This window comes from Petromyzon marinus, chromosome 54, assembly GCF_048934315.1.
Source record: "Petromyzon marinus isolate PM22_M1 ecotype Great Lakes invasive population chromosome 54, UKy_Petmar_22M1.pri1.0, whole genome shotgun sequence".
Classification (NCBI taxonomy): Eukaryota; Metazoa; Chordata; class Hyperoartia; order Petromyzontiformes; family Petromyzontidae; genus Petromyzon; species Petromyzon marinus.
This window is the reverse complement of record NC_133720.1, coordinates 10126425-10270603: the sequence shown is the minus strand read 5'-3', so window position 1 is coordinate 10270603 and position 144179 is coordinate 10126425. Positions and strand designations below refer to the sequence as shown.

Sequence of the window (144179 nt, the reverse complement as noted above, 5' to 3'; positions counted from 1 at the left end):
GCACTTCGTCTTCTTGGCTTCGGAGGCGCGCCCTGGCCAACGCGACGAGCGGAACTCCGCTGTGTAGCCGCGCAAGCCTCGCGCAGAGACTCGGGGCTCAAGGCTCCTCTATCAGGAGGACGCTGATCGCAATGGGAAGGGCTACCCGTAACCACATCCTCCGGTGTGCTTCAGGAAGAAGTGGAGTTGTAAGTTCGCGTGCCAGTTCAGAATCAGACTTGAAGAATCCGATGAGCTATGAAGCTCTTTTTTCACCACATGTCCAGCTGCGTGTCCCCACGGCTCATTATCCCTTGCGGAGTCGACAAATTAGGGATTGCTTTGCGGCAGTGGCGTCGATGGTCGGCACACCGGAGTTGCAATCCAGAGGTGACTGGCTTCGATCCGATCTCGCCGACGCGGCAGTTGCAACAACGGGGTGCAGGTTTCTCCAATCCCACCAACCTCTGTCCACCCTGGGGAGGAGTAGGCCAAGGACTTGTAGAGCTGCACCATCATCGTGTTGGGGATGTCGGAAAAAAAGTTCGGAGGGCAGATGCAAAAAAAAAAATCAGCCACGCGTGCGCCACGATAACGTTCGAGAAATCGTATTTCGGAAGTAGTTCTGCATTGTCTGCTTCCGCGAATCCTTCTCGACCACGGAGTTGCACTGCTCTGCGAGAGTTGCGAATGGATCCCTCGAATATCGTGACCGTGTGACGCCAGGAGGGCAATGCCCCCTAAGCGGCTCTGCCGTGTGGCTTCGGGTTTCACCGTCGGCTTGTTCGGCACGGAGTCCGACGTTCTGCTCCGCGCCCTGGGAGCCGAACACCGCCAACATCCACCACACCGGGGAAAGGGGCCGTCCATAAATGACGTCACGCACTAGGGGGGGGGAGGGGGTCAGACATTTTTGACGATGTGTGACGAGGGGGGGGGGAGTTTGAGAAATGTGATGTCACGTCGAAATGCGCAACTTTAAATAAATATAGACAACACGTTCTGCTGAATTAAATAGACGTTTTATATATATAAATGGTTTCTCCTACAACATCAGAGTGCAGCGCCACATTAAATACGCGCTACAATGACAATAGTTTAAAGCGATTTGAAGCATGTTTTATATTTATTTTGGGGGGGGGGGCAGAGCTTTGTGACGTCATATTTGAGTATTTGAGGGGGGGTCTGACTTTTTGTGACGCCGTGTGACGAGGAGGGGGGGGGGGGGGTTCAAAAATCGTCCAAAATCGCGTGACGTCATTTATGGACGCCCCCAAAGCCGCACGGTACAACCGCGCAAATCTACGCCGTGATCCGGATAACGTTGGGGGAGACTCATTTAGTTTAGAACTGCTTGTTGTGGTTAGTTTGATGCACTTCCCCGGCACCTAAGATTAGCACGGTTGACTGCGGGTACGGTGCGAAAGAAGTTCAACATACATACATACACACGAAAGAGACGGAAAAAAACCATCGGGCAAATGTTCCATTGCAATGAACTCTTCAAAGCAAATATTGCGATTCGGGCTGTTTTTTTTTTCCAGATAGATGATAATAAAAAAAACACATCATTGTATACTCTTTGGTTCTATTCGGTAAAGTCACGTAGGTAAAAAAATAAAACAACAAAAATCACGACGTTTCGGCCACAACACAAGCGGCCTTCATCAGGTGAAGGGATCAGGCTGTCTCGAGGACAGCGCTGTCAAGGCACCTTGTTTCCTCGCACACAGCTTAAAGGTGGCTGTGTTTCACTCCAGCGCTGTCCTCCAGACAGCCTGGTCCCTTCACCTGATGAAGGCCGCTTGTGGTGTGGCCGAAACGTCGTGATTTTTGTTGTTTTATTTTTTCACCTACGTGACTTCACCCAATAGAACCAAAGAGTATGGATCCTTGCAGTCACGAAAGCTTCAAATCTAGAACATCATTGTATGTGTAAGTGCATTCGCTTAACTGCCTCGGCATCTGAAAACTGCTTCAGTCACCTCTCATCTCGACCATGTGAAGGGGACCCCCCCCCCTCCACCGTGGCAGCTGTCCCTGTGTGGCACGAGGTGTCTTCAGCAAGATGCCTGCAAAGTGAGCAACGGGCTGCCGAATGAGGCGCGATGATCGATAAGCGCAATCTCAATCGAGTCACGGCGGTGTTATTATTATTAATAGTAAATTATTATTTACTTTATACAATGATTATGTACTATTTAATAATGTAGCACGTTATTACTAATTATATAAAAAAAAACATCTGTAGCAACTCGCTGCCACACAATGGCCTAACATTTTATTGGATCGACGTCACGGTAATTATTTTGTTTACGTCCAGTGTCAAGTGCACTGCGAGCATATTTTAGATTTTTTATTGTGAATTACACCCGCACGGTGTTAACCAGGGCGGCCTGCCGCATTGGAACCGCGAACCTGTGCAACGACCGACGGATGCGCTGCAGTGGAGCCACTGCTGCTCCTGCTGGGCCATGGAACGATGGACCGAAGCTTTGATGACATCACAAGCCACGGATATGCCATCGCAGCGAGTGTGCTTTAAACAGGGGGCAACTTTAATATCACCGTACATCTTATCATACATTTATACTGTGCAGCGCCTTAACCAAAGCCTTAACCAAGGCGCTGTACGGGGAACTAACTGTGGTACAAGATGTTTGGCGAGATCAAACGAGATGAGTGGATTGATGGCGGGTGACCGCGGGGAGTTGGCTGGGGACAGGGAAGGCGGCGTTCGTGCGAGTGGGGAGGACAACGAGGGGACGAGGAAGGTTGTGCGGGCAAGATAGAACAATCCGTGAGGTGTAAGAGGAGAGCGGAAAGTAGCGAGAGAGGAGGATTGTTTGACGTGCAAGCAGTGCCGGGTTATCCTCGGAGCAAAAGTAGCTACTACGCGTGTAGTAGCTACACGCGTAGTAGCTACACATGTAGTAGCTACATAATTAGTTGCTACACAAGTAGTAGCTACACAAGTAGTAGCTACATGTGCAGTAGCTACATGTGTAGTAGCTACATGTGTAGTAGCTACTACATGTGTAGTAGCTACTACATGTGTAGTAGCTACTACACATGTAGTACACATGTAGTAGCTACTACACGTGTTGTAGTAGCTACGGGCCGCGCACATTCAAGGGCCCCGCGCGAAATGCTTTCAAGCTATCAATTCCGGTTCAGTGATTCTGCACTTGCTCTATCACTATAGTACTATACCGCCTTCAACTATTATGAACGACTGGGTGTTTAAGGTTAGCGATCTGTCGTATTATCTGGCTGTATAGCAAATGAAAAAAATAAAATTACTTTACTATGCAAGCAAAAAATGCGTCTTTTAATATTTATATATATATTTTAAATGTCGGGCCCCTTAATAACATCACGTGCTACAGGCCCTGCACGAGCTTCATCCGGCACTGCGTGCAACGACAGTGATCCCGCGTGGTGCATCATCGCAGTCGGCCACAAGTGTGGGCCCGAATTCAACAAGATAATCAAGTACCAAAAATACACATGTATGTACGTAAGCATGTTCACCACAAGCGCTGCTATAGTGGTGAAGGCAGACTCTATTCCTTGCAAAAGGTATAATCTATTTAGTGCTTTGACATCTTAACACCTACTGTTTTATTGCCAGCAAGGGTAGAAACCTATTATTACCATTTTTGTTAACAAAAAAAATATAGAACAGAAATATTCCAACAATTAAAAAAAACATTGTTACAGATAAAAAAAAATTAGAATTACGAAATAATACACACAGCGTGCAATATAGTGGAGCGTTTGAATCCCCCTGGAACTGCATTGGTCACCGGTGGCTACGCAACGCCCGGTAACCACAGTGCTGGACAGCGAGGGTCGGTGGGTCCAGGGGCGCAACTATGGGGGGTGAGGGTGGGTAGGTGGCAGCGTCGTGCGACGCATAGGGGGGCCCAGTCGTGTAAAAAAAAAACGTTTTAAAAATATTTCAACAATTAAGCATGAATGCCCAAAAAAATAATAGATGGAAAAATAACGTTACCAAAAAATACACGCAGCGTAAAATGTGGTCATGCTGCTGTTGGTGTTTGTTACTGAACACTGCCAGGCTTGTTTGCGAACTGACATGCGCGTGAAAGCAAGACGCACGATAACTTAATTGTGAGCATTGTAACCATTAAATAGTTTTTTTTTTATTAACACTGTCACTGGTGAAGACTTTCTTCCTCTAAACTCAATACACGGTGTAACTGTGAAAATAAATACGGTCTAGTTATAGCCTAACTTATTGTATACGGGGCTCAAAGCGACCCGTAGCTATTTCAGTAAAAGTGAGTCGGGGGAAAGGAGGTGGGGCCCACAGCAGCAACTTGCCCCCCGCCTGTTGAAGTCTGTTTCTGCGACCCTGATTTGGCCTCCTCTTCCACGCCGACCAGACGACTTGGAAGAGGTGGAAGTACCCACACCTTGCCCCACCGCATGTGACCTGCCGATCAACTCACATCGCCGCGTGAACACATCGCCCAGTGAACACATCGCCCAGTGAACACATCACCCGGTGAACACATCGCCGCGTGAACACATCGCCCAGTGAACACATCGCCCAGTGAACACATCGCCCAGTGAACACATCACCAGGTGAACACATCGCCGCGTGAACACATCGCCCGGTGAACACATCACCCAGTGAACACATCGCCCGGTGAACACATCGCCCAGTGAACACATCGCCGGGTGAACACATCACCCAGTGAACACATCACCAGGTGAACACATCGCCCAGTGAACACATCACCAGGTGAACACATCGCCCAGTGAACACATCACCAGGTGAACACATCGCCCAGTGAACACATCGCCAGGTGAACACATCGCCCAGTGAACACATCGCCCAGTGAACACATCACCAGGTGAACACATCGCAAGGTGAACACATCGCCGGGTGAACACATCGCCCAGTGAACACATCACCAGGTGAACACATCGCCCAGTGAACACATCACCAGGTGAACACATCGCCCAGTGAACACATCACCAGGTGAACACATCGCCCAGTGAACACATCGCCCAGTGAACACATCGCCCAGTGAACGCATCTCCGAGTGAACACATCGCCCAGTGAACACATCACCAGGTGAACACATCGCCCAGTGAACACATCGCCCAGTGAACACATCACCCAGTGAACACATCACCAGGTGAACACATCGCCCAGTGAACACATCACCGGGTGAACACATCTCCGGGTGAACACATCACCGGGTGAACACATCTCCGAGTGAACACATCGCCCAGTGAACACATCGCCCAGTGAACACATCGCCCGGTGAACACATCGCCCGGTGAACACATCGCCTAGTGAACACATCGCCCGGTGAACACATCGCCCGGTGAACACATCGCCCGGTGAACACATCTCCGGGTGAACACATCGCCCGGTGAACACATCACCGGGTGAACACATCTCCGGGTGAACACATCTCCGGGTGAACACATCGCCGGGTGAACACATCACCCAGTGAACACATCTCCGGGTGAACACATCACCGGGTGAACACATCGCCGGGTGAACACATCACCGGGTGAACACATCGCCGGGTGAACACATCGCAAGGTGAATGGCTGCCGATGCGGTGCTCGGTTAAAAACCGGAACGTGCCGTGTCCATTGCCGCGGGCGTTTCTCTGCGTGCGGCAAAACCGGTAACCGCCGTTTTTGCTGTCATCGATCCATTCGGTTACCGGCGATGCACGCAACGCGATGTTCATAACCCGGGTCGAGGTGTTATTTGTTTGCGCACTCCGGATGCACAGAACGTGGACACCTCGGCGCACAGAAGCTGACACCTCGCTCTCGGCTGGGTTCATTCCCCCCACCCTGAACACCCCACAAATCCCCAAACTAAGCTACTTTTTTTTTGTTACCAGGTAAGAAGGCGTCGCTGAGCTTGCTATATCGCTGTTTTTCAGAAGCCACCGGGCTGCCACAAATTGATAGCTCAACGAAGTGGAATGTCATCGTCTACGTGGAAATGTACAGCAGCCAAATACGGCGCTCGAAACGCGCGACGTTGATTCTGAACGTGAAGAGGAGGAAAAAAAATCGGAGGACCTGGGGAAAAATCTACACGCGACCACGGGGAGTGAGCGAGAGAGACTACGCAGACTCTAAATATACAGCAGCAGCAGGCGTCAGGGCTTGGGTCCGAACCCACGATCCTCCTGCATACCAGGCGAGGTAGTCAACATCTCGCCATACAGCTCTTGATGACGAATGCGAGAAATGATCATGTATTTTGATTATAGTGTGCTGCTGCTACTACTATTGTAACGCCTGCTATTATGGATTGACTCATGCAGCTAGCGCTAGGATGCGAGGTTTAGTGATAATAATATATGTTATGTTTGTCGCTATTGTAAACTTTCAATCACATTTCTTGCGATCACTGTTACATTGTTTCTATAGCATTATTTTAGTGATTTCTAGAAAGGTTTAGTTGAGCCCGATCTTTTTTTTTTGATGTAGCATAGAGTTATACTTAAAATTGTAATCTAAATTGCATTATGATTGTTATTGTGATCAAACATCAAAATGGGATTTTCTTTGCACATTTTTTTGCGCAGCATAAGCACATGGTGCTTTTTCTGGAAGATTTTATTGTTTTTGTAGGGGATGTTTCAATTTTGCGTACGGTAAATTTTTTTTATCTATCTCGTGATTGTATTGTTTGTTGCGGTTGCACCGGAATCAAGAGCCGAACGACTCGCAGGGTTATTCCAAATAAATGAAACTGAAAACAACCCAGAGCCTGAGCCTCCCATCTCCCGGTGGCTAACGGGCCCCGACGCAGTTTCACCGCCTGCCTCCCCCGGCCCCAACCCAGCTACGACAATCCCTACCCAAACCCCTCCTGAACATCTCCCGGCTTCTCTCTTAACGCTTCACCACTGACACACATTTAAAAAAAGAAAAGCGTGTTTTTCTTTAAATCGAACAAGAGCCCGTTACAAAGCACGAGCGATCGGAGAACAGCGCGCAGATACAGCAGCCGCCACGCCTCGTCACGGCGGTGAATGTGCTTCCACGAAACCGGACGTCCGGTGATTTTGTCGCTAAGCGAGTCTAGGAAATGCACGTTAAAGGATTAATTCGTTCCGAGAGCATGGAACGTTTCCCTTCGTCGGCCAGAAAGCGTACTTTATAATATTTAAGCAATGGACATTAACACGTGAAGATACTCAGAACATTATGAACAGGTTAAAATGAACATGGTTAATAAATGCATTAATTCATATTAACTGTACCTACAACAGCCCGTCGTTATAAGGGGAACGGTCGGTAAGCGAACACATTGGGTTCGACGCAAGTGCTACACTACACTACTATACACTACACTACTATACACTACACTACTATACACTACACCATACACTACACTAATATACATTACACTACTATACACTACACTACTATACACTACACTACTATACACTACACCATACACTACACTAATATACATTACACTACTATACACTACACTACTATACACTACACTACTATACACTACACCATACACTACACTAATATACTTTACACTACTATACACTACACTACTATACACTACACTACTATACACTACACCATACACTACACTAATATACATTACACTACTATACACTACACTACTATACACTACACTACTATACACTACACCATACACTACACTAATATACATTACACTACTATACACTACACTACTATACACTACACTACTATACACTACACTAAACAGTACACTACTATAGACTACACTATACACTACACTACTATACACTACACTAGTATACACTACACTACATTATACACTACACTACTATACACTACTATACACTACTATACACTACACTTCTATGCATTACATTATACAATATACTGCTATACACTACACTTCTACACTACTATACACTACACTACTATACACTACAATATACACTGCACTACTATACACTGCATTATACAGTACACTACTATAGACTACACTATTATACACTACATTATACACTACTATACACTACATTATACACTACACTACTATACACTACACTATACACTACACTACTATACACTACACTGCTATACACTACACTACTATACACTACATTATACACTACACTACTATACACTACATTATACACTACACTACTATACACTACACTATATACTACATTTCTATACACTACTATACACTACACTACTATACACTACTATACACTACACTATACACTACACTACTATACACTACTATACACTACACTACATTATACACTACACTACTATACACTACACTGCTATACATTACATTATACACTACACAACTATACACTACACTGTACACTACACTTCTATACACTACTATACACTACACTACTATACACTACACTACTATAAACTACACTATACACTACACTACTATACACTACTATACACTACACTAGTATACACTACTTTACACTACATTATACACTACACTACTATACACTACACTATACACTACTATACACTACACTATACACTACACTACACACTACACTATACACTACTATACACTACATTATACACTACACTTCTATACACTACTATACACTACACTTCTATACACTACACTTCTATACACTACTATACACAACTATACACTACACTTCTATACACTACACTTCTATACACGACTATACACTACACTACTATACACTACACTACTATACACTACACTATACATTACACTACTATACACTACACTACTATAAACTACACTACGATACATGACATGACTATACACTACTATACACTACATTATACACTATACACTACACTATACATTACACTATACACTACACTATACACTACTATAAACTACAGTATACATTACACTATACACTGCACTACTATACGCTGCATTATACACTACACTACTATACACTACACTACTATATACTACATTATACACTACACTACTATACACTACACTATACACTACACTACTATACACTACACTACTATACACTACATTATATACTACACTACTATACACTACATTATACACTACACTACTATACACTACACTATACACTACACTTCTATACACTACTATACACTACACTACTATACACTACACCATACACTACACTACTATACACTACTATACACTACACTACTTTACACTACATTATACACTACACTACTATACACTACACTACTATACACTACATTATACACTACACAACTATACACTATACTATACACTACACTTCTATACACTACACTATACACTACACTACTATACACTACTTTACACTACATTATACACTACACTACTATACACTACACTATACACTACACTATACACTACACTAATATACACTACACTACTATACACTACATTATACACTACACTTCTATACACTACTATACACTACACTTCTATACACTACACTTCTATACACTACTATACACTACTATACACTACACTTCTATACACTACTATACACTACACTTCTATACACTACTATACACTACACTACTATACACTACACTACTATACACTACACTATACATTACACTACTATACACTACACTACTATACACTACACTACGATACATGACACGACTATACACTACTATACACTACATTATACACTATACACTACACTATACATTACACTATACACTACATTATACACTACACTATTATAAACTACACTATACACTACACTATGCATTACACTATACAGTACACTACACTACTATACACTACACTATACACTACACTACTATACACTACACTACTATACACTACACTACGATACATGACACGACTATACACTACTATACACTACATTATACACTATACACTACACTATACATTATACTATACACTACACTATACACTACACTATTATAAACTACACTATACACTATACACTACACTATACGTTACACTATACACTACACTATACAGTACACTACACTACACTACTATACACTACACTATACACTACACTACGATACATGACACGATTATACACTACTATACACTACATTATACACTACAATACTATACACTACACTACTATACACTACTATATATACACTACTATATATTACACCACTATACACTACACTATTATAGACTATACTATACACTACACTACTATACCCTAGACTACTATAAACTACACTATACACTACACTACTATATACTACACTACTATACACTACACTATACACTACTATACACTACACTACTATACACTACTATAGACTACACTTCTATACACTACTATACACTACACTTCTATACACTACTATACACTACACTACTATACACTACACTACTATACACTACACTACCATACACTACACTACATTATACACTACACTACTATACACTACACTACTATACACTGTACACTACTATACACTAATATACACTACACTACTATACACTACATTATACACTACACTACTATACACTACACTACTATACACTACACTACTATACACTACTCCACTATACACTACACTAATATACACTACACTACTATACACTACAACTACTATACACTACTATACACTACACTACTATACACCACACTACTATACATTACTCCACTATACACTACACTAATATACACTACACTACTATACACAACAGCTACTATACACTACACTACTATACACTACACTACTATACACCACACTACTATACACTACTCCACTATACACTACACTAATATACACTACACTACTATACACTACAACTACTATACACTACACTAATATACACTACACTCCTATACACAACTACTATACACTACACTACTATACACTACACTACTATACACCACACTACTATACACTACTCCACTATACACTACACTACTATACACTACACTACTATACACTACACTAATATACACTACACTACTATACACTACAACTACTATACACTACACTACTATACACTACACTACTATACACTACACTATACATTACACACTACTATACACTACACTACTATACACTACACAATACACTACACTACTATACACTACTATACACTACACTATACACTACACTATACACTACTATACACTACACTACTATACACAACAACTACTATACACTACACTACTATACACTACACTACTATACACAACAACTACTATACACTACACTACTATACACTACACTACTATACACAATAACTACTATACACTACACTACTATACACTACACTACTATACACTACACTACTATACACTACACTACTATACACAACAACTACTATACACTACACTACTATACACTACACTACTATACACTACACTACTATACACTATACACTACACTACTATACACTACACTACTATACGCTACACTACTATACGCTACTCCACTATACACTACACTACTATACACTACACTACTATACACTATACACTACACTACTATACACTACACTACCATACACTACACTACTATACACTACTCCACTATACACTGCTATACACTATACACTACAACGACTATACACTACACTACTATACGCTACACATTGAGCTCTATGGAGGTGATTAGTCGTTAACAGGGTGGCCGTTGCGAGGCGTTCTGCTCTTATTGCTATTTCGTGCTTTAGCGCATTGTGTCATCCTCCATGCACCTCCGACTAAGCAACGGTTGGCTACGTACGGTGGTGCGAAAGAAGTCAAACGTATATACATCCCGCGGACGACAGGCCCGAGACTCGGTGCCCAGGGGGTAAGGGGAAAGAAGAGCGATCGGGCTCACCGCCCCCCACTACTCACGTCGGAGTATCGATCGGGAACGCGGTCATTTTAGGGGAGGGGAAGGAGAGAGGGAGGAGGGGGGGGATACACCACAGCCACTTTTAACAACCACACCACCACCACCACCCACTCTTTATACTAACCACTCTCATCGTACGCACCGTTTTTTTAATCTCACGTAATTGCTGTGGAGCGCCTTGGATGAAAGAGGCACTTTATACATGGTCGAAGAAGATTTTCGCGAAATAATCGCAAACGGATGCAGCGGCGCGCTTATGGCTGTTTTCAAGAATTATTTTAACAAAAAATCTACGTCATTGCACCACATTCGTGGGTCGGTGGGATAATTTTCGCAATGGCTTGGGGGGTATTGCTGATTGTTGTTATTTTTATTATAATAATAGGACCACGACAATTGCTCTGAATTTTATTTCGCTCCATTGAATCTACAATTTATCCATTCGGCTGCATTCCATTTTTGCAATTATCTTTGACCTTTTGCAAGAGAGCTGGGGGTCAGGGCTGCACACATTTTAATTGCCTGCCTTCAATTGAATTGACAAATGCCGTATGTAGCAATGTCCATGCGTGTGCGCGTGTTGCGTGTGGGGGAGCGGTGGTGAAGCGGTTAGCGCTACGCTGCGCTATGAACCTGGCCACCCAGGTTCGATTCCCGCTCATGGGCAAGCACCGGTGACGATTATCTGAACCGGTCCTGGGCCTCCTCTAGATCGACTCAGCCGCAACTGAGTACCCGGTGCGGTGTGTAAACATCGTCATTAGGGAGTGGCCACCCACCCCATCGTGTGCCGTGCCGGCCTTTATAGGTGCTCGCTAACAGCACTTGCCCCAACAGTTAAGGCTATACGGGGGATCTTTGTCTGTGTGCGGATAGCGCACTGCGATAGGAAGCTGGCGACTCGAGTCCAGTTCTGGTTCGCGGCCAACTTCGATGACGAATATCTGAACTCCTGGGGCTCTCCTAGGTGAACTCAGCCTTAAATGGGCCCTTGTACCCCTTGTAAGATGAGAGAAGGCGCAGCCCTGCAATGCCCTTACTCGCGTCACTGTTGGCGGAAGAGCCTCCTCCACTCGACTGGAGCGATAGAGGGTTTTTGGTTTACTCTTCCACCACGCTGGCCGGACAGGTCAGGTACCACCGCACCTCCGATGATCACAGTTGGCTACGTACGGTGCGAAAGACGTTCAAGATTCATACGTACGGTGCGAAAGAAGTTCAACATATACGTACGGTGCAAAAGACGTTCAACGTACATACGTACGGTGCGAAATAAGTTCAAAATACATACACACGTGCGGTGCGAAAGAAGTTTAACATACACACACACGTGACCTGTCTGTATGCGACTGACTGTGGTGAAGCTGACGTCACTGCTGCGTGGACAGTGGAGGGGTAATTTAAGAACATCGCCTCCATTGCATCATCTGGATCGTTTTTTTTTTAAATCACGTTTTGCAATCGAATGTTTAGTTCCGCAAGTATTTATTGTTGTTGTTGTTGTTAAACCGCCCGAACTATTGGCGGTGTTGACGCCGTTTCGACGTTCAACTGAATGAGCCGATAGAAACAACGTCGACACGGATGTCAAATGTGGTCATGTATCTGACCCGAGCCAGTACGGTACAGGTAGCTTTCCATTGGAATATCTGACCAGAGCCAGCACGATATGGGGGGTTTTACACTGGCTATTTGCTCAGCCAAGCCAGAATCAAACAAACCGTGACACTCCAAAGACCTGAACACAGCCCCATCTGGCTACCATGAGAGATTCGTTCATGAGGCTATCCACATATACAAGCACAGAGATAATTTCAACCGAGAAGATGGATTCTGGCTTAGCAATCATTGGAAAGATTTGATAAACCATTTCAGGTCTTAATTGATTGTTCACGCTTACATACATTTTTCGTCTCTCTCCTCCTCTTTTCAGAACATAGATGGACTAGTCCTTCTAAATAAACTGCCAAATCGCTGCGCGTGGCGCTGACGTTTTTATAAATAAATAAATACAACGTTTAGAAATAAATAAATTTATGCAAACCGACACACCTGATGACGACCGTTTGTGTCATGGTCGAAACGTCGTGAGAATTTTTATTGTTTTATATATTTTATTATTTTATTGTTTCCCTTCAACGTGACTTTACCGAAAGAGCTAAGAATATGAACACAGCCCCATCAGCGAGCTATCTCATGCGGGCGAGGTTGCATCGGCTGGGTGAAGTGGCCCGGTCTGCAAACGGCTTCGTTACTTATAACCGACGTGATTGTGGTCACGTGGGTACTGAATCAGTCACTCGACCCTCGACGAGTGAGGGAGCAGCTCACAAAAACAAACGCACGCGCAAAGGAGATTCGTTACAATTTTTTTTTATCGCTTAAAGCACTGTCGATCCGCGACTGGGATGATCCGCCCGTACATGATCGAGTTAACAACACTCGTGTCTCCTGCACCACCACCCCCGCTCCCATTCCTTCCCAGCGCGCATTGCAACCGGGTGACGCCGTTGTACATCGTTACACGGGGCAGCTAAAGAAACCATGTTAAATATTTATTATGTTGGTGTCGTTGTTGTTGTTGTGTGAACACGCATTAGCTAACCAACTGAACACCCCCCCCAACCACAATGTCATTATAGAGCATGGAGCATTGTAAGCTCATTTTCCCGGCGATATTAATGCGGAAATCGATCGTTGACAGCTGACCACTATTTGGCAAATACATATTGTAGCGGTCTCACGAAATCGACGAGAATCACGCCGAGAACGGGTCACGTGCTGCCCCGATATCCAGGGCTTCCTGAACTCCAGTCCATGCGGGCCACCACCACCACCACGTTACAATGACCACTACGTAAGTCTGCATTCAAACCTCATCTTTTTAAAGTGGCCTTCTTCCATCTTTAGTTTGGTCGCTTGCCTCCTGGTTCCGTTTTTGTTTCCTGCTTTTCGTGCATTGTGCATTGGGGTCCTTGGATCGAATGCACATTATACATTTGAATTATGATTATGAACCAATTTACTTCCACCCCCCCCCCCCCCCACCAATTGAAATTAACTCATTGCACGCGCCCGATGATTGTTACACACGTCCTGCGTGACGCGCGGAACCATAGGTAGGCAACCAAGTTAACATGAAGAACTATTGTTTGTCGAAAATTCGTGACCAAAAAAACAAACTCCTCACTATGTCAAGAGCCGCGATGCGTGAGAATATGAGGCAGTCCATAATACAAAACATCATGAAGTTCTCTTTAATACATAACATCATGAAGCTCTCTTTAATACATAACATTACGAAGCGCTCTTTAATACATAACATCATGAAGCTATCTTTAATACATAACATAACGAATCACTCTTCAATACATAACATCAAAAAGCGCTCTTTAATACGTAACGTCACAAAGCGCTCTTTAATACATAACGTTACAAAACACTCTTTAATACATAACGTCACAAAGCGCTCTTTAATACATAACGTCACAAAGAGCGCTTTAATACATAATGTTACAAAGCGCTCTTTAATACATAACGTCACAAAGCGCTCTTTAATACATAACGTCACAAAGTGCTCTTTTATACATAATGTCACAAAGTGCTTTTAATACATAACGTCACAAAGTGCTCTTTAATACATAACGTCACGAAGCGCTCTTTAATACATAACGTCACAAAGTGCTCTTTTATACATAATGTCACAAAGTGCTTTTAATACATAACGTCACAAAGTGCACTTTAATACATAACGTCACGAAGCGCTCTTTAATACATAACGTCACAACTCGCTCTTTAATGCATAACGTCACAAAGCGCTCTTTAATACATAACGTCACAAAGTGCTCTTTAATACATAATGTCACAAAGCGCTCTTTAATACATAACGTCACGAAGTGCTCTTTAAGACATAACGTCACAAAGTGCTCTTTAATACATAATGTCACAAAGCACTATTTAATACATAACGTCACAAAGTGCTCTTTAATACATAACGTCACAACGCGCTCTTTAATGCATAACGCCACAAAGCGCTCTTTAATACATAACGTCACAAAGCGCTCTTTAATACATAATGTCACAAAGCGCTCTTTAATACATAACGTCACAAGGTGCTCTTTAACAATAACGTCACAAAGTGCTCTTTAATACATAACGTCACAAAGTGCTCTTTATTACATTATGTCACAAAGCGCTCTTCAATACATAATGTCACAAAGTGCTCTTTAATACTTAACGTCATAAAACGCTCTTTAATACATAATGTCACAAAGCGCTCTTCAATACATAACGTCATAAAACGCTCTTTAATACATAATGTCACAAAGCGCTCTTTAATACATAATGTCACAAAGCGCTCTTTAATACATAATGTCACAAAGCGCTATTTAATACATAACGTCACAAAGCGCTATTTAATACATAATGTCATAACGTGCTCTTTAATACATAACGTCACAAAGCGCTCTTTAATACATAATGTCACAAAGTGCTATTTAATGCATAACGTCACAAAGCGCTCTTTAATGCATAACGTCACAAAGCGCTCTTTAATGCATAACGTCACAAAGCGCTCTTTAATGCATAACGTCACAAAGCGCTCTTTAATGCATAACGTCACGAAGCGCTCTTTAATACATAACGTCACAAAGCGCTCTTTAATACATAACTTCACAAAGCGCTCTTTAATACATAACGTCACAAAGTGCCTTTTAATACATAATGTCACAAAGCGCTCTTTAATACATAACGTCACGAAGTGCTCTTTAATACATAACGTCACAAAGTGCTCTTTAATACATAATGTCACAAAGCACTATTTAATACATAACGTCACAAATCGCTTTTAATACATAACGTCACAACGCGCTCTTTAATACATAACGTCACAAAGCGCTCTTTAACAATAACGTCACAAAGTGCTCTTTAATACATAACGTCACAAAGCGCTCTTTAACAATAACGTCACAAAGCGCTCTTTAATACATAACGTCACAAAGTGCTCTTTAATACATAACGTCACAAAGCGCTATTTAATACATTATGTCACAAAGCGCTCTTTAATACATGATGTCACAAAGTGCTCTTTAATACATAACGTCACAAAGCGCTCTTTAATACATAACGTCACAGAGCGCTCTTTAATACATAACGTCACAAAGTGCTCTTTAATACATAATGTCACAACGCGCTCTTTAATACATAACGTCACGAAGTGCTCTTTAAGACATAACGTCACAAAGTGCTCTTTAATACATAATGTCACAAAGCACTATTTAATACATAACGTCACAAAGTGCTCTTTAATACATAACGTCACAACGCGCTCTTTAATGCATAACGCCACAAAGCGCTCTTTAATACATAACGTCACAAAGCGCTCTTTAATACATAATGTCACAAAGCGCTCTTTAATACATAACGTCACAAGGTGCTCTTTAACAATAACGTCACAAAGTGCTCTTTAATACATAACGTCACAAAGTGCTCTTTATTACATTATGTCACAAAGCGCTCTTCAATACATAATGTCACAAAGTGCTCTTTAATACTTAACGTCATAAAACGCTCTTTAATACATAATGTCACAAAGCGCTCTTCAATAGATAACGTCATAAAACGCTCTTTAATACATAATGTCACAAAGCGCTCTTTAATACATAATGTCACAAAGCGCTCTTTAATACATAATGTCACAAAGCGCTCTTTAATACATAACGTCACAAAGCGCTATTTAATACATAATGTCATAACGTGCTCTTTAATACATAACGTCACAAAGTGCCTTTTAATACATAATGTCACAAAGCGCTCTTTAATACATAACGTCACGAAGTGCTCTTTAATACATAACGTGACGAAGTGCTCTTTAATACATAATGTCACAAAGCACTATTTAATACATAACGTCACAAATCGCTTTTAATACATAACGTCACAACGCGCTCTTTAATACATAACGTCACAAAGCGCTCTTTAACAATAACGTCACAAAGTGCTCTTTAATACATAACGTCACAAAGCGCTCTTTAACAATAACGTCACAAAGCGCTCTTTAATACATAACGTCACAAAGTGCTCTTTAATACATAACGTCACAAAGCGCTCTTTAATACATTATGTCACAAAGCGCTCTTTAATACATGATGTCACAAAGTGCTCTTTAATACATAACGTCACAAAGCGCTCTTTAATACATAACGTCACAAAGCGCTCTTTAATACATAACGTCACAAAGTGCTCTTTAATATATAGTGTCACAAAGTGCTCTTTAATATATAACGTCACAAAGCTCTCTTTAATGCATAACGTCACAAAGTGCTATTTAATGCATAACGTCACGAAGCGCTCTTTAATGCATAACGTCACAAAGCGCTCTTTAATGCATAACGTCACAAAGTGCTCTTTAATACATAACGTCACAAAGTGCTCTTTAATACATAATGTCACAAAGCGCTCTTTAATACATAATGTCACAAAGCGCTCTTTAATACATAACGTCACGAAGCTCTCTTTAATACATGTCACAAAGCGTTCTTTAATACATAATGTCACAAAGCGCTCTTTAATACATAACGTCACGAATCACTCTTTAATACATAATGTCACAAAGCGCTCTTTAATACATAATGTCACAAAGTGCTTTTTAATACATAACGTCACAAAGTGCTCTTTATTACATAACGTCACGAAGCGCTCTTTAATACATAACGTCACAAAGCTCTATTTAATACATAACGTCACAAAGGGCTCTTTAATACATAACGTCACAAAGTGCTCTTTAATACATAACGTCACAAAGTGCTCTTTAATACATAACGTCACAATGCGCTCTTTAATACATAACGTCACAAAGAGCTCTTTAATACATAACGTCACAAAGCGTTATTTTAATACATAATGTCACAAAGCGTTCTTTAATACATAACGTCACGAATCACTCTTTAATACATAATGTCACAAAGCGCTCTATAATACATAACGTCACAAAGCGCTTTTAATACATAACGTCATAAAGTGCTCTTTATTACATAACGTCACGAATCGCTCTTTAATACATAACATAACGAATCACTCTTTAATACATAACGTCACGAATCGCTCTTTAATACATAACGTCACAAAGCGCTCTTTAATACATAACGTCACAAAGTGTTCTTTAATACATAACGTCACAAAGCGCTCTTTAATGCATAACGTCACAAAGCGCTCTTTAATACATAACGTCACAAAGTGCTCTTTAATACATAACGTCACAACGTGCTCTTTAATACATAACGTCACAAAGTGCTCTTTAATACATAATGTCACAAAGTGCTCTTTAATACATAATGTCACAAAGTGCTCTTTAATACATGATGTCACAAAGTGCTCTTTACATAATGTCACAAAGCGCTCTTTAATACATAATGTCACAAAGCTCTATTTAATAGATAATGTCACAAAGCGCTCTTTAATACATAACGTCACGAATCACTCTTTAATACATGTCACAAAGCGCTCTTTAATACATAACGTCACAAAGCGCTCTTTAATGCATAACGTCACAAAGTGCTCTTTAATATATAACGTCACGAATCGCTCTTTAATACATAACGTCACAAAGCGCTCTTTAATACATAATGTCACAAAGTGCTCTTTAATAGATAACGTCACAAAGCGCTCTTTAATACATAATGTCACAAAGTGCTCTTTAATACATAACGTCACAAAGCGCTCTTTAATACATAACGTCACAAAGTGCTCTTTACCTAATGTCACAAAGTGCTCTTTAATACATAACGTCACAAAGCGCTCTTTAATACATAACGTCACAAAGTGCTCTTTAATATATAACGTCACGAAGCGCTCTTTAATGCATAACGTCACAAAGCGCTCTTTAATGCATAATGTCACAAAGCGCTCTTTAATACATAACGTCACAAAGTGCTCTTTAATACATAATGTCACAACGTGCTCTTTAATACATAGTGTCACAAAGCGCTCTTTAACACATAACGTCACAAAGCTCTCTTTAATACATGTCACAAAGCGTTCTTTAATACATAATGTCACAAAGCGCTCTTTAATACATAACGTCACAAAGCGCTCTTTAATACATAACGTCACAACGTGCTCTTTAATACATAACGTCACAAAGTGCTCTTTAATACATAATGTCACAAAGTGCTCTTTAATACATAATGTCACAAGGTGCTCTTTAATACATGATGTCACAAAGTGCTCTTTACATAATGTCACAAAGCGCTCTTTAATACATAATGTCACAAAGCGCTATTTAATAGATAATGTCACAAAGCGCTCTTTAATACATAACGTCACGAATCACTCTTTAATACATGTCACAAAGCGCTCTTTAATACATAACGTCACAAAGCGCTCTTTAATGCATAACGTCACAAAGTGCTCTTTAATATATAACGTCACGAAGCGCTCTTTAATACATGACGTCACAAAGCGCTCTTTAATGCATAACGTCACAAAGTGCTCTTTAATATATAACGTCACGAAGCGCTCTTTAATACATAACGTCACGAATCACTCTTTAATACATGTCACAAAGCGCTCTTTAATACATAACGTCACAAAGCGCTCTTTAATACATAATGTCACAAAGTGCTCTTTAATACATAACGTCATAAAGTGCTCTTTAATACATAACGTCACAAAGTGCTCTTTAATACATAACGTCACAAAGTGCTCTTTAATACATAATGTCACAAAGCGCTTTTTTAATACATAGTGTCACAAAGTGCTCTTTAATACATAATGTCACAAAGTGCTTTTTACATAATGTCACAAAGCGCTCTTTAATACATAACGTCACAACGTGCTCTTTATTACATAACGTCACGAAGCGCTCTTTAATACATAAGGTCACAAAGCGCTTTTAATACATAACGTCATAAAGTGCTCTTTATTACATAACGTCACGAATCGCTCTTTAATACATAACATAACGAATCACTCTTTAATACATAACGTCACGAATCGCTCTTTAATACATAACGTCACAAAGCGCTCTTTAATACATAACGTCACAAAGTGTTCTTTAATACATAACGTCACAAAGCGCTCTTTAATGCATAACGTCACAAAGCGCTCTTTAATACATAACGTCACAAAGTGCTCTTTAATACATAACGTCACAACGTGCTCTTTAATACATAACGTCACAAAGTGCTCTTTAATACATAATGTCACAAAGTGCTCTTTAATACATAATGTCACAAAGTGCTCTTTAATACATGATGTCACAAAGTGCTCTTTACATAATGTCACAAAGCGCTCTTTAATACATAACGTCACGAAGCGCTATTTAATGCATAACGTCACGAAGCGCTCTTTAATACATAACATCACAAAGCGCTCTTTAATGCATAACGTCACGAATCGCTCTTTAATACATAACGTCACAAAGCGCTCTTTAATACATAATGTCACAAAGTGCTCTTTAATAGATAACGTCACAAAGCGCTCTTTAATACATAATGTCACAAAGTGCTCTTTAATACATAACGTCACAAAGCGCTCTTTAATACATAACGTCACAAAGTGCTCTTTACCTAATGTCACAAAGTGCTCTTTAATACATAACGTCACAAAGTGCTCTTTAATATATAACGTCACGAAGTGCTCTTTAATGCATAACGTCACAAAGCGCTCTTTAATGCATAACGTCACAAAGCGCTCTTTAATACATAACGTCACAAAGTGCTCTTTAATACATAATGTCACAACGTGCTCTTTAATACATAGTGTCACAAAGCTCTCTTTAACACATAATGCCACAAAGCTCTCTTTAATACATGTCACAAAGCGTTCTTTAATACATAATGTCACAAAGCGCTCTTTAATACATAACGTCACAAAGTGCTCTTTAATACACAACGTCACAACGTGCTCTTTAATACATAACGTCACAAAGTGCTCTTTAATACATAATGTCACAAAGTGCTCTTTAATACATAATGTCACAAAGTGCTCTTTAATACATGATGTCACAAAGTGCTCTTTACATAATGTCACAAAGCGCTCTTTAATACATAACGTCACGAATCACTCTTTAACACATGTCACAAAGCGCTCTTTAATACATAACGTCACAAAGCGCTCTTTAATGCATAACGTCACAAAGTGCTCTTTAATATATAACGTCACGAAGCGCTCTTTAATACATAACGTCACAAAGCGCTCTTTAATGCATAACGTCACAAAGTGCTCTTTAATATATAATGTCACGAAGCGCTCTTTAATACATAACGTCACGAATCACTCTTTAATACATGTCACAAAGCGCTCTTTAATACATAACGTCACAAAGCGCTCTTTAATACATAACGTCACAAAGCGCTCTTTAATACATAACGTCACAACGTGCTCTTTAATACATAACGTCACAGAGTGCTCTTTAATACATAATGTCACAAAGTGCTCTTTACATAATGTCACAAAGCGCTCTTTAATACATAATGTCACAAAGCGCTATTTAATAGATAATGTCACAAAGCGCTCTTTAATGCATAACGTCACAAAGCTCTCTTTAATGCATAACGTCACAAAGTGCTCTTTAATATATAACGTCACGAAGCGCTCTTTAATACATAACGTCACGAATCACTCTTTAATACATGTCACAAAGCGCTCTTTAATACATAACGTCACAAAGCGCTCTTTAATACATAATGTCACAAAGTGCTCTTTAATACATAACGTCATAAAGTGCTCTTTAATACATAACGTCACAAAGTGCGCTTTAATACATAACGTCACAAAGTGCTCTTTAATACATAATGTCACAAAGCGCTTTTTTAATACATAGTGTCACAAAGTGCTCTTTAATACATAAAGTCACAAAGCGCCCTTTAATACATAATGTCACAAAGTGCTTTTAATACATAACGTCACAAAGTGCTCTTTATTACATAACGTCACGAAGCGCTCTTTAATACATAACGTCACAAAGCGCTTTTAATACATAACGTCATAAAGTGCTCTTTATTACATAACGTCACGAATCGCTCTTTAATACATAACATAACGAATCACTCTTTAATACATAACGTCACGAATCGCTCTTTAATACATAACGTCACAAAGCGCTCTTTAATACATAACGTCACAAAGTGTTCTTTAATACATAACGTCACAAAGCGCTCTTTAATGCATAATGTCACAAAGCGCTCTTTAATACATAACGTCACAAAGTGCTCTTTAATACATAACGTCACAACGTGCTCTTTAATACATAACGTCACAAAGTGCTCTTTAATAAATAATGTCACAAAATGCTCTTTAATACATAATGTCACAAAGCGCTCTTTAATACATAACATCACGAATCACTCTTTAATACATGTCACAAAGTGCTCTTTAATACATAACGTCACAAAGCGCTCTTTAATGCATAACGTCACAAAGTGCTCTTTAATATATAACGTCACGAAGCGCTCTTTAATACATAACGTCACAAAGCGCTCTTTAATGCATAACGTCACAAAGTGCTCTTTAATATATAACGTCACGAAGCGCTCTTTAATACATAACGTCACAAAGCGCTCTTTAATGCATAACGTCACAAAGTGCTCTTTAATACATAACGTCACGAATCACTCTTTAATATATGTCACAAAGCGCTCTTTAATACATAACGTCACAAAGCGCTCTTTAATACATAATGTCACAAAGTGCTCTTTAATACATAACGTCATAAAGTGCTCTTTAATACATAACGTCACAAAGTGCTCTTTAATACATAACGTCACAAAGTGCTCTTTAATACATAATGTCACAAAGCGATTTTTTAATACATAGTGTCACAAAGTGCTCTTTAATACATAAAGTCACAAAGCGCCCTTTAATACATAATGTCACAAAGTGCTTTTAATACATAACGTCACAAAGTGATCTTTATTACATAACGTCACGAAGCGCTCTTTATTACATAACGTCACGAAGCGCTCTTTAATACATAAGGTCACAAAGCGCTTTTAATACATAACGTCATAAAGTGCTCTTTATTACATAACGTCACGAATCGCTCTTTAATACATAACATAACGAATCACTCTTTAATACATAACGTCACGAATCGCTCTTTAATACATAACGTCACAAAGCGCTCTTTAATACATAACGTCACAAAGTGTTCTTTAATACATAACGTCACAAAGCGCTCTTTAATGCATAACGTCACAAAGCGCTCTTTAATACATAACGTCACAAAGTGCTCTTTAATACATAACGTCACAACGTGCTCTTTAATACATAACGTCACAAAGTGCTCTTTAATACATAATGTCACAAAGTGCTCTTTAATACATAATGTCACAAAGTGCTCTTTAATACATGATGTCACAAAGTGCTCTTTACATAATGTCACAAAGCGCTCTTTAATACATAACGTCACGAAGCGCTATTTAATGCATAACGTCACGAAGCGCTCTTTAATACATAACATCACAAAGCGCTCTTTAATGCATAACGTCACGAATCGCTCTTTAATACATAACGTCACAAAGCGCTCTTTAATACATAATGTCACAAAGTGCTCTTTAATAGATAACGTCACAAAGCGCTCTTTAATACATAATGTCACAAAGTGCTCTTTAATACATAACGTCACAAAGCGCTCTTTAATACATAACGTCACAAAGTGCTCTTTACCTAATGTCACAAAGTGCTCTTTAATACATAACGTCACAAAGTGCTCTTTAATATATAACGTCACGAAGTGCTCTTTAATGCATAACGTCACAAAGCGCTCTTTAATGCATAACGTCACAAAGCGCTCTTTAATACATAACGTCACAAAGTGCTCTTTAATACATAATGTCACAACGTGCTCTTTAATACATAGTGTCACAAAGCTCTCTTTAACACATAATGCCACAAAGCTCTCTTTAATACATGTCACAAAGCGTTCTTTAATACATAATGTCACAAAGCGCTCTTTAATACATAACGTCACAAAGTGCTCTTTAATACACAACGTCACAACGTGCTCTTTAATACATAACGTCACAAAGTGCTCTTTAATACATAATGTCACAAAGTGCTCTTTAATACATAATGTCACAAAGTGCTCTTTAATACATGATGTCACAAAGTGCTCTTTACATAATGTCACAAAGCGCTCTTTAATACATAACGTCACGAATCACTCTTTAACACATGTCACAAAGCGCTCTTTAATACATAACGTCACAAAGCGCTCTTTAATGCATAACGTCACAAAGTGCTCTTTAATATATAACGTCACGAAGCGCTCTTTAATACATAACGTCACAAAGCGCTCTTTAATGCATAACGTCACAAAGTGCTCTTTAATATATAATGTCACGAAGCGCTCTTTAATACATAACGTCACGAATCACTCTTTAATACATGTCACAAAGCGCTCTTTAATACATAACGTCACAAAGCGCTCTTTAATACATAACGTCACAAAGCGCTCTTTAATACATAACGTCACAACGTGCTCTTTAATACATAACGTCACAGAGTGCTCTTTAATACATAATGTCACAAAGTGCTCTTTACATAATGTCACAAAGCGCTCTTTAATACATAATGTCACAAAGCGCTATTTAATAGATAATGTCACAAAGCGCTCTTTAATACATAACGTCACGAATCACTCTTTAATACATGTCACAAAGCGCTCTTTAATACATAACGTCACAAAGCGCTCTTTAATGCATAACGTCACAAAGTGCTCTTTAATATATAACGTCACGAAGCGCTCTTTAATACATAACGTCACAAAGCTCTCTTTAATGCATAACGTCACAAAGTGCTCTTTAATATATAACGTCACGAAGCGCTCTTTAATACATAACGTCACGAATCACTCTTTAATACATGTCACAAAGCGCTCTTTAATACATAACGTCACAAAGCGCTCTTTAATACATAATGTCACAAAGTGCTCTTTAATACATAACGTCATAAAGTGCTCTTTAATACATAACGTCACAAAGTGCGCTTTAATACATAACGTCACAAAGTGCTCTTTAATACATAATGTCACAAAGCGCTTTTTTAATACATAGTGTCACAAAGTGCTCTTTAATACATAAAGTCACAAAGCGCCCTTTAATACATAATGTCACAAAGTGCTTTTAATACATAACGTCACAAAGTGCTCTTTATTACATAACGTCACGAAGCGCTCTTTAATACATAACGTCACAAAGCGCTTTTAATACATAACGTCATAAAGTGCTCTTTATTACATAACGTCACGAATCGCTCTTTAATACATAACATAACGAATCACTCTTTAATACATAACGTCACGAATCGCTCTTTAATACATAACGTCACAAAGCGCTCTTTAATACATAACGTCACAAAGTGTTCTTTAATACATAACGTCACAAAGCGCTCTTTAATGCATAATGTCACAAAGCGCTCTTTAATACATAACGTCACAAAGTGCTCTTTAATACATAACGTCACAACGTGCTCTTTAATACATAACGTCACAAAGTGCTCTTTAATAAATAATGTCACAAAATGCTCTTTAATACATAACGTCACAAAGCGCTCTTTAATACATAACGTCACGAATCACTCTTTAATACATGTCACAAAGTGCTCTTTAATACATAACGTCACAAAGCGCTCTTTAATGCATAACGTCACAAAGTGCTCTTTAATATATAACGTCACGAAGCGCTCTTTAATACATAACGTCACAAAGCGCTCTTTAATGCATAACGTCACAAAGTGCTCTTTAATATATAACGTCACGAAGCGCTCTTTAATACATAACGTCACAAAGCGCTCTTTAATGCATAACGTCACAAAGTGCTCTTTAATACATAACGTCACGAATCACTCTTTAATATATGTCACAAAGCGCTCTTTAATACATAACGTCACAAAGCGCTCTTTAATACATAATGTCACAAAGTGCTCTTTAATACATAACGTCATAAAGTGCTCTTTAATACATAACGTCACAAAGTGCTCTTTAATACATAACGTCACAAAGTGCTCTTTAATACATAATGTCACAAAGCGCTTTTTTAATACATAGTGTCACAAAGTGCTCTTTAATACATAAAGTCACAAAGCGCCCTTTAATACATACTGTCACAAAGTGCTTTTAATACATAACGTCACAAAGTGATCTTTATTACATAACGTCACGAAGCGCTCTTTAATACATAACGTCACAAAGCGCTTTTAATACATAACGTCATAAAGTGCTCTTTATTACATAACGTCACGAATCGCTCTTTAATACATAACATAACGAATCACTCTTTAATACATAACGTCACGAATCGCTCTTTAATACATAACGTCACAAAGCGCTCTTTAATACATAACGTCACAAAGTGTTCTTTAATACATAACGTCACAAAGCGCTCTTTAATGCATAACGTCACAAAGCGCTCTTTAATACATAACGTCACAAAGTGCTCTTTAATACATAACGTCACAACGTGCTCTTTAATACATAACGTCACAAAGTGCTCTTTAATACATAATGTCACAAAGTGCTCTTTAATACATAATGTCACAAAGTGCTCTTTAATACATGATGTCACAAAGTGCTCTTTACATAATGTCACAAAGCGCTCTTTAATACATAATGTCACAAAGCTCTATTTAATAGATAATGTCACAAAGCGCTCTTTAATACATAACGTCACGAATCACTCTTTAATACATGTCACAAAGCGCTCTTTAATACATAACGTCACAAAGCGCTCTTTAATGCATAACGTCACAAAGTGCTCTTTAATATATAACGTCACGAAGCGCTCTTTAATACATAACGTCACAAAGCGCTCTTTAATGCATAACGTCACGAATCGCTCTTTAATAGATAACGTCACAAAGCGCTCTTTAATACATAATGTCACAAAGTGCTCTTTAATAGATAACGTCACAAAGCGCTCTTTAATACATAATGTCACAAAGTGCTCTTTAATACATAACGTCACAAAGCGCTCTTTAATACATAACGTCACAAAGTGCTCTTTACCTAATGTCACAAAGTGCTCTTTAATACATAACGTCACAAAGTGCTCTTTAATATATAACGTCACGAAGCGCTCTTTAATGCATAACGTCACAAAGCGCTCTTTAATGCATAACGTCACAAAGCGCTCTTTAATACATAACTTCACAAAGTGCTCTTTAATACATAATGTCACAACGTGCTCTTTAATACATAGTGTCACAAAGCGCTCTTTAACACATAATGTCACAAAGCTCTCTTTAATACATAACGTCACAAAGCGCTCTTTAATGCATAACGTCACAAAGCGCTCTTTAATACATAACGTCACAAAGTGCTCTTTAATACATAACGTCACAACGTGCTCTTTAATACATAACGTCACAAAGTGCTCTTTAATACATAATGTCACAAAGTGCTCTTTAATACATAATGTCACAAAGTGCTCTTTAATACATGATGTCACAAAGTGCTCTTTACATAATGTCACAAAGCGCTCTTTAATACATAATGTCACACAGCTCTATTTAATAGATAATGTCACAAAGCGCTCTTTAATACATAACGTCACGAATCACTCTTTAATACATGTCACAAAGCGCTCTTTAATACATAACGTCACAAAGCGCTCTTTAATGCATAACGTCACAAAGTGCTCTTTAATATATAACGTCACCAAGCGCTCTTTAATACATAACGTCACAAAGCGCTCTTTAATGCATAACGTCACGAATCGCTCTTTAATACATAACGTCACAAAGCGCTCTTTAATACATAATGTCACAAAGTGCTCTTTAATAGATAACGTCACAAAGCGCTCTTTAATACATAATGTCACAAAGTGCTCTTTAATACATAACGTCACAAAGCGCTCTTTAATACATAACATCACAAAGTGCTCTTTACCTAATGTCACAAAGCGCTCTTTAATACATAACGTCACAAAGCGCTCTTTAATACATAATGTCACAAAGTGCTCTTTAATACATAACGTCATAAAGTGCTCTTTAATACATAACGTCACAAAGTGCTCTTTAATACATAACGTCACAAAGTGCTCTTTAATACATAATGTCACAAAGTGCTCTTTAATACATAACGTCATAAAGTGCTCTTTAATACATAACGTCACAAAGTGCTCTTTAACACATAACGTCACAAAGTGCTCTTTAATACATAATGTCACAAAGCGCTTTTTTAATACATAGTGTCACAAAGTGCTCTTTAATACATAAAGTCACAAAGCGCCCTTTAATACATAATGTCACAAAGTGCTTTTAATACATAACGTCACAAAGTGCTCTTTATTACATAACGTCACGAAGCGCTCTTTAATACATAACGTCACAAAGTGCTCTTTAATACATAACGTCACAAAGTGCTCTTTAATACATAACGTCACAACGCGCTCTTTAATACATAACGTCACAAAGAGCTCTTTAATACATAACGTCACAAAGCGTTCTTTTAATACATAAAGTCAAAAAGCGTTATTTAATACATAACGTCACGAATCACTCTTTAATACATAATGTCACAAAGCGCTCTATAATACATGACGTCACAAAGCGCTTTTAATACATAACGTCATAAAGTGCTCTTTATTACATAACGTCACGAATCGCTCTTTAATACATAACATAACGAATCACTCTTTAATACATAACGTCACGAATCGCTCTTTAATACATAACGTCACAAAGCGCTCTTTAATAGATAACGTCACAAAGCGCTCTTTAATACATAATGTCACAAAGTGCTCTTTAATACATAACGTCACAAAGCGCTCTTTAATACATAACGTCACAAAGTGCTCTTTACCTAATGTCACAAAGCGCTCTTTAATACATAACGTCACAAAGCGCTCTTTAATACATAATGTCACAAAGTGCTCTTTAATACATAACGTCATAAAGTGCTCTTTAATACATAACGTCACAAAGTGCTCTTTAATACATAACGTCACAAAGTGCTCTTTAATACATAATGCCACAAAGTGCTCTTTAATACATAACGTCATAAAGTGCTCTTTAATACATAACGTCACAAAGTGCTCTTTAACACATAACGTCACAAAGTGCTCTTTAATACATAATGTCACAAAGCGCTTTTTTAATACATAGTGTCACAAAGTGCTCTTTAATACATAAAGTCACAAAGCGCCCTTTAATACATAATGTCACAAAGTGCTTTTAATACATAACGTCACAAAGTGCTCTTTATTACATAACGTCACGAAGCGCTCTTTAATACATAACGTCACAAAGTGCTCTTTAATACATAACGTCACAAAGTGCTCTTTAATACATAACGTCACAACGCGCTCTTTAATACATAACGTCACAAAGAGCTCTTTAATACATAACGTCACAAAGCGTTCTTTTAATACATAAAGTCAAAAAGCGTTATTTAATACATAACGTCACGAATCACTCTTTAATACATAATGTCACAAAGCGCTCTATAATACATAACGTCACAAAGCGCTTTTAATACATAACGTCATAAAGTGCTCTTTATTACATAACGTCACGAATCGCTCTTTAATACATAACATAACGAATCACTCTTCAATACATAACGTCACAAAGTGCTCTTTAATACATAACGTCACAAAGTGCTCTTTAATACATAACGTCACAACGCGCTCTTTAATACATAACGTCACAAAGAGCTCTTTAATACATAACGTCACAAAGCGTTATTTTAATACATAATGTCACAAAGCGTTATTTAATACATAACGTCACGAATCACTCTTTAATACATAATGTCACAAAGCGCTCTATAATACATAACGTCACAAAGCGCTTTTAATACATAACGTCATAAAGTGCTCTTTATTACATAACGTCACGAATCGCTCTTTAATACATAACATAACGAATCACTCTTCAATACATAACGTCACAAAGCGCTCTTTAATACATAACGTCACGAATCGCTCTTTAATACATAACGTCACAAAGCGCTCTTTAATACATAATGTCACAAAGTGCTCTTTAATAGATAACGTCACAAAGCGCTCTTTAATACATAACGTTACAAAGTGCTCTTTACCTAATGTCACAAAGCGCTCTTTAATACATTATGTCACAAAGCGCTCTTCAATACATAATGTCACAAAGTGCTCTTTAATACATAACGTCACAAAGCGCTCTTTAATACATGTCACAAAGCGCTCTTTAATACATAACGTCACAAAGCGCTCTTTAATACATAACGTCACAAAGTGCTCTTTAATACATAACGTCACAAAGTGCTCTTTAATACATAACGTCACAAAGTGCGCTTTAATACATAATGTCACAGAGCGCTCTTTAATACATAACGTCACAAAGCTCTCTTTAATACATGTCACAAAGCGTTCTTTAATACATAATGTCACAAAGCGCTCTTTAAAACATAACGTCACGAATCACTCTTTAATACATAACGTCACAAAGTGCTCTTTAATACATAATGTCACAAAGTGCTCTTTAATACATAACGTCATAAAGTGCTCTTTAATACATAACGTCACAAAGTGCTCTTTAATACATAACGTCACAAAGTGCTCTTTAATACATAATGTCACAAAGTGCTCTTTAATACATAACGTCATAAAGTGCTCTTTAATACATAACGTCACAAAGTGCTCTTTAACACATAACGTCACAAAGTGCTCTTTAATACATAATGTCACAAAGCGCTTTTTTAATACATAGTGTCACAAAGTGCTCTTTAATACATAAAGTCACAAAGCGCCCTTTAATACATAATGTCACAAAGTGCTTTTAATACATAACGTCACAAAGTGCTCTTTATTACATAACGTCACGAAGCGCTCTTTAATACATAACGTCACAAAGTGCTCTTTAATACATAACGTCACAAAGTGCTCTTTAATACATAACGTCACAACGCGCTCTTTAATACATAACGTCACAAAGAGCTCTTTAATACATAACGTCACAAAGCGTTCTTTTAATACATAAAGTCAAAAAGCGTTATTTAATACATAACGTCACGAATCACTCTTTAATACATAATGTCACAAAGCGCTCTATAATACATAACGTCACAAAGCGCTTTTAATACATAACGTCATAAAGTGCTCTTTATTACATAACGTCACGAATCGCTCTTTAATACATAACATAACGAATCACTCTTCAATACATAACGTCACAAAGTGCTCTTTAATACATAACGTCACAAAGTGCTCTTTAATACATAACGTCACAACGCGCTCTTTAATACATAACGTCACAAAGAGCTCTTTAATACATAACGTCACAAAGCGTTATTTTAATACATAATGTCACAAAGCGTTATTTAATACATAACGTCACGAATCACTCTTTAATACATAATGTCACAAAGCGCTCTATAATACATAACGTCACAAAGCGCTTTTAATACATAACGTCATAAAGTGCTCTTTATTACATAACGTCACGAATCGCTCTTTAATACATAACATAACGAATCACTCTTCAATACATAACGTCACAAAGCGCTCTTTAATACATAACGTCACGAATCGCTCTTTAATACATAACGTCACAAAGCGCTCTTTAATACATAATGTCACAAAGTGCTCTTTAATAGATAACGTCACAAAGCGCTCTTTAATACATAACGTTACAAAGTGCTCTTTACCTAATGTCACAAAGCGCTCTTTAATACATTATGTCACAAAGCGCTCTTCAATACATAATGTCACAAAGTGCTCTTTAATACATAACGTCACAAAGCGCTCTTTAATACATGTCACAAAGCGCTCTTTAATACATAACGTCACAAAGCGCTCTTTAATACATAACGTCACAAAGTGCTCTTTAATACATAACGTCACAAAGTGCTCTTTAATACATAACGTCACAAAGTGCGCTTTAATACATAATGTCACAGAGCGCTCTTTAATACATAACGTCACAAAGCTCTCTTTAATACATGTCACAAAGCGTTCTTTAATACATAATGTCACAAAGCGCTCTTTAAAACATAACGTCACGAATCACTCTTTAATACATAACGTCACAAAGTGCTCTTTATTACATAACGTCACAAAGCGCTCTTTAATACATAACGTCACAAAGTGCTCTTTAATAGATAACGTCACAAAGTGCTCTTTACATAATGTCACAAAGCGCTCTTTAATACATAACGTCACAAAGCTCTCATTAATACATAACGTCACAAAGCGCTCTTTAATACATAACGTCACAAAGTGCTCTTTAATACATAACGTCACAAAGTGCTCTTTAATACATAACGTCACAAAGTGCTCTTTAATACATAATGTCACAAAGCGCTCTTTAATACATGTCACAAAGCGTTCTTTTAATACATAATGTCACAAAGCGTTCTTTAATACATAACGTCACGAATCACTCTTTAATACATAATGACACAAAGCGCTCTTTAATACATAACGTCACAAAGCGCTTTTAATACATAACGTCACAAAGTGCTCTTTATTACATAACGTCACGAAGCGCTCTTTAATACATAACGTCACAAAGCGCTCTTTAATACATAATGTCACAAAGTGCTCTTTAATACATAACGTCACGAAGTGCTCTTTAATACATAATGTCACAAAGCGCTCTTTAATACATAATGCCACAAAGTGCTCTTTAATACATAATGCCACAAAGCGCTCTTTAATACATAATGTCACAAAGTGCTCTTTAATACATAATGTCACAAAGTGCTTTTTACATAATGTCACAAAGCGCTCTTTAATACATAACGTCACAAAGTGCTCTTTAATACATTATGTCACAAAGCGCTCTTTAATACATAACGCCACAACTCGCTCTTTAATACATAATGTCACAAAGCGCTCTTTAATACATAACGTCACGAATCACTATTTAATACATAATGTCACAAAGCGCTCTTTAATACATAACGTCACAAAGCGCTCTTTAATACATTATGTCACAAAGCGCTCTTTAATACATAATGTGACAAAGTGCTCTTTAATACATAACGTCACAAAGCGCTCTTTAATACATAACGTCACAAAGCGGTTTTTAGAACTGCTGGTTGCCGCTAAGCAATTTGCGTTAATCGAGCTGATTAAAAATTAGATTGAGATATCGGCGTGCTCGCGTGTGTACACGTGTTCCGAGTGTGTACACGTGTTCTGTGTGTACACGTGTTCTTTGTGTGTACACGTGTTCTGTGTGTGCGTACGTGTTCTGTGTGTACACGTGTTCTGTGTGTGTACACGTGTTCTGTGTGTGTACACGTGTTCTGTGTGTACACGTGTTCTGTGTGTGTACACGTGTTCTGTGTGTGTACACGTGTTCTGTGTGTGCGTACGTGTTCTGTGTGTGTACACGTGTTCTCTGTGTGCGTACGTGTTCTGTGTGTGTACACGTGTTCTGTGTGTGTACACGTGTTCTGTGTGTGTACACGTGTTCTGTGTGTGCGTACGTGTTCCGTGTGTGTACACGTGTTCCGTGTGTGTACACGTGTTCTGTGTGCGTACGTGTTCTGTGTGTGTACGTGTTCTGTGGGTGTACACGTGTTCTTTGTGTGTACACGTGTTCTGTGTGTGTACACGTGTTCTGTGTGTACACGTGTTCTGTGTGTGTACACGTGTTCTGTGTGTGTACACGTGTTATGTGTGTGTACACGTGTTTTCTGTGTGTACACGTGTTCTGTGTGTGTACGTGTTCCGTGTGTACACGTGTTCCGTGTGTGTACACGTGTTCGGTGTGTGTACACGTGTTCTGTGTGTACACGTGTTCTGTGTGTACACGTGTTCTGTGTGTGTACACGTGTTCTGTGTGTATGTGTTCCGTGTGTGTACACGTGTTCTGTGTGTGTATACGTGTTCTTTGTGTGTACACGTGTTCTGTGTGTACACGTGTTCTGTGTGTGTACACGTGTTCTGTGTGTGTACACGTGTTCTGTGTGTGTACACGTGTTCTGTGTGTGTACACGTGTTCTGTGTGTGCGTACGTGTTCTGTGTGTGTACACGTGTTCTGTGTGTGCGTACGTGTTCTGTGTGTGTACACGTGTTCTGTGTGTGTACACGTGTTCTGTGTGTGTACACGTGTTCTGTGTGTGCGTACGTGTTCCGTGTGTGTACACGTGTTCCGTGTGTGTACACGTGTTCTGTGTGCGTACGTGTTCTGTGTGTGTACGTGTTCTGTGGGTGTACACGTGTTCTTTGTGTGTACACATGTTCTGTGTGTGTACACGTGTTCTGTGTGTACACGTGTTCTGTGTGTGTACACGTGTTATGTGTGTGTACACGTGTTCTGTGTGTATGTGTTCCGTGTGTGTACACGTGTTCTGTGTGTGTATACGTGTTCTGTGTGTGTACACGTGTTTTGTGTGTACACGTGTTCTGTGTGTGTACACGTGTTCTGTGTGTGTACACGTGTTATGTGTGTGTACACGTGTTCTGTGTGTGTACACGTGTTCTGTGTGAGTACACGTGTTCTGTGTGTATGTGTTCCGTGTGTGTACACGTGTTCTGTGTGTGTATACGTGTTCTGTGTGTGTACACGTGTTTTGTGTGTACACGTGTTCTGTGTGTGTACACGTGTTCTGTGTGTGTACACGTGTTATGTGTGTGTACACGTGTTCTGTGTGTGTACGTGTTCCGTGTGTGTACACGTGTTCCGTGTGTGTACACGTGTTCTGTGTGTGTACACGTGTTCTGTGTGTGTACACGTGTTCTGTGTGTACACGTGTTCTGTGTGTGTACACGTGTTATGTGTGTGTACACGTGTTCTGTGTGTGTACACGTGTTCTGTGTGTATGTGTTCCGTGTGCGTACGTGTTCTGTGTGTACACGTGTTCTGTGTGTGTACACGTGTTCTGTGTGTGTACACGTGTTCTGTGTGTATACGTGTTCTGTGTGTGTACACGTGTTATGTGTGTGTACACGTGTTCTGTGTGTATGTGTTCCGTGTGTGTACACGTGTTCTGTGTGTGTACACGTGTTCTGTGTGTACACGTGTTCTGTGTGTGCGTACGTGTTCTGTGTGTGTACACGTGTTCCACGTGAATTATGTAATATATGTAGTCCATACTTTATCTCACATTGCAACGTGGGAACACCCATAATGCCACAGGAGCTCACCAGAACGTGTGTGTATATAATAGTCACACTAGTAACCCCTTTTACAATGGTACATCCGAGCCGAGCCTGCCCAGCGCCATCACGGTACAAGTAGTTTTCCATTGGGAAATGTGACCCGAGCCAGCACAGTACGGGGGCGTTTTCCACTGGCTATTTTGCTCATAAGATCCAGAACCAAACCGTGACACTCCAAAGACCTGAACACAGTTCCATCGATGAGTTCGTCAGGCAGGCGAGGTCGTGTTGGCTGGGTCATGTGGCTCGCTCTGCAAACGTATTTGTTGCTTATAACCGACGTGCTGTCACGTGGGCACTGAGTCAGTCACCCGACCGTCGACGAGTGACGGACAGCTAATGAAACAAACGCACGCGGTAAGGAGATGCATTATTACTATTTATTGTTGTTATTGTTTTTGTGTTGCCTTAAGCACTGTCGATCTGCGACCCGGGTAATCCACCCGTGTGTAGAGGTGTTAACTACTCACTGTTCGGTAACCTGCATTGCCACTAGGTATCAAAGGGGCAGTGCAGCGTTACCTCTGTGTACATAACGGGTGGGGTCAGACGAGGTGAAGTGGATCGTAGCCACAGTTTGGTAAGAACCAATCAGACAGTTCCACGTGGGAATGTGGGATTGGTTACACCTGGCCACAAACGGGTATAAGAAGGGTGACCGAGCAGAGCGCGGGGAGTTCTCACGAAGACCGAAGCCCGGGTTGAAGATAGCCAGGACCCTGGACCCAGCCTTCCAGCCCTTCTGAGGGCTAAGGCTCGGCGTATCCAGTGGTCAAGACCCGCCGGGCCAGCGGTGGGTCAGACAGCCTTCCCTAGGTCCCAGCCGGATGACTCTAGGATAGCGGTAGATGTGTGAGTAAGTCCCGCCAAGATAGGAGGCTGTACCTCCTTAGGTTAGCAACAGACCTGTGTGTAGGTCACGCTAAGTCAGGAGGCTGTACCTTCTTAGGGTATCGGGTGAGGGGACCGTATACCCCTCTGTGTGTTAAGGACTGTGTAATGAGAAGTATTACAATAAACACAGTGTGCCTCATAAGAAGTTTATTCGTCACTATAAACACTACACGTGCATGACAACACTCGCGCCTCCTGCTCCCTCCCTCCTGCGAACCCCTATTGACAGATCCCCACCCCCCCTCGTGGGGCGCTGATTCTCAGCCCCGGGTCATCTGTTCAGCGATTTGTCCGCACAAACAGAATTGATGAAAGGGGAGCCGTGTGCTTTTATGGTTGGTGCAGGCGGTGGGGGGCGGGGCTGGGGGGGGTATATTGGGGGGGGGGGTGATTTGAGGTGTGCGGATGAGCCATTTCAGTGGCAGTACGCGACGAGAGCCATCAGCCCCGCGCTCGCCTCGCAATTAGCGCGCTAATGGGGCCATTAGACAGGCTCGGAGGGCCGCCGGGTGTGGGCCGTGAGACCGCCGTGCTGCTGCTGCACGGGTTCACGATCTCGCCTTCACACACCACCACCACCACCACCGGGGCCCTCTCCCTCCATCATTCAAACACACGCAGCTCCACTGTCCACTCGTAGGAAAAACTAAATAAATTCAAGAAAGAGGGGGGCGGCGGTGATAATAAAAAAGCGACCGTCTATTGCGCTGCTGTCTGTGCAGCCTCATTCAAGGTGTTGGTGGGTGTGTGGCAGCAGCACCCCCCACACAGACACACACGATGTGTGTCTGTGTGATGTGAGTCTGTGTGAGTCTGTGTGGGTGTGAGTCTGTGTGGGTGTGTGTCTGTGGGTGTGTGGCAGCACCACCCCCCACACACACGATGTGAGTCTGTGTGGGTGTGTCTGTGTGGGTGTGTGGCAGCAGCACCCACACAGACACACGATGTGAGTCTGTGTGATGTGAGTCTGTGTGTGTTGGGGGGGTAAATTTTTATTTATTAAAAATGTTGACCGGGAGTTGACCTTTATGACCTTCGAATCGCCAGCAACACGTTCCCAGCCACCCCTCCCCCCCCCCGTTTCAATTGTCATCCGCATCCCCCGTTCCGTCCGTGGTGGATGCGGCGAGCCGGTTGACAGATGGCGATGGGGGTTGCAGGAGGGGGGGGGGGCGAGCGTTCGATTCCACAGAGAGGCGGTAATGTGGCCAATCCGATCCGGCGTAACTCGAGAGGATCCAGAAATAATGGCCCAATCAGTTGGGATGTTTGACACCATTTGTCCTGCTCTGCCGTCCGCGCGACCCTTAATTCGTCTCCTGGACACTGTGTGTAGTGCTTGCTCGTGTGTGTGTCTGTGTGTGTGTGTCTGTGTGTGTCTGTCTCTCTCTAGTGGGGAGCGATAGTGTAGCGGTTAGCGCGCTGCGCTATGAACCAGGCGACCCGAGTTCAGTTCCATTTATTTGGTATAGCCCCTGTGAGCCATTCGGCTCTTGAATCGGATGCAACCGCAACAAACAAAAAACAAAAACATGAACAATAAAACATCTTAAAGTGACTATGTGTGACTGTGCAAACAGAAAAATCCAGGAAAAAACAGCAAAATATTCCAGAAAAAGCACCGTACACCAACGCTGTGTGCAAAAATCCCAGTGAGATGCAAGTCAAACAACAACAACTACAAGACAACTGAGATTAAGGCCATCAGTCTAACTCCGTACTATAACAAACAAACATGGCCAAACCAAAAAACGTTTTCGATTCCCGCTCACGGCCAACACCAGTGACGATTATCTGAACCGGTCCTGGGCATCCCCTAGGTCGACTCAGCCTGAAATGAGTACCTGGTTTGATATGTCGGGCGTGGTGCTGGCCACCCACCCCCTCGTGTGCCGTTCCGGTCTTCATAGGTGCTCGTTAACAGCACTTGCCCCTACAGTCTGTTAAGGCTATACGGGGGATCTTTGTCTTTATCTTTGTGTGTCTCTCTCATCATCTCACCGCTCCACCACGCTCACCGCTCCACCTCTCTCACCATCTCACTACTCCACCACTCTCACCATCTCACCGCTCCACCTCTCTCACGAACCCACCATCTCACCTCTCTCACGGTCTCACCAGACATAGTACGCTGCGAAGTTCAACGTATACACGTACGGTGCGAAAGAAGTTCAATATGCAAAGGTGCGGTGCGAAAGAAGTCCAATATGCAAACGTAGGGTAAGAAAGAAGTTCAACATACATACATACGGTGCGAAAAAAGTTCAACGTACAAACCCACAGCGCGAAATAAGTTGAGCGTAAATAAGTACGGTGCGATAGAAGTTCAACATACATACGTACAGTGCGAAAGAAGTTCAACATACAGTGAGGGAAAAAAAGTATTTGATCCCCTGCTGATTTTGTACGTTTGCCCACTGACAAAGAAATGATCAGTCTATCATTTTAATGGTAGGTTTATTTGAACAGTGAGAGACAGAATAACAACAAGAAAATCCAGAAAAACGCATGTCAAACTGTTATAAGTTGATTTGCATTTTAATGAGGGAAATAAGTATTTGACCCCCTCTCAATCAGAAAGATGTCTGGCTCCCAGGTGTCTTTTATACAGGTCTCGAGCTGAGATTAGGAGCACACTCTTAGGGAGTGCTCCTAATCTCAGCTTGTTACCTGTATAAAAGACACCTGTCCACAGAAGCAATCAATCAATCAGATTCCAAACTCTCCACGATGGCCAAGACCAGAGAGTTATCCAAGGATGTCAGGGACAAGATTGTAGACCTACACAAGGCTGGAATGGGCTACAAGACCATTGCCAAGCAGCTTGGTGAGAAGGTGACAACAGTTGGTGCGATTATTCTTAATGGAAGAAACACAAAAGAACTGTCAATCTCCCTCGGCCTGGGGCTCCATGCAAGATCTCACCTCGTGGAGTTGCAATGATTATGAGAACGGTGAGGAATCAGCCCAGAACTACACGGGAGGATCTTGTCAATGATCTCAAGGCAGCTGGGACCATAGTCACCAAGAAAACAATTGGTAATACACTACGCCGTGAAGGACTGAAATCCTGCAGCGCCTGCAAGGTCCCCCTGCTCAAGAAAGCACATATACATGCCCGTCTGAAGTTTGCCAATGAACACCCGAATGATTCAGAGGACAACTGGGTTAAAGTGTTGTGGTCAGATGAGACCAAAATGGAGCTCTTTAGCATCAACTAAACTCGCCGTGTTTGGAGGAGGAGGAATACTGCCTATGACCCCAAGAACACCATGCCCACCGTCAAACATGGAGGTGGAAACATTATGCTTTGGGGGTGTTTTTCTGCTAAGGGGACAGGACAATTTCACCGCATCAAAGGGACGATGGACGGGGCAATTTACCGTCAAATCTTGGATGAGAACCTCCTTCCCTCAGCCAGGGCATTGCAAATGGGTCGTGGATGGGTATTCCAGCATGACAATGACCTAAAACACACGGCCAAGGCAACAAAGGAGTGGCTCAAGAAGAAGCATATTAAGGTCCTGGAGTGGCCTAGCCAGTCTTCAGACCTTGATCCCATAGACAATCTGTGGAGGGAGCTGAAGGTTCGAGTTGCCAAACGTCAGCCTCGAAACCTTAATGACTTGGAGAAGATCTGCAAAGAGGAGTGGGACAAAATCCTTCCTGAGGTGTGTGCAAACCTAGTGGCCAACTACAAGAAACGTCTGACCTCTGTGCTTGCCAACAAGGGTTTTGCCACCAAGTACTAAGTCGTTTTGCAGAGGGGTCAACTACTTATTTCCCTCATTAAAATGCAAATCAATTCATAACATTTTTGACATGCGTTTTTCTGGATTTTGTTGTTGTTATTCTGTCTCTCACTGTTCAAATAAACCTACCATTAAAATTATAGACTGATATTTTTTTTTGTTAGTGGGCAAACGTACAAAATCGGCAGGGGATCAAATACTTTTTTTTCCCTCACTGTACATACGTAAGCTGCGAAAGAAGTTCAACATACATGCGTACTGTGCGTTAGATGTTCAACATACGAACGTACGGTGGGGAAGAAGTTCAACATACGTACGGTGCGATAGAAGTTCAATATACATACTTACAGTGCGATATACGTTCAACGTACAGTATATACATACATATGTGTGAAAGAAGTTCAATATGCAAAGGTACTGTGCGATAGAAGTTCAACTTACGTACGGTGCAAAAGAAGTTCAACTTACATACGTACGGTGCGAATTAAGTTAAAAGTACGTACATAGAGTGCGAAATAAGTTCAACATACATACGTACGGTGCGAAAGAGGTTCAACGTACATGTATAAGTATGGTGCAGAATAAGTTCAACGTACATACGTACGGTGCGAAAGAAGTTCAACATACATACGTACGGTGCGAAAGAAGTTCAACACACATACGTACGGTGCGAAAGAGGTTCAACACACATAGGTACGGTGGGAAATAAGTTCAACATAGTAACGTACGGTGCGATAGAGGTTCAACGTCCTGCGCATACATTCGTGCAAAAGATTCCCAACTCAGAGGTGGCAGCGCCCCCTGGCTCCCAACGCGCATCGGGCAGCGTTCGTTTTCGCCGGTGGCCCCGAGATCGGTGGTGCAAATTCCACATTGCTATGGCGGGAACCCGGTCCGGAGGACGCACACACATTTTTTTTACTTCTCACAAAGTGGTTCGGTACTGCTCATTCATTGTATCGACCGAGGATGGATGATGGGCCTTGTGTCGATCCCCTCTGCCCCACCCCCCCCCCCCAACAACTGGGATTATTTGATGACCTCGAACAAATGGTGGCAATTCCACATTCATATGTCAGGGGCCCAGTATTTCCATAGGATGACTGCTGGTGACTCTTTTTTTCATTTGAATGAAAAACAAACCGTTGCATCGTGGGTAGGTAACACGAGAAACAATGTTACCCTCTGTGCTGCGGTTTAAAAAAAATAATAATAGGCAAAGCACCTCGGTCGGGTCATCACGAAACAAGGAGTCGTGCTGTCAACCCTGGATCGATGTTTGGGGCTGAGACAACTCAACGCGTGCAGCAAATATTTGAATATCTCCTTCCGCTATGAACCCGATGGCTCGGATCACCCCACCACCCTCGGCCACCCGGATACCCCCGGTTGATTACAGGTGAGTCCGAAAATAGTAGGGGGCTCTATCGATGACGTGCTACTACTGCCCCCTGTGGAGAGACTCGCTATGTCAAGGTTGAAATTAAATGCCACTGCGAGAAACCACTCTGGCAGGTTGCCACGGGTGGCGAGGAGATGTTAACTACCTCGCCTGGTATACAGGAGGTCGTGGGTTCGATCCCGACCCTGACGATGCCTGCCGTATATTTGGAGTCTGCGTGTCTCTCTCGCCGTGGTCGCGTGGATTTTTCTCCGGTTTTCCCTCCACATTTAGAAATCAACATCGCCACGCGTTTAGAGTCTTTGGCTGCTGCTGTAAATGTCCACGTGATAAGCCAATTTCGTTGGGGCTGTCATTTGTGGCCAGGACGCTTCTGAACAAGAGCTACGTAGCCCAGTGGGCATTGCCTGGTGAAATATAAAAAATAGTTTTTGATCTCCTGCGGCCAATAGATCTCAACTATTTATAGCCCTTTATTTTTGCCGAATGAGCCTACGTTTATGAAAAATAATAGTTTTTTTTAATCAAATATAAACCTTTTGCAAGGAATAAAGTCTGCATTAACCACGCGTACTTTTTCTTCACCAGAAAGGGAAACACCTATTCTTATTTTTCCATACAATGATACTGTGAAAAAAACCGGTCACACGCTGGAGCCTACGTTTGTTTAACTTACACGTCTTTCGCCGCTAAAAGATAGAATGGTGACAACGATAATGAGATTACATTTCTCGGTACTGCGTTGGTCTTTTGTTATTTTCTTAGTTCGTGTAAATGTGTAGTGACATCGGGGATGTCACTGTATGGTGTCGGCCCGGAACGGCCGTGCCGTTCGATGTTCCAACATCGTGGACAACACCGTGTGGGTGGCTGTGTGTGACACCAGCCCTATCGTGGACAGCACCGTGTGGGTGGCTGTGTGTGACACCAGCCCTAGCGTGGACAGCACCGTGTGGGTGGCTGTGTGTGACACCAGCCCTAGCGGGGCTTGGTGAGCACTTGGATAGTGCGGTTACTACGCACAGCGTGTGGTGGGGGCTCCCACGAGGGGGAGGGGGTGAGCGTCAGCCCAGGGGCAGGGTTGCCCCGGGCCATGGCACTCTGGTTGACCCCGTAGACACGTGATCCAGAGTGTCCACACAAGGGGCCCCAGGTGGGGGGGGGGCTAGTGGGTGATCACGTGTCCGGAGAGAGCTCTTGAGAAGGATCGAGAGGGAACGAGAATGCTCGAGAAGGCGGGCGGGGCCGAGGGCGGAGCGGCCCCGACCGGAGAGGGATATAAGGCGGGTCCCTGAGAGGGACCGGGGTCGCTGCATTCTACAATCAGGAAGCTCAACATCTACAAGCTGGAAGCTCAACACCTACAAGCTGGAAGCTGAACATCTACAAGCAGGAAGCTCAACACCTACAAGCTGGAAGCTCAACACCTACAAGCTGGAAGCTGAACATCTACAAGCAGGAAGCTCAACATCTACAAGCTGTAAGCTCAACATCTACAAGCAGGAAGCTCAACATCTACAAGCTGGAAGCTCAACACCTACAAGCTGGAAGCTGAACATCTACAAGCAGGAAGCTCAACACCTACAAGCTGGAAGCTCAACACCTACAAGCTGGAAGCTGAACATCTACAAGCAGGAAGCTCAACATCTACAAGCTGGAAGCTCAACATCTACAAGCTGGAAGCTCAACACCTACAAGCTGTAAGCTCAACATCTACAAGCTGGAAACTCAACATCTACAAGCTGGAAACTCAACATCTACAAGCTGGAAACTCAACACCTACAAGCTGTAAGCTCAACATCTACAAGCTGTAAGCTCAACATCTACAAGCAGGAAGCTCAACATCTACAAGCTGTAAGCTCAACACCTACAAGCAGGAGCTCAACATCTACAAGCATGAAGCTCAACATCTACAAGCAGGAAGCTCAACATCTACAAGCATGAAGCTCAACATCTACAAGCTGTAAGCTCAACATCTACAAGCAGGAGCTCAACATCTACAAGCTGGAAGCTCAACGTCTCAAGCTGGAAGCTCAACACCTACAAGCAGGAAACTCAACACCTACAAGCAGTAAGCTCAACATCTACAAGCTGGAAGCTCAACACCTACAAGCAGTAAGCTCAACATCTACAAGCTGGAAGCTCAACATCTACAAGCAGGAGCTTAACACCTACAAGCTGGAAGCTCAACACCTACAAGCTGGAAGCTCAACACCTACAAGCAGGAAGCTCAACATCTACAAGCTGGAAGCTCAACATCTACAAGCTGGAAGCTCAACATCTACAAGCTGGAAGCTCAACATCTACAAGCTGGAAGCTCAACATCTACAAGCAGGAAGCTCAACATCTACAAGCAGGAAGCTCAACACCTACAAGCAGGAAGCTCAACATCTACAAGCAGGAAGCTCAACATCTACAAACTGGAAGCTCAACACCTACAAGCTGTAAGCTCAACATCTACAAGCTGGAAACTCAACATCTACAAGCTGTAAGCTCAACACCTACAAACTGGAAGCTCAACATCTACAAGCGGGAAGCTCAACATTTACAAGCAGGAAGCTCAACATCTACAAGCTGTAAGCTCAACATCTACAAGCTGTAAGCTCAACATCTACAAGCGGGAAGCTCAACATCTACAAGCTGTAAGCTCAACATCTACAAGCTGGAAGCTTAACATCTAGAAGCGCGAAGCTCTACGTCTCAAGCTGAAGCTCTTCGTCCTACGGGGCAACCACGTGATCGGAGACCCTAGTAGCAGTAACTCCCCTGTATAGGGTAGATAGCTGGGTGGTCCCCACCCTAAGCTGTATCTGGTAAAGGGGCAGTTACGCCTTTGTGTTACAATACATGTGTTGTCTCTCAGTTGGACTCGCTACAAATGTAACCGTAGCGAACACCCAGTGACGATTTTTTGAACCGGTCCTGGGCCTCCCCGAGGTCGACTCGGCCTCAAATGAGTACCCGGTGCCGTGGTGTGTAAACATCGCCACTGGGGAGACAAAAAGCCGTGGTGCTGGCCACCCATCCACTCATGTACAGTGCTGGCCTGCATTGATGCTCGCTACCACTTGGCCCAATAGTCTCTTAATGGCTACACGGGGGATCTTTGTCTTGTGTACGCGCGCGCGCGCCTGTGTGCTCACGATATGCGATCTTAATTTGACGTTAATTTAAACCAGCGCTCTCCACGTCACGCGGGACGCGGTTACCAATCATCAGGCACGTGCAGTATCACCAGCAGCAGCCTTGATCTATTCACTGCTGGATGAAGACTTCTCTCCAAGCCGGCGTTATCTCTAGTGTGTCGTATCATCAGCAGCCTTGATCTATTCACTGCTGGATGAAGACCTCTCTCTAAGCCGGCGTTATCTCTAGTGTGTCGTATCATCAGCAGCCTTGATCTATTCACTGCTGGATGAAGACCTCTCTCTAAGCCGGCGTTATCTCTAGTGTGTCGTATCATCAGCAGCCTTGATCTATTCACTGCTGGATGAAGACCTCTCTCCAAGCCGGGGCGTTAAATCTCGCGGTGTTGCGCCTTGTGCAGCGTAGTCGGATGTCCTCATCGCTCCGTCTCCCCTGGGGAGGTCTTCACCTCGGGCGCGTTACCCCGCCAACCCCACCAACCACTCCTTTGGGTACCGTTCCGCCGTTTCCCTCCCGACTCTCGCCACGCTTAACGAAGAGGAAGCCGGTGACCTCGCAGTCGGGGGGGGGGGGTGAAACCGCGCCTTTGCCGCTGTTGTTCGGTTGCAGAAGCTCCGAAGCACGCGGGTGCGAAACGTCGGACGTCACGCCGGAACAACAACAAGAGCACGCCTCTACAACCCGGGCAGACAAACAAAAGCATCGGACGGCTTACACGCGGCACAACCGCGAACACTTTACACACAGCACGGCTGTTGTTGGTGGTGGTGGTGGTGTCGTGGGGGTGTCTGTGGGGGTGTGTGTGAGGGGTGTGTGTGGGGGGGGGGGTGTGGGGGTGTGTGTGGGGGGTGTGTGTGGGTGTGTGTGGGGGTGTGTGTGGGGGTGTGTGGGGGTGTGTGAGGGGGGGGGTGTGTGGGTGTGTGTGGGGGGTGTGTGTGGGTGTGTGTGTGGGGGGGGGGGGTGTGTGTGGGGGTGTGTGAGGGGTGTGTGTGTGGGTGTGGGGGTGTGTGTGGGGGGTGTGTGTGTGTGGGGGTGTGTGTGTGTGTGGGGGTGTGTGGGGGTGTGTGTGTGTGGGGGTGTCGTGGGGGTGTCGTGGGGGGTGTGTGTGGGGGTGTCGTGGGGGTGTATGTGGGGGTGTGTGTGGGGGTGTGTGGGGGGTGTGTGTGGGGTGTGTGTGGGGGGTGTGTGTGTGTGTGGATGTGTGTGTGTGGGGGTGTGTGTGGGGGGGGTGTGTGTGGGGGGGTGTGGGGGGTGTGTGGGTGTGTGGGGGTGTGTGTGTGTGGGGGTGTGTGTGGAGGTAGTCGCCCTCCAACAACAACGGAGGGCGGAGGAGCGACGCTCACAACAACGAACGGAGCGCCGGGTGGCTAAAGCACAGCAGGTTGGCACAGTAGGGGGCACAGGTGGTGCATCAGCCAGTCATCTCAGTCAGTCGACCCGTGGCACCTGGGTCTGCCCAGTGACCTCCTGCCAGCGGGCGTTCGACACTTCACGTGGCCTCAGGGTGCACATAGCCTGGCACAAGCGTCGTGGTGACGTCACCGCCACTTAGTAGCGAATGGCGGTTGTTGTTGTGTGGGGGGTGTGTGTGTGGGGGTGTGTGTGGGTGTGTGGGTGTGTGTGTGTGTGGGGGGGGTGTGTGTGTGGGGTGTGTGTGTGTGGGGGGTGTGTGTGTGTGTGTGCGGGTGTGTGTGCGGGTGTGTGTGTGGGGTGTGTGTGTGTGGGGGTGTGTGTGTGGGTGGTCCGGCAAAACAACCCCCTACCTCCTCGCGGTGCCGGACGGGCAACTCTGTCGTGGACAGCGCTGTGGGGGGAGATCCAATTTTGATTGGCTCCTCCCCTCATGGCATATGTGTCCACCACAGGGGCTAAACGGGGGCTCTGGACGGGTGCGAGGGGCTGGTAACCCCTCCACCTTCAATTAATTACCACGAAACTACGAATTAAACTGAAATATGTAACAACTAAGCTTGTGCCGGAGGCCCCGGGGGGCCAGGCGTCTATGACGTCTCCTGGCCAAACCCCAATTGGCGGAGCCAGGAGATTGAATACCTACCCTCGGGGCTACTCCAGAAACAACGAAAAGCCACTACGGTTGGCCACGTGGAATGTTCGAACGCTCACTGCAGAGGAGAGGCTGCCACTCCTCTGTCGGGAGCTGGACCGGTACCGCCTGGATCTATGCGGCATTCAGGAGGTCCGGTGGACCGGCTCTGGCTCCTGCCACCATGAGGGGTGGACAGTCCTCTACTCGGGGCAGCAGACTGCCAAACAACAGGGTGTGGGTCTTCTTTTGAACAAAAGAATGAAGGGGGCGTGGGAGCGTGGCGGTGAGGTGTGGGAAGCTGTAAGCCCCAGGCTACTTTGGGCTCGCCTTCCCATCAACCGGAGGCGAGGAATGGTGGTCGTGGTTACTTATGCCCCCACCGAAGATGAACATCCGTGGAGGGATGCAGGCAAAGCCGATGAGTCAGATGCCTTCTATGACCTCCTGTCACAGGTGCTGGCTAAAGTGGCCCCTCGGGATAGAGTCATCATGTTGGGTGACTTCAATGCCCGAGTTGGTCATGATACTGGCACCTGGTCTGGAGTGATTGGAGGGCATGGGCCAGATCAGCTCAATAACAACGGTAGGAGGCTGCTAGATTTTTGTGCAGCCCATGGGCTTGTAATTACCAACACGCTGTTCCGGCATCGGCGCATCCACACAACATCATGGATGCATGCCGGGTCCAAGCAAGAACATCTGCTGGACTACATAGTGACGGACCAGCGAATGCGAGCCCATGTCCTTGACACCAGGACCTACCGTGGAGCTGATCTGCCCTCTGACCATCGACTAGTCATCTGTAAGATGCGCCTGCCATTCTTCCACTCCGGTGGTGGGTGTACACCCAGGACCCCATTCCAACCTAAAGTGGCCTGGTCTCAGTTATCTGATGAAAGTTGCAAGCGAGAATTTCATCATCGCTTGCGGCTGGGATTGGCATCGTCCCCGACTCCTCCTGATGTCGAGGGTAAATGGGCGAGGTTTAGGACTGTGATTCATGCAGCTGCAATGGCTGCTTTGGGTACGCGGTCCAGACCTCCCCAGACACCCTGGATGACAGAGGAGTTGTTCACGATGGTTGAGAAAAAGCGACAGGCCCACTGTCATCGGCTACAGAATCCCACGTCAGAGAATGAGGAGGCTTACCGCAGCCTTCGCTCGGAGGTTCGGAGAGCCGTGAGGCGCTGCAAGGATGGGTGGTGGTCGCGGGTTGCTGAGGAGATCGAGTCTGCCTCAGTGGCCCGTGATCACAAATCTCTATTTAACGCCATCAAAAAAGTAACCTGCAGCGCCACACCTATTACCATCATTAGGGGAAAAAACGGTGATCCAATTTCCGACCCCCAGGAACAGGTTCGCAGATTTGCTGAGCATTTCTGTGAGGTCCTGGGGGAGGGAAAATCCCTCAGCCAGGAAAACATCGTGGCACAAAGTGAGGATGACCCTGCTGAGGCTGCGGTGCCTCAAATATTGGATGAAGTCACCCCCTGTGAGTGGCTGGCTGAGGTGCCAGCTGCTGATGAAGTATTGAAGGCGATCCGGAGTCTGAGACCAGGAAAGGCAGCGGGCAGAGATGATCTCCCAAGCGAAATGCTGAGGGAGGGTGGCGTTTGTGCACAGACTGCCCTATATGACATCATAACAACAGTCTGGACCACTGGACGGGTTCCGCAGGATTGGAAGGATGCCCTGGTGGTCCCCCTTTTTAAGAAGGGGGACCGCACAGACTGTAACAACTACAGGGGCATCTCACTCCTCAGTGTGCCGGGAAAGGTCCTGGCAAGGATTATTCAGCATCGCCTTGCCAGGCACGCTGAGGAGAGGCTTGCGGAGCCCCAATGCGGTTTCAGGAAAGGGCGGTCCTGCACAGATGCCATATTTTCTGTCCGTCTGCTACAGCAGAGGTGTAGGGAATTCCAACAAGACCTACATCTCTGCTTTATTGACCTGGTCAAGGCCTATGATACCATCAGTAGGCCTGGGCTCTGGGTCGTTCTTCGTGCTTTTGGAGTACCTGACCCTCTGCTCACGCTCATTAAGGACCTTCATGATGGTGAGCGGGCCCGGGTAAAACTACGTGGCCGGGAGTCAGAGCCATTCCCTGTACACCTTGGGGTGCGACAGGGATGTCCTCTGGCTCCCACATTATTTAACATCTATTTTGACCACGTAGTTCGTGAAGCCTTCAATAGCTGTACCGGGGGAATCTCCATATGGTACAGATATAATGGGAGGCTAATCGATGCCCGGGTGCGGTCAAGGGATGGCTCCCTATTGCTCAACCACGTTATGTATGCTGATGACTTGGTAATAGCTGCTCAGTCAGAGGAGGAGTTGGAGACGCTGCTGCTGAGACTGGAGCGTGCCACTAAGAGGTGGGGCCTTACCATCAGCCCCACCAAAACTAAGCACCTGCCTGGGTATTTTGTACCATCGGACACTCCACCTCCACAACTCCCAATCGGTGATGGGGCAGTTGTGGAGAGAGTGGAGAGTTTCCCATACCTGGGCAGTGTGCTTATGACTGGCTCCAGTTTAACAGCAGAGGTCTCACTCCGAATCAGTCGAGCGGCAATATCTTTTCATCGGTTGCGTAACGCTGTGTGGAAGCTACCTGGTCTGTCGCTCCGCACTAAGCTTCAGGTCTTCTCGGCCACGGTCATTCCCTCCCTTCTCTACGCTTGCGAAACGTGGACCCCCCTAATGGAACATCTTCGCCGGTTAGAAACATTTAGGCTGGCCTGCCTACGATCCATCCTGGGTTTAACCAGACTGGATTGTGTGAGGAGCTCACAAATCCTTGAAAGATCTGGGCAGGGTCCCATCGGTGAGCTCCTCCGGCAGGCAAGGCTGCGATGGCTGGGTCATGTAGCCCGCATGCCCAGCCACCGCATGCCGAAACAGCTTTTGTTTGGCCGGATTGAGGGGGCTAAGCGGGCGCGGCACGGGCTAGAGAAGAGATGGAGTGATGTGGTACAGGAGGACGTGGAGCTGAGTGGACTTGCCGATGACTGGTACCAGCGGTGTCAAGATCGGCCTCTGTGGAGGAGGCTCGTGAAGGATGCTACTGGGCAGTTGGAGGCAGTCGCCCTCCAACAACAACGGAGGGCGGAGGAGCGACGCTCACAACAGCGAGCGGAGCGCCGGGTGGCTAAAGCACAGCAGGTTGGCACAGTAGGGGGCACAGGTGGTGCATCAGCCAGTCATCTCAGTCAGTCGACCCGTGGCACCTGGGTCTGCCCCGTGACCTCCTGCCAGCGGGCGTTCGACACTTCACGTGGCCTCAGGGTGCACATAGCCTGGCACAAGCGTCGTGGTGACGTCACCGCCACTTAGTGGCGAATGGCGGTTGTTGTTGTTGTTGTTGTGTGGGTGTGTGGGTGTGTGTGGGTGTTTGTGTGGGGTATGTGTGTGTGGGGGTGTGTGTGTGTGGGGGTGTGTGTGTGGGGGTGTATGTGTGGGGGGTGTGTGTGGGGGGTGTGTGTGTGGGGGTGTGTGTGGGTGTGTGTGTGGGGTGTGTGTGTGTGGGGGTGTGTGTGTGGGGTGTGTGTGTGGGGGGTGTGTGTGGGGGGTGTGTGTGTGGGGTGGGTGTGTGTGGGGGTGTGTGTGGGTGTATGGGTGTGTGGGTGTGTGGGTGTGTGGGTGTGTGTGGAGGTGTGTGTGTGGGGTGTGTGTGTGTGTGGGTGTGTGTGTGGGGTGTGTGTGTGTGTGGGGGTGTGTGTGGAGTAGCGGTGCTGGAGCGGTTAGCGGGGTTGCGCTACGAACCCGGCCACCCGAGTTCGACTCCCGCTCACGGCCAGCACGAGACAAGCACACATACAAAGGCCCCCCGTGTAGCTTGAACAGACTGTAGGGGCAAGTGTTGTTAGCGAGTAGCCACCTATGAAGCCGGCACGGCACACGATGGGATGGGTGGCCAGCACCACCCCCGACCGCCTTTGTCTCTCCAGTAGCGATTCTTACAAACCGCACCAGGTACTTATTTGAGGCTGAGTGGACCTATACACATACACACACATATATACACATACACACAAATATACATATACACACACCTATATACACAAAGACAAATATCCCCCGTATCGCCTGTAACAGACTGTCGGGGCAAGTGCTATGAATCGGTCCTGGGCATCCCCTTAGGTCGACTCGGCCTCAAATGAGTACCTGGTGCGGTGTGTAAAACATCAGCACGGGGGAGACAAAGGCGGCCGGGCGTGGTTGCTGGCCAGGCACCCTCTCGGGCGCCGTTTCGGCCTTCGTAGGTGGCTACTCGCTAACAGCACTTGCCCCAACAGGAGGGCTGAACGATTTTTGATGAAAATATCTAATTGCGATTTTTCTGACATTGCGATTTGATTTGCGGTTACATTTCTTAAAGTCAAGCTTCAGTTCAATATTCACTGTGTAATCGATTTAAAACACGTGATGGAGCATTACCACGTGATACCATCAAAAGGTATTAATTACTTCCAACATGCATTTATTAAAATATTTTAATTGAAATAGAACAATCAATCATAGAACAATTGTTAAGTTAAATAAATAAAGTTATAATAATAAAAAAAATAAAACAATTCCAAAAAGAAAGACACAGGACTTTTCAAATCGCAAAAATCGCATTTTTCAAATTTCGATTTGAAATCGATTAATCGTTCAGCCCTACACCCAACATTCAGCTGCAGGCTATACGGGGAGGGATTTTTTTTAAATCTTTGCACGCACGTCAAGACACACATGCGCGTGCGCATACATGCATGTGCACGTGCACGCATGTGCAGCACATGTGCACGTGCACGCGTTGCCGAAAGAGTTATTTAATTGCGAATGCGTACAACACGTGTCACGTTCGTGCATTGCTTATATTTGGAGTGGGGGTATTTGTGTGTGCGTGGGCGTTCGGAGGAGAGTTGGGGGAGACAAAGGCGGCCGGGCGTGGTGTTATCGCCAGCATTACCATCAACCCCCTTGCCGACACCTTAATAGGTGCTCGCTAACAGCCCCGGCAGCGTGAATAGGGCGCCGGACGGTGGAGCCGAGTCTTTGAGTTGAGGCTGAGTCGACCCCAGGGGCAAAGCCCCCAGGATCGGTCCGGATACAATTCACCGCTGATGTTAGCCGCGGCCAGGAATCCAACTTGGGCTGCGGACGGATTCGTCGCGGTCAGCGGCACCCTTCAACCGCTGCACTACCCGCTCCCGCACGATACGAAATTACGCACCGAGCGTGCAGCACGCGCTGAAGAAGGAGGTGTTGTGATGGGGGTGTGGGAGGCCATCGTGATTGGAGATGGAGTTGGGAGGGAGGGGAGGGATGGAGGGGTGCGGTGGGCGGCAGGTGCGAGGCGGCGTTTAAGGACGAGCGCGCCCTCGCTCCGAGCCCTTCGTGCTGTGGACGCGAAAGTGAGGCGCTCGCCACAGAGTGGACGACTCGCGGACAGAGGGAGAGAGAGAGAGAGGCTCACTCACTCACTCACGCTCGCTCGCTCACACTCAAGACTCATCATACTCGCAGCGTGCAGCGGCCAAGGCTGTTAGCTCCATTGGAGAGCCCGAGACACACCGGGGAGAGAGAGATATATAGAGAGATATATAGAGAGAGATAGGCTGCGTAAACGGGGACCGCTGAAGAAGATGTCAGACAAGCAGACCTCGTTCCTGCAACAGGCGGAGATCTCTGCCTCGCAGTTTCTGGATGCGTGGAGCCGCTACGATGCGGATGGTGAGATTTTCATACACACACACACCTACACACATACCTACACAAAGACAAAGATCCCCCATATAGCCTTAACAGACTGTCGGGGCAAGTTATGTTAGCGAGCACCTATGAAGGCCGGAACGGTACACGAGGGGGTGGGTGGCCAGCACCACGCCCGGCCGCCTTTGTCTCCCCAGTGGCGCTGTTAACTACACATCGCACCAGGTGCTCATTTGTGGCTGAGTGGCCCGAGAGAAGGACCAGTTCAGGTGTTCGCCACTGTTATTGGTCGTGAGCGGGAATCGAACTCGATTCGCTGGGTTCGTAGCGTGCTAACCGCTACACCACCGCTCTCGTACACACACACGTACACACACACGTACACACACGTACACACACACGTACACACACACGTACACACACATAGTGTGGTTTCCTGCTCAAATGAACAATCAAGCATGCTCATCTCTCGCGTCCAGCGGCTGAGCCAGTGGTGGAAATTCCACATTCACATGGCGGGGCGAGTTAATCCATGGGACATCCACTATTGACTTATACACACACGCAAATCTACTGTCACACACACACACACCTACACGTGTACATGTACCTACATTCAGATGCGCACCTGTAACACTCAACACGTGCATCGTTACACGCACATAGCAGGCTGAAGCAGTGGCGTAGTGGAGGGTTCAGCTCTACGCTATAAATCCTGTGACCTCAGCTTTGTTACGTTTACACCCCACGCCGCGTACTTAATTGAGGCAGAGTCGGCCCCGGTGGTAATGCCCGGGATAGGTTCAGATATAATTCGCCGCTGACGTTGATCCGTGGCCAGGAATCAAACTCAGGCAGGCGGCCGGATTCGGAGCGTGATCAGCATCCTCATCACTGCGCCACCGCTCCCGCGCTATACGAATAGGCGCACGCACGCACGCACGCGCGCGTTTATGTTCAACAATGCATGCACAGGCGCTTCGGCACACCCACGCACACAGACACATCCGCTATCCGGCGATGAGAATTCGTCTCCTGGCAACGACCAATACCAATTGGCGAATATCAGAACCGGCCCTGGGCCTCCTCCCCTAGGTCGACTCGACCATAAACGAGTACCTGGTGCGGTGTAAAAACAACAAAAAAAAACCCCATCAGCGCAAGGGAGACAAAGGCGGCCCGGGCGTGCGGTGTTGCTGCCCAGACACAACCAGTCGTGCGCGGTGCCGGCCTTCATAGGGGCTGCTCGCTCGCAGCCCTTGCCACGACAATCGGCTGGAGGCTCTGTACGGGGAGGGGGATCTTTCTATCTTTGCGCGCACGTCAAGACACACGTGCGCGCGCTCACACGTGCACGCGCACGCACGCATGTGCACGGACCCGCAGGTGAATATTCGCATGTGCTGTGCATGTGCACGCGTGCACCACGTGTCGCGTTCGTGCGTTGCTTTCTGGGTGCGCACAATAAGAGGAGGCGATTGACGCAGGAATGAATGCATGCATCCAGCAGTAGACTGACCATGGCTGCTGCTGCTGTTGACGATCATGACGACGGTGACTTTTACGACGCAGCAAACGAAAGGGACGTATCCAGTTATGTATAATGTCTGTAGTAAGTGGAATCATCATCGCCTATCTTCACGGTGAAAAGCAGCATGCTGGTTTTTAATATTGATGTCGTGGTCTCGAACGCGATGCGACTCGCGGAATGGATCCTGCCCGCTGTCCACGTGCTGACTGTGAGCTGGTTGTGAGATGCTATTACGCGCAAGTGCCTTGTACACGACGTGAAAAAAAACACATTTAAACTCAACACACTCGTCAAGAACACCGTGTGTATGCGTGCGTGTGTGCGTGCGTGTGTGCGTCTGTGTGTGTGCGTGCGTGTGTGTGCGTGCGTCTGTGTGTGTGCGTGTGTGCGTGCGTTCCCGCTCACGGCCAACACCAGTGACGATTACCTGAACTGGTCCCGGGCCTCCCCTAGGTCGACTCAGCCTCAAATGAGTACCTGGTGCGGTGTGTAAACATCGCCACTCGGGAGACAAAGGCGGTCGGGCGTGGTGCTGGCCACCCACCCCCTCGTGTACCGTTTCGGCCTTAATAGGTGCTCGCTAACAGCACTTGCCCCTACAGTCTGTTAAGGCTATACGGGGGATCTTTGTGTGTGTGTGTGCGTGCGTGTGTGCAGCCTCAAATATGGGGAGCGGTTAGTGTGGCGGTTAGCGCTTTGCGCTACGAACCTGGCGATTATTTGAACCGGTCCTGGGCCTCCCCTAGGTAGACTCAGCCTCAAATGAGTACCTGGTGCGATGTGTAAACATCGCCACTGGGGAAACAAAGGCGGCCGGGCGTGGTGTTGGCCACCCACCCCCTCGTGTGCCCTGCCGGCTTTCATAGGTGCTCGCCAACAGCACTTGCCCCAGCAGTCTTTTTCAGGCTATACGGGGAATCTTTATATTTGGCCTCAAATATAACGCGTATACAATAGGCGACGTTTCGCGCAGCATCATTTTCTTCACGGCACGTAGTACATCACGAGGCCTTGTTGCTGTGGAGAAAGGGTCATTGCCTGATAAACGCCGTCGATTTCGGTCACAACGGTGCTGTTATTGACGAATGTGTTGAGTTTGTTGTTCATTGCGCTTGTGCACCACTGCGCGTACGCATCTGGATGCGGGTAGCGGTGGTGTAGCGGTTAGCGCGCTGCGCTACAGACAACGGCCAACCCGAGTTCGATTCCCGCTCAAGGCCGACATCAGTGACGATTATCTGAACCGGTCCTGGGCCTCCCCTAGATCGACTCGGCCTCAAATGAATACCCAGTGCCATGCGTAAACATCGCCACACACCCCCTCGTGCATCGTGCTGGCATTCATAGGTGCTACTCGCTAACAGCACTTGCCCCAACAGTCTCTTAAGGCTATACGGGGGGATATTTGTCTTTTGTTTATCCGGATGTGAACGATAAACACTCCCAGTGGAGAAGCGAGCGCCGATTAAGACCGGTGACGGCATGCGTCAGTGGTTTTATCCGGTCACCACCACCACCACACCCGGCCGCCTTTGTCTTCCCCCAGTGCTGACCGCACCAATCGACGACCGATAACAGGGATGGTCAACCGGCGGTTTCAGATGTCACTGCTAGCCACTGATGTTAGCCGTCGCCGGGACTCGAGCTCAGACGGTCGCAGGTTCATAACGCGGTGCGCGCTAATCACAGATTTGGCAAAGACAAAGATCCCCCATAGAGCCTTGTAGAATGTTGGGGAAAGTGCTGCTGGCGAAGTACATATGCACGCGGGCACAGAACAGGTTGGCGCTCCCGACACCGAAGCCACTCAGCCAGGATCTCGACGCTTCCATTCCCGCTACATTACTCGACGAAAGCCAAAGTGATCTCCCGTTCACAGCCATGAAGCCAGTGGCGGATAACTCCACACTCCTATAGCGGGGGGAGGGTGGGGGGGGGGGCGAGTCCCCCACCCCCCCCCGCTATAGGACAACTGCTGTTGAGCCATATATATCGTCCATCCCTGCACCAGGAGTCGAACTCGCAAAGGTGTCGTCGATTGCGAGCACGCTCGCTCGACCGCCGAGGGAGCGCGCTGCCGGGATTCGCCATCGCATCGCCGCGCGGCGCGGCACGCGGTGGCTTGGCCGGTGGCGCAAACATCGAACCCAGCAGCGAGACGAGATGGGGGCATTGGGGGGGGGGGGGCCTTGCCCCCACCCCCACCTCGTGGCCAAAGCTACGAATTGAGTGCCACCTTGAGAACCACCGTGATGTGATTGGGGCAGTGCTTCTTGTGAACCTTTACTACAGCTTTGCACCCCCTTCGATTCTCGGTCGTTACGTAACAGTGGAATGTTGCTAAATACGCAGGGTTTGGTGAAACGAAGTAGTTGTACTTACGTGTCCGTGCTTAATTTGTCTTCGATGATTTACCGTCTAAAACAAATCTGGCCGTGTCTTGCACCTCCAGAAAGGGCATATCGCAGCGTGCACCCCCAGGTGAAAGATCACTGATTAGGGCAGCTGCGATATGGAATTGCCGAGGTGCTGAAAATGTCGTTACTGCGCCACTGATCAAACATTCTACAAGGCTATATGGGGGATCTTTGTCTTTGCCAAATATGTGACGAGGTGGCTAAAACGCACCGCGCTATGAACCCCTAGCAGTCAAAAGGAGTTCGAGTCCCGACCACGGCTAACATCAGTGGCGAGCTGTGAAATCTGAAATCGCTGGTTGGCCATCCCTGTTATAGGTCACCGATTGGTGCGCTGCATCAACATCAGCACTGGCCGGAGACAAAGGCGGTCGGGCGCGGTGGTGGTGACGTAATCACTGACGTAATCACTGACGCATACCGTCACCGGTCTTAATGGGTGGTTCGCTTCTCCATTCGGAGTGTTTATTGTTCACATCCAGATGCACAACAAAGACCCCCACCGCCCCCCCCCCCCCCCGTGTGGCCTGTAACAGACTGTTGGGGCAAGTGCTGTTGGAGAGTGGCGCCTATGAAGGCCGGCACGGCACACGAGGGGGTGGGTGGCCAGCACCACGCCCGGCCGCCTTTGTCTCCCTAGCGGTGATGTTTACACATCGCGCTAGGCACTCATTTAAGACTGAGTCTGCCTAGGGGAGGCCCGGGACCGGTTCAGATAATCGTCACTGATGTCGGCCATGAGCCTGAATCTAACTGGGGTCGCCAGGTTCGTAGTGGACACACACACAGGACCCACCACTAATACTGTAATAATAATAAGACCAACAACCACCTGGGCAGAGAGTGGATGGACATCGATCGCGAGTGGGTTTTGTTGTGGCCACCACAATTGGGATGGATTCCAGGGCTGGGTCAAGCAGAGCTCCACCAGAGAGTTCCACCAGAGTGCTCCACCTGAGGGCTCCACCAGAGAGCCCCACCAGAGAGCTCCACCAGAGAGTTCCACCAGAGAGTTCCACCTGAGGGCTCCACCAGAGAGCTCCACCAGAGAGCTCCACCAGAGAGCTCCACCTGAGGGTTCCACCAGAGAGCCCCACCAGAGGGCTCCACCAGAGAGCCCCACCAGAGAGCTCCCCCAGAGAGTTCCACCAGAGAGCTCCACCAGAGAGTTCCACCAGAGAGCTCCACCTGAGGGCTCCACCAGAGAGCCCCACCAGAGAGCTCCACCAGAGAGCTCCACCAGAGAGCTCCACCAGAGAGCCCCACCAGAGGGCTCCACCAGAGAGCTCCACCAGAGGGCTCCACCAGAGAGCCCCACCAGAGAGCTCCACCAGAGAGCTCCACCTGAGGGCTCCACCAGAGAGCTCGACCAGAGAGCACCACCAGAGGGCTCCACCAGAGAGTTCCACCAGAGAGCTCCACCTGAGGGCTCCACCAGAGAGTCCCACCAGAGGGCTCCACCAGAGGGCTCCACCAGAGAGCTCCACCAGAGGGCTCTACCAGAATGCCCCAGCAGAGACACAGCAGGGCAGGGGCGTAGGCTGGGGTGGTGTAAGGGAGGCGGAGGTGGCTCACGTGATAGTGTTAATGTGTCAGGGTTACCGTGATAGGGTTAACGTGATAGTGCTAACGTGATGGGGTTAACGTGATAGGGTTAACGTGATTGTGCTGATGTCTTGGCTCTACTAACTGTTGGTCACCTAATATACAAACCTATAGCCCATATTTTCAACCAGTCCATCAAAGAAGCATCAGTTCCTCTAGAATGGAAAAATTCCTTTGTCCGTCCACTTCACAAAGGGGGCCCTAAAGATGATCCAGATAACTACCGACCTATCTCAATTTTGTCCCCGTTGATGAAAATGTTTGAAAAATTGGGGGCCCTAAAGATGATCCAGATAACTACCGACCTATCTCAATTTTGTCCCCGTTGATGAAAATGTTTGAAAAATTATTGAGCTACCAAATTAACAGTTTCCTGTCCACCAACAATCGACTACATTTAAAACAATCTGGGTTCCGGAAAAAAATACAGCACCACATCTGCTGCATTAGACTCTCTGAATCACATTTACAGTAGCCTTGATAATAAGCAGTACTGTGCCTGTCTTTTTCTTGACCTGTCCAAAGCTTTTGATACAGTAGACCACAACACCCTGCTTAGTAAACTAAGTTGCCTCGGTTTTTCCGAAAACGCAGTGAAATGGTAAAAAAATGACCTCTTTTCTCGCACCCAACTGTATTCACAGATGGTTGGAGGTCAAACAGTGTTAAGATAACAAAAGGGGTTCCACAGGGTTCCATCCTCGGCCCCCTCTTGTTCTCTCTATATGTCAATGACTTGGGCACTGACCTGGATCATTCCAGGGTAAATCTTTTTGCAGATGACACGATACTGATTACTGCTAGCCGCTCTACGGATGACGTGATTGCTAAGCTCCAGGGTGATTTCATCAAACTACAACATCAGCTAGTTGCTCTTAAACTAGTCCTGAATACCTCCAAAACCAAGGTGCTATGCTTCTCACCAGGACTAAAGCAGGAAGTTATTTTTTCCCCAATTACATTCCTTAAATAATGATCAAATAGAGCAAGTCAAGATCTATAAGTATCTTGGGGTCATCCTGGATTCAAAACTGAATTTTGAAGATCACATTGATTATATTGGTAAAAAGACAAAAATACAAATTGATTTTCTGTATCGACACAATCACTGCTTCCCCCCTATGTTCCGTTTGGAATTGATAAAAGCTACCATACTGCCTCTACTTGATTACTGTGACATCGTGTATAAATCAGCCCCAAGTACTGTACTGAAGAAGCTTGATTCCATCTATCACTCGGCCTTAAGATTTGCACAGTGAGGGATTTGCACAGTGAGGGAAAGATTTGCACAGTGAGGGAAAAAGTATTTGATCCCCTGCTGATTTTGTACGTTTGCCCACTGACAAAGAAATGATCAGTCTATAATTTGAATGGTAGGTTTATTTGAACAGTGAGAGACAGAATAACAACAAAATATCCAGTAAAACGCATGTCAAAAATGTTATAAATTTATTTGCATTTTAATGAGGGAAATAAGCATTTGACCCCTTTTCAATCAGAAATATTTCTGGCTCCTAGGTGTCGTTTATACAGGTAACGAGCTGAGATTAGGAGCACACTCTTAAAGGGAGTGCTCCTAATCTCAGCTACCTCGGCCTGGGGCTCCATGCAAGATCTCACCTCGTGGAGTTGCAATGATCATGAGAACGGTGAGGAATCAGCCTAGAACTACACGGGAGAATCTTGTCAATGATCTCAAGGCAGCTGGGACCATAGTCACCAAGAAAACAATTGGTAACACACTACGCCGTGAAGGACTGAAATCCTGCAGCGCCCGCAAGGTTGTGGTCAGATGAGACCAAAATGGAGCTCTTTGGCATCAACTCAACTCGCCGTGTTTGGAGGAGGAGGAATGCTGCCTATGACCCCAAGAACACCATCCCCAACGTCAAACATGGAGGTGGAAACATTATGCTTTGGGGGTGTTTTTCTGCTTAGGGAACAGGACAACTTCACCGCATCAAAAGGACGATGGATGGGGCCACGTACCGTAAAATCTTGGGTGAGAACCTCCTTCCCTCAGCCAGGGCATTGAGAATGGGTCGTGGATGGGTATTCCAGCATGACAATGACCCAAAACACACGGCCAAGGCAACAAAGGAGTGGCTCAAGAAGAAGCACATTAAGGTCCTGGAGTGACCTAGCCAGTCTCCAGACCTTAATCCCATAGAAAATCTCTGGAGGGAGCTGAAGGTTCGAGTTGCCAAACGTCAGCCTCGAAACCTTAATGACTTGGAGAAGATCTGCAAAGAGGAGTGGGACAAAATCTCTCCTGAGATGTGTGCAAACCTGGTGGCCAACTACAAGAAACGTCTGACCTCTGTGATTGCCAACAAGGATTTTGCCACCAAGTACTAAGTCATGTTTTGCAGAGGAGTCAAATATGTATTTCCCTCATTAAAATACAAATCAATTTATAACATTTTTGACATGCGTTTTACTGGATTTTTTGTTGTTATTCTGTCTCTCACTGTTCAAATAAACCTACCATTAAAATTATAGACTGATCATTTATTTGTCAGTGGGCAAACGTACAAAATCGGCAGGGGATCAAATACTTTTTCCCTCACTGTAGGACTCACCACTGTGATCTCTACATTGGGTCAAACTTAACATCTCTTAATGTTCGACGGCTTGTGCACCAGATCTTATTTATTCACGATGTACTTACAAAAAAATCCGCAGACTACCTGCTGGATCTCCTCTCTGTTTCAAAGAACAAATTTGACCTCAGGTCTTCGCTCATTTACCAGCTTCACATTCCCTATTGCCGTACAAAAACTGGATGAAGGGCCTTTGCTATTGATGCCCCCAGGGTCTGGAATGCTATTGCCAATAAACTGCAACTTGAATCACTACCTATGAGATCTTCACTCAACTGCTCTAGAGGAGTTGTACACCCCCAGCTGCCACTGCTATTCAGTGTCCTAAAATAAAATAAAATGTTTCGCTCCGGATGACCGCTGCAAAGCATTATCTGTATTTTGATTTAGTGTGCTGATCTTAAAGGTGCATTGAAAAATTTGATACTCCGACTGATGCTCCTGTTGTTTGTGGAGTAACTCATGCAGCCAGCTATGGCTCTAGGGTTTGGTGTTACATGTTGTTTATGTCGTTTATTGTGAAAATTCGGTCACAGTGCCTATGATCACTGTTACATTGCTTTTATGGCTTTATTTTGGTGATGTCGAAAACGTTTTTTGGTTTGGCCATGTTTGTTTGTTGTAGTACGGAGTTAGACTGATGGCCTTAATCTAAGTTGTCTTGTGGTTGTTGTTGTTTGACTTGCATCCCACTGGGATTTTTGCACACATCGTTGATGTATGGTGCTTTTTCAGGAATATTTTGCTGTTTTTTCCTGGATTTTCTGTTTGCACAGTCACATAGTCACTTTAAGATGTTTTCTTGTTCATGTTTTTTGTTTGTTGCGGTTGCACCCGATTCAAAAGCCGAATGGCTCACAGGGCTATACTAAATAAATTAAACTGAAGCTAATGTAATAGGGTTAAGGTGATAGGGTTCGCGTGATAGTGCTAACGTGATAGGGTTAACGTGATAGTGCTAACATAATAGGGTTAAGGTGATAGGGTTAACGTGATAGTGCTAACGTAATACGATTAACGTGATAGTGTTAACGTGATAGTGCAAATGTGATAGAATTAAGATAATAGGATTAACGCGATAGTGCTAACGTGATATGGTTAATTTGTCAGTGCTAATGTGATAGGGTTAACGTGATAGTGCGAACGTAATAGGATTAACGTGATAGGGTTACCGTGATAGGGTTAAGGTAAATAGGGTTAACGTGATAGTGCTAACGTGATAGGGTTAACGTGATAGGGCTAATGTGATAGGGCTAACATGGTAGCGTTAAAGTGATAGGGTTACCGTGATAGGGTTAAGGTGATAGGGTTAACGTGATAGGGTTAACCTGATAGGGTTTGCGTGATAGGGCTAATGTGACAGGATTAACGTGAAAGTGCTAACATGATAGGGTTAACGTGATAGGGTTAATGTGATTGGGTGAACATGATAAGGTTACCGTGTTAGGGTTAACGTGATTGGGTGAACGTGATAGGGTTAGCGTCATAGTGTTAACGTGACAGGATTATCGTGATAGTGCTAATGTGGTTGTGTTAAGGTGATAGGGTTGACGTGTTAGGGCTAGCGTGATATGTCTAACGTGATTAGATTAACGTGATAGTGCTAATGTGTTAGTCCTAATGTGGTAAGGTTAAGGTGATAGCGTTAACGTGATAGGGTTAACGTGATAGTGCTAACGTGATAGTGTTATCGTGTTAGGGTTAACGTGATAGAGCTAATGCGATAGCGTTCGCGTGATAGGGACAATGTCACAGGACTGATGTCAGGGCTGGAGTTGGTGTTTGGGTTCATAATAATGAGGGCTGGGGTTAGGGTAATGCAGCAAGAGAGCGTTTGAGTGTGAGGGTCAGGATTTCTGCTGTGAGGACTGACGACGTCCAATGTTGTGTTTTTGGGCAAGGATGAGTTCTGATGTCATATTTAAATGCCGTGTGTAGGTTAGGGTGAGTGTAAGGTTACATTTCTCGTTTGGGTTAGAGTCGATGCTAGGCTGGGGTTAAGTTACATGCAGAATGTTGCGGTGAGGGTGACGGTTTGGGTTACGCTAAGCATTAGGATCAGTCGTGGCAGTGTTAGGGTTAGGGTTGGTGATAGGGTGAGGGTTGACGCTTTGGTTGAAATTAGGATCTGGATTAGGGTTGTCTTACGATGGGGTTATGAGGTTTGGGTTGTGCTATGGTTGGCATTAGGGCAGGGGTTATGGTCAGTGTTAGGGCTGCTGTTCGAGCTCATGCTAGTGTAGTGTCTTCAAATATTACTCACACCGACACGTTGTAACAAGTCACTTGCTTACACTTTATTCACCTGTTCTTGCGCCAGTTATAGGCACTCCTATAACTATCTGTATGGTGACGTATACTTGACTTCTCCCCACTATTATCTATTCTGCACCTCACTTATCCTGCACTCAGCAGCTCTGCTCTCAGCAACTCCGGACACGGCGTCTTCACACTCTGCAACTCCGCACACAGCGTCTTCGCACTCAGCGACTCCGCACACAGCGACTTCGCACTCAGCGACTCCGCACACAGCGTCTTCACACTCTGCGACTCCGCACACAGCGTCTTCACACACAGCAACTCCGCACACAGCGTCTTCACACTCAGCGACTCCACACACAGCGTCTTTGCACACAGCGACTCCGCACACAGCGTCTTCGCACTCAGCGACTCTGCACACAGCGTCTTCGCACTCAGCGACTCCGCACACAGCGTCTTCGCACTCAGCGACTCCACACACAGCGTCTTCACACACAGCAACTCCGCACACAGCGTCTTCACACACAGCAACTCCGCACACAGCGTCTTCGCACTCAGCGACTCCGCACACAGCGTCTTCGCACACAGCGACTCTGCACACAGCGTCTTCGCACTCAGCAACTCCGCACACAGCGACTCCACACACAGCAACTTCGCACTCAGCAACTCCACACACAGCAACTTCGCACACAGCGTCTTCGCACACAGCGACTCCGCACACAGCGTCTTCGCACTCAGCGACTCCGCACACAGCGACTCTGCACACAGCGTCTTCACACTCAGCGACTCCGCAAACAGCGTCTTCGCACTCAGCGACTCCGCACACAGTGTCTTTGCACCCAGCGACTCCATACACAGCGTTTTCACACTCAGCGACTCCACACACAGCAGCTCCGCACTCAGCGACTCTGCACACGGTGTCTTCGCACTCACCGACTCCACACATGGCGTCTTGGCTCTCAGCGACTCTACACACAGCAGCTCCGCACTCAGCGACTCTGCACACATCAACTTTGCATCTCCACCGCTGCCCTCACCTACGCTCCCTCAGACCTGCTCACCCATCTGTCCCGGGCGGGGGGTTCAGCCAACACCCGCCCGGCGACGGCGTGATGGTTGAGGTCCTGTTGACGGCTGGAGCGGCAGTGGTGAGATGTCTTCACTCTTGGTTCCCGGCAGCAACTCCCCTCGCTCACACACACTCACGCACATATCCCCCTGCTCATCCAGAGTCCTCACGTGCTTCCACTTAAGCTGCCGCGAGGCCGGCGCCAGTTGTCCCATTAATCTCCTATCATCACCCCCCAACTCCCGTCTCCAACCTCCGGTCACAGCATAGCACCTGTTCGACCTTGGCTGCACCCGCTTCTCCCCTTAACTGTCGGTGTGTTGGGGCAAACCTCATGTTGCAATGTGCACACCTGTTTGCCCTCCGTTGCACCCGCTTAACTGTGCGCACCTTGTATTTCTCTCCTCAACACTAGTGTTGGGATTAAGGGATTGGGTTATTGCTGAGGGTTAGAGTTATGGTAGTATTTAGCGCTTGGGGTTAGGGTGAGGATTGCTGTGAAGCTAAGAGCTGGGATTGGTGGTAGGTGTTAGGATTGCTGTTAAGCTAAGAGGTAGAATTGGTGGTAGGTATTAGGGTTAGGATTGCCTTTAAGATAAGAGCTAAGACTTGTGGTATGTGTTAGGGTTATGATTGCTGTTAAGCTAAGAGCTAGGATTGGCGGTAGGTGTTAAGGTTAGGATTGCTGTTCTGGTAAGAGCTAGGATTGGCGGTAGGTGTTAAGGTTAGGATTGCTGTTCTGGTAAGAGCTCGTTTTGGCAGTGTTAGGGTTAGGATTGCTGTTAAGATAAGAGCTAGGATTGGTGGTAGGAGTTCGGGTTCGGATTGTTGTTAAGCTAAGAGCTATGATTGGTGGTAGGTGTTAGGGTTAGGATTGCTGTGAAGCTAAGAGCTAGGATTGGCAGTAAGTATTAGGGTAATGATTGCTGTTAAGGTAAGAGCTAGGATTGGCAGTAAGTATTAGGGTTAGGATTGCTGTTAAGATAAGAGCTAGGACTTGCGGTATGTGTTAGGGTTATGATTGCTGTTTAGGTAAGAGCTATGATTGGCGGTAGGTGTTAGGGTTAGGATTGCTGTTAAGCTAAGAGCTAGGTTTGGCGGTAAGTGTTAGGTTTAAGATTGCTGTTAAGGTAAGAGCTCAGTTTGGCAGTAAGTGTTAGGGTTCGGATTGCTGTTAAGCTAAGAGCTAGGATTGGCGGTAGGTGTTAGGGTTAGGATTGCTGTTAAACTAAGAGTGATAATTGGCAGTAGATGTTAGGGTTAGGATTGCTGTTAAACTAAGAGCTAGGATTGACAGTCAGTATTAGGGTTAGGATTGCTGTTAAGCTAAGAGCAAGGATTTGCAGTAGGTGTTAGGGTTATGATTGCTGTTAAGGTAAGAGCTAGCATTGGTGGTAGGTGTTAGGGTTAGGATTGCTGGTCTGGTCAGAGCTCGGTTAGGCAGTAAGTGTTATGGTTAAGATTGCTGTTAAGATAAGAGTTAGAATTGGTGTTAGGAGTTCGGGTTAAGACTACCGTTAAGCTAAGAGCTAGGATTGGCAGTAGCTAATAGGGTTAGGATAGCTGTTAAAATAAGAGCGAGAATTGGTGGTAGGTGTTAGGGTTATGATTACTGTTAAGCTAAGAGCTAGAATTTGCGGTATGTGTTAGGGTTAGGATTGCTAAGGTAAGAGCTAGCATTGGCAGTACGTGGTAGGGTGAGGATTGCTGTTAAGCTAATAGCTAAAATTGGTGATTGGTGTTAGGGTTAGCATTGCTGTTAATGGAAGAGCCAGAATTGGTGGTAGGTGTTAGGGTTAGGATTACTGTTAAGGTTAGGATTTCGGTTAAGGTAAGAGCTAGGATTGGCGATAAGTGTTATGGTTAGGGCCAAGTTTCGTGAGCAGTGTCTGCTAAAAAAACATTGGTTTCCGGCTCAATGGAGCATTAAGATGGTGGCTCATTTCCTTTATATGGCTGTAAGCCAGTGGTGGATAATCCACATTCCTATGGCGGGGACGTGTGTCCCACATTGTACATTCTGCTGTTGGACTTGATCCCTATGCAATGCTATTGCAAATACAATTCACGATTAAATTCAATAATCTTTTTCAATAATACATCTAATTTGTGGCGACTTGTTTGTCTGTGTCATCTCGTGCTGTTGCGAGGTCCTGTTAGGCCTTCATTTCATTCGCCTAGTCTTAGAGTTGCATAACATTTGCATAAATAGGATCTTACACGCACAATTTGATTGCGCGCATCATGAGAATTAAAAAAAAACCTACTTTAATCAACGGTGAATAATTACACGCCTGGTGTTGGGGTGAGTGTTAATACAACAGTTGGCTGTAGGAGTTTGAGCTTTCGGGGTGCATTAAATATCAAACGTCGCCGAGCAAAGGTACAGCGACTGGAAAGTGATGCGAAATCCATGCATCCAGATGCACGATTTTGCTTCCTTTTAAAGCAAAAGAAACACCCCTACAATATATATGTAGTGGAGTTATTTCACGCAGACAACTTATTTTGCTCCCATGTCACTTTATTCGCACAGAACTCCTCACGTTCAACACCACCTATCTCCGTAGCAACTCTGCCGCTTGTACTGCTCGCCTGCTTCTCCACTGCTAGCCTGTCACAGTACACTCTGCTAGCTTCTCCACTGCTAGCCTGCCACAGTACACTCTGCTAGCTTCTCCACTGCTAGCCTGCCACAGTACACTCTGCTAGCTTCTCCACTGCTAGCCTGTCACAGTACACTCTGCTAGCTTCTCCACTGCTATTCTGCCACAGTACACTCTGCTAGCTTCTCCACTGCTAGCCTGTCACAGTACACTCTGCTAGCTTCTCCACTGCTAGCCTGTCACAGTACACTCTGCTAGCTTCTCCACTGCTAGCCTGTCACAGTACACTCTGCTAGCTTCTCCACTGCTAGCCTGTCAGTACACTCTGCTAGCTTCTCCACTGCTAGCCTGTCACAGTACACTCTGCTAGCTTCTCCACTGCTAGCCTGTCACAGTACACTCTGCTAGCTTCTCCACTGCTAGCCTGTCAGTAAACTGTGCTAGCTTATCCACTGCTAGCCTGTCAGTACACTCTGCTAGCTTCTCCACTGATAGCCTGTCACAGTACACTCTGCTAGCTTCTCCACTGCTAGCTTGTCACAGTACACTCTGCTAGCTTCTCCACTGCTAGCCTGCCACAGTACACTCTGCTAGCTTATCCACTGCTAGCCTGTCACTATACACTCTGCTAGCTTCTCCACTGCTAGCCTGTCACAGTACACTCTGCTAGCTTCTCCACTGCTAGCCTGTCACAGTACACTCTGCTAGCTTCTCCACTGCTAGCCTGTCACAGTACACTCTGCTAGCTTCTCCACTGCTAGCCTGCCACAGTACACTCTGCTAGCTTCTCCACTGCTAGCCTGTCACAGTACACTCTGCTAGCTTCTCCACTGCTAGCCTGCCACAGTACACTCTGCTAGCTTCTCCACTGCTAGCCTGCCACAGTACACTCTGCTAGCTTCTCCACTGCTATTCTGCCACAGTACACTCTGCTAGCTTCTCCACTGCTAGTCTGTCACAGTACACTCTGCTAGCTTCTCCACTGCTAGCCTGCCACAGTGCACTCTGCTAGCTTCTCCACTGCTAGTCTGTCACAGTACACTCTGCTAGCTTCTCCACTGCTAGCCTGTCAGTACACTCTGCTAGCTTCTCCACTGCTAGCCTGTCACAGTACACTCTGCTAGCTTCTCCACTGCTAGCCTGTCACAGTACACTCTGCTAGCTTCTCCACTGCTAGCTTGTCACAGTACACTCTGCTAGCTTCTCCACTGCTAGCCTGTCACTATACACTCTGCTAGCTTCTCCACTGCTAGTCTGTCACTATACACTCTGTTAGCTTCTCCACTGCTAGCCTGTCACTGTACACTCTGCTAGCTTCTCCACTGCTAGCCTGTCACAGTACACTCTGCTAGCTTCTCCACTGCTAGCCTGTCACTGTACACTCTGCTAGCTTCTCCACTGCTAGCCTGTCACTGTACACTCTGCTAGCTTCTCCACTGCTAGCCTGTCACAGTACACTCTGCTAGCTTCTCCACTGCTAGTCTGTCACAGTACACTCTGCTAGCTTCTCTACTGCTAGCCTGTCACAGTACACTCTGCTAGCTTCTCCACTGTTAGCCTGCCACAGTGCACTGCTAGTTTCTCCACTGCTAGTCTGTCACTATACACTCTGTTAGCTTCTCCACTGCTAGCCTCCTGCTATACACTCTGCTAGCTTCTCTGCTGCTAGCCTCCTGCTATACACTCTGCTGGCTTCTCCACTGCTAGCCTGTCACAGTACACTCTGCTAGCTTCTCCACTGCTAGCCTGTCACAGTACACTCTGCTAGCTTCTCCACTGCTAGCCTTTCACTATACACTCTGCTAGCTTCTCCACTGCTAGCCTGTCAGTACACTCTGCTAGCTTCTCCACTGCTAGCCTGTCACAGTACACTCTGCTAGCTTCTCCACTGCTAGCCTGTCACAGTACACTCTGCTAGCTTCTCCACTGCTAGCCTGTCACAGTACACTCTGCTAGCTTCTCCACTGTTAGCCTGCCACAGTGCACTGCTAGTTTCTCCACTGCTAGTCTGTCACTATACACTCTGTTAGCTTCTCCACTGCTAGCCTCCTGCTATACACTCTGCTAGCTTCTCTGCTGCTAGCCTCCTGCTATACACTCTGCTGGCTTCTCCACTGCTAGCCTGTCACTGTACACTCTGCTAGCTTCTCTACTGCTGGCTTCTCTACTGCTAGCTTCTCCACTGCTAGCCTATCACTATACACTCTGCTAGCCTCTCACTATACACTCTGATAGCTTCTCCACTGCTAGCCTGTCACAGTACACTCTGTTAGCTTCTCCACTGCTAGCCTCCTGCTATACACTCTGCTGGCTTCTCTACTGCTAGCTTGTCACAGTACACTCTGTTAGCTTCTCCACTGCTAGCCTGTCACTATACACTCTGCTAGCTTCTCCACTGCTAGCCTGTCACAGTACACTCTGCTAGCTTCTCCACTGCTAGCCTCCTGCTATACACTCTGCTGGCCTCTCTACTGCTAGCCTGTCACAGTACACTCTGCTAGCTTCTCCACTGCTAGCCTGTCACAGTACACTCTGCTAGCTTCTCCACTGCTAGCCTGTCACTGTACACTCTGCTAGCTTCTCCACTGCTAGCCTGCCACAGTACACTCTGCTAGCTTCTCCACTGCTAGCCTGTCACAGTACACTCTGCTAGCTTCTCCACTGCTAGCCTGCCACAGTACACTCTGCTAGCTTCTCCACTGCTAGCCTGTCACAGTACACTCTGCTAGCTTCTCCACTGCTAGTCTGTCACAGTACACTCTGCTAGCTTCTCCACTGCTAGCCTGTCAGTAAACTGTGCTAGCTTATCCACTGCTAGCCTGTCAGTACACTCTGCTAGCTTCTCCACTGCTAGCCTGTCACAGTACACTCTGCTAGCTTCTCCACTGCTAGCCTGTCAGTACACTCTGCTAGCTTCTCCACTGCTAGCCTGTCAGTACACTCTGCTAGCTTCTCCACTGCTAGCCTGTCAGTACACTCTGCTAGCTTCTCCACTGCTAGCCTGTCAGTACACTCTGCTAGCTTCTCCACTGCTAGCCTGTCAGTACACTCTGCTAGCTTCTCCACTGCTAGTCTGTCACAGTACACTCTGCTAGCTTCTCCACTGCTAGCCTGTCAGTACACTCTGCTAGCTTCTCCACTGCTAGCCTTTCACTATACACTCTGCTAGCTTCTCCACTGCTAGCCTGTCACTATACACTCTGCTAGCTTCTCCACTGTTAGCCTGCCACAGTGCACTGCTAGTTTCTCCACTGCTAGTCTGTCACTATACACTCTGCTAGCTTCTCCACTGCTAGCCTGTCACAGTACACTCTGCTAGCTTCTCCACTGCTAGCCTGTCACAGTACACTCTGCTGGCTTCTCCACTGCTAGCCTGTCACAGTACACTCTGCTAGCTTCTCCACTGCTAGCCTGTCAGTAAACTGTGCTAGCTTCTCCACTGCTAGCCTGTCAGTACACTCTGCTAGCTTCTCCACTGCTAGCCTCTCACTATACACTCTGCTAGCTTCTCCACTGCTAGCCTGCCACAGTGCACTGCTAGTTTCTCCACTGCTAGTCTGTCACTATACACTCTGTTAGCTTCTCCACTGCTAGCCTCCTGCTATACACTCTGCTGGCTTCTCTACTGCTAGTTTCTCTACTGCTAGCCTGCCTACTCTCACACATCAGAGGCCGCCCCGCCCAACCCGGGGGAGGTGCGAGAGGAAATACTGAACCAGGATTGGTCAGCTTGGTTACAAAGCAAAAGAGCGGGAAAGTGGAATGGGGGAGGAGACAGTGGGGAGTCGGTTGGGGGCAGGGAGAGATGGGATTGGTGGAGGAAGAGGGGGGGCGGGAACGAGGGGTGCAGGGAGAGATGGGATTGGTGGAGGAAGAGGGGGGGGTGGGAGGGAGGGGGGCAGGGAGAGATGAGATTGGTGGAGGAAGACGGGGGGGGGGGGCAAGGATAAAAGCCGAGGGTCGAGAAGGGGGAGGGGGAGACGGCTGGGAGGAATGGTGGCTGGATGTCTGTGAATCGGAGTGCTACAATTAAAGGTCCACATATCCGACGTTGGGGTCCTGAGTCATTCTACACAAGGGATGACCACGGTCACAGCCCATTGCAGATAACACAGAGTCACATCGAGACGCATAGAGCTACACAGAGACTCATAGACTCAGACTTTATTTTTTTGCCGGTCATGCTCCTTTGAGCCATGCAGCTCTGTTGTAGTGGTGGCAGTGAAAGGGCCATTGCATGATGGTGGCAATTTGCAAACTATCAACAAGCAAAAACATCAACCAGTTACACAGACAGAACCCCACGCGAAAACTTAATGGAAAACAGCAAATGCACCAAATATGGAGGAGACCAAAGTGCCCTCCGATTAGCGTTGTTGGTTACGTACGGTGCGAAATAAATTCAACGTACGTAACATACATACAGAGGGAAGCTAGCTGATAGCGGGGAGAGATCGCATGATGAGCAAGTCAGATTAAGAAGGAATAATTTTCCCTTTGTGTGTTTTTGCATTGGGGGTTTGATGTAACTACTCCGCTCTGGGTTGACGCTGCGGCTGCGTGGGTTTAAGCGGACCTCAGCCGTCCGTGCGTGCAACGTCGTGAACGTTCGCGCGTCCCGGGCCTTAACGATGCCCATGGGGAGCAAATGTATCGTGTCTCCCTTCTCCCTCCCCACTACCCCCCCCTGGGGGACCATAACCACATCGATCAGCGAGGCCTCCGCAGAGACCGCCAGCGTTGTCACCGATCATCATCGCCGCCGCCCGTTACCAAAGGGAAACTGGCGGCACACCAAACGGAGCACACATGTCTCCCTACGATCCTCCGCAACGGCATGAGTGGTGTAAAGTGCAAGCGGCGACACCGCTTGGCTCGAATCAGTGGCGCGTGGCGACGATGAATGATCAGCACCGCAGGAGCGCGCATTGCCACATCACAATAGCACTCATCACCAACACCACTACCACCACATCATAATCATCACTACCCGGGTAGTGATAAGCTACCCAGCGGTAGCACATTAACCACTTGTTGCACGGCCGACCAGGTTACACTTCTAGGAGTTTATTACGGTTGCGTGTTATTGGCTAGACATCGAACAAAGGTCGCTGCATCGCGCGCTTTCAGATGAGCTTTTGCGGTCGTCTGGAATGCCCTTCCTTCCGATATTTGGCAGCCACTGGAGCTGAGAACTTTTAAATCATCATCTAGATTGAAAACTCATTCCTTTAGAACTGCTTTTTGTGTTTTAGTTTGTTGTCCATCCCCACCCCTTCGATTAGCACAGTTGGCTACATACGGTGCGAAAGACATTAACTACCTCGCCTGGTATACAGGAAGTCGTGGGTTCGATCCCGACCCTGATGCCTTTATATTTGGAGTTTGCAAGTTCTCCCCTTGGACACGTGGATTTTTCTCCAGGTCTTCCGGTTTCCCCTCCACATTTAGAAACATGCGTTTAGAGTATTTGTCTGTTATACATTTACACGTAATAAGCCACTTTGTTGAGCTATCATTTGTGGCCAGGTCGCTTCTGAAAAAGAAGCTAGAAGCTAATGGCTGAGCGGGCCTTACCTGGTGAAATCATAAATAGTTTTTTTAGTTGAATACGCGCCATTTGCTTGACAGTGGATGTGAAAGATTCCGCAATGCTACTCGAGGGGAGTCGGCCATTGTGTGCCAACGTCACGGTCAAACTCCCAAAATTTAAACAAAGAATGGTACTGCTCATCACTCAATTGGGATAATCACACAGACACACAGCAATAACATCGCCCCCTACTGTGAAACTACCGCAGCCTGTGAAACACAGCAGCGCCTTGCTGCGCGATGATCGCCCTGCACTGTAGGACAGACAGCGTGAATATCAAATGTATTATACAATATTATAAAAATATAGTAGCAAATGTATTATGATAAACTAGCTTTACTACCCGGCTTCGCCCGAGACTTGGATTCTTGTCTTGGATTAATACACGGCCTACGCGGAGGGTTGGGGGGAGGATGCGTGACGTCAGCAGGCGCACTGCGCAACGCTGCCGCATGCGGGTGACATCACAGATGTGACGTCACCGCTCACTTGCCGTGCAAAATATATCCATTATTGTACCCCCCCCCCCCCCCCCAAAATACAAAAGTCAATTTTTATACTTTTTGCATTGTGTAATGTCTGGAAGCTACCCACATGCCAAATTTCAAGTTTGTTGCATGTTGGGAAGTATGCTAAACATTTCGAACAGACACATTCACAAATTTCCCTTTTATATATGTCGATATAATTTGTACGACTCAATAACATATAATTCCGCATCACTACATCACTCTCATCATTACAACACCACCATCGCCATCATAGTCATCATCATCATTAGAGATGCCTGCAGACCATTTCATGTCCTATGAACAAGGCCCATTGCCTGATATGGCACCTCATATATTTATCCCTTTTAAGGCCACACACCCACAGAGCATACATCGATGAAGGCGTTGAGTGTTTTGTGTGTGTGGTGGCTATGCACCACTGCCAACGCAGCAGTATCGCCAAATAAAGAATGCGGTTCGTGAACACAAAGCAGACCTAAAACATGGTAGGACCAACACCTCGGCCGCGGCAGATCACTCTTATAATTCAGTAGGCTCACATGGCATTGACTTCTCCAAGACAGAGGTTCTTAGCAAGCCATCTGGCTACCATGAGAGATTCGTTCATGAGGCTATCCACATATACAAACACAGAGACAATTTCAACCGAGAAGATGGATTCTGGCTTAGCAATCATTGGAAGGATTTGATAAACCATTTCGGGTCTTAATTGATTGTTCACGCTTAGTGGCTTTCAGACCGCATCCATTTTTTTCGTCTCCCCCCTCCTTTTTCCGAACATAGATGGACTCGTCCATCTGAACAAACTGTCAAATCGCTCTCCGTGGTGCTAACGTAAAAAAACGCCACTTTTTTCTAATTTTCTTGCTGTGGTTTTCATACCTGATGATGATTGCTTGTGTTGCAGTCGAAACGTCGTGATAATTGTATTGTTTTATATTTTTATTATTTAATTGTTTCCCTTCTACGTGACTTTACCGAAAGAACCAAGAATATGAATCCCTGCAGTCACGAAAGCTTTAAATCAAAATCTATCTCATCTTGTCCGCATCTATCCTCGCATTATCTCATCACCATCGCCTTTAGTTTCCACCCAGTAATTATTGGCACAGGTGGCACTCTTGGCAGAGTTGGTGCGCAGACAATGCCTCTTTCATCTATTTTTCTCTACACGTAAATATATATATAAGCCGTATGTTTTCACATCCCATCAGCCACCCACACGGAATTCTGGGATTGCATCCTATCAGCAACAGTGGTTCAATACAAGCAAAACTCTGGGGTGGTTTTGACGTTCAGTGTCTCATCAGTAGCCAGACTCGCTTGAACCAACGTGGGTGAACTGCCTGATGTTTGTGGGCAAGGGCTGGTTTCAGCATTCAGTGCCTCATCAGCAAAGTCAGGCTCGCCTGAACCAACGCGAGCGAATTGCTGACTGTTTATCGGCAAGGGGCCCTCTTTGCAAGGACCGGGATCCTCGCTGGATGCTCGCACTAAACGCAGCAACACGCGGCACAGAATAATTATGTGGGGGGGGGGGGGTCACCTGGAGAATGTTCATTACAAAATAACCAATGCCTCCTCCTCCTTCCCCCCATCAACATTCGTCTCTCCAGATTAAAATATCGAGCCAGTCGGTCCGCAATGCTGCTTGAGGCTCCATGCAAGAGAAGAAATCTGGCTGTCACCTGATGAAGCTTTTTGTAATTACTGGCGAAACGTCGTACTCAGATTGTTAATGTTGTGGCTCGGCTCTCCAACACACCGGTGTGCTGTACCAGTGACGAATTGGCCACGTTCTGTTTTACGTGACAACCCTTACTAGTTGGCTGTGTCGGGTGGTGGCGGGTTTAACGACACAGTTATATGCTTACGTGATCTAAACCAAAAATAAAACCTGTTATGGATGATATTGGTCGCGAAAGACACCTTACTATTACAACTACTACAACAGCTACTAGGTGGTGTTAAACCAGCAAAGCGGAGGTGAGCGGGTGGAAGCTGCTTGTTTGGTGGGGAAGAGCATGGCCGGCGATTCGCGTCGCCTCAACCCCCCCCCCACACTCTCACGTCGCTGACAGCATCGTCGTCCGTCCCTTTTTTCGTTATTCCTCGCCTCCACCGCCGCCTACCGCCCTGTAAATCGCTTAGATAATTATTTAACGTCGTTTCATTATACGTCGTCGCACCTTTCAGGAATGTATCCCTCGCCCCCCCCCCCCCCCCCGACAGTAAACGGTGACCGTGTAAACTAATTCTCGCCTCGATGGGATTCCAACAATCGATCTGCTTGTATTCTACTCAAGACCTCCTCCCCCCTGTTGCTTCCCCTGCAGAGAATGGCTTCATCGAGGGCAAGGAGCTCGAGAACTTCTTCCGAGACCTGGAGCAGGCGCGGCGCGGTGTTGGGGTGGTGAGCGACCCCCACCTCGCCTGCACCATCACCACCACCGCCATCCACCACTACCACCACCACCACCACCATCGTCGTCATCACTAACGTTATCTCCCTACTATAGCATTCTTCATTGCCATCATCATCGTCTTTTGTCGGCATCCTCGGCTGTGTCGTCATCTTCATTGTTTTTTTTATCGCGACAAAACGCGGAGTGCCGCTGAAATAATGCCGATCAACGTCGGAAGGGCAGCCGAGACGTCGGGACGTAAGTTAGGTGCAGGGGGGTGGCTATGAAGTTGGACTCCCTGCCCCAGCTAAGTGGGCACCAACGCATGGGGGTGTGTGTGAAGATTGTTTATGTGGTAAGGGGAGGAACTAACGTACCGAGGAAAGACCAAGAGCAAAGGGGAGGAGGGGGGGGAAGGATAACCCTACAAATAAAATAATCTACGAGCGGCTTATGGGGCTTATGCGCTAAACTCCCCACCGCTCACAGATCCGCTTGCCGCTCGTTCAAGGCTGAGGGGGCACTTGGCCCTCTCTCCACCCACTCCCATCTCCCGAAGGGGGAATCATCATCATCTTTAGCGTGTATGAAGGCCAATTAATTGACTGAAGGCATCTTAACATATAGAGAGTACTGCAGAGCTTGGGCAATTGTTGGTAGCGTTGATTCCTCGATGCCTGGCTGCTGCCGCCTTCCAGCTTGTGGGTCTGTGGTTCCTTGCCAATTGTCAGAGATGCACTTTTCACGAATAACACAAATATTAAATTAAACATTATTTTGTTAGAACTGCTTGTTTGTGTGTTAGTTTGTTGCCTTTCGCCCGCACTTCCAATTAGCACGGTTGGCTTCGTATGGTGCGAAAGACATTAACTACCTCGCCTGGTATACAGGAGGTCGTGGGTTCGATCCCGACCCTGATGCCTTCATATTTGGAGTTTGCAAGTTATCCCCTTGGTCGTGTAGATTTTTCTCCGGGTCTTCGGGTTTTCCCCTCCACATTTAGAATCATGTGTTTAGAGTATTTGTCTGTTATACATTTCCATGTAACAAGCCACTTTGTTGGATATTCTGCTCGGATGGGGTCGAATTGATAAAATAACAGAGGGTTTACCGAAAGAAAACGCATACTGACGCCTATCTGAATGCAGAGTCACACCATCACCCCACACAGAAATCTGCTCTTATCTAGACGTTCATTCATCGAGCTAAGAAAGTGTAAAATGGTGACAGGCTGAGAAGTGAAATTAAACATGTTAAAGAAGCGTTGAAAATGAACGGTTGCAATGATGCACAAATCAACAGGGCATTTAATGCCAAAACCAAATCAAATAACACGAGTATTGAAACTGCCCAAGTAATTAAAACGATCAAAATACCGGACATTGCGGGAGTTAACTGATAAACTAGCCAGATGTTTGGAAAAACAAAACATCCGAGTCAGATTTGGCATGGTACATAAAATACAGAAATTAATATCTGGTACAAAAGATGTATTACCAAAGCTATCAACAGAAGGTGTGTACAGGATTAACTGCATTTGTGGCAAATGCTATGATGGGCAAACAGGACGAATGATCAGCACGAGACTACAAGAACATCAGAGAAATAGTAAATACTCCCAAATACAACTGTCAGCAGTAGCAGAACACGCTTGCCAACAAGGACATTCAATTGATTTTGATAATGTTGAAGTTCTGTGCAAAACTAGCTACTACTAGCCAAGACTAATGAGATAATCTCTCGAAATGGAAAGAAATAAAAATAATTTTAACCATTCGGATAGCTCCCGACTTAGTGCTGCGTGTAATTGAATCCTCAAATAATATATTGTTTAAATGCACGCTTATACAGGCCACCATTCTTCAATAGGGATTACCGTTGGTACGGCTAATTTAATATAAATTTCGATTTAAAGCTTTCGTGACCGCAAGGATTCATCTTCTTTGGTTCTTTCGGTAAAGTCACGTGGAATGAGAATAAAATAATAAATTGATAAAATAAAATAACACAAACAAAAATAACACGATAAAATTATTCTCATTCTACGTGACTTTACCGAAAGAACCAAAGAAGATAATTTAATATACACAATGGACAGCAAGGACAATATCAGAGGGCTCGAATAATGCGCATGCATAATGTACGTTCACTCATTAATCCCCCCCCCTCACTTAGCGCAAGAGTGCAGAAGTGTGGTTACCACATCTACACCTCTCTATAAGGAACGATACAGGTGAATGTCTCCACAAATCTGGCTGTCACCTGATGAAGCTGGTTGCAATTACTGGCGGAATGTAGTACTCAGATTGGAAATGTTGTGGCTTGGGTCTCCAACACACCGGTGTGCTGTACTATTATACTACACTATACACTACACACTTGTGCTGTACTAGTATATTACACTATACATTACACTACACACTAGTGCTGTACTAGTGACGAATTGGCACGTTCTGTTTACGTTACAACCCTTACCAGTTGGCTGTGTCGGGTGGTGGTGCGTTTTAACGACACATTTATATATTTACGCGATCTAACCCAAAAAAACCTCGATTAAACTCTACACTCTATACCATCACCATACTCTACACTGTATGGTACTATCCTCTGAATGCAATCTCCGCCGCCATCTGTGGTGAGTACTCTGTATTAACGTATATATTTGAAACTTGTTATATCATATATTTTTGAATATCGTTTTTTTGGTACTATACTTATTTAACCCTTTCTTAATGCAAATTTTAACCCAAAAAACGAACCCCAGCACCACATCCTAAATGTATATCATTAAGCGAATGGTAAAACGGCATTTACCGTAAACTGTTTGCTATGGCACGCTGGATCCGGTGAAAAATCGGCGGGCCATCGATTCATCTCCGGTGCGATTGGCGCCTTGTATAGGTGGCTAGGAGATGTTAACTCCCTCGCCTGGTATACAGGAGGTTGTGGGTTCGATCCCGACCCTGACAATGCCTGTATATTTGGAGTTGTGTGTTCTCACCCGCGGTCGCGTGGATTTTTTCCTCCAGTTATCCCTCCACCGTTATAAAACATGCATTTTTTGAATGTTTGGCCACTCTAAATTTCTACGCGATGATAAGCCACTTCGTTGAGCGATCATTTGCGATAGCCAGGTCGCTTTTAAAAAAAAATAGCTATATCGCTCAGTGGGTCTCTACAGGGTACAATAAAAAAAATGGGTTTAGTTTTTAATGGATAATAGATGCAGGGCCCAAGTGCTGTCCCGGGGCGATGCGAATGACAGATGTGTTTTTGTCCCCCCCCCGCCACGCCTCTCCCCCCGCCACCCCTCTCGTTGTGCCGTTATCCCCGAGCGCAGGAACTGCCCGAGAGTGTGGTGAAAGAGAAGATGAAATCGTTCATGGAAAAGTACGACAAGAACGCGGACGGAAAGATAGAGATGGCAGAGGTGAGCGTGAATCTATCATGCCACGAACATCCTTCACGACAACGGAATAATTGCGATTCCGGGTTGCCTGTGCCGAGCCAGGACCCGTTCATTGCAGAGTGGGTTACTCGCCTTTCAACATGGGGGCGGTTTCACCAGCATTGGTTCAGGCGACCCCCCTACACTGTTAATGGGCAGAACCGTCCGCTAAGGGCACGGCGAATCGGGGGCGACCGCCCCGAGCCCCACACTTTGGGGGGCACCACACAGTGGGATTTGCACCGGGCCCCGCACACACCCCCTATGGATGGCCCTGCTGATGAGACAATGATTGCCAAAATGAGTGCAGTGTTTTACGTTGAAAGTAGAGCCTATTTCTGACAGAAAGGCTGCTTGACAGCATTGGTTTCGATCACGGCTGACTACGGATGAGACACTGAAAGTTGAAACCAGTCCAGAGTTTGCTTGTATTGAACCAATGCTGCACTCCCAGAAGGTCGTTTAGCTGATGGGTTGTGTAAAACAAATACTTTGACTTTCCATGTGCAGAGACAAATATGGGAATGAGGCGTTAATTATTGTATCATTCACCCGTTGATCTGTCGTAGACACAGACAGAAACAACAGTGCAGGCTCATCAATACTTATTACACCTGTCACTCATTACTCAATCATGTAGGTCCAATCTCTCGCACGCTCGGCTGACCTACGCGTAGTGGCTCACTTTCTTTGGCAGTCCTGAACTCGTGATGGAAACTCGACATTCCTATGGCAGAGCTAAGCACAGTTGAGCCCGGATAGTGCTTGAATTGGCGACCGTCATGCAGAACCAGTTGCTACAGGCCGCTGTGGGGTCTACGCAGTGGGCAGCAGAGGGCAGTGCAGAACATTCATTGTTGTACTGCGCTTCCATGCACCACGCCTATGATCCTCGCCATACCTAAACCCACACTGACCAGCGTGGTAAAGTATGGTCAAATAACCCCCACGACCCACACAGCTTCGGGAGGCCCTCATCCATCAGTGGATTGGCCAAAGGGCTGGATGTGCGCGTGCACAACAGAGCCAGGTCTATTCACCCATAAGGCAACAACCTCTATTGACTACTCTCTCCAAATGGAAAGATGATGATGCTGATTTAATCCCGGCCACTTAATGTGAATTTTCCGTCGATATTTTCCACTGTGACGGCGGTAAATGCGGTAAAAGGTGGAGATGCCAGGTGGCTCGGAGAGCGAGCGAGCAAGCGAGCGCCCCTTATCGGATCAAACGTCAAGAGCCATTTCCTGCCGCTCAAATGAGCGTCGAGGCATTTCACTGGTGCTCATCTCCCATTTACAGCCCCTGCAGAGCCAGTGGGGGGGAAATTCCACATTCCTACGGCGGGGATGAGTCCATCCATTGAACAAGCACTGTTGACTTCACCACAAAGCGGTGCTCCTTGTGATCCACGTGCGTGTTTTTGGGTCGAGTCTCGTGGCAGTGATTGTAGTTTTATGCCAACGTGACAGTGGCGAGATGTTAACTACTTCGCCTGGTATACAGGAGGTTGTGGGTTCCATCCCAACCCTGACGCCTGCTGTATATTTGGAGTTGGCATGTTTCTCTCTCGCTCCCCGTGGTCGTGTGGATTTTTCTCCGGGTCCTCCGGTTTTTCCCTCCACATTTACAAACGTGCGTCTAGATTATTTTGAATGTTATGGTATTTGGCTGCTGTAAATTTACATGTGATAAGCCACTTCGTTGAGCTATCATTTGTGATAGCCAAGTCGCTTCTGAAAAAAGAGCTCTGTTGCAGCTCAATGTCTTTAACCCCTCCACCACCCGGCGACATTATTTACGCAGGTATTGTTACTACCATTGTTATGTACACATGCCAACGCATTGAGCTTCTTTAGGGAGCGATCCGAATTTCCGGGGATCGCCAACCTCGATGAGACTTGAAGCAGTTGGAGCGGAACGTCGTCGCGCGTTCACGTTCAATTCAGCCGTGAAAAGTCTCGCGCCGCCGATGAGGAGGGGTGGCGCTTGAATGGTCAGAATTTTATCTTCGTATGGCTGGGGAAGCAGTGATGTAAATGCGTATGTTTGTTGAACTTCTTTCGCACCGTACATAGCCAAACGTGCTAATCAGAGGTGCGGGCAGAAGTACAACAAACGAAACACAAAAAGCATATTTAGAGAAATGAGTTTAGAGAAATGAGTTTTCTAATAAAGTTACAGTTTGATGTTAGTCATAGTTTGTTGTCGAGGTTAGCGATCCATTCAACGCCTTCAGGCGAGGCAGAGCGAGCGGTCGCGATGCCCACCGGGACTGGATCTCTCACGGCCAGGAGTTCGGTGGTACATGCAGCGATCGATCGTCTGACTTGGGTGGTGGCCACGGTGACAATCTGTTCCGCTCCTCGCGTGTTCCACTCATGCAACAAATGGCCGCATCTTCTTCCCCTGGCCTTGTCCTCAAGCGGTTGCTTGGGGGTCGTCCAAGTTTTTCGTGGAAGAGGTCGAACCCTGGCACTTTGGGGAGAATGCGATCGGCGCACAATAACGTGTGGTGGGAATGATATTATCTGCCTCGAGGTCACAATCCTAACAGGTGGCGGAGGGCCTAACAACAAGAATCTTGGCATCGGACATCGCCCAAAAACCAACACGGAGAATCACGTTGGCTATGCAAGCTGCCGTTTGTACGGTACTCGTTTTTATCAACCCCGGTTGGAGCGATGGATGATGGGCCGAGCCATCCCCCAGCCAGGATTTGAACTCGCGACCTCTCCGATCGTCGTGAGCCGCCCGCTCCCATCTGGTGCGGTGGCGCAACTGGAATGTAAATTGAGATTATAAACTTAAAACGGAAAAAGAGAGCAGAGAGATGAACAAAGTCGTTGTTTTCCATCACGAGGAAGAAAAGGAGTATGTTGGAGGATGTTGACAAGAGAGCGTGGCCATTCCCGAGGTATTGTAGTTTTGAAGCCGTGTGATTTATGAGATTTCTATATTTTTGTGTTTTTATTTAAATCCGCAGTTGGCGCAAATTCTCCCGACCGAGGAGAACTTCCTTCTCTTCTTCCGGCAACACGTCAAGTCCAGCGCCGAGTTCATGGAGGTGCGTTGGTCCACTATGAGTTGGGATCATCACCATCACCACCACCGCAATCATCATCATCATGATAATCATTATCACAATCATTGCCATCATGATCATCATGATAACCACATCATAATCACAATCATCATGATCATTATCACGATCATTATCATTACAGTCATTATCATGAGCGTCATCTCGCCCCTCCGATTAGCACAGTTCGCTATGTATTGTGCGAAAGAAGTTCAACATATACACATCATGTTCATAATCACGATCGTCATCAAATCATCGTGATCATCGTATTCATCATTATCACAACGTGGTGGTGCAAGCAAAAGATATCGATCCGGATCCGATGAGATTCCTCTTCTGCTTCATCTGTAAGCTGAGAGTTGAACAGCAATGCGTGTTGGTGTTCATGTCGCTCTTGACGAGTGGGCCAGTGGACAACTTCAGGAGCAGCCTCGCGGTTAATTTCCGAAACCCCGCTGGCGAATTGTTGAAGTAGGCATCGGCGTTACTGTGTGTGTCCATGGATTGAGATATTTATTGACGTAGAGATGCCTTGACTTGCATAGAGACCCATAACAACAACACGCGCAATGCACCACTAAGTGGCAGTGACGTCACCATGGTGCCTGTTACCAGGCCAGGTTCACTTTTTGAGGCCACTTGATTTGTCGAAGGGTCGCTGACAGCAGGTCACGGGACAGACCCAGGTGCCATGGGTTTGCTGACTGAGATGACCGGCAGATGCACCATCTGTGCCCCCTACTGTGCGAACTTGCTGCGTTGACCCGCCCGGCGCTCCGCTCATTGTTGTTAGCATGATCCTCTGCCCTCCGTTGTTGTTGGAGGGTGACTGCCTCCAACTGACCAGCAGAGTCCTCCACAAGCCTCCTCCATAAAGACCCATAGACCTATATACATATATATCCCCTGCTGATTTTGTACGTTTGCCCACTGACAAAGAAATGATCAGTCTATAATTTTAATGGTAGGTTTATTTGAACAGTGAGAGACAGAATAACAACAAAATCCAGAAAAACGCATGTCAAAAATGTTATAAATTGATTTGCATTTTAATGAGGGAAATAAGTATTTGACCCCTCTGCAAAACATGACTTAGTACTTGATGGCAAAACCCTTGTTGGCAATCACAGAGGTCAGACGTTTCTTGTAGTTGGCCCCTAGGGTTGCACACATCTCAGGAGGGATTTTGTCCCACTCCTCTTTGCAGATCTTCTCTAAGTCATTAAGGTTTCGAGGCTGACGTTTGGAAACTCGAACCTTCAGCTCCCTCCACAGATTTTCTATGGGATCAAGGTCTGGAGACTGGCTAGGCCACTCCAGGACCTTAATGTGCTTCTTCTTGAGCCACTCCTTTGTTGCCTTGGCCATGTGTTTTTGGTCATTGTCATGCTGGAATACCCATCCATGACCCATTTTCAATGTCCTGGCTGAGGGAAGGAGGTTCTCAACCAAGATTTGACGGTACATGGCCCCGTCCATCGTCCCTTTGATGCGGTGAAGTTGTCCTGTCCCCTTAGCAGAAAAACACCCCCAAAGCAAAATGTTTCCACCTCCATGTTTGACGGTGGGGATGGTGTTCTTGGGGTCATAGGCAGCATTCCTCCTCCTCCAAACATGGCGAGTTGAGTTGATGCCAAAGAGCTCCATTTTGGTCTCATCTGACCACAACACTTTCACCCAGTTGTCCTCTGAATCATTCAGATGTTCATTGGCAAACTTCAGACGGTCATGTATATGTGCTTTCTTGAGCAGGGGGACCTTGCGGGCGCTGCAGGATTTCAGTCCTACACGGCGTAGTGTGTTACCAATTGTTTTCTTGGTGACTATGGTCCCAGCTGCTTTGAGATCATTGAGAAGATCCTCCCGTGTAGTTCTGGGCTGATTCCTCACCGTTCTCATGATCATTGCAACTCCACGAGGTGAGATCTTGCATGGAGCCCCAGGCCGAGGGAGATTGACAGTTCTTTTGTGTTTCTTCCATTTGCGAATAATCGCACCAACTTTTGTCACCTTCTCACCAAGCTGCTTGGCAATGGTCTTGTAGCCCATGCCAGCCTTGTGTAGGTCTACAATCTTGTCCCTGACATCCTTTGAGAGCTCGTTGGTCTTGGCCATGGTGGATAGTTTGGAATCTGATTGATTGCTTCTGTGAACAGGTGTCTTTTATACATGTAACAAGCTGAGATTAGGAGCACTCCCTTTAAGAGTGTGCTCCTAATCTCAGCTCGTTACCTGTATAAAAAACACCTGGGAGCCAGAAATCTTTCTGATTGAGAGGGGGTCAAATACTTATTTCCCTCATTAAAATGCAAATCAATTTGTAACATTTTTGACATGCGTTTTTCCGGATGTTTTGTTGTTATTCTGTCTCTCACTGTTCAAATAAACCTACCATTTAAATTATAGACTGATAATTTCTTTGTCAGTGGGCAAACGTACGAAATCAGCAGGGGATCAAATACTTTTTTCCCTCACTGCAGACACCCATCTACTCAAATCGGCACGGCTTCAGGAGTGGCCTCACGGCGAATATCTGAAAAGCTGCCGGCAAATGATTGAACCGGGCAGTAGCGTTGCTGCCTGCTCCATGGGTTGAGCTTGGTGCCCACAGCGCCAACCACCTCGGATCTCTGTCATCGCAGGCGGCGGCGCTTCGCGATCGCCGTGCCTGTCGCTCACCAAGCAATCGCGATTCCGCTCTGGACCACCGGCCGCAGGGGAAACTGACACCGGGTGGCTCTGCGGTTGGGTCAGTGATCAAATGCCCGTTAAATTATTCATCCAGATCACAAAAGGGGATGGAAAAATCCAAAAGTGTCCTTACAAATAAATAAATCCAAAATTGCATTTTAAAAAATCGCTGATTGGCTCTCAATCAGAAGGGCACACGTTCAAATCCCAGTCAAGAGTTGACTCGGAGCTATCATTCTTCTTGAGTCAATAATAAGAAAAACGGCTTTGTCACTGAGTTCCCATCCATGATAACACGGACTTTCTGCCGCTGATTCTGGGCCACCGATGGATACGAGCGCCTCGGCGTGGCTCGCTTGAGCTCGAGGGACACTTTGGGCACGGAGGCACGTCCTGCAAGCTTGTATTATTAATGGTCCAAATGGCAAAGCCTTTCGGAGATTCATAAACATTTCGGGTCATCATTAAGCTCTCATGGGTTTTCTCTCGGAACGTCAGCGCGCATTTTCGCACGATCAACTCGACGTTTTCTTTGTTCGCGTATAGGGAAGCGTGCATCTGCTTCCTCTCCCCCCCCTCCTCCCACAGTGTAATGGAGTGAATCACAAATTAATGAATGCTTCGAATTTTTTTATTTTTTTACCAATGAATTATTTAACGGCTCTAGGCTGATTTGGGGGGGGAGGTGGGGCGAGCGGGTGTCTCATTTAACAGAAAACGCAAATTCATTCCAACCGCTCGTAATCCACCAATGGGTGGAGGAGACCTCTCAATATCCTCGTTGGTTATGAGGTTGTCTTGACCTACTTCACCCATGGCATTCCAATGCCGCTTGGCGATGGTGGGGTGGCGGGAGAACCGATGAGGATATCAGAATACAGGACTCCTCGACTTACGAACGTTCCACTTACAACCTTCCAGGGATACGAACAAACCTGTCCATATGTCGAATCTGTTGGTACCGAGAGTCGTAAGTTCAACCACCGTGCAATAGATGGCGGTGGTGGCATCTACGTCTGCAGAACATGAAGAACCAGTGGCATCTACATCTACAGGAGATTGTACAACTTTTAAAGCTATTTACCGTGTTTAGTGTACAACATGTTTAGAATCGACAGGAGTAAAGTTAAACTTACGAACAAAGCAACTTACGAACAGTAGTTCACAGATGTCTATATGACTCACCACTGATGTTAGTCAGGGCCTGGACTCGAACTGGACCCGCATGGCTTCGTAATGCAACATTCTAACCAGCTATCCTGTACATACAAAGACAAAGATCCCACCGTATAACCTTTAGCAGACTGTTGGGGCGAGTGCTGTTAGCGAGTAGCACCTATGAAGGTGGGAACGGTACACGAGGGGGTGGGTGGCCAGCACCACGCCCAACTGCCTTTGTCTCCTCATTTGTGATGTTTACACACCACACCAGGTACTCATTTGATGCTAAGTCAACCTAGGGGAAGACTCCCAGGGTCTGTTAAGATGATCGTCACTCAGTGTAACACGTAGGCTTTCGCGACCAATATTCATAATGAAGGTTTTTGGGTTAGATTGCGTAAGTATAAATGTGTCGAAGCCCTCCACCACCTGACACAGCCAATTAGTAAGGGATTTGTCACGTAAACAAAACGCCAAATAGTTACGACTTCAGCCCAACGGTGTGTTGGAGAGTAACTTACCAGCGAAACCCAAAAACCTTCATTATGAATTATCGTCACTGGGTGTTGGCCGTGAGCGGGAATCGAACAGGGTTCCGCCGGGTTTGTAGCGCAGCGTAGTGCTAACCGCTGCACCTCCACTCCCCCGTACATACAACGCCCCTACCTCCATACACAACATCTGCGATGATACCGCAAACCTATCATCGATTACCCAGGAAAGCCTCGTTGTTTTCAGGAGGGTCCTGCCAGGTTTGATAGTTAGGGGATTGTGGCCTTCACAGCTGCCCAGTGAGGAGCCGGGGGAGGGGTCGGGGACACGTGCTCCGTGCCTCACACACAAAGAGGTTCCACCAATCAGGAGCCAAGTATTTTTTTCCTTTTCCTTCGCCGCACGTGGCCTTCCGGCCGGGGTCTCGAGCCCCTCGGTCTCCGGGTGACGGTGCCGGCCTTGGTGGACCTCTTGACATCCACCTTGACCTTTGCCGTTGACCTTCCTAGCATCTCTACCCCCCGCTGCCCCCCCCCCCTTTTCGTCGCAGACGTGGAGGCGATACGACACGGACCGCAGCGGCTACATCGAGGCCAACGAGCTGAAGGTGCGTCGAGGCGTAAGCGTGGGCGCTCGGATACGAGATCGATTCCCCCGGCGACGTGCGAACAATGAGCGGCGCGCGGTCGATCCGTCGGTTCGTGCGGCAGAGCACCGTGGCTTGCAGTGAAGTCGAGAATACCTCGGGAAAAACGACGCCCGCCCTCCTACAACACTCCTCCTGATGCTCTATCACCACCACCGCCAACACCATCATCATCATCATCGCTACCAGCATCACCTCCTCCACCACAAACACCATCAGCCATCATCACCACCGCCTTCAACACTAGCATCACTACCACCGCCGTCATCACTACCAGCATAACCACCACCAACGCCACCACCATCACCACCAGCATCACCACCATCGTCAAAATCACCAGCGCCACCACACCATCACCACCAGCATCGCCACCACCACCATCACCACCACCATCTTCACGATCACACCATAATGCGTTGCCATCTGGCCCTGAACATCCCCTGGGTCGATTCGGTCTCAAATGAGTACCTGGTGCGGTGTGTAAACATCGGCACTCGGGAGACAAAGGTGGCCGGGCGTGGTGTTGGCCACCCACCCCCTTGTGTGCCTTGTGGGCCTTCATAGGTGCTCGCTAACAGCACTTGCCCCAACAGCCTGGGTAGGCTACACGGGGAATCTTTGTCTTTGTGGTAAGTTTTCTTCAGTCACTAATATAGCGTTCACTACTCTCGTGCCTAGAGTATGTATGTGTCATTAGTGTCTAGCGTGTGTGTGTGTCACTAGTGTCTAGCGTGTGTGTGTGTGTGTCACTAGTGTCAAGAGTATCTGTGTGTGCTACTAGTGTCTAGAGTGTGTGTGTCACTAGTGTCTAGCGTGTGTGTGTCACTAGTCTCTAGCGTGTGTGTGTGTGTCACTAGTGTCTAGAGTATCTGTGTGTGCTACTAGTGTCTAGAGTGTGTGTGTCACTAGTGTCTAGAGTGTGTGTGTGTCACTAGTGTCTAGTGTGTGTGTGTCACTAGTGCCTAGAGTGTCTGTGTGTGTCACTAGTGTCTAGTGTGTGTGTGTGTGTCACTAGTGTCTAGCGTGTGTGTGTGTGTCACTAGTGTCTACAGTGTGTGTGTGTCACTAGTGTCTAGTGTGTGCCACTAGTGTCTAGAGTGTGTGTGTGTCACTAGTGCCTAGAATGTGTGTGTGTCACTAGTGCCTAGAGTGTCTGTGTGTTACTAGTGTCCAGTGTGTGTGTCACTAGTGCCTAGTGTGTGTGTGTGTGTGTCACTAGTGTCCAGTGTGTCTGTGTGTCTGTCACTAGTGTCTAGAGTGTCTGTGTGTGTCACTAGTGTCCAGAGTGTGTGTGTGTCACTAGTGTCTAGAGTGTCTGTGTGTCACTAGTGTCTAGTGTGTGTGTGTGTCACTAGTGTCCAGAGTGTGTGTGTGTCACTAGTGTCTAGAGTGTGTGTGTGTCACTAGTGTCCAGAGTGTGTGTGTGTCACTAGTGCCTAGAGTGTGTGTGTGTCACTAGTGTCCAGAGTGTGTGTGTGTGTCACTAGTGTCTAGAGTGTGTGTGTGTGTTACTAGTGTCTAGAGTGTGTGTGTGTGTTACTAGTGTCTAGAGTGTGTGTGTGTTACTAGTGTCTAGAGTGTCTGTGTGTGTTACTAGTGTCTAGAGTATGTGTGTGTCACTAGTGTCTAGAGTGTCTGTGTGTCACTAGTGCCTAGAGTGTCTGTGTGTGTTACTAGTGTCTAGAGTGTGTGTGTGTCACTAGTGTCTAGAGTGTGTGTGTGTCACTAGTGTCCAGAGTGTGTGTGTGTCACTAGTGCCTAGAGTGTGTGTGTGTGTCACTAGTGTCCAGAGTGTGTGTGTGTGTCACTAGTGTCTAGAGTGTGTGTGTGTTACTAGTGTCTAGAGTGTGTGTGTTACTAGTGTCTAGAGTGTGTGTGTGTGTTACTAGTGTCTAGAGTGTCTGTGTGTGTTACTAGTGTATAGAGTATGTGTGTGTCACTAGTGTCTAGAGTGTCTGTGTGTGTTACTAGTGTCTAGAGTATGTGTGTGTCACTAGTGTCTAGAGTGTGTGTGTCACTAGTGTCCAGAGTGTGTGTGTGTGTCACTAGTGTCCAGAGTGTGTGTGTATGTCACTAGTGTCTAGAGTGTCTGTGTGTCACTAGTGTCTAGAGTGTGTGTGTCACTAGTGTCTAGAGTGTGTGTGTGTCACTAGTGTCTAGAGTGTGTGTGTGTCACTAGTGTCTAGCGTGTGTGTGTGTGTCACTAGTGTCTAGCGTGTGTGTGTCACTAGTGTCTAGAGTATGTGTGTGTCACTAGTGTCTAGAGTGTCTGTGTGTCACTAGTGTCCAGAGTGTGTGTGTGTGTGTCACTAGTGTCTAGAGTGTGTGTGTGTCACTAGTGTCTAGAGTGTGTGTGTGTGTCACTAGTGTCTAGAGTGTGTGTGTGTGTCACTAGTGTCTAGAGTGTCTGTGTGTCACTAGTGTCTAGCGTGTGGGTGTGTGTGTCACTAGTGTCTAGCGTGTGTGTGTGTGTCACTAGTGTCTAGAGTGTGTGTGTGTGTGTCACTAGTGTCTAGAGTATGTGTGTGTGTCACTAGTGTCTAGAGTGTCTGTGTGTATCACTAGTGTCTAGAGTGTCTGTGTGTCACTAGTGTCTAGAGTGTGTGTGTGTGTCACTAGTGTCTAGAGTGTCTGTGTGTCACTAGTGTCTAGAGTGTCTTTGTGTCACTAGTGTCTAGAGTGTCTGTGTGTCACTAGTGTCTAGAGTATGTGTGTGTCACTAGTGTCTAGAGTATGTGTGTGTCACTAGTGTCTAGAGAGTGTGTGTGCACCAGTGTCTAGAGTGTGTGTGTGTCACTAGTGTTTAGAGTATGTGTCACTAGTGTCTAGAGTGTCTGTGTGTCACTAGTGTCTAGAGTGTGTGTGTCACCTAGTGTCTAGAGTGTCTGTATGTCACTAGTGTCTAGAGTATCTGTGTGTCACTAGTGTCTAGAGTGTCGGTGTGTCACTAGTGTCTAGAGTGTGTCTGTGTGTCACTAGTGTCTAGAGTGTGTGTGTGTGTCACTAGTGTCTAGAGTGTCTGTGTGTCACTAGTGTCTAGAGTGTCTGTGTGTCACTAGTGTCTAGAGTGTCTGTGTGTCACTAGTGTCTAGAGTATGTGTGTATCACTAGTGTCTAGAGTGTCTGTGTGTCACTAGTGTCTAGAGTGTGTGTGTCACTAGTGTCTAGAGTGTCTGTGTGTCACTAGTGTCTAGAGTGTCTGTATGTCACTAGTGTCTAGAGTATCTGTGTGTCACTAGTGTCTAGAGTGTGTGTGTGTCACTAGTGTCCAGTGTGTGTGTCACTAGTGTCTAGAGTGTGTGTGTGCCACTAGTGTCTAGTGTGTGTCACTAGTGTCTAGTGTGTGTGTGTGTTACTAGTGTCTAGAGTATGTGTGTGTCACTAGTGTCTAGAGTATGTGTGTGTCACTAATGTCTAGAGTGTCTGTGTGTCACTCGTGTCTAGAGTGTCTGTGTGTCACTCGTGTCTAGAGTGTCTGTGTGTCACTAGTGTCTAGAGTGTCTGTGTGTCACTAGTGTCTAGAGTATCTGTGTGTCACTAGTGTCTAGAGTGTCTGTGTGTCACTAGTGTCTAGAGTGTCTGTATGTCACTAGTGTCTAGAGTATCTGTGTGTCACTAGTGTCTAGAGTGTGTGTCACTAGTGTCTAGAGTGTGTGTGTGTGTCACTAGTGTCTAGAGTATGTGTGTGTCACTAGTGTCTAGAGTGTGTGTCACTAGTGTCTAGAGTGTGTATGTGCGTCACTAGTTTCTAGAGTATGTGTGTGTCTCTAGTCTCGAGCGTGTGTGTGTGTCACCAGTGTCTAGAGTGTGTGTGTCACTAGTGTCTAGAGTGTGTGTGTGTGTCACTAGTGTCTAGAGTGTGTGTGTGTGTCACTAGTGTCTAGAGTGTGTGTGTGTGTCACTAGTGTCTAGAGTATGTGTGTGTCACAAGTGTCTAGAGTGTCTGTGTGTCACTCGTGTCTAGAGTGTCTGTGTGTCACTAGTGTCTAGAGTGTCTGTGTGTCACTAGTGTCTAGAGTGTCTGTGTGTCACTAGTGTCTAGAGTATCTGTGTGTCACTAGTGTCTAGAGTGTCTGTGTGTCACTAGTGTCTAGAGTGTCTGTATGTCACTAGTGTCTAGAGTATCTGTGTGTCACTAGTGTCTAGAGTGTGTGTGTGTGTGTCACTAGTGTCCAGTGTGTGTGTCACTAGTGTCTAGAGTGTGTGTGTGCCACTAGTGTCTAGTGTGTGTCACTAGTGTCTAGTGTGTGTGTGTGTTACTAGTGTCTAGAGTATGTGTGTGTCACTAGTGTCTAGAGTATGTGTGTGTCACTAATGTCTAGAGTGTCTGTGTGTCACTCGTGTCTAGAGTGTCTGTGTGTCACTCGTGTCTAGAGTGTCTGTGTGTCACTAGTGTCTAGAGTGTCTGTGTGTCACTAGTGTCTAGAGTATCTGTGTGTCACTAGTGTCTAGAGTGTCTGTGTGTCACTAGTGTCTAGAGTGTCTGTATGTCACTAGTGTCTAGAGTATCTGTGTGTCACTAGTGTCTAGAGTGTGTGTCACTAGTGTCTAGAGTGTGTGTGTGTGTGTCACTAGTGTCTAGAGTATGTGTGTGTCACTAGTGTCTAGAGTGTGTGTCACTAGTGTCTAGAGTGTGTATGTGCGTCACTAGTTTCTAGAGTATGTGTGTGTCTCTAGTCTCGAGCGTGTGTGTGTGTCACCAGTGTCTAGAGTGTGTGTGTCACTAGTGTCTAGAGTGTGTGTGCGTGTCACTAGTGTCTAGAGTGTGTGTGTGTGTCACTAGTGTCTAGAGTGTGTGTGTGTGTGTCACTAGTGTCTAGAGTATGTGTGTCACAAGTGTCTAGAGTGTCTGTGTGTCACTCGTGTCTAGAGTGTCTGTGTGTCACTAGTGTCTAGAGTGTCTGTGTGTCACTAGTGTCTAGAGTGTCTGTGTGTCACTAGTTTCTAGAGTATCTGTGTGTCACTAGTGTCTAGAGTGTCTGTGTGTCACTAGTGTCTAGAGTGTCTGTATGTCACTAGTGTCTAGAGTGTGTGTGTGTCACTAGTGTCTAGAGTGTGTGTCGTCACTAGTGTCTAGAGTGTCTGTGTGTCACTAGTGTCTAGAGTGTCTGTGTGTCACTAGTGTCTAGAGTGTCTGTGTGTCACTAGTGTCTAGTGTGTGTGTGTGTGTCACTAGTGTCTAGAGTGTGTGTGTGTCACTAGTGTCTAGAGGGTCTGTGTGTCACTAGTGTCTAGTGTGTGTGTGTCACTAGTGTCTAGAGTATTTGTGTGTCTCTAGTCGCGAGTGTGTGTGTGTGTCACTAGTGTCTAGAGTGTGTGTGTCACTAGTGTCTAGAGTATGTGTGTGTCACTAGTGTCTAGAGTGTCTGTGTGTCACTCGTGTCTAGAGTGTCTGTGTGTCACTAGTGTCTAGAGTGTCTGTGTGTCACTAGTGTCTAGAGTATCTGTGTGTCACTAGTGTCTAGAGTATGTGTGTGTCACTAGTGTCTAGAGTATCTGTGTGTCACTAGTGTCTAGAGTGTCTGTGTGTCACTAGTGTCTAGAGTGTCTGTATGTCACTAGTGTCTAGAGTATCTGTGTGTCACTAGTGTCTAGAGTGTGTGTCACTAGTGTCTAGAGTGTGTGTGTGTGTCACTAGTGTCTAGAGTGTCTGTGTGTCACTAGTGTCTAGAGTGTCTGTATGTCACTAGTGTCTAGAGTATTTGTGTGTCACTCGTGTCTAGAGTGTGTGGCACTAGTGTCTAGAGTGTGTGTCACTAGTGTCTAGAGTGTGTGTGTGTGTGTCACTAGTGTCTAGAGTGTGTGTGTCACTAGTGTCTAGAGTATGTGTGTGTGTCACTAGTGTCTAGAGTATGTATGTGTGTCACTAGTTTCTAGAGTATGTGTGTGTCTCTAGTCTCGAGCGTGTGTGTGTGTCACCAGTGTCTAGAGTGTGTGTGTCACTAGTGTCTAGAGTGTCTGTGTGTCACTAGTGTCTAGAGTGTGTGTGTGTCACTAGTGTCTAGTGTGTGTGTGTGTCACTAGTGTCTAGAGTATGTGTGTGTCACTAGTGTCTAGAGTGTCTGTGTGTCACTCGTGTCTAGAGTGTCTGTGTGTCACTAGTGTCTAGAGTGTCTGTGTGTCACTAGTGTCTAGAGTATCTGTGTGTCACTAGTGTCTAGAGTATGTGTGTGTCACTAGTGTCTAGACTATCTGTGTGTCACTAGTGTCTAGAGTGTCTGTGTGTCACTAGTGTCTAGAGTGTCTGTATGTCACTAGTGTCTAGAGTATCTGTGTGTCACTAGTGTCTAGAGTGTGTGTCACTAGTGTCTAGAGTGTGTGTGTGTGTCACTAGTGTCTAGAGTGTCTGTGTGTCACTAGTGTATAGAGTGTCTGTATGTCACTAGTGTCTAGAGTATTTGTGTGTCACTCGTGTCTAGAGTGTGTGGCACTAGTGTCTAGAGTGTGTGTCACTAGTGTCTAGAGTGTGTGTGTGTCACTAGTGTCTAGAGTATGTGTGTGTGTCACTAGTGTCTAGAGTATGTATGTGTGTCACTAGTTTCTAGAGTATGTGTGTGTCTCTAGTCTCGAGCGTGTGTGTGTGTCACCAGTGTCTAGAGTGTGTGTGTCACTAGTGTCTAGAGTGTCTGTGTGTCACTAGTGTCTAGAGTGTGTGTGTGTCACTAGTGTCTAGAGTGTCTGTGTGTCACTAGCGTCTAGTGTGTGTGTGTGTTACTAGTGTCTAGAGTGTGTGTGTGTGTCACTAGTGTCTAGAGTGTCTGTGTGTCACTAGTGTCTAGAGTGTCTGTGTGTCACTAGTGTCTAGAGTGTCTGTGTGTCACTAGTGTCTAGTGTGTGTGTGTGTGTCACTAGTGTCTAGAGTGTCTGTGTGTCACTAGTGTCTAGAGTGTCTGTGTGTCACTAGTGTCTAGAGTGTCTGTGTGTCTCTAGTCGCGAGCGTGTGTCCCCTGTGTGTGCCGCCGCGCTGGTAGAACTTCCTGCGTGACCTGCTGACCAAGGCCCGCAAGAAGTACGACAACGACAAGCTGGACGAGTACACGCACACCATCGTGAGCGCCACACTCCTCCCTCCGTACCCTCTGAGCTCCGTCCTCCGCACTCTCCTCACTACTCGCTCCCAACTCCTCCCTCTGCACTCCTTCCTTCGAACTCTTCCCTCCACACCTCCGCACCCTTCGAACTCCTCCCTCCGCACTCCTTCGTCCACACCTCCGCACTCCTCCCTCCGCACCCTCTGCTGCCTCCGAACTCCTCCGTCTGCACTCCTCCTTCCACTCTCTCCGCACTTACTCCCCACCCGGCTCACACACTCGCTGACCACCAGCGAGCATCCGTGCGTGTGCGTACACATTATGGGGAGCGGCAGCGCAGCGGCTAGCGCGCCACGCCTGCGAACCCAGCGATGGATTCGCCTGCTCCGGTTCAGATGATCACTTTCAACTCTTCACTGATGTCGTCCGTGGCCGGGAATCCATCTCGGATCGCCGGGTTCGCGGTGCAGCGAGTTTCACCGCCGCCGTTAGCGCTCCACCCATCGGTACGTTTACTTGGCTTGCTCGTAGGTGGCATGGGCTGGCACAGAGGGTGGCATACCCTGCCAGCACCGCCGAGAACTTGGGGTTGGATTCCAGGCAGCCAGGGTTTTCCCGCGGGGTTTTGCTTTAAATGAAGCGAACCCCGCACGGGTATTCGACCTCTCCGGGTCTCATCGGCAGGGTGCGGTGCCGCCGAGCCGCTTCGTCGCGAGTCTTCAGCCTCGTTCAGCTCGAGCCAAGTGCCGAATCCGTCGCCGCTTTGACGTTGTGTTTTTGTTTGTGTGTGCGCGTGTGTGTGTGTGTCCGCGTCGCTCGTTGCAGTTGAGAATATTCGACACCAACCGTGATGGAAAATTGGGTCTGGGTGAAATGGCGAGGTGAGTGGAAGGCCCCCCCCGATCGTTAAGCTCCCCCCCCCTCGTTCACCCCCCCTGCCCCCCACACTCCTGTCTCGTCCATCGGTTCGTCTCTCCCTATCCCATATTAGATCGACGTCTCCACGCTGTGTACACCTGTGTTCTAGATTTGAAGCTTTCGTGACTCCAAGGATTCATACTCTTTGGTTTTATTCGGTAAAGTCACGTAGGTAAAATAAAACAAAATAATTAAATCACGACGTTTCGGAGGCAACACAAGCTTCAGGGGGCCCTTTGATGTGAGCTTTGAGAAGTGGGTGTTACCCGCAGCATTCTATTAAAAGGCTGCTTAGCCCAGCCCTCCCACCCACCCACGCCCCCCTTACTGACTCCTCCCCCCTCCCTTAACCTGTATATAATGCAAGGTCGTCTCTGAACTGTGCTCCTGACACAGATATTCTGCGTTGACTTTTACACCTGAAGACGGATGCTTGTGTTGCCTCTGAAACGTCGTGATTTAATTGTTTTAATTTGTTTTATTTTATCTACGTGACTTTACCGAGTAAAACCAAAGTGTACACCTGTGTTGTTGTTTTCCGCCCACCGCAGGTTGCTTCCTGTGCAGGAAAACTTCCTGTTGAAGTTTCAGGTGAGTGCACTCGCAATTCACACAAAGATCCTCACCCCCGTATGAGCCTCAACAGACCGTTGGGGCAAGTGCTGGTGGTGAGTAGCACCTATGAAGTCTGGCATGGCACAAGAGGGGGTGGGTGACCAACACCATGCCCGGCTGTCTTTGTCTCCACAGAGGGCTATATTTACACACTGCACCAGGGACTCATTTAAAGCTGAGTCGACCTATGGGAGGTCCAGGACCGGTTCAGATAATCACCTCTAATATTGGCCGTAAGCGGAAATCGAACTCGGGTTGAACGGGTTTGTCGCGCAGTACGCTAATAATGTAACTGTGCCACCGCTCCTCACACACAAACACACGGAGAGGACAAGGATATGTTCGGGACAATTTACAAAGTTATAACAGTCTTCGTGCTGGCAGCAGTGACGTCGCCCCACGCCAACGTGACATCACCCTCACGGGGGGGGGGGGGGGGGAGAGCATGGAAGTGGCGGCATACCGATGTGATGTCACTTCCGGTTTTGGGATCTATCGGAAACAAAGCGAAATCGCGGTGGTCTGAAAGATCCGTGCTGTATATCTGTAGGCCCGATTTGAGAATTTTCGCCAAATGCGAATATTCGGAGACGCGTCCCGAACATTCACGCATCACGTACGTGCACGTAACGGGTCGTCTGTCCAACAATGGCGAACGGCTCTTGCGCCCACGACGCGTGCATAATGTGACGACTTAAAGACAAAAACGATACACACATCAACACGAAAGCACCTTTGTGCTTTGACGGAGATGAAGACGACAACACGCAGGGCTGAAAAAACACTGATTCTTGAACTGAATCTTGATCCAAATCACAATAATTGTATTGTCAAACGTCATAACTCCGTATAGGTCTGATATAAATCATGCGCAGTGCGTATGTGCACTGCCCTGTGGTGTAAAGGTCAACGGCATGCCGGACTTTCAATTGTGAGGTCGCCGGTTCGATTCCATCTGGAATCGAACGTGCAATCCTGAGGTCGCAGTTGAAATAACGGTGCAAGTTTCTTAAATCGCCCAGCCGCCTCTGTCCACCCAGCAGTATAAATGGGGTCACCACAGTTCGTCAACCGGCAGGTCGCATGTGCTGGGGTAAAAATGAAACAACAAAAAAACGTGGCTACTTTTTTATTTTACCAGGTAAGGCCCCACAGAGCTACGTAGCTCTTTTTCAGAAGCGGTCTGGCTATCACAATGATAGCTCAACGAATTGGCTTATCATGTGGATATTTATTAAGCAGTCAAATAGTCTAAACGCATGTTGATTCTAAATGTGGATGAAAAAAACGGAAGACCCGGGGGAAAAAAATCCATGCTACCACAGGGAGAGAAACACGAAAAACTCCATATTTCCAGCAGGCGTCAGGGTCGGGATCGAACCCACGACCTCCTGTATAACCAGGTGATGTAGTTAACATCTCGCCAAATGTGGGTACTTCCACCTCTTCCAAGAACGTCCGTCCAGCCTGGCAGAGCGGTGCCAAGATGCCCTGTGGACCTTCCCTCTAGGGGCTGCACCCCCGTACGTACCCTTGCGGTGTGGCCACGTGTGTGTGCGCAGTAGTGTCAGCGGAGGCGACTGCTGCCCCCCCTAACCGTGGAACGCTTTCCCCTTCTGCTGCAGGGAGTCAAAATGACAGCCAAGGAATTCAACGAGATATTCGCGTACTACGACAAGGTACGGCAGAAGGAAATCTGCGGCGTTTCGTGCTTTTTTTTTGTATCAGCTAATCTGGCGTTCCCCGGCACAGAGCTGGACAAACACGCGTAAAGGCTGCGGGGAAGTAGGAGCGGCAATCACGCATGCGTGGATATCCGGGATGGGCATCGCAAGCTTGGCAAGCTTTTGCCATGCGCAACTGCGGACGACTCCCAACGGATGTCTGTCGCCTATTTTTTGAAATGTAAATCGTTTCCTTTAAAGGGAAAGTGTTCGTTCAAATCCAACTCTGTGTTACTGATGATGAAAACCATTGCAACAGGATAAAAATTGTTATTGTTTTAATTGTATATTTGTTTTAAGGGATTTGTTTACCTTTCCAATACTTTGCACTCCTATCATGTTTTTGCATTGTTGTTGTAATCTTCTGACCAGCCCCTATTGGGCATCTGTGAAAAAGAGCTTCATAGCTCATCGGATTCCTCCTCCAGTATAAATAAACATTCTGATTCTGAGATGGAAAAAACGCACAAGCTGCCGGGACACGGCACAATTCCCACGATGCCTCGCGTGTGCGTCATGTGACCACAGCGTCATCCCATGCACTCCCTGAGCCGCCGGTGTCGGCGACAATATGGCTGCTGCCGTACGTCTTGAGCTGGTGGTCTGGGCAAGGCTGAGAGATCATTGCTCGTGCGAAGCGCGCTGTGCGCACGTCTATGCACGCAGGGCAAAGTGGGGAGCTGACGTTTGCGAGCGGCATTAGATCCGTTCGGGTGGAAGTGTTGTTGATCGAGGCCTTGTGTTTGTTCACACGCATGAAAGGTTTTTTTTAATCTATGCGCCTCCTGCGAATGCCTTGATGACTCAAACGTGCGTACGTCGCTTTGATGCTGCACGTTGAGTGCGCGTAATGGGCACTTGGCGCAACATGAATCGCGAGATGAAAAAGCGGCGCACGGGAGCGATCGGGTAATCGTCGATTGCCAGCCAGTCAGCGTGCAAACCTTTGTTTCCCTATCAAAAAGAAATATTCTTCTAGCAACAATACAGAGGCACAAAGAGCCAGGGTCACACACCTCTCCAAGTGGCAGTGGTCTAAGGAGCAGAGACAGGAAGGGTGAGAGAACGAGGGGAGAAGGATTGGGAGAGAACGGACAGATAGTAAGAGGGAAATGGCGTGGAAGAGATCGCGTAAGGGGGGATGGACGACATTCCCATTTGGCCATCTGTCAAAAAGAGCTTCATAGCTCATCGGATTCCTGCAGTCTGAATACAGATTATGATTATGAGTTAAAACCTATGTTGCTCTGGGTTCTTAGCGCAGTGCCTATGCTACTACAACACCACCCGCTACATTACATCCACAAAGACTGGCAGAGCAAGCGTTGTTCGTGAGCTTTGAGATCCAACTTATGGCATCGATCTCATCCTCATCCAGAGGTTTTATGTCACCACTTCAAAGATTCAGTGTAGTGTAATGAATGGATATGATTCATATATATAAACCCTGACCAATCAGGAGCCCCCAAAGGTTAGGCTACCAGTTTGGCCGGAGCAGTCTGGAAGTCTGTTCCGGTGTCCCCCCGAACCCACCCACCCCTCCCCTTGATGCTGGGGGTGGGGGAGGCGAGGCTCGGTGTGAGAGTTTTCACGGCCGAGCATTGCTCTGTGCGTTCATCGTTTCAGGACGGGAGCGGCTACATCGACGAGAACGAGCTGGATGCCCTGCTCAAGGACTTGCTGGAGAAGAACAAGCAGGTACCGTCCGGACGCATTCCCTAGACACTCGCTCCCCGGAGTAATGTCCGAGCGCCTGACTCCCGCCCGTACGTACATATGTACGGAGACTCGTCTACTTACGAATGAGTTTGGTTCTCGAGGTCTGTTCGTAAGCCGATTTGTTCGCAAGTCCAACTTTACTCCTGTCCAAACACGTTGTACGCCATGTACACTAAACACGGGTAATGGCTTTAAAAGTTGTATAATCTCCTGTAGATGTAGATGCCACTGGTTCTTCATATTCTGCAGATGTAGATGCCATCGGTTCTTCATGTTCTGCACATGTAGATACCACTGGTTCATCATGTTCTGCACATGTAGATACCACTGGTTCTTCCTGTTCTGCACATGTAGATGCCACTGGTTCATCATGTTTTGCACATGTAGATACCACTGGTTCTTCATGTTCTGCAGATGTAGATGCCACTGGTTCATAATGTTCTGCAGATGTAGATGTCACTGGTTCTTCAGGTTCTGCAGATGTAGATGCCATTAGTTCATCATGTTCTGCAGATGTAGATGCCACCGGTTCTTCATGTTCTGCACATGTAGATACCACTGGTTCTTCCTGTTTTGCAGATGTAGATGCCACTGTTTTTTTCAAATTCTGCAGATGTAGATGCCACCACCATCATCTATTGCACGGCGGTTGAACTTACGACTCTCGGTCCGAACAGGCAGCTGGACATAGGGACAGGTTTGTTCGTATCTCTGAAAGTTTGTAAGTCGAATGTTTGTAAGTCGTCCTGGTATGTTGAATTTCTTTTGCACCGTACATAGCCAACCGTGCTAATCAGAGGTGCGGGGAAAGGACAACAAACTAAACACAAAAAGCAGTTCTAAATAACGAGATTTCAAATCAAGATTTAAAATTGTACAGCTCCAGTGGCTTCCTAACATCGGAAGGAAGAGAATTCCAGATGGCTGCAGAAGCGCATCTGAAAGCGCCGCGCAAATGCAGTGACTATATTTGGTCGATGGCCAGCCAAAAGCCACCGCTGCTCCTGTGAGGATGAGCGGAGTTCGCGTGATGATGGTTTATCCAGCACACATGCCGTGTGATTACCGCATGGCATATGCAGTGCACTCAGCCTTGTCCAGACCATTAGTTCACAGTCACACGTGCAAATTTTGAGAAAGATGGGAGGGGGAAGACGCAGAAGAGCGTGTGGAGTAGAGTGAGTTGAGAGGGGAGAGGTAGGAGAGTATAGGGATGTTGAGTCTTTGGCTTTTGTGCTTGAGGTGATAATGTATGCATTGTCCTTGAGGTTTCAAGGACAATGCATATATTATCATAGTATGTTTTTTGTTTGCATTTTGACTGCAGGTATTGTGGTTAATGCAGACATGAATCCTTGTAAAAAAAAGGTTTCAGTTTTGTTGCCAGAAAAAAAAGGGGAAAACCCTATTATTACATTTCGCTACTGGCAAAGGAGGTCTAATGATATATAGCTCTTTTTCAGAAGTGGCTTATCATGCGGACATGTATAGCAGCCAAATACTCTAAACGTGCGATTTTGATTCTAAATGTGGAGGGAAAAACCGCAGGTCCCGTAAGAAAAATCCACGCGACGACAGGGGAGAGAGAGAGGCACCACAAACTAAAAATACACAGCAGGCGTCAGGCTCGCGATTTAAACCCACGGCCTCCTGCACACAAGGGGAGGTCGTTGGCATCTCGCCACCGTAAACCATGGCCGGGATTCGAACTCGGGTCACGAGCACTGGGCCACCGCCGCCCGTCCTCATTGTCCGCCATCGTTGATGATGAAGGCGACGGTGGTGGTTGTTGTTGTTGTACTTGCTGCTCCATGCTTGTGCGGCACCGCCAACGCAGATCCCCTCCCCTTCCCTAGTCAACGGCGTTGCTTAATTGCCCACGGAATAGTTTGCTCTGAAGGCATGTCAGCCAAAAGGTCAATTAACTTAACCTTTTCTTTCTAGAACCGTTGTTTGTAGTGACCTCCTGACCTTACCCGGGCTGACCTGTCTCAGACCCTGACGCGGGCTACGTTATCTTGGCTCGGAGCTCAGCGGCGATTCGCCTGATCATGAATATGTTAATTATGCTTTGCCTAATCATGATTACGTTCAATATGCTAATTATTATTTGCGTTATCATTTAGTTACTTATATTTTGCCTGTTTGTGAATATGTTAATTATGATTTGCCTGATCTTGAATATGGTCATTACTTTTGCCTGGTCGTGAATATGTCAATTATTCTTTGCATGAACATGCATATGTTCATTATTCTGCCGTACGGGTTGGCAGAGAGACAGCGCAGCGACGGTTAATTCTGGGAAGGCATTATTCCCGGATTACTGTTTTTTAATGACCATCTTGTGTTACGTATTGTAAAGTTTTGCACTGAACTAGGACCCGTTTCGGGGACGGGCACATCTTCGTAGCACGTACATTATCTACTGATTTACTTGCTATGAAGAAGAGAGCCACAACGTCGCCGATTATATATATATTTATTTAGTAAAGACAAAGATCCCCCATATTGTCTTCAACAGACTGTCGACTTCACCAGACTGTCGACTGTAGTCTGTTGAAGTATTTTCTTATCAGGCCCCACACACACACACACGTCATGTTGTTGAAGTATTTTCTTATCAGGCCCCACACACACACACACGTGATGTTGTCATTAACGTCCACGTTGAGTTCCTTGTTGTTTGTGCTTGTGCACCAGCTTTGGTTTAAACAAACCTGACTGCTGATGAGCCACCTGGTTGTTGAAACGACACCACAGTTTTGCTTGTATCAAATCAATGCTCCTGAAAATAGTAACTCCCAGAAGGCCCTGTGGCCTGATGAGATGTGTTTTTGTGCGGTTATTTATTTGACTACATTCAGAAGTTGGCCACAGAGAGTGACAAACGTAGAAGCAAGAAAAAGGCTGAACACAACAGAAGACTTGATGAAGGAAACTGAGCTTTATGAGATCTCCTTTGCCAGTAGCAAGATATAGTAATAGGTTTTAACCCTTTTATCTGGCACAAAAACTGACACCTTTATACAAGGGATCATGTTTGCAATAACCACAACACATGCAGTCAAATGCAAAATGCCTTTTGGCGTCTTCTGGTCCAACACCAGTGGAGACTAGGCTCTAAGAAAAGCCGTCTCGGGTGTGGACCAATCAACTTCAAGGACAGTGCATATCATTATCAGAGTTGTATCTTTTGTTTGCATTTTGACTGCTTGTGTTGTGGTTATTGCAAACATGATCCCTTGCATAAAGGTGTCAGTTTTTGTACCAGATAAAATGGTAAAAACCTATCACTAGAAACTGAGCTTGTTTGGGCACATATGCAGGTTGGAGGACAACGGGAAAATAAAAACTGTAATGATGGGAACAATAAAGGGAACTGCAAGAAGAGGAAGAGCCTGTGAAGAATGGCTGGCTGACATGAGAGATTGGTGCCAGAGAGATGCGCATAGCCTCAGCGTGTTGGCACAGGGTAGAGGGAAGTGGAAACAGGTGACACAAATTGCAGTGGGCACCTACGTTCAATTGTGCCCATGGAGTTTGATTGATTCACATTCAGAAGTTAATCTACACAATCCGGCGCTTGGTATTGTCATAAGAGCCGTGTATAGTGATTACCTGGCCACCTTAATGACGACCTACGCTCTCAAGTTCAGACGCAAGCGGTTCGTGAGATCAAGTCACCCGTGGGAGAGTGAGTAGCTTGCCGTCGGAAGGTTTGGGATAGGGGTTCGATCCCGATTCTGACGCCTGTGGTCGCGTGGATTTTTCTCCGGGTCCTCCAGTTTTTCCCTCCACATTTAAAATACTGCTATAAACGTACACATGATAAGCCACTCTGTTGAGCTATCATTTGTGGCCAGGTCACTTCTGAAAAGGAGCTACGGTGTTCAGCTCAGTGGACCTTACCACCGAGCTAAAAGGTAGTGTCAAGCAAAATCCCCGAACGAACACAAATGCACGCGGATACGCAGCGTGGAGTGATTGCCTCCTCACTCACCCCCGCATACGCCAGAGGCGTGGACATGTGGCCTGAGAGAACCGTAACTGTGTTTGTGGGGTTGTGCTGCGTGGTGAGAGGGACCCGGCGCATCTAAGAGGTTGAGAACCCCTCGTGTCGACGTTGGGTAGACGAGGCAGAGTTATACGAGAGAACGATGGTAGGATATACACGCGCACGCAGCACACAAACATACGTCATGCATCGCACACGCGTCACGCTCATGTTCAGGCTGTGGTGGTAGTGGTGGTGGTGGCAGTAGTGGTGGTGGCCACGTTGCTCGTGGCTGCTGTGACCCAGCGCTGTGGAGGCAGCAGCGAGGGTTGGTGGATCACACACAGATGGGCTGTGAAACTCCCTTCCCGTGGGCGGCACAGCGAGTGGACTAATCGCCATCTGTTTTCATCTGTAAGAGGGATAGTGTGTTGCCCCCTCGCGCAAGGCGTGGGATTCTTCCTCCGGGTACTCCTGTTTCCTCCTCCCCACTTGAAATAAAAACCCAATGTGGCAGGGTCCTCCCGAGAACAAGTCCTTGGACTCAGTGTGGCATTCCTGGATAGATACGCAATTTATTATTATCAACATTACATGTCAAAAATACAACCCATGGGATTTGGAATCGTGCTGATATTTGGATAAAAAAATAATGTTTTACTTCACGAGCTTCTGGGAGCATGAGGCTCTGGCTTTGCTTGCTTCTGTCCAGCACAACACGGGAGTGCACAGATGCCAGGCATCCAGTCTGCATTAACCGCGCATACTTGTGGCAAAACATGTTCGCCTTTTGGCAATGTTCTCTGGTCTAACATTGGGGAGACAAGGCCATAGAGAAGGCTGTCACTGGTGTAGGCAAATCAAGTTTCAGAGCATGTTTGTTTGCATGTTTTGCCACAAGTATTGTGTGTGGTTATTGCAGACTTAATGCCTTGCAAAATGTATCTATTTGGCGTTTGAATATGTTAACACCTCCTGTTTTTTTTGCCAGAAAGGGTAAAACTTATTCGTATTTTACATCATAATGGCTGTCATCTTTTGTGTGCATCTCTCCTCTCCGCTAACGCTGCCTCGTCTGTCTGTCTTCTCCCACCTCACTACACCCACATCTCTCGTCTGTGTCTCTCCCGTCATCTCACTCTAGAATATCATACGTTGAAAGAATTGTATAGATGTTAGCAATAGGCAGAAACTGAACTCGGGTCGACGGGTTCATAGTGGAGTGCGTTAACCACTGTGCCACTGCTCTTACCTCCCGCAGTAAACATATGGGTACATAATACACACAAAGACAAAGATCCTCCATATAGCTGCTGGGGCAAGTAATGTTAGCGAGTGGCACCTATGAAGGCCGGTACGGCACACAAGGGGTGGGTGGCCAGCACCAAGCCCGGCCGCCTTTGTATCCCTAGTACCGATATATACACACCGCAACAATTACTCATTTTAGGCTGAGCCGACCTCGAGGAGGCCCAGGACCGGTTCAAATAATCGTCGTTGGTGTTAGCCGTTAAGCAGCGCTGCGCTAGAAGCAATTTCAGAATTATTTATTCCCCAAAGACGGCTTTTGATGAAAGTTCAAACTCACAAAAGGGGCGAGTAAATATACAATGAAGCAAGGAGCTCGCTAAATCACGAGCGCGGGATGCAGCTGGGGCAGGCGGAGCAGCGCGCAAATGAAACCGCACTAGCGCGCATTCAGGTGGCTAGGAGATGTTGACTACCTCGCCTGGTATGCAGGAGGTCGTAGGTTCGATCCCGACCCTGACGCCTGCTGTAAATTTGGAGTTTCATGGTGGCGAGGTGTTAACTACCTCGCCTGGTATTCAGGAGGTCGTGGGTTCGATACCGACCCTGACGCCTGCTGTAAATTTTGAATTCGCGTGTCTCTCTCCCCGTGGTGGTCGCATGGATTTTGATCCAGGTCCTCCGGGTTTCCTCTCCTTATTTAGTATCAGCGTGCGCTTACAGCAGTGTTCTTAACCTGGGTTGCACGCACCCCCTGGAATTGCGAGATGCCCTTTTCTGGTGGGGTGAGACATGCCAGATTTTTTTGGAAGGTAAATCGTCGAGAGCACAAATTAAGCACGGACACGTGACGACTTTGTTCAATGACACCTATGTATTTATTAACATTATGTGTTTCTAACTAATGAGAATAAAAGGGGTGCGGGCTGCAGTAAAGGTTAAGAACGACTGATTTAGAGTATTTGGCTGCTACACATTTTCCACGCGATGATTAATCACTTCGTTGAGTGACCATTTGTGATTGCCAACGTCGCTTCTGAAAAAACGAGCTACGCAGCTAAGTGGGCCTTTACGTGGTATATTTATATTTTAATAATAGTTGAAACGCAGGTTTTTTGTTTTATCGCCGCTGGGACAAACTCGCGCGTCGCTTTGAAGGCTCCGAGAGGAAGTGAGCGGAGAGTGGGGCGCTCGACGGTGCAGCGATGGTGCGTTGCCTCGCAGCGCTCATCAGGAGGACAGCTTTGGGGTCGCAGGAGGTTGCGATCCGAGTGGGCCAGGGCCGGCCCGGTTCGCTGAGTCGGTGAGTTAGCGAGTCGGTGAGTTGGTGAGTTAGAGAGTCGGTGAGTTAGAGAGTCGGTGAGTTAGCGAGTCGGTGAGTTAGACAGTCGGTGAGTTAGAGAGTCGGTAAGTAAGAGAGTCGGTGAGTTAGAGAGTCGGTGAGTAAGAGAGTCGGTGAGTTAGAGAGTCGGTGAGTTAGAGAGTCGGTGAGTTAGAGAGTCAGTGAGTTAGATAGTCGGTGAGTAAGAGAGTCGGTGAGTGAGAGAGTCGGTGAGTTAGAGAGTCGGTGAGTTAGCGAGTCGGTGAGTTAGAGAGTCGGTGAGTTAGAGAGTCGGTGAGTTAGAGAGTCGGTGAGTAAGAGAGTCGGTGAGTTAGAGAGTCGGTGAGTAAGAGAGTCGGTGAGTTAGAGAGTCGGTGAGTAAGAGAGTCGGTGAGTTAGAGAGTCGGTGAGTAAGAGAGTCGGTGAGTTAGACAGTCGGTGAGTTAGAGAGTCGGTGAGTAAGAGAGTCGGTGAGTTAGAGAGTCGGTGAGTTAGAGAGTCGGTGAGTTAGAGAGTCAGTGAGTTAGAGAGTCGGTGAGTAAGAGAGTCGGTGAGTTAGAGAGTCGGTGAGTTAGAGAGTCGTGAGTTAGAGAGTCGGTGAGTTAGAGAGTTGGTGAGTTAGAGAGTCGGTGAGTTAGAGAGTCGGTGAGTAAGAGAGTCGGTGAGTTAGATAGTCGGTGAGTAAGAGAGTCGGTGAGTGAGAGCGTCGGTGAGTTAGAGAGTCGGTGAGTTAGAGAGTCGGTGAGTAAGAGAGTCGGTGAGTAAGAGAGTCGGTGAGTAAGAGAGTCGGTGAGTTAGAGAGTCAGTGAGTTAGAGAGTCGGTAAGTAAGAGAGTCGGTGAGTTAGAGAGTCGGTGAGTAAGAGAGTCGGTGAGTTAGAGAGTCGGTGAGTTAGAGCGTCGGTGAGTTAGAGAGTCGGTGAGTTAGAGAGTCGGTGAGTTAGAGAGTCGGTGAGTAGGAGAGTCGGTGAGTAAGAGAGTCGGTGAGTAAGAGAGTCGGTGAGTTAGAGAGTCGGTGAGTTAGAGAGTCGGTGAGTTAGCGAGTCGGTGAGTTAGAGAGTCGGTGAGTTAGAGAGTCGGTGAGTTAGAGAGTCGGTGAGTTAGAGAGTCAGTGAGTTAGAGAGTCGGTGAGTAAGAGAGTCGGTGAGTTAGAGAGTCGGTGAGTTAGAGAGTCAGTGAGTTAGAGAGTCGGTGAGTAAGAGAGTCGGTGAGTAAGAGAGTCGGTGAGTAAGAGAGTCGGTGAGTTAGAGAGTCGGTGAGTTAGAGAGTCGGTGAGTTAGCGAGTCGGTGAGTTAGAGAGTCGGTGAGTTAGAGAGTCGTTGAGTTAGAGAGTCGGTGAGTTAGAGAGTCGGTGAGTTAGAGAGTCTGAATAAGAGAGTCGGTGAGTAAGAGAGTCGGTGAGTTAGAGAGTCGGTGAGTTAGATAGTCGGTGAGTTAGAGAGTCGGTGAGTTAGCGAGTCGGTGAGTTAGAGAGTCGGTGAGTAAGAGAGTCGGTGAGTTAGAGAGTCGGTGAGTTAGAAAGTCGTTGAGTTAGAGAGTCGGTGAGTTAGATAGTCGGTGAGTTAGAGAGTCGGTAAGTTAGCGAGTCGGTGAGTTAGAGAGTCGGTGAGTAAGAGAGTCGGTGAGTTAGAGAGTCGGTGAGTTAGAGAGTCGGTGAGTTAGAGAGTCTGAATAAGAGAGTCGGTGAGTTAGCGAGTCGGTAAGTTAGAGAGTCGGTGAGTTAGATAGTCGGTGAGTGAGAGAGTCGGTGAGTTAGAGAGTCGGTGAGTTAGAGAGTCGGTGAGTTAGAGAGTCGGTGAGTTAGAGAGTCGGTGAGTTAGAGAGTCGGTGAGTTAGAGAGTCTGAATAAGAGAGTCGGTGAGTTAGCGAGTCGGTGAGTTAGAGAGTCGTTGAGTTAGAGAGTCGGTGAGTTAGAGAGTCGGTGAGTAAGAGAGTCGGTAAGTTAGAGAGTCGGTGAGTTAGAGAGTCGGTGAGTTAGAGAGTCGGTGAGTTAGAGAGTCGGTGAGTTAGAGAGTCTGAATAAGAGAGTCGGTGAGTTAGCGAGTCGGTGAGTTAGAGAGTCGTTGAGTTAGAGAGTCGGTGAGTTAGAGAGTCGGTGAGTAAGAGAGTCGGTGAGTAAGAGAGTCTGAATAAGAGAGTCGTTGAGTTAGAGAGTCGGTGAGTTAGAGAGTCGGTGAGTTAGAGAGTCTGAATAAGAGAGTCGGTGAGTAAGAGAGTCGGTGAGTTAGATAGTCGATGAGTTAGAGAGTCGGTGAGTTAGAGAGTCGGTGAGTTAGAGAGTCGGTGAGTTAGAGAGTCGGTGAGTTAGAGAGTCGGTGAGTTAGAGAGTCGGTGAGTTAGAGAGTCGGTGAGTTAGAGCAGCGGTCCCCAACCTTTTTGGCACCAGGGACCGGTTTCCTGCGAGGCAATTTTTTCACGGACCTTTTCAAAGAAGTTCTCCAGCGACGTTTGTTTTTGACTCATTCTGGCTACTAGGGGTTAGCTTGTGGGCTTACCAACACTGTGACTGAGACAAGTGCGCAGTGCGGGAAAGAGGCGCGGACGGAAGTGGTAAATAATAAAATGATGGACGGGCCACGCGGACTCACCGCTCTCACCTCCTGCTGTGTGTCCCGGTTCCTAACAGGCCACGGACCGGTACCGGTCCGCGGCCCGGGGGTTGGGGACCCCTGAGTTAGAGAGTCGGTTAGTAAGAGAGCCGGTGAAGATGGCGAGTCGCTGAGAGTCCGTGCCAGTTGAGTCGAGTGTCATCAGCATCACGAGCCGCGTCGCCGCCCAGAGCCGTCCCGGAGGAAGCCCCCGGGGCAGAACGCCACGTGATGGTGCCCCCCCCCGCCCTCCTCATTCATCACGAGGAGCAATGACAAACACAACTCATAATGTGGTGCCCCGATTTCGTGTTAGGACTGGGGGAAAGTTGTCCCGTTTGCTACCCACTCCCACTCTGGACAATTCCCGTCCACAACCGCGTTGTATATGCAACATTATCTATTTATTTATTCTCGTAATTTACTTATTTATCCGTTAGAATCACAATTAAGTCGGAGGTCTCTTGTTCAACAGGACCCTGACGCTACATTTGTTTTTTATTCTCAGATATTTTCAGACAATGCATGGTGAGTTGTGTTTGTTACACAAGTCGGAAGAGGAAACCGAGCACCCAGATACACCCCAGGGCTTGCGCGAGGGCGCAACGCTCTATCCCTCCGTACAGATGGAAACAGATGTGCGATCAGTCCGCTTGTTGTACCGCCCTCTGGCAGAGCCTGGGTACGGGCACCTCCTGGAAGCCCCACCCACGGGAAGGGAGTTTCACAGCCCATCTGTGTGTAATCTACCAACCCTCGCTGCTGCCTCCACAGCGCTGGATCACAGCAGTCAGTCACGTGCAGCGTAGCCACGTGCAGCGTAGCCATGTGCAGCGTAGCCATGTGCAGCATAGCCACTTGCAGAATAGCCACGTGCAGCGTAGCCACGTGCAGCAGCAGTCAGTGCAGCAGCAGTCACGTGCAGCAGCAGCCACGTGCAGCAGCAGTCACGTGCAACAGCAGCCACGTGCAGCGTAGCCACGTGCAGCAGCAGTCACGTGCAGCAGCAGCCACGTGCAGCGTAGCCACGTGCAGCAGCAGTCACGTGCAGCAGCAGCCACGTGCAGCGTAGCCACGTGCAGCGTAGCCACGTGCAGCGTAGAGCTGCTTTTGTGTTTAGTTTGTTGTCCTTCCACTGTACCGCTATGTCCAGTTGCCATTTTTCAGCAGCGACCTGGCCACAAATGATAGCTCAACAAAGTGGCTGTCGCGTGGCCACTTCTAGCAGTAGCTAAATACTCTAAACACGTGATGTTGATACTAAATGTGAACGGGGGGAAACCGGAGGACCCGGAGAAAAATCCACGCGACCACGGGGGGAGAACACGCAAACTCCATATATACAGGCGTCTCGGTTGGGTTCGAACCCACAACCTCCAGCATACCAGGTGAAGTAGTTAACATCTCCGAGCCACCGATGCGGTTGTCCACAGCGCGCTCACAACTCGTGTGTGTGCGCGTGCGTGCGTGTGTGCACTGTGTGTGTATGTGTGTGCGTGCGTGTGTGCACTGTGTGTGTGCTGTGTATGCGTGTGTGCGTGCGTGTGTGCACTGTGTGTGTGTGCTGTGTATGCGCGTGTGTGCACTGTGTCCCACAGGAGACGGACATCCAGGCCATGACGGTCTACCGCAAGAACATCATGGCCCTCTCGGACGGCGGGAAGCTCTACAGGAATGAGCTGGAGCGAGCGCTCTGCTCCGAGACCCTCTAATGCCTCCAACCCCACGCTGTACCCCATTCCCACTTTCCCTACCCAGCCTGCGCTCCCACATTCCCCCCACCCCTACGTGGCCACAATCAGGAGTTGAAACCTCTGCAGAGTCTGGCGATTGCAAACAGCGGTCGACGTTTTAAATCGAATTGCGAACGGTTGACGCTGCGTATCGTCGGCGGCGTGACGTCCTGTCCGACGTTTGTGGCACCACAAGCCGGGGAGAAATCCTTCAGCTTCTCCTGAAGTTCTTTGAAAGCGAAGAATTCGATTGGCTGGCGGCAGCCCCCAGCACGTGGAGCGAAACGTCGGACATGGCGCCCAGACAACACGCGGGAACAAACCCGAATTCACAATCAGAGAGGCTTAACCGATGTACTGCTCGGGCGAATCGCGGGGCTCTGCTCGTCTCAGTCGGCAGCCCCGAGCCAGAAGTGGAAATTCCACATTCCCATGCCAGGGAGCAGTCTGCCCACGGAACGGCCGCGATTGATAATCCTGAAGAGTGGCTCTCTGGTCAGGGCCAGGGTGTGAACTTGTGGTTTTATTAGTAGACTACAAAATGAGCGAAATATCAGCTGATTTAAATTAAAAACGACGATCCAAAACTAAAATTATTTCGAAAAACGTCAAAGTGATTTCTTACCCAATTGCCTACAGCCAGTAGTGGGAAAATCCCCATTCCTATGGCGGGGGCGAGACGTTCCATCGGACAACCACTGTTGACTTGCCCACAAAATGGTACTAATTCTATCGGCCCCAGAGGGATGATGGGCGGAGTCAACCCCCAACCAGGATTTGAACTCGCGCGACATTTCTGATTGCTGCGAGCCGTCCAGAATCGGAATCTCGATTTTAGACTGGAAGAAATCCGATGAGCTACGAAGCGCTTTTTTTCCCACAAAATATTCAGTTTAAGGGGCGCGTCAGACAAATTCACAACGACAAACGGAACAAAAACACAACGGCATGAGTGCAAAGCATAAGGGAGAGCTAGGCAAGTCGCTGACCATAAATTATTATTTAAAATTAAGTACGGATCTCTCTCTCCCCCGCCGGGGCCGCACTTGGACCCCACCCCCTGTGAGCAATCGCTATGCTCCGCTCCACCCGGTGGTGACAGCGAGAGAGCTCCACACGTGGAGAGGTGCCGCTTCTGACCTGGCGACCCCTCCCTCCGCCCCCCACCCACTGCCGACTCGCTGCAAGCTTTGCATGTGCAGTGCCCCCCCCCCCCCTGCTGCCCCCCCCAAGGCTCGCGTAATAAACGAGCGCCGCTCGAGCGAAAGCCGAGACGGAAGACGACGCAAGCCCCCCCCCCCACCCACCCCACCCACCCCTGCCCCCCCCCCCATGATGACGATGAGAGCGAATTTCTTACCGCGGCTACCGCCGCCGCTCGTCTGCTGCTGCGGCGTGCATGTGGTGACGTTTAGCTTGCCGAGTGTGTCCTTAATTACGTCTTTACTTCTGGAGTTTTGCGGTGGTTTTTCTTCCCCCCCTCCCCCTCTCTCTCCTCCCCATGCATCATCGTCGTCGTCGTCGTCGTCTGGAAGCTTTGTTCGCCTCCGCGTTGCTCTTTAGCTCGCATCGGCTGAAATCCCCTGGCGGTGGTGGCGATGGTGGAAGTGGTGGTGGTGGTGGTGCTCATTACCGGGAGCGGTTAGCGACCCGGGTTCAATTCCTGCTTAACGGCTAACACCCAGTGACGATTATCTGAACCGGTCCTGGGCCTCCACGAGGTTGGCTCAGCCTCAAATGAGTACCTGGTGCGGTGTGTAAACATCATCGCCGCCGTGAAGACAAAGACGGCCGGGCGTGGCGTTGGCCACCCACTCGTTCGTGTGCCGTGCCGGGCTTTATCGGTGCTCGCTAGCAGCACTTGTCCCAGCAGTCTGTTAAGGCTATACGGGGGATCTTTATCTTTGGTGCCGATACCGAAAGATCTTCACCATCGTCATCACCGCCCCGCCTGCCCCCCCCCCCCACCCCAAAAAAAAAACTCTGTGTGGATTTAATATGGGGAATGTTTTATTGAAGAGAGGGAAGCTTGCCCCCCCAAACCCCCCACCTTGACTGTTAAGAACAACACGTGACCCCTACTTCACATCCATTGTCGTGGCCAGAGTCGCTGGCATCAATGCACCACCATCAACAATACCATCAAGCTGGTCCAATCACCATCAACAATACCATCAAGCTGGTCCAATCACCATCAACAATACCATCAAGCTGGTCCAATCATCATCAACAATACCATCAAGCTGGTCCAATCACCATCAACAATATCATCAAGCTGGTCCAATCACCATAAACAATACCATCAAGCTGGTCCAATCACCATCAACAATACCATCAAGCTGGTCCAATCACCATCAACAATACCATCAAGCTGGTCCAATCACCATGAACAATACCATCAAGCTGGTCCAATCACCATCAACAATACCATCAAGCTGGTCCAATCACCATCAACAATACCATCAAGCTGGTCCAATCACCATCAACAATACCATCAAGCTGGTCCAATCACCATCAACAATACCATCAAACTGGTCCAATCACCATCAACAATACCATCAAGCTGATCCAATCACCATCAACAATACCATCAAGCTGGTCCAATCACCATCAACAATACCATCAAGCTGGTCAAATCACCATCAACACAACCATCAAGCTGGTCCAATCACCATGAACAATACCATCAAGCTGGTCCAATCACCAGCAACAATACCATGAAGCTGGTCCAGTCACCATCAACACCATCAAGCTGGTCCAATCACCATCAACAATACAATCAAGCTGGTCCAATCACCATCAACAATGTCATCAAGCTTGTCCAATCACCATCAACAATGACATAAACCTGGTTCAATCATCAACAATGCCATCAAGCTGGTCCAATCACCATCAACAATGACATCAAGTTTGTCCAATCACCATCAACAATGACATCAAGTTTGTCCAATCACCATCAACAATGACATCAAGCTGGTCCAATCACCATCAACAATGCCAATTGCAGACATTCCTCCACCACCAACAATGAGAACGCATCATGACCGCCAACCACCACGGATTTCAAGTTCAAGTTTCATTTATTAGGTATAGCCCTGTGAGCCATGCGGCTCTTAAGTCGGGTGCAACCGCAACAAACAAAATTTGAATACAGAACATCCCAAAATGAGGACGCGCAACAGAAACATCCTGGAATTCAACCAGCAAATATTACACGCAAAACAAACTTATTAAAACGCTGTGTGCAAAAATCACAATGTGGTGCAAGCCAAGAACGACAACAACCATAAGACAATTTAGAATAACCATATGTTTTCGAAAGTAGGGTGAGGAGCTAGCTGGGTAGCTGGCTAGTAGGGTGAGGAGCTAGCTGGGTAGCTGGCTAGTAGAGTGAGGAGCTAGCTGGGTAGCTGGCTAGTAGAGTGAGGAGCTAGCTGGGTAGCAGGCTAGTAGGGTGAGGAGCTAGCTGTGTAGCTGGCTAGTAGTGTGAGGAGCTAGCTGGGTAGCTGGCTAGTAGAGTGATGAGCTAGCTGGGTAGCTGGCTAGTAGGGTTAGGAGCTAGCTGGGTAGCTGGCTAGTAGGGTGAGGAGCTAGCTGGGTAGCTGGCTAGTAGGGTGAGGAGCTAGCTGGGTAGCTGGCTAGTAGTGTGAGGAGCTAGCTGGGTAGCTGGCTAGTAGTGTGAGGAGCTAGTTGGGTAGCTGGCTAGTAGTGTGAGGAGCTAGCTGGGTAGCTGGCTAATAGAGTGAGGAGCTAGCTGGGTAGCTGGCTAGTAGAGTGAGGAGCTAGCTGGGTAGCTGGCTAGTAGAGTGAGGAGCTAGCTGGGTAGCTGGCTAGTCGTGTGAGGAGCTAGCTGGGTAGCTGGCTAGTAGAGTGAGGAGCTAGCAGTGTAGCTGGCTAGTAGGATGAGGAGCTAGCTGGGTAGCTGGCTAGCTGGCTAGTAGGGTGAGGAGCTAGCTGGGTAGCTGGCTAGTAGGGTGAGGAGCTAGCTGGGTAGCTGGCTAGTAGGGTGAGTAGCTAGCTGTGTAGCTGGCTAGTAGGGTGAGGAGCTAGCTGGGTAGCTGGCTAGTAGAGTGAGGGGCTAGCTGGGTAGCTGGCTAGTAGTGTGAGGAGCTAGCTGGGTAGCTGGCTAGTAGAGTGAGGAGCTAGCTGGGTAGCTGGCTAGTAGTGTGAGGAGCTAGCTGGGTAGCTGGTTAGTAGGGTGAGGAGCTAGCTGGGTAGCTGGCTAGTAGAGTGAGGAGCTAGCTGGGTAGCTGGCTAGTAGAGTGAGGAGCTAGCTGGGTAGCTGGCTAGTAGGGTGAGGAGCTAGCTGGGTAGCTGGCTAGTAGGGTGAGGAGCTAGCTGTGTAGCTGGCTAGTAGTGTGAGGAGCTAGCTGGGTAGCTGGCTAGTAGAGTGATGAGCTAGCTGGGTAGCTGGCTAGTAGGGTTAGGAGCTAGCTGGGTAGCTGGCTAGTAGGGTGAGGAGCTAGCTGGGTAGCTGGCTAGTAGGGTGAGGAGCTAGTTGGGTAGCTGGCTAGTAGTGTGAGGAGCTAGCTGGGTAGCTGGCTAGTAGTGTGAGGAGCTAGTTGGGTAGCTGGCTAGTAGTGTGAGGAGCTAGCTGGGTAGCTGGCTAATAGAGTGAGGAGCTAGCTGGGTAGCTGGCTAGTAGAGTGAGGAGCTAGCTGGGTAGCTGGCTAGTAGAGTGAGGAGCTAGCTGGGTAGCTGGCTAGTCGTGTGAGGAGCTAGCTGGGTAGCTGGCTAGTAGAGTGAGGAGCTAGCAGTGTAGCTGGCTAGTAGGATGAGGAGCTAGCTGGGTAGCTGGCTAGCTGGCTAGTAGGGTGAGGAGCTAGCTGGGTAGCTGGCTAGTAGGGTGAGGAGCTAGCTGGGTAGCTGGCTAGTAGGGTGAGTAGCTAGCTGTGTAGCTGGCTAGTAGGGTGAGGAGCTAGCTGGGTAGCTGGCTAGTAGAGTGAGGGGCTAGCTGGGTAGCTGGCTAGTAGTGTGAGGAGCTAGCTGGGTAGCTGGCTAGTAGAGTGAGGAGCTAGCTGGGTAGCTGGCTAGTAGAGTGAGGAGCTAGCTGGGTAGCTGGCTAGTAGTGTGAGGAGCTAGTTGTGTAGCTGGATAGTAGAGTGAGGAGCTAGCTGGGTAGCTGGCTAGTAAGGTGAGGAGCTAGCTGGGTAGCTGGCTAGTAGGGTGAGGAGCTAGCTGGGTAGCTGGCTAGTAGGGTGAGGAGCTAGCTGGGTAGCTGGCTAGTAAGGTGAGGAGCTAGCTGGGTAGCTGGCTAGTAGAGTGAGGAGCTAGCTGGGTAGCTGGCTAGTAGTGTGAGGAGCTAGCTGGGTAGCTGGCTAGTAGAGTGAGGAGCTAGCTGGGTAGCTGGCTAGTAGTGTGAGGAGCTAGCTGGGTAGCTGGGTAGTAGTGTGAGGAGCTAGCTGGGTAGCTGGCTAGTAGGGTGAGGAGCTAGCTGGGTAGCTGGCTAGTAGAGTGAGGAGCTAGCTGGGTAGCTGGCTAGTAGGGTGAGGAGCTAGCTGGGTAGCTGGCTAGTAGAGTGAGGAGCTAGCTGGGTAGCTGGCTAGTAGAGTGAGGAGCTAGATGGGTAGCTGGCTAGTAGTGTGAGGAGCTAGTTGTGTAGCTGGCTAGTAGAGTGAGGAGCTAGCTAGGTAGCTGGCTAGTAAGGTGAGGAGCTAGCTGGGTAGCTGGCTAGTAGGGTGAGGAGCTAGCTGGGTAGCTGGCTAGTAGGGTGAGGAGCTAGCTGTGTAGCTGGCTAGTAAGGTGACGAGCTAGCTGCGTAGCTGGCTAGTAGAGTGAGGAGCTAGCTGGGTAGCTGGCTAGTAGTGTGAGGAGCTAGCTGGGTAGCTGGCTAGTAGAGTGAGGAGCTAGCTGGGTAGCTGGCTAGTAGTCTGAGGAGCTAGCTGGGTAGCTGGCTAGTAGAGTGAGGAGCTAGCTGGGTAGCTGGCTTGTAGGGTGAGGAGCTAGCTGTGTAGCTGGCTAGTAGTGTGAGGAGCTAGCTGGGTAGCTGGCTAGTAGGGTGAGGAGCTAGCTGGGTAGCTGGCTAGTAGGGTGCGGAGCTAGCTGGGTAGCTGGCTAGTAGAGTGATGAGCTAGCTGGGTAGCTAGCTAGTAGAGTGAGGAGCTAGCTGGGTAGCTGGCTAGTAGAGTGAGGAGCTAGCTGGGTAGCTGGCTAGTAGGGTGAGGAGCTAGCTGGGTAGCTGGCTAGTAGAGTGAGGAGCTAGCTGGGTAGCTGGCTTGTAGGGTGAGGAGCTAGCTGGGTAGCGGGCTAGTAGTGTGAGGAGCTAGCTGGGTAGCTGGTTAGTAGGGTGAGGAGCTAGCTGGGTAGCTGGCTAGTAGAGTGAGGAGCTAGCTGGGTAGCTGGCTAGTAGAGTGAGGAGCTAGCTGGGTAGCTGGCTAGTAGGGTGAGGAGCTAGCTGGGTAGCTGGCTAGTAGGGTGAGGAGCTAGCTGGGTAGCTGGCTAGTAGAGTGAGCAGCTAGCTGGGTAGCTGGCTTGTAGGGTGAGGAGCTAGCTGGGTAGCTGGCTAGTAGTGTGAGGAGCTAGCTGGGTAGCTGGCTAGTAGGGTGAGGAGCTAGCTGGGTAGATGGCTTGTAGAGTGAGGAACTAGCTGGGTAGCTGGCTAGTAAGGTACATATTGCATATGTACGGACATTCCTGTCGATTTCTCAACGCTAAATTCAAGTTTTGGCAAGCCAGCAAAACAACAACAGTCCCAGACCACACCAAGACAACACTCACAGTCCATCAATAAAAGCTGCACATTAAAATTGAACTATAGACACGACACGGCTAAGGTTTGAAGCCACAAATAGCATTAGCAGCAATTACGTAAACATAATCCCGACTTCAGTTCCATCGATGTGATCACAGGCGCACGACCATCACACCACAACGTCGCAGGGACACCGCCTCCATCAACACCATCACCACCATCACCATCATCACCATCAACACCATCATCACCATCAACACCATCACCATCAACACCATCACCATCAACACCATCAACACCATCATCACCATCGACACCATCAACACCATCACCATCAACACCATCAACACCATCACCATCGACACCATCATCACCATCAACACCATCAACACCATCACCATCAACACCATAACCATCAACACCATCAACACCATCACCATCAACACCATCACCATCAACACCATCAACACCATCAACACCATCACGCCATCATCACCATCACCATCAACACCATCAACACCATCATCACCATCAACACCATCACGCCCAGGCCACCATCGACAACAACAACAAACACCAACATCGCTCCTACCCAGAGCCCCCACCGGATTGAGTTCCACTCTCTTGAAATGATTTACACACACACAAATAGATGACTACTCTGACGATAACAGTCCTCGCGAACTAGACCGTACACACAGAGGACACGTTCTTGACAGTCCCCTTGGCATGTTTTAATACTGTATGAGTCAACAGAATGAATAAAACAATTACTCAGAAGCGCCGTTGTTTTGCGTGCAATCTGTCAAAAGGATTTTTTTTTCCAAAAGATAAGAGCGATGCCCGTTTTCAGCCTCGCAGCGCCGGCGGTGGAAATTCCGAATTCCTATGGCAGGGCCGAGTCCATCATAGGGGAACCACTGGGTTACGTCTCCACAACCTGGTACTTATTGCGGGCCACACCGAGGAATCAACGTGCCGAGGTCGCGAGATGTTGACTACCTCGCCAGGTATACAGGAGGTCGTGGGTTCGATTGCGACCTTGACGCCTGCTGCTGCTGTGTATTTGCAGTTTGCGTGTCTCTCTCTCTCTCTCATCATCATCACGGTGGCTAGGAGATGTTAACTACCTCGCCTGGTATACAGGAGGTCGTGGGTTCGATTGCGACCTTGACGCCTGCTGCTGTATATTTGCAGTTTGCGTGTCTCTCTCTCTCTCCCCGTGGTCGCATGGATTTTTATCCGAAGCCTCCAGTTTTTTCCCCTCCACATTTAGAATCAACATTCGTTTCGAGTGTTTGCCTGCGATACATTTCGACTGGATGATAAAGCCACTGTTCTGACCAGTTCGCTTCTGAAAAAAGGAGCTACAAAACTCAAGAGGGCCTTATCTGGTAAAATAAAATAAAACAAACAGGATCAAACCGCATCCAGAAGTTGAACTTTTGAGCGACCTTCCGATTGCTGCGAGCCGCTGGCTCCCCCGTCGAGTCACGTGGCCGCATCTGTGGGCAGCTCGTTTCCGCACCTCCGATGAGCGCGGCCGGCTACGTACGGTGCGAAAGAAGTTCTACACACATACGAAACGAGCGGGCCGCCATCAGCTGCCTTGCCAAGGAAGCGCATTCAGCATGAGCACAACCGCTGCCTTAGCATGCATAACCACGTGAGACATTCACACACACGCGCACCACACACACACATCCACACACCACACACACGCACCACACACACACACGCACCACACACACACACACGCACCACACACACACGCACCACACACACACGCACCACACACATACACGCACCACACACACACGCACCACACACATGCACGCACCACACACACACGCACGCGCACCACGCACGCACCACACACACACGCATCACACACACGCACCACACACACACACCACACACACACACGCACCACACACACACGCACCACACACGCACCACACACACACGCATCACACACACACACGCACCACACACACACGCACCACACACACACAAGCACCACACACACGCACCACACACACACACGCACCACACACACACACGCACCACACACACACGCGCACCACACACACGCACCACACACACGCGCGCACCACACACACGCACCACACACGCGCACCACACACACACGCACCACACACGCGCACCACACGCGCACCACACACACACACGCACCACACACGCGCACCACACACACGCACCACACACACGCGCACCAAACACACACGCACCACACACACACGCACCACACACACGCACCACACACACACACACACGCACCACACACACGCACCACACACACACGCACCACACACACACGCACCACACACACACACGCACCACACACACACACATGCACCACACACGCGCACCACACACACGCACCACACACACACGCACCACACACACACACACGCACCACACACACACGCACCACACACGCACCACACACGTGGAGCGACGGTGGGCACACCACAGTGGCAATCCAGATGTTGCCGCTGCGGTTTCATCTCCTGGCGCGGCAGTTGTGCCAGTTCCTGAATGGCGAGACACCACAGTTCGTCGATCGGCAGGCCACTTGTGGTGGGGTAAAGCGTGGGTATGCCCACCTCTCCCAGGAAGACGTCTAGGAGTGGTGGACCGGTGATGTGTGGAGCGTTAGGATTTGCTGATCGATAGGCAGATTGCGCGTGCTGCGAACTTACAGCCGCGTGTCTCATCCGCTGCTGTATGATGGCCTCACCGGTAATGAATCGGGTTTTGTTTGACCATACTTTGAAGTCGACTGGGAAGCGTGGTTAATACACCCGCAGTATTAACCGGGGTGGCCTTCCGGGTTCAAACCACGATGAGTACAGTCCTGTTCTCCTATAACGCGGTGGTAGTTGCGTTCCTGACGAACACTGCGTTATTGAAAAATCGCGTTATAATGAGCCCAGCCCGCGATAACACGCGCGAAGGGTAACGCAGGTTGAACAAAGGCTGAGGCGCCGTGGGTAGCATCCAGAAGCATCCAGCAGCATCCCAATGCCTTTGTGTGATGCTACGCCGAGGCAGTCGTAACAACCGCTTATTCCTATTCCCGCTACGAGACGCAGTTCCTTTCGCTCCATCGCGTTATGTCCAATTCGCATCCGCGTTATATCTATATATTAAAAAAAATGCGTTCCCTAAATACAGTCATCATAGCGTTATATCTGATCTCGCGTTATGAAATCAACACGCGGCATTATAGGAGGACAAGGCCGTATCACAAGCATAGCAATCGTACTGCAAGCGTAGATCCACGAAGCAGGTTGTGGCACTTCGCTGCAGGGCGCATGAATGGTCCCTCCCCCGTCAGTCACTCTCAGGGGTCTGCGCGATCTACAATTGACCGTGGCTGCTCGTTGTGTTGGCAGTAACGTTGTTTTCTCGTGGAATTGTCAGACTGCATTTATATGACGCGCGCCAAATACCCGGGCCAGCCGCGAGGTCTTTTGAGGGCACGATGCACGGTGGCTCGTGAATAGTGGACAGACTGGGGCCCCGTCATGGGAACGTGGAATTTCCACGGAGATGAATGCCATCCCCTCGCCTCGTATGCAGGAGGCCGTGGGTTTGATTCCGACTCTGACACCTGCTGCATAGTTGGCGTTAGCGCCTTCTTCCGGATCCTCTGAAGTTTTCCCCTCCGCATTTGGAATGAACGTCCCATCATTTTGATTATTTGGCTTCGGTTAATGTCCACACGGCGATGAGCCACTTCGTTGAGCGATCATTTACGATAACCGGGTCGCCACTGAAAAATAACTACGCAGCTCAGTGGGGGCCTTAACCTGGTAAAATACAAATTATAGTTGAGTGGGTTTTTTTTAGCTGATTCCATCGCTCCGTCTCCCCGATGGACGTGCTCCCGGGCAAGTTTAAACCCGTGGCTAGTCGTCGTGATTCTACACCATAGGTCATCATCGTACCCTTGCGGCCACGACGCGCCGTGCCCCATGCCCCCCTTCGCTCCTCTCGGCACTCCGAACGATGCCGTTTCACCTGCCGCTGTTTGTTCTCTACTCCACGACGTCTCAATAACAAGAGCGCACCCATTTACTTCGTAAACAACAACAACAACACAATCCAAATGTGTTCACACTGTTTTATTTTCTACTCTTCATTTGTATCCCATACTTTATATATATGTAAAAAACAATTCTCAACAAGTTATCTTCTTCGTTTTCTTTTTCTTCCGTATGGCATTTTTGGGGAACAAGATTACAAATTGATGTCGAGGTTTGATATCCTCATTTGACTGCTTCGGGAGTAGCTGCGTGGATTTGTTTCAGATCGCCGTTGAACGATCCTATTGGGGCGGTCCGTCCCGCGAGATGTGGCACCACGATCTCAGATGTCGCACCACCACCACCGCCGCTGCCACCACAGTCACAAGCTCGACTCTCCTTCGTTTTCCGTTCATGGAGAAAGTGTCCCCACATCTTCCGATTCAAGGAGTTGTCACCTATTTTATAGGTACAGGGTGCTTCAAATTGTTTTAACACTTCTGAAAATTTGCAACAATACCACAAGAATGTGCTGCTGCCTCCAGGCTCTGGAGACCACCTGAAGAAGAATCCAGGCCACGTGCTGACAATGATGGTGAACAAGCGGAGACTCTTTGACCTCCTGAAGATATGAACATACATTTATTATCATGCTACAGTGTACTATATCCGTTCTTTTTCCATTCGAAACGATAGTCCCACGTATTTTTTTAAGCACTGTATTTCCCCGTTTATGGCCCCAAATAGCCTGAATAGACTGTTCGTGCAAGTGCTGTTAGCAAGCACCTATAAAGGCCGGCACGGCACACGAGGGGGTGGGTGGCCAACACCACGCCCGGCCGCCTTTGAGGCTGAGTCGACCGAGGGGATGCCCAGGACCGGTTCAGTTCAACGTCATTGGTGTTGGCCGTGAGCGGGAATCGAACCCGAGTCGCCAGGTTCGTAGCGCAACGCGCTAACCGCTACACCACCGCTCCCCCCACACACACGCACACGTGGTGGTGATGTTGACGCAAGATGTCGAGTCGTTTTGTTGATCGTTGATTGCGCACCACTGCTAATAAGAAAGCATCGGTAGCAGCAGTGGTAGCAGCAGCGCCACCACATCGTCTGTTCAACGCGCTCGGCCTTGCGGGTGTTCATAGAGGCCCCCTTGTAATGCGTTGCCACGTTACGGAACGAGGGAAGTTGTCATTGTGATCATTAGTATCGTCAGTGTTATTTGAACACGACTTCAAAAGGTCAGCATTTCCATAATTCCGCGGTTGTTCACGTAGCAACACGTGATGGGCACCAGAGTTTAAAAGTAAAACACGAGCCTTCGCATTCGCGTTCATTAGCTGCGCATTTCAAAACCTAATTACATGCGTAAAATTGATTTAATGGACATCAATTGATGACTGCTCATTATTTTCAGAGCCCACTCTGATTTCCATAGCTTAGCAACAACAACAAGAAAACATCCCGACTGAGCGAAATTGTAACGCGTTCGCTTCTCGTTTTGTATTTTATTTTTTTAAACAAGCAAAAAAAATCCATTCAACTTTCAACGGCCCGGCCGTCCGGTTAGATCGACGAATCAGTCCGAGCCGGTCGAAGGCTTCACGCGGCACTCCTCAAAGGAGGCTGCCAACGATCGCCAATCAACTGAACTGAACCTGAAATCAACATCGTTCCGGTTCTTTGGCACCCAACGTCGTTTTAAACTCTCCCGTCGCTTGACGCGCCACTGGCGTTCGCCTCGGAAAACAAAAAGTTCCTGCATACCTCAAGCCGCTGTGGACTTGACTGACTGCGTATGTATGTGGAGAGGTGTATGTTTGTATGTGGAGAGGTGTATGTTTGTATGTGGAGAGGTGTATGTTTGTATGTGGAGAGGTGTATGTTTGTATGTGGAGAGGTGTATGTTTGTATGTGGAGAGGTGTATGTTTGTATATAAACATCTATACGTAGCGGTTAGCGCTAGGCTGCGCTATGAACCCGGCACCCCGAGTTCGATTCCCGCCCTCGGCCAACACCAGTGACGATTATCTGAATCGGTCCAGGGCCTCCCCTAGGTCGACTCAGCCTCAAATGAATACCTGGTGCGATGCGTAAGTATCGCCGCGAGGGAGACAAAGGCGGCGGGGCGTGGTGTTGGCCACCCACCCCCTCCTGTGCTGTGCCCGCCTTTATAGGTGCCCGCTAACAACACTTGCCCCAAAGTCTGCTAAGTCTATAGAGGAGTATTTGTATTTATCTTTGTAATAATGACAGTACCAGTTCAAGGGCTGCCGGCAATGGGTCAGGTGAGGCCCCAATATTGTGATTTATTTGTTCGCACGGTCGCACCCTAGAGGCTATTAAATATCGCGGCTTCTTTGGCCCTAATCACAATCAACACGCTCACGGACTCGTACATGTAACGCTGTAGGGGCGCTCCATCGTCGCAAAATGCAGCCCACTACAGCCCCGCTGTGCGTCCCTGCAATATCACGTTACTGCTCTAATTAAATGAAACAACGTGGAACGTAAAAGAACGCATGTTCACAAACAAAAACTCTCCAATTAAACCGCGTTTTCAATAAGTGTGTGTGTTCTTTAACACTGGTGTTGAAAACAAATCTCATGCTGGTTGTCAAGAGGATTTGAGGCGGGGGGGGGGGCGGGCAAGGCACCTTCCGCCTGCCCCACCATGCTCACTACTAGACTGGGAGAGAGGCTTTTAAGGAATGTCCAAGCGAACCACCCGTCCCTTTGAAGCATCCCCCATCGAGATGAGACGACAAAAGGACCTTGGATGATTTTGAATTCCCCCATGGGGCAGAAACGCGGGGTTCGGTGCAGAGGAAGTCTGGAGAACGGGCGGGTGGAGTTATGATTACAGGTTACGATTCACCAGGACCTCCATAAGGTCCCTCGTCATTGCAGTAAAGTCACGCAAGGCCTTTTGGACCCATGCACTGAACCTTAAACATTGCGAATTCAACCTCGACGAAGCTTGCGGAGCCGAATGGAGTTAAAAAGAACCCACAAACACATTGCTGCGAAAGAGCCAACGCAGCAGATCCCTGGAGTTTAATCTTCCACGAAGCTCATGGGCCACCCCAAACCGCATCCACCGCACAAACCATGGCAGTAGATGCGTGATACCTGATGATGCACAAATGTAAAATATAAAACTCTCCAGTAGCAGTGTGCGACTGTGGTCATCCAGAACAGAGACCGCACGTGTAACAACGCAATGTCCCCCGATCTACAAATACGAAGGAGACATCACATTGATTATAAACTCCGCTTACTCCTGGCGCAGTTGTCTGCCTTGTTCATTGTTGTAACCTTCTGACCCGCGCCCCGAGTGGATATCTGTGAAAAAAAGAGCTTTATAGCTCATCGGATTCCTCCGGTATACATTAATATTCAGATTCTGTAAATAAAGTATTTTTTTTATTCTGAATGTAAGATTGCAGTTGTTGCTTCTGCATCTACATAAGCAACCGTACGAAAGAAGATGACAAGTTACGAGTACAATATTTTTAGGGTCTTTCGGTAAAGTCACGTAGATAGGTTCAAAGAAAATAACGAAAAACTACGACGTTTCGATCGCAACACAAGCGGTCGTCATTTTCTTGGGTTATTTTCTTTGAACCTACCTACGTGACTATACCAAAACACCCCAAAGAATATGAATTCCTGCATTCACGAAAGCTTTAAGTCAAGATTTAAAAAATTGCGTTTCAATTTTGGTTCAGGGCCCCTTCATAACATATTCTACAGGCCCCGTCATCAGGAAAAGGGGGTTAGCTTCTAAAGGCAAACTGTTTATAGAGGTTTGAAATGGGCGTAGCCCAAATGTCAGCAGCATGGGCGGGGCAGCTTATGTTAATGTACGTGGTGGGCGGCGACCGCGAAGGTGGTGAGTTTTCCACTAATTAAAGGGCTGCCAAAGTAAAAATTAGCATATTAATGTGAGTGGCCTCCACGGCGAGCATGCTGAGATGGCTATGCTATAACGAGACTGTTAGTGGGATCTCTTTTAATTTTTGTATAGCTACCATCATTAAGTAGGTCCTGAATTGTATTATTGTATGTGGTTTTGTCCATGATGACTGTGGCATCATGCACAAGTTACGAGTGCAAGCATCAACTCGCTTCGCTCCTCGGAACGTTAGGACGAGGCGGGCGTTTTGGCTTCAACCTGCGGAGCGTCGCGTGGGTCGACCAGACCCCTCGCGCTCTGAGTGAGCGGAGGGGCTGAAGGGATGGTGGGGTCATGTGTGTGTGTGTGTGGGGGGGGGGGGGGGGTCACGTGTGTGTGTGGGAGGGAGTTAAACCTTCATGCGCCACAGTCGTGATCGAACATGTAGGTAAAGGCGCAGCCCTGCAATTTCTAGCTCCACGCACACTGCAGACGGAAACTGCCGTGCCGGGAGATAGAGGAAGCGAACCGGCGGCCTCTGGATTGCAAAAGCAGTGTAGGAACCACAGCAGTCAGCTCTGGTCTAAAATATATATAAATTACATTCTCAATAAACCTCCCCACGCTCCGTCAATCACCTGCACTTTTTGTGGCAATACTTAACCACCGAGGGTCCGTGCTGGTTGGAGGACGGGATGGGGACGGGATGGGGGCGGGAAGAGTTCAGTGGCCCACTCGTGTTCGCCGTGGCTGGGACTCGAACTCTGGACGTTCAGGTTTCACGGCGCGGTGCGCTAAACGCTGCACCACCGCTCCAGCATATCCTCGTTACGATCTGAACATGGAGGGTTTTAACACGTGGGTCTCTATATTCTTAGCTCTTTCGGTAAAGTCACGTTGAAGGGAAACAATAAAATAATTAAATATATATAAAACAATAAAAATTCTCACGACGTTTCGACCATAACACAAACGGTCGTCATCAGGTGTGTCGGTTTGCATAAATTTATTTTTAAACGGTGTATTTATTTATTTATAAAAAACGCCAGCGCCACGCGCAGCAATTTGACAGTTTATTTAGAAGGACTAGTCCATCCATGTTCTGAAAAGAGGAGGGGGGAGACGAAAAATTAATGTATGCTGTCTGAAAGCCACTGTAGGCGTGAACAATCAATTAAGACCTGAAATGGTTAATCTAATCTTTCCAATGATTGCTAAGCCATAATCAATCTTCTCGGTTGAAATTGTCTCTGTGCTTGTATATGTGGATAGCCTCATGAACGAATCTCTCATGGTAGTCAGATGGCTTACAAAGAACCTCTGTCTTGGAAAAGTCAATGTCATGTGAGCCTACTGAATTATAACAATGATCTGCCACGGCCGAGGTGGGGGGGGGGGAGGTCGTTTAAAATAACTTTGCAGTAAAAAAACACGCGTGGCAAAATGACGAAGTTTGAGAGAGAGAAGGATACATGTTTGGCAAACCCTTGAAAGTGAATTTGAAAGCAGGAGAATGAATTTAAAAATAACCTCCCATGCCCCCCCCCGCAACCCACAAACGGTAATTTAAAGAGCGAGTTCGGGTTCGGGTTTCACGGCGCGGTGCGCTAACCGCTGTGACATCGCTCTGGACGTCTTGGTTACGATCTGAACACGGTGGGGGGGGGAGTTAACACGTGGGTCTCTATTCAATGGGGGGGGGGGCGAGTTAACACGTGGGTCTCTATTGAAGGGGGGGGGGCGAGTTAACACGTGGGTCTCTATTCAATGGGGGGGGGTGCGAGTTAGCACGTGGGTCTCTATTCAATGGGGGGGGGGGGGGGCGAGTTAGCACGTGGGTCTCTATTCAATGGGGGGGGGGCGAGTTAACACGTGGGTCTTTATTCAATGGGGGGGGCGAGTTAACACGTGGGTCTCTATTCAATGGGGGGGGGGCGAGTTAACACGTGGGTCTCTATTGAACGTGGGGGGGGGGGTGAGTTAACACGTGGGTCTCTATTCAAAGGGGGGGGGGCGAGTTAACACGTGGGTCTCTATTCAAGGGGGGGGGCGAGTTAACACGTGGGTCTCTATTCAAGGGGGGGGGGCGAGTTAACACGTGGGTCTCTATTCAATGGGGGGGGGCGAGTTAACACGTGGGTCTCTATTCAAGGGGGGGGGCGAGTTAACACGTGGGTCTCTATTCAAAGGGGGGGGGGCGAGTTAACACGTGGGTCTCTATTCAAGGGGGGGGGGCGAGTTAACACGTGGGTCTCTATTCAAGGGGGGGGGCGAGTTAACACGTGGGTCTCTATTCAATGGGGGGGGGGCGAGTTAACACGTGGGTCTCTATTCAATGGGGGGTGGGGTGAGTTAACACGTGGGTCTCTATTCAATGGGGGGGGGGGCGAGTTAACACGTGGGTCTCTATTCAATGGGGGGGGGGGCGAGTTAACACGTGCAATAAAAAAACGTGGAAATATTAAACGGTTTGTGAGAGAGAGAAATATATATATATATTTGCCAAACCCTTAAAAGTGAATTTAAAGCAGAAGGATGCCGTTTTAAAATAAAAATAGCCTCCTCTGCTACCCCCGCAACCCACAGACGGTAATATTGAAAAAGCAAGTAACCCCCCACTCCCCAAAACCTTGTCGCATGGATATTTCATGTTTTGTTTTAAAGGCGGTGCACACGGTAACACAAAGGAAAAGATCCCCTGTATAGCTGTAACAGACTGTTGGGGCAAGTGCTGTTAGCGAGAAGCTCTTATGAAGGCCGGCACGGCATAGGAGGGGGAGGCAACACCACGCCTGGCCGCCTTTGTCTCCCCAGTTGCGATGTTCACACACCACACCGGGTACTCATTTGAGGCCGAGTCGACCTAGGGGAGACCCAGGACCGGTTTGGATAATCGTCGCTGGTGTTGGCCGTGAGCGCGAATCGAACTCGGGTCGCCATGGTTCGTAGAGCAGCGCGCTAACCGCTACGCCACCGCTCCTCATCACGACCACACGGTCACACGCGCACACGTGCACACGGTTACACGTGCACACGTGCACACGCACACGGTCACACGTGCACACGCGCACACGGCCACACGTGCACACGGGCACACGGCCACACACGCACACGGTCACACGTGTACACGGCCACACGTGCACACGGCCACACGTGCACACGGCCACACGCGTACACGGCCACACGTGCACACGCGCACACGTGCACACGGTCACACGCACACGGTCACACGTGCACACGCGCACACGGTCACACGTGCACACGGCCACACGTGCACACGTGCACACAGGCACACGGTCACACGGCCACACGGTCACACGTGCACACACGCACACGGCCACACACGCACACGGTCACACGCGTACACGGCCACACGGCCACACGTGCACACGGCCACACGCGCACACGGTCCCAGGCGCGTGTGGCCGTGATGAGGAGCGGTGGCGTAGCGGTTAGCGCGCTGTCTACGAACCTGGCGACCCGAGTTCGATTTGCGCACACGTGCACACGGCCATAGCGTCACACAACCCATACGGCCACACACGCGCCGAGATGACAAATGTGAACGATAACGCGAGGTGACACGAGCGATGGGAATCCAGAGAAGGGGAGGCGCTGTAATTGGCTTTCAGAACCTCGCACGCAAACAGCACGCACGGCACAGCGAATGGGGATGCGGGTAGCACCTAACATCTGTCAGGCAGAGCTACAGATATGATGATCATCATAATAATCTTTAGAAGCAGCAATATCATCACCACCCATTATCAACATCATTAGGAATATCAACATCATCATTTTCAACAGCGCCGATATTCACATCATTAGCATTCTGTTCTTCATCATGAAGAACAGGAACATCGTCAATCATCACCACCATCACCACCACCATTAACATCACCATCGTACCACATGAATCATCATCGTTATCATCCACGTTATCGTCATCTTCTTCAGGGGCTAAAGCGTCATTATCATAATTGCGTGAAATTCATCGTCCCTAACTTAAGAGGACAAAGCAATAAGATCATCCAAAACATCACTGTGCAGTCATGATGCATCATCACCATCATCACAATTTACAAATCGCTCACCACCACCATCACCATCACGTCGTACAATCAAGTCACCAGGTGTGCCAATGCCATCGTCACTGTAACAGAGAATGAGCGCCGCTTGTTGCCGGCCGCCAGGCGTGTTGAGCATGCGCTGAGCAACCGCGACATCAACCCGACGGGACAAACCAAGATGAGTTGACGCCTGTCACCAGCCGCGCCCCCCAAGAAAAACACCGGACCGGACCCTGGTTGCCCCTCGGAGCGGAGTCAGTTTTGTACGTCCGTGATAAAGAGCTTTATCGCTCATCGGATTTCTCCAGTGTTAATATTCCCGTTCCGAGTTTGAATGGACCACGTCCACTCCTGCTGCTGGTGCCTCATTCCCAGGGGTCGTCAACCAAAATCACAAGAAAGAGACAATTTTTTTCTTTGTTCATTATTTAAAAAAAATAGAGATTCGGTAACAAAACAAAACAAAAAATCCTCAGTAAAATTTAAAGAGCCGCAATGCACTTTGTGATGAATACGGGACGGTGGTGGGTCCTTAATAAACAACGAGACAAAGCAGCGGCCCTTCGAGAGCCGCGTACGGGTCCGGAACCGCAGTTTGCCGACCCCTGCTCACCCCCCCCCCCTCCTCCTCCACACCCCCCCCTCCTCCTCCACACCCCCCCCCCCCCCCCTCCGCCTCCTCCTCGCTTGACACGGCGGTGTGCGCGCTTTTCCTGCTGCTGGTGCCTTGTCCCCTTCCCCCCCCCTCCTCCTCCTTCCCCCTCCTCCTCCGCCACCCCCTTCGTCCTCGCGGCTTGACCGGGCAATGTGCGGCGTCTCCTGCGTGCTGTGCCACTTCCTCCTTCGCGGGGATCCCCCCCGCCCCCCCCCCCAACTCATCCTCCTGCCAGAGCGCAAGCGACACGGCGGCGATCCCTCGGCCGCTGCCGTTCCCCTCGGGCCGGCCCACGCCGGTGCCACTCTGCGTACAAGGCGGTGGCGGGCTCAGGGAGTCCCCGACATAGATAGACGAGGAAGAAGACTAAGAAGAGCAGGAAGAAGAAGAAGAATCAGTAAAAGAATAAATAAATTGGTCGTTAAAAAAACATCAGGCTAGTTGCTCTTAAACTAGTCCTTGAACTGTGAAGCGTGATTTGCCTCCGGCGACGGCGGCTGTGACACATCTCTGTAGCGAGCGGCTCGCGATTTGTCGGAAGGTTTGTGAGTTCGCATCCAGGAATTGGGGATGACTCGACCCGGACATTCCTGCGGGGGGTTTCGGATTAAACCGGGCGAGGATTCTTCAGTGCGAGGCCCGCGGAACGCTGGCGGCCCTGGGTGGCCTTTGATGCGGTCCCTGACAATAGACAAAAGTGAAAACAGCCCCCACCACCATCATTATCATCATCATCGTGTTGCTGTCAAACAGTTTATTTAGTCTTGATTTGAAGCTTTCGTGACTGCAGGAATCCATACGTTTTGGTTATTTCGGTAAAGTCACGTGACTTTACCGAAAGAAGCGCAGAGTATAGTTTATACTCTTTGGTTCTATTCGGTAAAGTCACGTAGGTAAAAACCAAAACAACAAAAAATCACGACGTTTCGGCCACAACACAAGTGGCCTTCATCAGCGTTGGAGTGTCCTCTGGACAGGTTTGTCCCTTCACCTGATGAAGGCCACTTGTGTTGTGGCCGAAACGTCGTGATTTTTTGTTTTGTTTTTTTACCTACGTGACTTTACCGAATAGCACCAAAGAGTATGGATCCTTGCAGTCACGGAAGCTTCAAATATAGAAGAGTATAGTTTATTTAGTTTCGAACAGTTTACTTAGAATTGCCCCGTGAGCTAAAAAGCTCTTGAATCGGGTTTCAGCAACAAAACAGAAAAACTGTATACCCCCAATGGCTTCAAATGTGTGGCGGCACCCTCACACACTGACGATGTCTTATCGGTGAAAGAACCCACCCCACCTCTCTGAAAATTAGTGTGACGAACACTGCTTTTAACGATTCCAAATGTGTGGAGAACTCGCCTGCAGTTGGGCTGTGCTGAGGCTTATCCTCGTCAAAGTAATGTGGAATTTTCACCACTGACTCGGGGCTGTTGAGAGGTTCCGGAGGCTGATTTTGATGGCCGAGCGCTGCGGGGAAAATCTGAATATTTATTTCAGAATCAGAATATGTATTTATGCTGCAGAAATCCCGTGTGTTATGAAGCTCTTTTTCACAGATGTCCAGTAGTTTTCACACACGACTGCCATTGTCATCATCAGGCCTCATCGTTCGAAGGTCATCGTCTCTTCGAACGACGATCTTTCCCGGTGGTTGGCTGTGCCACGGGGCAGCTGGGCCATTGCCTCCCGAGCCTTACCTGCCACGAGTACAAATACAACGACAAAGATCCCCAGTATAGCCTTGGCCAGGCTGTTGGGGCAAGTGTTGTCAGGGAGTAGCACCTATTGAAGGCCGGCACGACACACGAGCGGGTGGGTACAAGACAAAACAAGACTGTTAACGCAAGTGCCGTTAGCGAGCACCTATGCAGGCCGACGCGTTACACGAGCGGCGATGTTTTTTTACACACCGCGCCAGGTACTAATTTGAGGCTGAGGCGACCTAGGGGAGGCCCAGGACCGGTTCAGATAATCGCCACTGGTGCCGATTGGCGTGAGCGGGAATCGAACCCGGGTCTCTGCCGGATTCGTAGCGTGGCGTGCTGACCGCTACGCTACACTACCGCGTGGCCACGCGCACGTGGCCACGCGCGCACGCACACGTGGCCACGCGGCCACGCAGCTTACTCCGACTACCTGCGGTTGAAGTGGAGGCGCGAGTTGGTCTGCGTGTGAGATGTCCCCTACTCCAAGCTCCGGCTGGTGCCGCGGGGGTCGGAGAGCCTCCCGCGGTGTGGGAACGCCGCAGTTTAAATCCCAGTCAGCAGTCAACCCGGCTCGTATACAGTAATCACGAAGTCAAAGTGCAGGCCTGACATTTGTTTTATTTTTAGCAGGTAACATCTCGCCACCCCGCTTACGCATGTTTTACTCACTGAGCTCTAGAACTCTTTTTCAGAAGCGACCTGGCCACAAATGATAGCTCAACGAAGCGGCTTATCATCGTGTGGAAATTTATGGCAGCCAAACACCCTAAACGCGTGGTTCTGAATGTGGAGGGGAAAACCGGGGGACCCGGGGAAAAAATCCATGCGACCACGGGGAGAACATGCAAACTCCAAATATACAGGCGTCAGGGTCGGGATTAAACCCACAACCTCCTGCATACCAGGTGCGGTAGTTAACATGTGGCCACCCGTTATGCACAACATCACACGGTATTTTGTGAGCGGGGAGTTTGCGATGTGGGCAGAAGTAGGGAGGGTGAGCGAGAGGGTGAGCGAGAGAGTGAAAGTGTGAGCGAGAGGGTGAGTATCAGAGTGAGTGAGAGAGTGGGAGGGTGAGTGAGTGGGTGAGTGAGAGCGTGAATGAGAGCGTAAGCGAGAGGGTGGGCGAGCGAGACGGTGAGTGACAGAGTGAGCCAGAGGGTGAGCTACAGGGTGAGCGAGTGGGTGGGTGAGTGAGTGAGAGGGTGAGTAGGAGGGTGAGCGAGAGGGTGAGCGAGTGGGTGGGTGAGTGAGAGGGTGAGTAGAAGGGTGAGTGAGAGGGTGAGCGAGTGGGTGGGTAAGTGAGAGGGTGAGTAGAAGGGTGAGTGAGAGGGTGAGCGAGTGGGTGGGTGAGTGAGAGGGTGAGTAGAAGGGTGAGTGAGAGGGTGAGCGAGTGGGTGGGTGAGTGAGAGGGTGAGTAGAAGGGTGAGTGAGAGGGTGAGCGAGTAGGTGGGTGAGTGAGAGGGTGAGTAGAAGGGTGAGTGAGAGGGTGAGCGAGTGGGTGGGTGAGTGAGTGAGAGGGTGAGTAGAAGGGTGAGTGAGAGGATGAGCGAGTGAGAGAGTGGGTGGGTGAGTGAGAGGGTGAGTAGAAGGGTGAGTGAGAGGGTGAGCGAGTGGGTGGGTGAGTGAGAGGGTGAGCGAGTGGGTGGGTGAGTGAGTGAGTAGAAGGGTGAGTGAGAGGGTGAGTGAGAGGGTGAGCAGGTGAGAGAGTGGGAGGCGGGAGAGCTCACCGCATCCCTCACAAATCGCGTTTCTCAATCGCTCATCTTGCAGAGCCGTGGAACTCTCGGAAACTTTGACTCGTTCATCCTTGGGGAAGCTCCTTGTTTGCGAAATTTAAATATTAATAATTATTATTAATTATATGAAGGCATCTGAAACGATTCCACTTTGTTCATGGGGCACACGAGCGGCAACAAGGCCTGACACCCAAACAAACACAAGCACACACATAAATAAGCACGAACACACAAATAAACACAAATTAACACACAAGCAGACACAAATAACACACAGACACAAATAAATACAAACCCAAAACGACCGCCATTCGCCACGAAGTGACGGTGACGTCACCACGGCGCCTGTGCCAGGCTAGGTGCACTTTGAGGCCACGTGAAGTGTCGAAGGTTCGCTGACAGGAGGCATCGGGACAGAGCCAGCAGCTGCCATGGGTTGACTGACTGAGATGACTGATAGATGCACCACCTGTGCCCCCTACTGTGCCAACTTGCTGCGTTTAATCCGCCCGGCGCTCCGCTCGTTGTTGTGAGCGTCGCTCCTCTGCCCTCTTCCATAGAGGCCGATCTTGACACCGCTGGTACCAGTCGTCAGAAAGTCCACTCAGCTCCACATCCTCCGCAGCAGTCCATCTCATCTCCAGCCCGTGCCGTGCCCGTTTAGCCCCCTCTATGCGGCCAAACAGAAGCTGCTTTGGCATGCGGTGGCTGGGCATGCGGGTTACATGACCCAGCCAACGCAAGCTTGCCTGCCAGAGGAGCTCACTGATGGGAATGTGTCCAGATCTTTGAAGGATTTGTGAGCTCCTCACACAATCCAGCCTGGTTAAACACAGGATGGATCGTAGGGCATGCCAGCCTGAATGTTTCTAACCGGCGCACATGTTGCATTAGAGGACTCCACGTTTGACAAACACACAAACACTAATACACGCAAACACTAATACACAAACAAACTCCAAAATAAACACATAAACAGAAACACACATATAATCGCAAACACAAATATACACAATTGCCAACAAACACAAACAGGACCAACAGTCACACACACACACAACAAACACACAACACACACGACACACATACACGACACACAACACACACACGACACACACAAACAACACACACACACACACGACATACACAACACACACAACACACACACAAGACACACACACACACGACATACACACACAACACACACACGACGGACAGAGAGCAACAATCACCCTGGGCCCATGACACACGAGGCGGACCTTTAAACGAGAGCCGACAGCAGCGGCAATAACCCCGCAATGCACTCACCGCCCTTTAGTCTCGCACGCACACACACACAAGTACACACGCACACACACACACGCACACACTCACACACACGCACACACACGCACGCACACACACACACGCACACACACACACGCACACTTATAGCGATACGCAGGGATGGAGATTGAATGCGATCGCCGGGTGGCAAAGGGTGGGTATGGGTGTGGTGGGCGTTGAGTAATTCACTCGTAGATCACTGCGGCGACCTTTCGATGGGGGTTTATTCATGTGTTTATCCATTCGTCCAAAACTCCCAACAGAAATCGGTTTTATTTCTACCGGAGGAATCCGATGAACTACGAAGCTCTTATACTCTTTGGTTCATTCGGTAAAGTCACGAATAGGTATAGAACAAAATAAATCACGACGTTTCGGGCACAACACAAGCGTCCGTCATCAGGTGGGAGAGCAGGTGATGACGGACGCTTGCGTTGCGCCCGAAACGTCGTGATTTATTATATTTCATACCTACTACGTGACTTTACCGAAAGAACCAAAGAATACGGGATTCCTGCAGTCACGAAAGCTTCAAATCTCGAAACTCTTTTTCGCACGTGCCCGGTAAGGGCCACGTGGTCAGACTGTCGAGCCAGCGGCCGGGCAGACCGATGCCGCGCGGCAGTTTTTGCCGTCCGCGGGGAATGGCCGAAGAGCGCCCAGGTGCCGGAGGGAAGCCGCGGCAGACGTCGCTCGTTAACAGCGACGCCGCCGACCGCGATAGTCCCGAGTTGGATCCCAAAGGCCGGGAAAAAAAAGTTTTCCCCCCCGCCGGAGTTCAGTCGGCGGGGCAACGCTCCGCATAACCCGGCAGGGCCGCACGGCGACCGGCACCTCATCGGTGACACCCACGTTGGTTCCATCGCGGCCACGATGGTCGGATGGAACGACGTCGGAGTCGGCCGGCCCATGGTGGCGGCGTGGACCCAAAGAAGTGTCGCGGATTGTGACCAAGTGCCACCTGTTGTTCGCCACCTATCCGAAAAATAAATAAATAAATAAATGGGCACGTTTTTTAAATTTTGACCAGGTAAGGTCCCCACTGAGCGACTCTGGAGCGTTTTTTTTTCCCCAGAATTGATCGCTCAACGAAAGTGGCTTCTCGTCAAGCTGCTAGGAAATGTGTAGCAGCAGTCACATACTTTCTAAACGCGCGGTGACGTTGATTTCTAAATGTTGATTTCTAAATGTTGATTTCTAAATGTTGATTTCTAAATGTTGATTTCTAAATGTTGATTTTTAAATGTTGATCTCTAAATGTTGATCTCTAAATGTTGATTTATAAATGTTGATTTATAAATGTTGATTTATAAATGTTGATTTAAAAATGTTGATTTATAAATGTTGGAAGGCAAAAACCGGAGGACCCGGAGAAAACGCCACGCGACCACGGGGAGAGAGAGAGAGAGAGAGACACAGACTCCAAATATACAGCATCAGGCGTCGGGGCCGGGATCGAACCTACGGCCTCCTGCAAACCAGGTGAGGGAGTTAACATCTCCTTGCCACCTCGGCACCACTGAACCGGCCACTGCTTACACGGGGGGGAGGGGTGGGCACGGGTGCTACACAATAAAAGCGACGCATTGTCCAGCTAATCTGCTCAATCAAAAATAATTGACAGCCCCCAACCAATTCACTGCTGTATGATGGGCCTACCCACGCCGTGTCAGTCTTGGGGATTGTTTGACCATACTTCACCACTGAAGGGACGGGCGGGTGGGGGCGGAGTACCCAGGACTAGTTCAGTTGTCACTTGCCGCTGATGTGAGCCGTGGCCGGGCATAGAACTCAGCCAGCCGGATTCAAAGTGCAGCCTGATAACCGCCGCAACATTGCTCCCCCAAATGACCAATTTTCGTGTATATTGTTGTGTTGACGTCACCGTTCAATGAGTAATCTTTAAAACCACCAAAACAGTCGCCTCGCGATCCTCTTGCCCTTTCCGTATTGTGTTTCTACCGCCTCAGTGGACGTGGAACGTTGAGCAAACGTTGGACCAACGCTGCGTCAAAGTTGCGTTTTTACTGTGACGCAGCTCCAATTGATGTGCACGTCACCCAACGGATCGAATGCCCTGCTGTGGTGAACATTTAAAACCAAACTATTTAAACGCATTTTTGGTTACTTACCAGGTAAGGCTCACTGAGCTATATACATATAAAACTCTTTTTTTTAGGAAACGACATGGCCGCAGATTATAACCGAACGAGGTGGTTTATCATCGCGTGGAAATTTATAGCAGCCAAATACTCTAAATGTGTGACGTTGATTGTAAATGTGGAGGGAAAACCCGGAGGACCCAGAGAAACATCCGAATATAGAGCAGGCATCAGGGTCAGGATCAAACCCACAACCTCCTGCATACCAGGCGAGGTAGTTAACATCTCGCCACCCGTTATGCACAGCATCACGCGGTATTTTGTGAGCGGGGAGTTTCGGATCGAACCCACGTCCTCCTGTACAGCAAGCGAGGTAGTTCACATCTCCCCACTGCGGCGTTCAAAGCAGCGGTGGTGTTGCATGCAACTAAGAGTTGACCGCAACGCTTCAGTTGTGATCGACACTGATGACCAAGGGTCACCCGAAGCAATACAATTCTCGCATCCTGGTCACCTGGTAACACGAAATCAACGTTGAACCTCATCACAAGTTACACACGCCGTGCTATGCTCACGCGACGGAGGAATGGGACTCTCCCCACCCACCGATATGTGGCAACAACACAAAAAATATATTTAGAAAATATCAGAAGCGCGGAGGGTGGAGGAGGAAGTGAGGGTGGACATCGGAGGCCGGTTACTGCCGAGCAGTGTCACGAGGAGCCTTTTCTTGCCCGCACGCAAATCGAGGCCGAGGTCGTGTACTGATGATCAGATGCACAGCCACGTGTGGCTGAACGTCCTCTCCAAATGGTGGGGGGGGGGGGGTCATCGCACTCCCGATGGAAACAAACAAAATCGACGACGAATTATGCTGCGAGTTATCGAGACAGCTGAGTGTGGGCGAAATGGTGTGAAGAAATCCTCGTCGCGAAATCTGAAATGATAAAAAACAACATTTTCACAATTACGCTTTGTAATATTGCTTTTAACACATTCGCGTGCGCGTATAATTGGCACATTTTGCATTTGCAAAAAAAAAATAACATGTTGACTTCGCAGCAGAGCCAACGAGTCAATAAAACAAAAATGTAAACCACGCCATGTGGTGCACGCTTCTTGATGCGAATATTCCGATTCCATCGCTCTGCACCCCCCCCCATCCCATCCCCCTCCCCCCGCCAGCCCCCCACCGGCACCTGGACCACCGCCTACTCGCGTCGATCGGGCCATGCCGTTGCCGTGGCGACCGCAATCGAGGAGGCGCCCTCTCGAGCCCCCCCCCTCCCCCTCCTACCCCCCCCCCCCCCGTGTAGCCGGAGTGAAAGGCGACGAAATTACGGCGCTGCCAAATCTCGAGCGACGCTTCCGGGACAGGGGCGGAGGCCCACGGCTGCCGCGTGCCTTCGCGGCAGCCGTGGCCCATTAGCGGTGGCTAGGAGATGTTCACTACCTCGCCTGGTGTGCAGGAGGTCGGGGGTTCGATCCAGACCCTGACAATGCCTTGCTGTCTCTCTCTCCTCTCTCTCTCCCCGTGGTCGCATGGATTTTTTTTCCATCCACATTGAGAAACATACGTTTAGACTATTTAGATTATTTTTTCTGTTATGTGATAAGCCACTTTGTTGAGCTATCATTTATGGTCACGTCGCTTTTGTCTGGTAGGTTGGGATGGTTTAGTTGTTGTATTTGTTCGGGCGATTTGTTGACCTTTCTGGTACTTTGCAGACCTATCACGTGTTGTCGTGACTGTCGTTGTAACGTTCTAACCCGCCCTGACTGGACATGTGTTTAAAAAAGAGCGTCACAGCTCATCGGATCCCTCCTGCAGTCTAAATAAAGATTCCGATTCTGAAGCGCTGCCGCGATTTGCCGCTCTGGAGACGGGGGCGAGGTGGTCCACGTCTCCCTCCCTCACCTCCCTCGAAACTGAGCTCTCGATTGCTTTATGAGGGACCGGTCGCGGATGCAACGGTGACATTTCTGACCGAAGTCGAACCATCGGAAACCAAGGCTTTGCATCTGCTGCAAGGCCATTGCCCGTCGAATGGTCGTTTGCAAACGTGGCAGGAAACCCGGCAAGTGCTGCCTCCTCCCGGCCCTCCGGCCCAGCATCGGAATATTTGTTAATACTGGAGGAGGAATCCCATGAGCTATGAAGCTCTTTTTCACGGATGAGAGACTTTCGAACCACTGTTGACTCTCTCGCAAAGTAGTACTAATTGTATCGACCCCAGAGGGATGATGGGCTGAGTCAACCCCCAATCAGGATTTGAAGTCGCGTAACTTGCCGATTGCTGCGAGCCTCTCAGAAAGAGAACCTTTATTTAGACTGGAGGAATCCGATTAGCTATAAAGCTCTTTTCCACAGATGTCCAATAGGCAATGCCTCCATCAGCTGGCCAGCCCTGGTGCACTCTCATCGAAGCACTAACCAGGCTTTAGCAGCTTCGCTCCCGACATCGGATGACATCTGATGCGATCAGGCACATTCAGGTCATAGGCTGCATTTTATTTAACACTCAGGCTTTAAGCTGCAAGAACATAACTCATGCGATTGCGTGCGCCTCCAAGTACAGTTCCTTCTATGTACAGTCACCTCTAGGTACAGTATCGCTTGCTGCCACTATCTGCTCCCTCGTGGGCACCCACTTATGACGTCACGCCCCTCCGCCCCATGCCCCGCCCCCCTATTTAAGGCCCGAGACTGGAGGCCATTTTAACGATTCTGGAAACTTGCCTGATGCTGCTGCTCGTAACTAGCAGTGAAACGTTCAAAACGCGCGTACCCAGTGTGTATGGATTTGATCTCCACCACACAGGGCAGAACACGAGAGAGAGAAGGATTATCTGTATGAATACCTTAGTAGCGAGAAGAGAGGCAAAGCCAGTGGTAGCAGTTGCAAACACAACAGCATTTGCACAATTCTACCAGAAGCTTGACAGCAAAGAAGGCCGGAAGATGGTATACCGATTGGCAAGAGCCAGAGCGAGAAAGACGAGGGACATCGACTATGTGAATCTCCTTAAGAACAGTGAAGGACGAACGAGCAGAGGGGTAGTGGAATATGATTTGAAGATCTGGGTGCAAAATATTGAAGGGAATGGGTTGAGGATCAGTCGGACAAAGACGGAGTATATGGTGGCAAATTTCACTGGAATTAATGCAGGAGGATTGCAAATTGGAAGTGACCAGTTAATGAAGACGAACGAGTTTAAGTACCTGGGTGCAACGATGCGGTGCTGATGGGTCACTCGAAGGAGAGATGAGAACAAGGGCTAATGGCTGAAATGACGAGAGATGACCGGTGTGGTGTGCGATAAGAGGGTCGCAGTTTGGTTGAAGGGAAAAGTGTGTAGTGTATAGTGTAGTGTAGAGTACAAGACGGTGGTGAGACCGGTGCTGTTGTGTGGGGCCGAGTGCTGGGGAACAAGAAATAGGGAGGACCAAGCTACGGCAGTTACAGAGATGAGGATGTTGCGGTGGATGTTGGGTTTAACAAGGGATGGACAGGGTGAGAAATGAAGCAATGAATGGAAGACTCAAGGTGGTAGAAATCACAGAGAAGATGAGAGAGAGAGAGAAGGCTCTGGGTGTGGTTCGGTCATGTGGAGAGACAACATGAACATTACGTGGGTCAGAAGGTGCATGTGATGCAAGTGGTAGGCTAGAGATGAAGGGGAAGGCAGATGAAGAGGTGGGGCGATGTTGGTGCGATCGGACACGGTGGCCCGAGGAGCGGAAAGAGAGATGGCACAGCACAGAGCAGTGTGGAGAAGGTTGGCAAGGATAGCGAACACCCCCAAAATGAAGTGGGACAAACGCGTGGAAGAAGAAGATATATACACAGGTCCTCTATGATGCCTGCAATCATCATCATCATCTTCACGATCCATGGGCAGATAGCCCCGTTGGTGTCCACTGCAACATTTCATCAATTGTTTCCACTTTCCTCTCTGTCTTGTAGTGCCAATATGCTAAAGTAGTGGCCGCATCTTTCTGCACCAATCTCTTACGATGTCGGCATGAAGCCATTCTCTGAGGGCTCCCTCTCGTTTCGGTTCCTTCCTTCATTCTTTCAGAACAACAACTTTTAATCTTGCTGTCATTGTCCATCCTACTACATATGTGCGTCCAAATAGTGGCAGTTTCATTCTCATCACTCCCTGCCTGCCTGCCTGCCCGCATCAAGTCTTCTTCTCGGTACAATACTGGTGGCGGTACGGCCGATCCGAGAGCGCCCTTTGGTAATGAAAGCCAGAGCGTCACCTGTCTGCGTGTAATTACCCGTCAGGCGTGTGCCCGATATTGAACGCGGTGTTTTGTTTTGACGTCGACATTGGCTTTTCCAAAGAGGTGGTGAGATGTTGACGACCTCGCCTGGTGTGCAGGAGGTCGTGGGTTCGATGCCGACCCTGACGCCTGCTGCTGTGTATTTGGAGTCTGCGGTGTCTTTCTCTCTCCCTGTGGTTGCGTGGGTTTTTCTCCCAAGTCCTCCGGTTTTTACCTCCACATTCAGAATCCACGTGCGTTTAGGGTATTTGACTGCTGTAAATTTCCACACGATAAGCCACTTCGTTGGGCTATCATTTGGGAGAGCCAGATCGCTTCTGAAAAAAAAGCTACATAGCTCAGTGGGTCTTACCTGGTAAAATGTAAAAAAAGTTGTTTAGTTTAAGTAATAAGTAGTAATCCGTGTATCGCATTTGAACAATGTGCAAGTGCCTGCCCAGGTTGGCTGTTCAGTCCGGTGGAGCGAGCGGATCGCAATCGCGAGGTTGCGAGTTTGGGTAGTGGCTCGGAGGGGAGCTGGGGGGAGTTCGACTCAGCCCATCATCCCTTCGGAGTTTGTACAATTGGAGAACCACCTTGTGGACAAGGCCAACAGTGGGTGTTCTATGAATCGTCTCGCACTCCCGCCATAGGAACGTGGAATTCTAACTCCACCAGTGGCTCAGGGTTGTGATGAAGCACTGAGCGCCGCCTCAATGCTGATATGAGACGCCGATCAACTTTTTTACTTCTTGAAAGATTGCAGAAGTGAAATAACCAAGGATAAAAACAACGCGCGTGGCACCGTGCGTGGGTGGTGGAAGGAGATGACTCGACAGAGGGGCCAGTTACGGGACCCCCTCAAATTTAATCCGACGTTGATTGCGTGTCGTGTGCCCACAGTAGCGCGTCCCCTGGCAGAGCCAATGAAGCAAACTCTTTAATCTACCCTGGTGGAATCTGATGAGCTCTGAAGCGCCTTTTTCACAGAATCTCAAGGGCTTTCATCCGACTGGAGTCACGAGCCCATGGCCTACACGAGCGTGGCCGAGACTCGTTTATACCCGGCACTCGCCTGGCTCCGAACCAAAACATTCTCCCTGTAATTTATTTATCAAAAGCCATAAATTTAATTGGAATCCTCTTAAGTAACCCCCCCCCCATGTATTAATAACCCCCCCCCCCCTGAACGAATCATTGACAAAGTTAATAAACGAGCGACGCATGGCCGTCGCTCGCTCGCTCGCAGCGCAGTGTCTCCCCGACGCGATTTAATTAAAGACGATGGCTCTACGCCTGGCTCGCCATCTCGCCGAGCGCCCATTAATTAGCCCGAGCGCCAAGTTCCCCCGCCTCCTGGAACGCTCACGGAAACTGGGAGCGAGCGAGCGAGGGAGGGAGACGCTGATTTAAGCAGCGACAACACGACGAGCTATGCGAGCGCTGCACAGAGAGCCGCGCTTGTCGAGATGGTGGTGAGCTATTCTGCGAGTGAGTCGGTGAGCTGGAGAGTCAGTGAGATGGAGAGTGGATGAGATGGAGAGTCGGTGAGATGGAGAGTCGGTCAGCTGCAGAGTCGGTGAGTTAGAGAATCGGTGAGAGTCTGTGCCAGTTCAATCAAATTTCATCAATATCACGAGCAGGAACGCCCAGATGTTTCCAGAGGCCCGCGTCAGAATCCCACGTGGGCTCCCTTAGCCATCAGTGACAACAAAATAACAAATATCTCCTCCTTCTCCACATTTTTCATATCCTCCACGTAAAAAAAAAATCGAACTATGCTTTTTACACATCCCATCAGCCCACACGGTCCTTCTGAGAGTGCATCATTTCAGCAGCATTGGTTCAACACAAAAGCAAACTCTGGACCACTTTCGGCATTCAATGTCTCATCAGCAGACACTGAACTAATGATTTTATTTATTTATTTTTATACATTACCCCCCACCCCTCTGGTCTTCGCACCTGATTGGCTCACACGTGACGATATCACATCTATCCCTCTATTTAACAGGATGATTTCTCCACAAAACTGTCTGTCACCCGACGATGCTCGTTGTAATCACTGGCGAAACGTCGTACTCGAATTGTAAATGTTGTGGGTTTACCGGTGTGCTGTACTTGTAACGAATTGGCATGTTTAGTTTACGTGACTAACCTTACTAATTGGCTGTGTCGGGTGGTGGCGGGTTTAACGACACATTTATATATTTACGCCATCTAACCCCAAAAAACCTCGATTATGAACTAATGCTGCAGATGAACTGATACGTTTAATTGGCCTAGGGCCCTCTCTGTTAGACACGGGGTCCCAGTACGGCGCACAACTAATATGCAGTAATGCACAACACAAATCAATAATTAGCACTGCTGCGGAGAACATACTTTAACATAAACTTAATCGAGCAGCAGACAAGGCCTTTGGCTGACCATCGAACACAGACGGGCCGCTGCATCGCGCGCTTTCAGATGCGCTTCTGCGGCCGTCTGGAACGCTCCTCCCTTCCGACGTTAGTGTAATGACGACAGACACGTTCTTCGCGTTATTAAGAGCCTTCATTCGTCGACACGAACGCCGGCTCTATTCTTCAGGCGCGAACTTCGTCTTCCCACCAAGCGACCCCTCCCCTTGTGCTTCCCCCTTTTATACCCCCCCCTCTTTCTCGAAGGTTCCCTCGGTCTATCTCCCTCAGCCAATCCCCGTCCTCCTTGTCCCCTGTCAGTCAACCATTCGTTTCCAGCCCTTTGCGTCTGTATCTCTCCTCCAATATCTTCAATCCTCTGCCTCCAGGCAATGCCCTTCCAACGGCCCCCCCTCTTCCCCCCACTCTCTCTGCATCCCCTTTCTACCTCGTCCACCCCACGTGGTCTCTGCCAGGTTAGAGGCACCAATCAGCGCCCTCGTTGTCGCTTGCCGGCTGCCCGTGTTTGCACGCGCAGCGTACGCACCATGTGAGCAGGCCGTCTGTCGTGTTCCGGTCTTCACGTTCTCGGAAGCACACTGGGAGATAAGCGCTTTTAAATTCAGATTGAAAACGAATGCCCGCAGAACTACTTTTGGTGTTGGCTGCGTACGGTGCGAAAGATGTTCCACATGCATAGACTCACAGAGGCCCATAGACTCATCACTCGGAGACCCATAGGGGCCGCCCATAAGTGACGTCACGCACCGAGGGGGGGGGGTGGGCAGACATTTGTGACGATGTGTGACGAGGGGGGGGGGGGGGGAGAAATGTGACGTCACATCAAATTGCGCAACTTTAAATAAATACAAACACGTTATACTTAATCAAATAGACTTTTAAATAAATGTTTTCTCCAACAACATCAGAGTGCACAGAGACCCATAGTTTGTTGTCCTTCCCCTGCACCTCCGATTAACACGATTGGCTACGTACGGTGCGAAAAAAGTTCAACATATACAGCACACACACACATATGCATTGCCTGCCTGCCTGCTTATTTATTTGATAAACATCGCGGCATCTCCAGACGCCGGGCGGCTCAGTCCGGGGGTCTCGGGGCGGGCCTGAGCAGCAGCAGCAGGTAGAGTAGGAGGGGGAGCAGGAGGGGGAGCAGCAGGTAGAGTAGGAGGGGGAGGGGGAGCAGCAGGTAGAGTAGGAGGGGGAGCAGGAGGGGGAGCAAGAGGAGGGGGAGCAGGAGGGGGAGCAGGAGGGGGAGCAGCAGGTAGAGTAGAAGGGGGAGCAGGAGGGGGAGCAGGAGGAGGAGGAGGGGGAGGAGGAGGAGGGGGAGCAAGGGGAGGGGGAGCAGGAGGGGGAGCAGGAGGGGGAGCAGCAG

At 47.7% G+C, this 144179-nt stretch overlaps 1 protein-coding gene across 1 annotated transcript; it reads left to right on the top strand.

Annotated features, from left to right (window-relative positions):
• The first annotated feature begins 52514 nt into the window (after window positions 1-52514).
• On the top strand, window positions 52515-117338 carry LOC116954250 (calretinin-like). The gene is made up of 11 exons (XM_032974828.2): window positions 52515-52876; window positions 75387-75463; window positions 78796-78885; window positions 81890-81970; window positions 86883-86939; window positions 93950-94027; window positions 94835-94890; window positions 95479-95518; window positions 97168-97221; window positions 98893-98964; window positions 109733-117338. The coding sequence occupies exons 1-11, from the start codon at window positions 52789-52791 to the stop codon at window positions 109844-109846; spliced, it is 807 nt and encodes a 268-aa protein (XP_032830719.1). The 5' UTR covers window positions 52515-52788; the 3' UTR covers window positions 109847-117338.
• Window positions 117339-144179: the final 26841 nt, after the last annotated feature.

Excerpts from the sequence above, each read along its gene's own strand:
- LOC116954250 (XM_032974828.2), top strand. The coding sequence starts at position 52,789 with ATGTCAGACAAGCAGACCTCGTTCCTGCAACAGGCGGAGATCTCTGCC. Across the intron at positions 78,886-81,889 it reads GAAAGATAGAGATGGCAGAG|TTGGCGCAAATTCTCCCGAC; the intron begins GTGAGCGTGAAT and ends TTAAATCCGCAG. Across the intron at positions 98,965-109,732 it reads TGCTGGAGAAGAACAAGCAG|GAGACGGACATCCAGGCCAT; the intron begins GTACCGTCCGGA and ends TGTGTCCCACAG.